Here is a 144,179-nt window from a genome sequence, read left to right on the forward strand (position 1 = left end):
GAGAAAGAACATTTCACTTACTTCCCCATCTCTAAACTTCAGTAACATCTTCCAAGAAGAAGATGAAATTTTCCAACAAGATTCATTTCTCCTTTGGATGAAATTTTCCAACAAGATTCATTTCTCCTTTGGCCTCTTTCTCAATGTCTTCACGTGTTTGATAGAACTCAGCAGAGCCTTTATTATAAGATCCAGATGAAGCCACCTGGGTTTTAGGATATAATTGGAAACTTGGCTGCTGCATGCATGCAAAGGAGAAGAAATAAAATCAACCATAAGAGCACAGACCCTAATATATGAAAATGTTCAAACTTTATAATTACATTCAGATAGGGGATGGCATGTTTTCCAAGAATAACAACTGGTGCCTCTAAGAGTTTAGAGTGTCTTCCACAAGTAATCTGAATTCCTCTCAAATGTAATGGATGCTAAGGAAAATTTATGGTGTACATGCAGCTTCTCTTCATTTGGTGTGAAGATTGTGTTTTAACCAACATTTAAGGGTTCAGGTACTGGAAGAACCAAATAACCTACATTCAAATCCCAGTTTTGCTACTTCCTGGCCGTGTGACCTTGAGTTAGTCCCTTAACCTCTCTGTGCTTTATTTAGGTTCCCAATGTGTAAATTGAGGATAATGTTAGTATCTATCTAATAGGATTGTTGAAAGGATTAAATGAGCTCATGCACTTACAGAGCACATGAAACAGAGCCTTGTGCATAGTTAATGTTCGACAAATGTTTGCAATTTTGTCACTATTGCTTAAACTAGTAGAAAAGAAAAGGGTCTGACCCTTTTAAAAGCATGTGTGGAATGAAAGAAGCCATATTTCTAGTTGGGGGGGGTGCTCAAAATACTTGAGTTAGAAACAAACTGAACTGGGACCTTCTGTACCTACATTTAGAGCAGTTCAAAACCAACAACACATGGCCTGAGTAGAGAGTAGCTTGTAGAAATATTAGCTTTCAACTAGCATTAATAAGCTGTGTAGCCCATTTTGCCCTAAGGGCAGCCTGGAACAGTCAATGTCAAGATGACAGCCTTGTTCTGTACACACAGTAAAATAAATGTTTGGGTAAGTGGAGTTTACACTAGTTAAATGATGAACAGAGTATTTAACTTGTAACTTGGAGTTTATAACTTCCTTTATCCCTTGCTTTGAAGGTTGCTTGTGAAATCTGACAGCGACTCATTGGACAATTTTCTTAATAAATGCAAATATTTTTAAGATGGGGAATAAATTTTGTTTTCAGCATCTATTTCTGTCACTAATCTTTCTACGGTTTCCAATTTACTTAGCCCAATAGCACACACAATTTATAAACCTTGAATTTATTGTGTTTCCAACTGACATATAGCTAGATTAGTTTTGCAAGAGCAAGAGAGTGGGGATTTATGTTTAATATTAAAATACCCATCATTTGTTGAGCACTTTTTATAGTGTCAGACCCTGCTCTGCATTTTTCGCATATATTACCTTATTTAATCTTCCAAGAATCTTTCAAGGCAGCTATCTGTGTTAGAGTAGTTGGCATTAGCCAACTCTGACAAACCCCCAGACTCAGTGGGGGGGACACAGCATAGGTTTATACATTTTTTCTGTAATGTCTGATGCTGTCAAGCGGCTCTAGGCAGCGTCTTCTAGGGGATGCCTCTGGGTTTGGGGATGCCCTCTACTATGGAGTTCCAGAACCTCTTTTGCTTCCTGTCATGTGGATAGAGGAGCAAGAAAAATGTGCAGTCGGCACACCACAGCTAACCACCTGAACCCCAAATTAACCCCACATTACCCCTGCTCACATCCCATTGGCCAGAAGCCAGTCACATGGTCCACCAAACCACAAGAGGCTAAGAAATGGGGAGGAATACATGGACATCACTAAATTTTAAACATATCTACCATAATGTACACTTCTGGTCACCAAATATCTATTTTCCTCTCTCTTTACTTATATATAAGGAAAGGAACACAAATACAGATTTCATGACTCTCCAAATTCCATATGGTCATTGCACCCAGCTCACAGTACAAACTTCTGAGTTATGCGAAACTCTTGTCAAAAGTCTGGATGTGCCATTTCTTGATCCAGCGATCTATCAACTAAAAGGAAAGTGATCTCTATCACCCAAAAAGACAAGTTTCCTCCCTTTCCTTCCCACCTCCCTCCCTCTCTCTCTCCCCATGCACACACACATACACACACACACACACAGTACAAATGGAATAACAGTGATATAACTACAACAAAAATTTCTCTTCAGAGAGAAAGAATAGGAGACACCCAACAGCCATTGATGCTGCATCTGGCCAGGCAGACATAGCAAAAACCCTCTGCCTTATGGATAGAAGAAGTTCTGGCTATGGGCCTCGCTTTGTTTTCTGGGGAGAATTCCCTTGTCCATTTTTCTCTATGGCCATCAGTTCTTCCTTCTGAGAGTTTCCTCTTGCTACCTCTGAGGTGTGTGTTGGGAGCCAGCCTTCCATGCAGCCAATTGTTCACCTGTTGGTGGGAGAGGTTGTTTTTGCAGTCTTGAAAGACATTTTTAGTACAGGCTTATAGTTATTTTCGCAATAGAAGATCCTCAAAAAAAAAAAAAAAAAAAAAAACTGGTGGTTCCTAAAAGCTGTGAAAGTTAGGTACTGTCTTTCTCTTCCCTTTTATTTCTGTTTATAATTTAGCCGTTTCTTTCCAAGCTGTTTCCAGCCATTTATTTTCATCTCATTCTTGAAACACCTTGCAAAATGCAGTCAATAGCAGCCAACACACACAATGGATGTTTTCCCTACAGTCTCTCATCCTAGAGCTACAGGGTGACTCAACACAGACAGCTGTGCACGTTATCACAGATGTCAGTTTCACCACATGTCCCTGCTGGGGCAAAACCTGGCACTTTACCTGTCCAGCCTCCGGTATCCATCTCCTTGCCACTCAGCTCCTGATGACTCAGCCAGTGACACCGAGCAAAGGTTTTCATTAGAGCAGCACCCCACATCCGTTACCAATTTTGGTATTGAACAGGGGAGCAACACTAGCTGCTGTGGTCAATCACAGTGACTCACAATAGGTCCTGCTGAGTGACTGATATGTAGTGAGGTGCTTAGTTAGCAGTCGTTGAGTAAATGTAGCATTATGTATATATATGTACAAATAGGTTATTTTGCATATTTGTATTTAATCTTTCACAATTAAGGAAACAAATTCCTAAGGAAATTAAGTATATATTCAAGGTCACATAACTGGAAAACTATCGATCAAGGTCTGGGACATTACCTGTCCTAGTGCCTATAGACATCTCTTCAGTAGTAGCCAGAGCAAAAATAGACTCTACCTTTTTCTCTGCTTTCATAGCAAAGAAAACCTGAAATCTGATGGCTTCCCTGCAGTTTTAGCTCCTTTCTCTCTTTTCCCTATTTTGATCAGAGGTATTATCCTCTGCCCATACTGTAATAGTCACTTTTGGTGACTCAAAAAACACAGTGGAAAATAATCTATAGTTTAAAAATAATGAATGAGGTTTTTGTTCTGTAATTTGTTCATGTAAGTTTACATAGTAAGCATACTTAATAGATTGCACTTGTGTCCATATCTCTATTCTCCACCAAATGGTCTATTTATTTAATTAATGTTTTCTGTATTCATAGAAGAGATTTTATTATATCATAGCCATTCTTTATATCTGGCAAGGGCACACATTGTCCTGTTTACTTTCTGTACAAGCTTTGACATACTATCCCTCCCCCATGCAAACCCACATTGTCAAAACTGTTGAATGAGCTGAAACTACATGATACTTTATTCATACAGCACATATTTATTGAGGGTTTAGTATCTCTCCAAAACTGAGCAAGTCCTGCTTTAAGATGTACTATAAATACTTTTTAAATCACCATTTTCAGCTGACCACATTTTAAGTTGGCTATCATTTGAATTCACAAATGCTCACTGTGTGTGTGTGTGTGTGTGTGTGTGTGTTTAATGGCAGGTAGGGGAAATAGTAAAATTGATAACATTGATTACAGACTGTATGTCACAAGACTTGATACACTCTGCAAAGCAAATATCCCTCCTAGAGTTTATGATTCACATTCAGGATGCAGGTTAAAATAAATCCAATTCAAATGAAATCATTTTAGGTATTTTCTCCTTCTTATGAAAACTTAATGTACACTAATTTTACATTTCCAAACAGATAAATTAGGGAAGCGTTGCGTGGAAATAATTGTGTTAGCAAATGTGATGTCTAACCATAATTTCACCAGGAGCAACTGTTCTATGAGTTGAGACAGAAACTTTCCTGTGTCCTTTTTTGCATCCAGTGAAGTGATGCCATTTGGTCTCAAGGCACCGCTTGAAAAGGCAAAGCAGCCTGAAGCGCCACAGTGAGAAGAGCTACGGATAAAAGAGAGAAATAGAATTGCTCAGATACCTGAAACCTTTGCTTCCCATTTGCCTCAGTCTGGAGTTTGCAGAAGAAATTCACCCACTCCTACTCTTGCCTAACGAGCGTATATATTAAGCTCTTTGAAATGTGAGTATTATGGGAAGGATCGCAGTTGCTTTAAATTATAGACGTTGGCAAGTGGCGGGGAGGAGCGGGAGGTTGTTTAAACTGAGAAAGACAGTTGCAAAACTTCATGCAACAGCATGAGCTCCAAGCTTCAAACACATTCTCGTGCTCAAAAGAGCACTTTATTTTTCACCGAGTTATTTTTTGTATTGTTTCGAAGTGGCTTCGAATAATACACACATATTTCTGCTTTAAATTTTTTAATGGTTTCTAAATTTATGGGACAACCAAAGCAAGAAAGCCTCATGTCTTGGGGGAAATTTTGAGAGCAGCAATGCCTAGAAAAGGTAAGCTCTTATTTTCATTACACTTTTTCTCTTTTTCCCTCCTGTTTGGCCTTCGTCAAAAATATTTACTGGAAGAACTTAAGACAGCTACTTGTAAAGATATGGGGAACTTGTAGAAAGTATGTCAACAAATGATAAATCAGAGGTTGGAAAACTTCAGCGGTCATGCCTTCCCCTGCTTTCTATTCTTCTTGACGCAAACCTCTGTGAAATAGCTTTGACTATTTGAAAAAAATGGCATTTCTCTTAGAAAATGTGCGCAGGTCCTCAGAATTTCCAACCTGATGTGCCCCGCATTCACTAGTGGGGTGATGGGATCATTTATTGCCCGGGTCAGAGTATCTGTGTTTTCTTATCCTGTTATATGTAACTCAACTTCCGGAGCTATGATCTTTCTATTAACTCAGAAACCATTCCCATGGAAGATTTTAGTATCTTTCCAAAAATTCTCTTAAGTGTGGTTACTATGACTTCTTATAAACTTGTTTTGCAGAATATGTTTTTGAAAGTTAAATAAATCACTTGGCTTTTCCTTTGTAACGACGCGAGAGGATGTTACAGCTATTATGTCCTGGAAGAAAAAAAGTCCATTTCCAAGTTTGTTCATTCCAGTTGTACTTGATTGACAATGTTAGTGTTTGGGTAGGGTGGCTTTGCTTTCTTTTCCCTACCTCAGATACAGGTAGGGAGCAGAGAGGCTCAGATATTCCTCAGTTTTCTATTGCATTGGTCATACGGGAAGTATGCTGTGGTTTTAGATAGAGAGGCGAATAAATGTGTGGTGTGCTATTCCTATTTCCCTGGGAAAGTCTCTGTTATCAGATTTCCCATCTTTCAGAGGCAGAATTCCAGGTGCAATGAGTGAGCTATCCACAGAGATCTATCTGCAAATTCTTTCAGCAGGCTGCGATTTGAACAGAGCCGTGCATTCATTCCTCCACGCACACATATGTACTCACAGTCGGAGGTTACAAAGCCCCGTGGGTTGGATCAAATTGGAGGAGTCTGGGTTCTCTAGGCAAGCACAGTCTATACAACCCACTTCTATGGAAGCAGGACGAACATGGCCCTCAGGCCTGGGTGAGAAGGCAAGTCTCTGCCGGGAAGTGTGCTTGGGTTGGGAAGGGCTCTACCTGCTTTGCTGGACCAGCTGCTGTCCTGTTTCTGGGATATTTTTCCTTCTGTGTCAAATTCTAATTATTGTCTAATAAGGTGGATTATGGTGGCCTCCCCTATCTTTCGTGGTCTCAGTGAAAAAAAAGATTAATATCAGAAGAAGGACATTATTAGAAGGGGGAAGGCAGCTAGATCATTGCAAGGTGGTCAAGAGAAACTGCTAGCTCGTTCCTCCATCCCCAGCTGTTAGTGGAGGGGAGGATCTGTGCCTGCCACCCCGCTGTCCTTCCTCCATGTTTTCCCTGCTCTCTCTCCTCCTCCCTGCATTTCTATCCATGCTGGCCATGCAATCTCAAGAGAGGGAGCAGTGAGTTGGACAAACAAGATTATTACCATCTCCCCCTCTCTACCATTCTCAGGCCTGTTGGGGAAGCCCCCACCCTATTTGGAAGGGGGGGTCTACAGGACCCCACCCCATGACCTCATCACAGGCAGCCGGGGAGCTGGGATGGCCAGCGGTTGCATGGCGCCTGAGTGCACCCTGGGGAAGGGTGCGGCCCAGAAATGCGCAGTGTGGCATGACGTGGCTGCTGGAGAGTGGGGCGCGGACTTCCTATCACGGGCTCTCGTGGAGACTGGCGGCATTTCTGGAAGCCAAGCCCGCCAGGCCCCACCTCTGGGCTTGAGAAGGCCCCAAAGAGGACAAAAACAAAAAGGCAATTAGCGTTGCTAATGAAGCCCCAAGCCAGCTGACTCATCTGAGGCACAGCCACTGGGGGGCTTTGTAATGAAACCTGGACAACACCCTGGAAAGGACAGGTCAGGATTGTCCCCAGAAGGACACTGATGAGAGTCCCGATGTGACCTAATCACGCTCCTCACCTCAGAGAGGCTGGGGAGAGGCAACATCTGTGAGGCACAGAGGGAGGACAGTGTTAACTAATGAACTGCCAGGCAGCTCAGGAGCTGTGCTGTCTGGACCTGGAAAGGGTTGGAGCCAGACTCAGCCCAGGTTGGCAGCTATGATCACACCCCCAAGTCTGTGACCCAGGAGCTGAAGAACCCCAGGGTGAGGACTCAACCCCTAGAGCAGATGGGAAGATTATAATTCCCTAAGCTCTGAGTGTCTACTCTGTGCCAGGAACTTTACCAAAGCTCTTTGAACATGGCCCTAGACAGAGAGACCAAACGCGGAGAGCACAGAGGGGCTTTGCACATCAACTTGATGACATCAGAGAAAGTTCCTTATAGAGTTGCATTTGAACTAGATCTTGGAGGAGGAGTAAAATATCATGAGAGAGACAAGGGGGGCAAGCATGCAGGCAGAGGTCAATGAGCAAAGATGCAGAGGTGAAAAGGTCATGGCTGCTCCCCTGGACCAAGTAGCTTGGGAAGGTAGGGCTCTGTTTCCCAAAGTTCATCCCAAGGAATAATACTTGAATGGGTTGTTAATAAGAGGACAACCAAAAGTATTTCATGGTCAGGCAAATCCAGGAATATGGAAAGCTGCACACCACAGTGGACCAGAACTCAGGTTCTGGGGTTATAAATGTCTGATTCAAATCCCAGCCCCAACTCTTAACTGCTGTGAGAACTTGGACAATTCAAACATCATTTTCTTCTTCTGTTAAGTGAGGATCATAATTATATCCATTCTTTTTTTTTTTAATTTTTTTAATTAATTAATTATTTATTTATTACAAATAGTTTATTGTCAAGTTGGTTTCCATATAACACCCAGTGCTCATTCCCACAAGTGCCCTCCTCCATGCCCATCACCCCCCTCCCCTCTCCCCCACCCCCATCAACCCTCAGTTTGTTCTCAGCATTCAAGAGTCTCTCATGGTTTGCCTCCGTCCCTCTCCTCCACTGTTTCCCCCTTCTTCTCCCCCACGGTCCTCCGTTAAGTTCCTCCTAATCCTCCTATACATGCAAACATACGGTATTTGTGCTTCTCTGACTGACTTATTTCGCTCAGCATAACACCCTCAAGGTCCATCCATGTTGCTACACATGGCCAGATTTCATTATTTCTCATTGCCATGTAGTATTCCATCATATAGATAAACCACATCTTCTTGATCCATTCGTCCGTTGATAGACACTTAGGCTCATTCCATGTTTTGGCTATTGTGGAGAGTGCTGCTATGAACACTGGGGTACACGTCCTCCTATGCATCAGCACTCCTGTGTTCCTTGGGTAAATTCCTAGCAGTGCTATTGCTGGGTTCTTAAAGGGGATATATTTTGAGGATTAAGTTCCATCGGCCATACAGGAGCTCAATGAATGTTAGCTACTCTTATTAGCTATTAAGAGCTGGTTTCTTTTTTTTGTTTGTTTGTTTTTATTTATTTATTTTTTACTTATTTCTGAGATATAGAGAGAGACAGTGTGAGCAGGGGAGGGTCAGAGAGAGAGGGAGATACAGAATCTGAAACAGGCTCCAGGCTCTGAGCTGGTTGTCAGCACAGAGCCCGACACGGGGCTCAAACCAACGAACCATGAGATCATGACCTGAGCCGAAGCCAGACGTTTAGCCAACTGAGCCACCCAGGTGCCCCAAGAGCTGGTTTCTTTACTGCAGGACTTCTCATACATTTCAGTTTCTTGCTGCCCCCTCTGTCTCTCCTTGAATAGATCATTAGAATCTAATGTTTTCCAAATTCATTAGAACTTAAAACCATGTTCCCCCCACAAGGCATATTGCACAAAACATGGAATACAAAATGTCTGCTGGAAAATGGCCAGGCTGAGTTGACCCAGTTGGTTGAGGCCCCATGACTTTTAAGTGCATGCATTTCCCAAGATTACTAGCCTCTTCACACATTGTTTTCCATGTTTGTGTGAAACAAAAGGCCCACAACTGGGATTCTCATATCTAAAGAAATTGACTTCTTAAAAAATATGGTCACCTTTTAGAAGGAAAAGTGACAGCAAAGAAAATTGTTCTTATACCCAAATTTTACACCCAGAAGGTCAGCGTTTGCCTATGGTTTGAGGGCCTACTGCACAGAGGAAAAGGCACAGGACACAAGCTAACCAAAAAGTGATCCCATTTTCAAGGAGTCACCAGTGTCATGGGGAAAATAACACATAGGTTCCAATATCTGAAACGCAAAACTAGATTTACGAGAAAGAATATGAGAGCTCAAAGTGAATGGGAGCTCACAGAAAAGGAGCTTTCAGCTCCCTGGAATAATCAGAAAATATGTAATATTCTTTGACATTTACCATGTTTGAGGAACTATGCCTAGTAGTACTCCACAATATGAATAGCTCATGTGTCCTTCATAAGGCTACACAGTGAGTGTGGACTTGCCCATCTCACAGATGAGAAAACTGAGAAATTTGATAGCCTATCTGAGGTGTTCTAGGAATAAGGGGAAGAATACACTCTCAAACTCAGGCCCATCTGGTGCTCTGTATCCCTCACCCAGGGAAGACTCCTCAGAGGAGGTACTATGTAATTTGACCTTGAAGGATGCATAGAAATTGATGGGAGGGGTATTCCAGGAAGCAAGAATATTAGTAAAAGCATCAAGAGGACTATGTGGGGAGTAGCAGAAAAGCCATCCTCACAGAACAAAGTGCATGCATAGACAGCTGGGGGAGATGCACTCAAAAAGAAAAAAGAAAGAAAAGAACAAGACTTGGTTGGAACCAGATCATAGAGAGCCTTGAATGCCAAACCACAAAGTTTAGATTTTTTTAATGGAATAATCATTCAAAGTTTGTAAACAAGAAAGTAACTCCCTGGCAGTTCATTAGAATGATGATTTAAGATGATTAATCAGTCTCCAAAAGGGGCAGAGACTAAATCTCCAGTTAAGAAGCGGATGTTTGTCCAGACAAGAGATAAGAGCAGCAGGGGGTCACACATCAGTTAAAAAGTAGAGGTGCTCCTTGGACTCAGTCCCCTAAACGGTCCGTGCCACGGCCTCGACCATCCTAGTGGTCTCCTGAATAACGACTTTGAAGCCTGTTTAAATCCAGATTCAACCCTGTAAAATGGGAGGGGTGGGGGATGGAAGGGACAGGAGGAACTGATTGGCCTCTGAGGGCCTTCTGACACCTCAAACTCCATGGAGGTAGACTGTTAAGCACATTTGTGAAAACCATTAACTATATAGTTCCCTATTCAATCACCTTTCCAGACTGCTCTTTCATATCAAGCAGACACACTTCCAGAAGACTTTGAGTGTGTGCAAAAGTTTTATGAGTTTACAGCCATGGCAATTACATAGTAGGGGTATTGGCACGCAGTGATTGGGGGAGGGTGTATTTTAATATATCCCTTCAGGAGGAACATTTATCCATCATCGTGGTTGTGTGCCTTTTGCAAAATTCAGCTGCCTACCTCTGGTGACGGAGGAGTCTCACTGCAGTTCATACGACGTCAGGATTTTGAGGCGCTCCAAATGGTAGTTATTCCTGTAGGTGTCATATGACCTCCCCCAGCTCCCAAAGAGGTGGTCAGCTTCCAGACAGTAGGAATTAATTCATCTTTGACTATCTGATGCCTTATAGCTATGGCAGGTCCGACTCAATTTACATATGCAGGCCTCCAAGAAGTGTCACGTTGCCTTGTTTTCTCTCATTCAACTTGAACCTGATCCCAAGAGTCCATGCCAACAAGGACTTCAGTTTCTGAAGTTGTCTGGCTCCTGTCCCCACAACCTCCAACACCAGGGAGGTCCTGCTTCACACTTACACGCCCACTCTTACAAATTGCCTGTCTCTTAGATGTCTGTGGATGCTGCTTTCAAACTCTGCTTGGGAACTGGGGATCACCATCCAGGCCAGGAGCCTGGTGTCTGAGCCATCCTGGGCCACACAGAGCGAATGTTTCCACTTCTCACAGATGTACCCATCCCTGACTCCCAGTCTCCAGGTTGGGTGAGGATCTCGTCTCAAAGGCTCCCCACTCCCCCCTCTCCCACATATTCTCCTGGACTTGGACTTTCAGAAAATAAAGGAGGAAATGTTGCTCTCTAGATGTTTCTGCCTCCTGCTCCGCATAATCTTGAAACAAGGACACACAAAGGACCAGGCAACATTCTTGGAATAAGCTGGGGGTGGAGAACACAAATAAAGTTATTTTGTCACTCACCCAATAGGTATTTAATGATCACCAGTGAAATGCACAGCCCAGTAACTACTGAAATGGTTCCTCCAAAGATTGTCAACAGAGGAGGTATTATTATGATCATCTTAATAGAGCCTTTTTATTAAGCATCTACCATGTGCCAGTACTTTACATATACTATCTCCATATCCACATTTTTCAGATGAAGAGAAGTGAGTAGCTTACCTAAGATCCCACAGGCACAAGGAGGTAGAGCAGGTATTTAAATTCAATTTGTGCCTCTCTCCAAAACCCACACCCTGCCCACCCTGCGACATGGACTCCTGGGAAGAATTCTTATTTTCTGTGTGGCAGTCTAGAGGTCTGCTCTGGACTGGTGCATTTTCTAACTAAAATTTATTTTAAATGAAGATTATTCTTTCACCATGAACATAGTGTGACTCTGCTCAATACAGTAATAATCCCATAGAAGAGTTTACTACCCCAGCTCATCAATCATCTGCAGGCAGCGCAGAGCCAGACATACTCTTGTTGGAAATACAAGACCAGATAAGATGACTTGTCCAAGGCCATGGACCTAGAAGAGGGGTTAAACCCATGTTCGACTGTCTCTATCTCCAAGTCAAGGGGAGGTAGTCCTAATTAATGAAAGGCTAATTATAAAATAGCAGTAAATATTTTCAGTTTACAGACTTTTCATCTGCCCAAACCCATAGTTTATGCAGCCTTAGAACACATGCTATCAGATGCAACCTAATGATATTTGAGAGCCTTCAGTTGATGGCCTTGCCAATTGCCAATGTCCTCAAAGCACCTTATCCTCTGAAGGTGGTAAATAATTTTTTTCAGTGTTTTTCTTGCACCATTAATTTTTTTTTTTAGGAAAGACTCTTGATGAAGTAATTTTTATCCCATTTCACTCTAAAATCTAATTTGACATCACTGGAATCTTTGTCAAGAAAACCTTTGAATTTATCACAACCCTTTTATCTCAGGTAACTTTCCATCAATTTCTTGGATCATTGGAATCTCCCCTTTTCCTTCACCATAAAGACCATATCCCTTGGAATGGTCTTGGAGAGCCTTTGAAAACTTGTCTTTGGATCACCCTCCTTGTCCACATTCACCCCTCCTGGCCCACCATATACTCAGGTATACCAAATACTACAGACTGGTGGCTTTAACAGCAGAAGTGTATTTTCTCATGGAGGCTGGAAGTCCGAGATCAAAGTATCAATAGGTTTGTTTTTGTCTGAAACCTCTCTGCTTGGCTTGCAGATGGCCATTTTCTCGCTGCATCCCCACATTGTCTGTCCTCTGTGCAGCCATGGTATCTCTTTGTGTGTCTAAAGTTCCTCTTCTTAGGATACCAGTCAAATTGGATTAGGGCCCCCTTTCTGGGCTGCCTTTTAACTTAATGGCCTTACCTCCAAATATAGTCATACTCTGAGGTACTTCAACATGGAATTTCGGGGGGACTCAGTTCAACCCAGAACAACCCAATGCCTGTGAACAGTGGACTCCACAGCTTATTGGGCACCCCTTTTCTCTATGTGTCATAGAGGTCTAAAGAATAGAGTCCATTCCCTTGCCTTTATGTGAATTATGCTGAATCATATAAAACTGTTAGCCTCAACCATTCTATTACTTACCAAAGTGGCAATTTTATGATTCCAATATAACCTGGAAACTTAACAAAAACTTTCATTTTTTGATGATGGTTTTATGTGCCAGGCCCTTGAAATATCACAGCAACTGTTGCTCACCCCCCTGTTCATCCCTGAGGGTGAGATGGAATGATATTCAAACTTTGAGAATTTATTCACAATACGGATCTCATGTCCAGTTTCAATGCCACCAGTAACAAAAAGCTCATACTTAATAAGGCAGCACCTTCTACTAAAACACCATTGGTCAGCAGGAAGTTCTTTTTATTATCCCTGGAATCCGGCCCTTATTAATGTCTCTCCATTAGTCCTTATTCAGCCTTTTAGCAGTAGCAAGGAAAAGTCCAGCTATTTCTCTAGCATTTTAAATACTTGGAGGTGTCACTATGTGCCTTCCCACCCTCCCCCAGGTCTCCCTGCACTTACAGGGAGGGCTTTCCCTCTGCACACCATGGGGTTCACTGAGGATACCCATGCCCCTCTTGAAACAGACCTCCAGACCCGAACACCAGATTCCAAATAAGTTTCACATCTTGTGCTAACGTCCTGGAATGGATGGTAGCTATTTACAGTCCTGCACTGATAAAGGATCTGAACTCACTTTAGGATCAGCAGGAAAGAATGTAGAATTAAATCAGTGAATTCTAAGGGAGAATCAGGTACTTTCTAGAGCTGGTCTAACTACTACTCTGCATATTTCCTGATGGCCCCAATTGCAGGGAGACTAATTTACTCTCTCTGATTTAAATACTGTATTTTCCTCAATGCTATATTTTGCATTAGCTTTGCTAGTAGACCCATCTAAAAAAAAAATCTAAGAAACTCAGATTATTTTTTAAACATACTTGTCATGGGGCACCTGGGTGGCTCAGTTGGTTAGGCGTCCAGCTTCAGCTCAGGTCATGATCTCATGGTTTGTGGGTTCGAACCCCGCATTGGGCTCTGTGCTGACAGCTAACTCAGAGCCTGGAGGCTGTCTTTGCTTTCTGTGTCTCCCTCTCTCTCTGACCCTGCCCTGCTCGCTCTCGCTCTCTCTCTCTCTCTCTCTCTCCCTCTCTCTCTCAAAAATAAATAAAATCTAAAATATTTTTTAAAAATAATAAACTTACTTGTCACAAGGTCTATTTTGATCCATGTTATGGTCTTGCTTTTCTTCATAGTTAACTAGAAAAACATGAAGAATCAGGAACTGTGATCTCTGTGTGCCATTTTTAGCCCTAACTCTTCTAGGTTGTGCAAGTTATTTGAACTCTGAGACTCTGTTCACCATGGAGAATGGGGAATAATATATTCTATCCCACTGGACTCACTGGAAATATTCAATAAGATATTATGCAAGAAAAGGTATACAAGTTGGAAAGCAATACAAATTTTTGTTACTGTTAGGAGCCTGATGTTTCTGGCCAGCCAGCGAATCATTCCCTCATCTTCCTTGTTTTATGGAACTTCTTCTCACCGGACAAACTGATAACTAATAAGGGACTAAAACAAAAGTACAAGCAAGAGAAATGAATACACACCCCCTGCTCAGGAAAGAACTTGCAGTGTGAATGAAACATGTCAAGGGAAAGGACTTCAGCCAAGAGGAAAGTGTTGCCATGATGCTGTCAAAGCAGAGTGACAAACAAAACCCAGAATGGCTCTCTAGGACATGTTGATCAGTTGAGGCCTCGGATGTGTGGTTTGTGATGGTTTGTGCTCACCATCTGCTCACCTGGTTCTACATTGTTGCTCCAACACTTTTGCCTGCAAAAGAAAGTGTACCCATTTCTCGGTGTTCTCAGTGACACCTTAGCAGAGCTCAAAGCAATACATTAAGTCAACGGCTACAGCCCTTAACCTATTGGACCTCACAGGAAGTATACATGAGTGAATAAGCATGTGGCAGAGACCCTGGAGACCTAGGATGTCATGCTCCCCCCGAAGTGGGCAGACCACCCCCCCCACTCTAGTGGGCTGTGTCCATGGGGCAGTGTGGCCTCATGGTGTCAGATCTTCAGACTTTTCAAGAAAATCCATACATCTGGATTTTTATGTGAAATATTCTTTTCTAAAAAACACTTGCTAGGGGTGCCTGGGTGGCTAAGCATAATCTCACAGTTCATGGGTTCAAGCCCTGCATCAGGCTCTGTGCTGACAGCTCAGAGCCTAGAGTGCCTCAGATTCTGTGTCTCCCTCTCTCTGTGCCCCTACCCTGATCTCACTGTCTCTCTCACTCTCTCTTTCAAAAATAAATAAGCATTTAAAAAATAAACAAACACTTGCTGGGGTTTTGACCCTTAGAAATGGCAATTTCAGCGGTGCCTGGGTGGCTCAGTCAGTTAAACATGCAACTTCAGCTCAGGTCATGATCTCGTGGTTCATGGGTTCGAGTCCCACTTTGGGCTCTGTGCTGACAGCTAGCTCAGAGCCTGGAGCCTGCTTTGGATTCTGTGTCTCCCTCTCTCCCTGACCCTCCTCTGCTATGCTGCCTCCCTCTCTCTCTCTCTCAGAAATAAATAAAACATTAAAAAAAAAAAAGAAATGGCATTTTCATATAGCGCAACTCACTCTAATCTAGAGACAGAAACAAAGTTCCCATTTTCTTGTTGTGTGGGAAATCTCAAGGGCCTTTGCTCTTCAAAGAAATTTCCTAAATAAACATGCATACAGACAGCCCAGCACTAACGGCAATACTTAAGAGAGTGCACCCGCTGCCCGGAAGGTACTCGTGTGGGAAAGCTTTCTATAATCTTTTCAGCACCCTAATAAGGCTGGTACTGTTTATCATTTTTTACAAATGAGACCAAAGGCTCCCCATCGGTTGGCAGGGACACATTCGTGCATGAGCACATAATCCCCTGGCCAACAAAGCTGGTACCCTTGTGCCTTTTGGATCAGAGGAGGAAGTATAAAATGCAGATCACTGCTCACTCCCCAGAAATGGGCAGGTTGGGATGAATGCTGATTCTCCTGGGGTCTTGTGGTAACCTCCGATCTCCATACCTCTCGTATTAGTGTGCTTGGGCCACCATACCACAATAATGACACAGGCTGGGGACTTGGACAACAGAAATCTATCTTCTCATTGTTCTGGAGGCTGGAAGTTCAAGAGCAAGGTGCCAGCAGGGTTGATTTACCTTGTTTACCTTAATTACTTCCCTAAAGGTCTTATCTCCAGATACAGTCACGTTGAGGGTTGGGACATCAACATATGAATGGAGGCAAACACCATTAAATCCATAACAGCCCAAACCCTTTCCATAGAGACTCAACCTCTTCTGCCATTTTGTTGATTCCCAGCCCACACACTTTGTCCGCCACCCAGTCACCCACCTCACCCACCCAGTTTCCTTCCCATTCCACACTTTGGTTTACACTGTCTCTCTTTCTTCCCTTTCCCAACCCCCCTTCCTCTCCCTCATTCTCCACCTATTTCTCCCTTTCTTTGATTTTTCTGCCCAGCTCTTCCACTGCAGCCACAGCTTCCCCCAAATCCTCGTATCACCCCATTTTCTCCTCACCCCCTTCTTTACACCTCCCACTCAAGCCTAGATTCCATGTTTCTGTGTGTGCCCTCCGTAATCAGAGTGCCTAGCATAGTGCCTGCTAGATGAGAGAAACTCCATAGATGTCAGCATGCCCTTCCCACACAGGATTCGAGGCAAGTTCAAAGAGAAGGGCAGAATGAAGCAGTGTATGTGGAAATAGAAATCAAAGCCATGAGAGGGAGGAGGGACGAAACGTGTGAACCACAAGGGCCCATCTGAAGACTGATTGAGCGTGAAATTTCACTTCCTGGCAGCCAAACCCAATCTTTCCCGACTTCGAGTGACTCGTGCATTCTCCGGCGTGCTCAGGGTGCGGGCTGCAGAAGAGGGGACCCCCTCCCTTTCTGTTGCCCTGACCCCATCCAGCCTTGGAATAACTTTCTTTCCCCACATCTCAGCTCACTTCTCAGGACCTCCTATCCACTGCTGTGTTGTGTCAAAACCTCACTCACATCCTATTTAAATATTGTTTTGTGTTGTAATACACACACAAATCTTATTGTAAAGGCAGTGGGTAGTTGAGGTTGTTGCTATGGTGTTGCTAGAGGGAATGTGCAATCCGTGGTGACTCAGAAAGCTTGCTGAATGCAGGCTCAAGGGACACCTGGGTGATTTGGGGAGAAAAGGAACACAGAAAGCAGGGAGGGGAGGAAGGAGGAGGAAGAAAGGGAGAAAGGTTTTTCTGAATCCTTCCCACATTCCCCTGAAGACACTCACTGCCCTCATCTTTCCTGATTCCGTGCTCTTTCCTCTCACCGTTACCTTCCCTCTGAGGGCCAGCGAGACCCTGTCTCCACCTCGGCCGCTCCTTCCCACCAAAAACCTAGTCCTTCATTTCCAACATGTTCTGCTGAACATGGAAAACAATCATCATCACAAACCTTCTGTGTTGTTAGTGGCCCGGCCATTCTCCCAGACAACGGATCAGTCAGTGCCTGAGGCTATCACTGTTCTGTTAGGCTCTGGGCACCATATGTCAACAGGGCTATTGCCAAGCTAATGAGAGGTGGCTTGGGTGACCGGAAGAGAAGTCTTAAAACCAAAGAACACAGAGAAGGATTTTGGAGTCCCACCCAGGAAAAAGGCAAACTGGCAGAAGACACAAGACTGATTTCAGGTATTTGAATATCTCCCTCAGGAAGGATGTCTGAGGCAGTTCTTGAAGACTGGGCATCAATTACTTCGGATTCTTAATCCATAGAGGAATTGATCTGAGTTAAAATAGCAGCTCTATCACTTTCTAGGCTTGTGTTCTGGGACAACTAACTCTCCCCATGGCCATTTCCCTGCTATAAAAAAATGAGGAAAATAGTATCTTTCTCATCAAAGTTTCTATGAGGATATAATATGGTGCTCAATCGATCATAGCTAAGATTAATATTCCTGGTACCTCTGTTGAAATGCAAAAGAAGAGATAGCATTATATATGCAGGGCTATTAGGTTGTTTGGCATAAAGTATAAGATTTTCCTCCCTTTCTCCCTCCCTCCATCCTTCCTTCCTTCCCTCCTTCTTTCCTTCTTCCCTCCCCCATTGCCCTCCTGCTTCCTTCCCTCCCTTCCCTATCTCATTCCCCATAGCCATCCAGCTTCACCCTGAACCTACATTCAGTAAGCTTTCTGACTAACCAAGAATTGCAGATTTCCTTTAGCAACACTATAGCAACAATTCCAGCTCTAAATTGCCTTGCTCACAAAACTGCATCTAAATAGGAATCGAGGGAGACTCTGAAAGGGATTCAGAGGAAGTGTTTGGCAAGTGGGGGGAAAGAGATCTTTGCAATATTGTATAAATAAAGGAGGAGAGTCTTAGCTGTGGTTCTCAAACTTAGCTGCACTTCAATCATTGACAAGGGAGGTTTGAAAGATCCCGGCCCCCCGGCTGGACCCCAGACCATTACATAAGAACCTCTGGAGCGGAGATCCAGACGTAAATAATTTTTAAAGCCCCCCAGGTGACTCTAATGTGCAGCCAAGATTCAGAACTGCTGTGTTAGAGGAAGTGGTGGTCAACGGACTGGAAAGCTGCAGAGTTGACAAGGGTATACGCTGTCTGTGGGTTTTGAGCACACTGGTAACTTTTTAGACTCTAGAGAGAGTTTTTAGGAGAACTGTAGAAACAGAAAGTCTGCTGTAAAAGCAAGAAAGAAGAGACTATTACAGGTGAGGCTCAGTCCTTCAACAAATGTGCTGGAACAGAGACGAGAAGAGTAAGGAACAGAGCTTGAGGAGTTAGAAAAAGCGAAATAATTTCTTTTTAGCACATGTGAGACCTGAACATACTTGAGCCAGAGATGAGCCTACCATATCTTGTATGTTTGCAATTTAAATTTTGAAACATAGTGAAAAAATGTTTGCATTTATCCAGCAAATTTCATCTGGAGGATTTCAGGTTCATTTTAGAGTCTTGACCAAGTGTGCCCTGCGTCTTTATACCTCACTACCTGTTTTGTTCTGTCACTTGTTACATTTTCCGCTGTGGGTAGAATATGTCACGGGTTAACCTCCCTGAAGCCTCACAATCCTGTAGAGTGGCTGCCATTTTACCCATAAGGAAATGCCTCAGGAGAGGAAATGAGATTCAGAGAGGGTCGGTGGTTTGCCCAGAGTCGGTGGGTGGTAAAACCAGGATTCAAACCTGGATCTGTAATACCCCAAGGCCCCTGGTTCTTTCCACCCTGCCACTGCAGATAAAACACAAATCCAATCCTTGGAGAGCTGAGTGCTTCCATCGAAACCCACAAAATGGCAAGAACAATGACCTGAAAGGTAGTGTCCCAGCACCAGGGCCTCTGAATGAAAAGAATTTTTAAGGAGTGAAAATGCATCAGAGCTGCAGCGCCTACTTTGGGTTGTGGACAGCCTGAGCAAGCGAGGGGCAGCACGAGGTCTGTGGCATCATTGACATGGGTGGCCAGGGAGGTAATGCAGGGACAGCCAGGACGGGGATTGCCCACAATGACACTGATCTCCAAATGCAGCGTTTTGAGCTCAGGTGCAATGGCATTCAAACAAAAATGGCCATGTTCAACACTGTTCCTCTCCTCCATTTGCCCACTTCCCTAGATATGTAGGCCTTGCTGGCCTCTGCCATCCAACACCTGACGGCTCACTTGGCTACCTTCTCTTGCTGAAACTAAATCTCCACATCTGTCAATTGCCCCTGAAAACTGATTAGTGTTTATTTGTAAGCAGAACTTTCTTTCAGTACATCCAGGTATATGTGGTCCAAGGGGCTGCTTTGATTTCTGGAATATTAGCTTAGAGGAGAATGAAATCTAATAAAATATATAATGTTAGCTCCAAATAGCTGCATAATCTGTGTCAAAGAGATGATTTCCACTTGGGCTGCCATCTGTACATATTATTATTAGTTATCCCTTGCATTCAGATGGAGGATTGAGCAAAACATTTCTTTCCCTTCCAATCAAAAAGTCTGGAAATTGCTGATGCAATGTCTGCATGAAAGAGCCAGTGACATTTTGTGTTGCCTTTTTAAAAAATATTTTAATACCATATTTTAAGAGAAACTGGCCAGCAAGTTCATTCCAGGACAAATTTTAGATTCTTTGCAAATCAAGCTGGGTAAGACCATAACAGAGACTGTTTGGTTTGGACAGACAAACTGCCAACATGCCCATAAAAGGGAGAACTGGCTGAGCATTTTTCTTTCGGCTTTTATTTTCAGATTTTCTTCAAAAGTGAGTCTAAGAAAAATTTGGGAGAAGCCATGTGATATAACCATAAAACACAAAACACCTCAAATAAAGCTTGTGTCTCAGACTGAACCAGTTCATGGATTTTGTGATGATTGAGACAAAATTCCTGTCTCTGATATCCCTGATTATAAGAGTTATCAGAATAAAGGAAAGACGGGTATTGGTTGAGTGCCTGCTGTGTGTCTGACATGTGCCCTATGTTCTAACTGGTAGACAAGCATGATCTCATTCAGTCTTTCTGGTCACCCCTTGAGTTAGTATTATTTCCATTTACCAAGAAGAAAAAGAAGCTGAGTTATGAGCTCCAGAATAAAACTACTATTTGCCCAAAATGTGTTTGAACCAACAAATGAATATTCACCTTTTAAGATTCATATGGTGGATGTATATGTATATATAATATGTGTGTGTGTGTGTGTGTATATATATACACACATATATATATATGGTGAATACACACATACATTAAATAATGAATCTATAGGTCCTGTATCACTTCTAATCCTTGGAAATCAGAAGTTGATGTTTGTGTGTCCAAAGCTTCAGTCAAGGTACATCCCAGTATTTGTGGATCTCCTAGAAGATGCACCACTAGTGAGTGGCTCAGTCAGTGAAGCGTCTGACTTCAGCTCAGGTCATGATCTCACAGTTCATGGGTTCAAGCCCCACATTGGGCTCTGTGCTGATAATTCAGAGCCTGGAGCCTGCTTCAGATTCTGTGTCTCCCTCTCTCTCTGCCCCTCCCCTGTTTGCACTCTGTCTATCACTCTCTTTCTCAGAAATAATAAATTCATTAAAAAAAAGAAGAAGCTCCACCAGACCCTCCTCCACAGCTGTTTTGTGGAAGGCTAGTTGTATGTACTTAACCCTCATCAAAACCCACCTTTCAAATGAGGGAAAATGAGGCTCAAAAGTCCCAAACTTCAAAGAAGAGGAGGCTGGACAGGGTCTTGAAGGAATGAGGGGACCCACCTGTCCAGTGGAAAACAGCAGAAGGAGCTTGCATACGGAATCCATGGGGAAAGCCAAGTAGCCCTAAATAGGGATCAGAGAAAAAATGTTCTGGAAGGAAAGTAATGAGATAAAAGTTAGATAAGGTTTGGATGGGGTCAAACTAGGAAAGACCCAATACAGGAGAGGTAATGTTGACTTTGTTCTCAAGGAACTGGGGGAACCTGTCAGAGGCCTTTGAGTCAAGAAGGGGAGGGCATGTGGGATGCAGAATTTTAGGATTAGCCTGGCCCTGGTGTGAAGAAGGATGGAAAGTGGAGAGGCCAGAGGGAGAACTTTCCTCAGAAGGATTCCACAACACTTTGAAGGCCAAGGCTCTGCATGCCATTTGGGCTCTGCTGTGTCCTATTCTGGATGAAGAAGACATCTTTATGTTGAACGGCTCCTGTTGAACAGGCTAAATCCTGTGGCCTTTGATGTGGCAAAGTCATCCTGACAGTGCAGGAAATCCAGGGATTCTTCCAGCCCCACCTGCTAAAGAAGGAGGCCCCATACACTCATGTTAACCTTAGTAAACAGGAAGAAAAGATAAGCAGAAAGCCACTGGGGAAAAAATGTGCTTGTCCCTGAAAGAATTTTTCCAATACTGTAGGACACTAATTTAAATTGAGTGCCACAAAGCAAGAATGTCAGAATGTGAAGGGCTTACCTGACTTTGTTAATATTAGAGAACAATGTCCCAGAGAGGCACTGCTGCTTCGGTCCACCCCAGCTCATGTACGCAAGTGCTACACCACTAGATTCTTGCTTTTATCAGAGCAATGTCCAGAGATTGATGCATTAGGAATATCCTGGTGAGGCCTCACTTTGGAGCAGGTAATGTGTCCATGCTGTTTATAGGCTGTAAAAAATTCAGGAAGGCTGAGTGGGAAAAGGAGCTGGAAGGCTAGGATTGAATCTCTAAGTTCACTTTGTGCGACAACCTTGGGCAAATTCATTCAGCTGCAGAATAGTAATAAAAATATGAGGATCAGATGAAAGAATATAGGTGACAGCATGATAGCAGAAGGAAGGAGCTGACACAGCAGTGGGCAGAGTAGTAAATAAACACCTGTGGGGCCAGGCAGGTGATCAAATGAATGCTGCAACCCTGTGAAGACCTGAGAAGCTAGAACCTACCACCCCACCCAAAGAAGGCAGCACTGGGGACCACTTGATTTATTTTCCGATTTTGAAATAATAGCAGCTGATTCATGTCATCAGTTAAACCATAGACAAAACAGTAGACTGGAAAGCATGGGTGGGTTAGTCGGTTGAGCGTCCTACGTAGGCTCAGGTCATGATCTTGTGGTTCATGAGTTCAAGCCCAGTGTCGGGCTAGCTGCTGTCAGCCTAGAGCCTGCTTAAGATCTTCTGTACCTCTCTCTCTGCCCCTCCCCATTCTCTCTCTCTCTCTTTCTCAAAAGTAAAATAAAAATTTAAAAAAACCAGTGGGGGTCACGTGGGTAGCTCAGTCGGTTAAGCATCCAACTTAGGCTCAAGTCATGATCTCACAGTTCATAGGTTCAAGCCATGCATCGGGCTGTGTGTTGACAGCTCAGAGCCTGGAGCCTGCTTCAGATTCTGTGTCTCCGTCCCTCTCTGCCCCTCCCCCATTTGTACTCTGTCTCTCTCTCTCTCAAAAATAAACAAACATTTAAAAATTTTAATAAAGAAAAAAACCCTAGTGGATCAAACTTGGTTGCCAGTTTGCAAACAAGGACTAACAACTTGCACCCTGTCGTGCGCAACCCCACGTCTGCCACTTTCTTGTAGTGTGGGTTTAAACAAATTCGACACCTTCTCTAAAACTTACTATTCTCAGCAAATGTAGATGATAAGGGCCATGCAGAGGGCAGTGGTGGAGATGAACTGGGACCAAGTGCAGGGGCTCCCCATCAGGCCCCAGCTACACCAGGCATTCACCCTTTAGTTGCTGGTCTGCAGAGAGGTCTGCTGGGTGGGAGGCTGGAAGAATTGCGTTTATCAAAGCCAAAGAACTTTTATTCAGTTTCCTTTACCCCATTATGTCCAATAACTAATGTTAGTTACTATTAAGGCTCAATTAAGGTTGGTCTCTTGTGCCTGCTCCTCACCATCCAGAATGGTTTTCATGCCCATCGAACAGTTCTGCGTTAAGGGGGATAACATATGAGAAAGATGCAGGCCCATCTATGACTGTTAGAAGACACATGATGTTTAGTGAGTCCTCACAAGACAAAGCAATGTGGTTAGAAATAAACTGGTCCCTGCAGCCAAGGGACACCTGATGTGCTTGGGTATGGCATCAGGGCCATATGCAGTAACAGTGGTCTGGCCCACAGGAAAGGCCTGCAGGAGCCTCCTCTTGGCCAGACAGCCATCCTCCAGAAAGTAAGGGCTTTCAGATTGGAACAAGTGACCAGGCATTGGAGAGTGGGATCTATGGGCAAAAATAATCCATCAGTTCTGGGCTCCTGGGTGGCTCAGTTGGTTGAGTCTCTGACTCTCGATTTCAGCTGAGGTCATGATTTCAGGGTTCATGAGATCAAACCCCAAGTCAGGCTCTGTGCTGACAGTGCAGAACCTGCTTGGGATTCTCTCTCCCTCTCTCTCTCTCTGCCCCTCACCCCCCCTCCCAAGGTAAATAAAGCAACATTTAAAAGATAATCCATCGGTCTTTTAAAACACATACAGTCAAGGGGCACCTGGATGGCTCAGTCAGTTAAGCATCTGATTCTTGGTTTCAGCTCAGGTCATGACCTCACGGTTCTAGGTTCAAACCCCACATAGGGCTCTGCACTGACAGTGCAGAGCCTGCTTGGGGTTCTTTCTCTCCCTCTCTCTGCCCCTTCCTCATTCACACTGTCTCTGTTTTCTCAAAATAAATAAATAAACTTTAAAAATCAAAATAAAACACATACAGTCAATTCTTGCAATCGGCAATAGTTATGCTGTATGCAAAGTCATTCCAAAGACTGAATTAGCAGATACAGAATCCCTGCTCCTTGGGAAAACACAGGGTTAGGGTCTTGCCAGCTTCTGGTCACAGCGTTTTCAGCAGTAAATCAATATACAACCTTGTTTTACATGTGTTTCTGTTTAAAGGCACTTTATTTAATGTGTATTGTTGATTCACTAATGTTGAACTAATGGGCAGCAGCACCGTAACTCATGACTGAATGAAGCTTATCTTACATACTTTCTCCACAAAGCATTTCACACCCTTCTTGTGCTTATGAACACGAGAAAGGACTTTTAGGCTTGGGGGCCATTTGAACAGCAAAATTATCACCAAAAAACCCCTAAACGTGCCTAAAATGTGACCCAAACAGGCAGCTAAAAGAAAACTTATTGAAGCCTGCTTGAACCCAACTGCAGCAACTTATTACTTGACACATCCGCAAAGGTAAGGGAATCAAGAGCAAAAATAAACTATTGGGACCTCATCAAGATAAAAAGCCTCTGCACGGCAAAAGAAACTATCAATAAAACTAATAGGCAAGCGACGGAATGGGAAAAGATAGTTGCAAACGACATATCAGATAAAGGGCTAGTATCCAAAATCTATAAAGAACTCACTGAACTCCACACCCGAAAAACAAATAATCCAGTGAAGAAACGGGTAGAAGACATGAACAGACACTTCTCCAAAGAGGACATCCAAATGGCCAACAGACACATGAACTGATGCTCAGTGTCCCTCCTCATCAGGGAAATACAAATCAAAACCACACTGAGATACCACCTCATGCCAGTCAGAGTGGCTAAAATGAGCAAATCAGAGAACACGAGGATGTGGAGAAACGGGCACCCTCTTACACTGTTGGTGGGAATGTAAACTAGTGCAGCCCCTCTGGAAAACAGTGTGGAGGTTCCTCAAAAAATTAACAGTAGAACTCCCCTATGACCCAGCGATAGCACTTCTAGGAATTTACCCAAGGGATACAGAAGTGCTAATGCATAGGGGCACGTGTACCCCAATGTTCGTAACAGCACTCTAACAATAGCCAAAACATGTAAAGAGTCTAAGTGTCCATCAATGGACGAATGGATCAAGAAGATGTGGTTTATCTATACGATGGAATACTACATGGCAATGAGAAAAGATGAAATCTGGCCATTTGTAGCAATGTATATGGAACTTGAGGATGTTATGCTGAGTGAAATAAGTCAGGCAGAGGACAGATACCATATGTTTTCACTTATAAGTGGTCCAACAGAGGACCATGTTGGAGAAGAAGGGGAAAAAATAGCTGGGGAGAGGGAGGGAGGCAAACCATGAGAGACTCTTGAATACTGAGAAGAAACTGAGGGCTGATAGGAGTGTGGGAGACGGGAAGGGGGTGATGGGCATGGAGGAGGGCACTTGTTGGAATGAGCATTGGGTGTTATATGGAAACCAACTTGACAGTAAACAATGAAAGAAAAATAAATAAAAATAAAATATTAAGATCAAAAAAAAAAGGAAAAAGAAAAGAAAACTTGTTTATAGTATGAGGAACTGAAAGAGGAAGGTAATACGTTGCCTTGTTTGACCCCAGCTGGAAATGTGCCCTTCAAGGCTCTTGGATTTTTGCTGCTCTGTGCATATCTGCAAATGTCCATGAAAGCACCATGAGTATTGATTTGCAGCCACCAATAAATTTCAGCAAGCAGGTGAATTCACAAATACAAAACCTGACTGTATATAAAAATCCCTTCACACACTTATATATGAGACATAACATTTACACTTAAAGTCAGCCTCTCAGAGCTCTGACTTTCCTATCAACTCAGGGTATATTGAAGATCTGCAAGAATTTAGCCCTGAAGACATGATGGCTGTCCAAAAACCAAAACAAAAATTCCATTGTAAAGTTGGATTTTTTTTTTTTCTGGAAAGTACATAGGCCCCAAATGGAATTATCCCTGAGACAGCTTTCCAAGATACTACATCAGCCACTTGCATATTTCACCATTAAATAACAGAAAACCTTCTTTCTATTGAATCGGACTCTTTCTGGAATTTCTCTGAATTGATCCTAGTTCTGTCACTGAGAACTGCTCAGAACAAGGCCAGCTCTCCTTCCACATGGTGATCTCTCAAATATTTGAAGATCCTATCAGTCCACTCTTCCAAGACAGCGATTTCCCATGTTTGACACACTCATCCTTCATAATTTCCTCATTTCCACCATCTTTGCCATTTTCTTGCAACATGCTCTAATCTGTCAGCAATTAACTGCTATCACCCACTTAGACACTAGAATAAAACGAGTAGCCTCAAACTCTGCTTAAAGGAGAGTTAACTTAAACAACCTTACGAGGGGGGGGTATAATTTGGCAATATATACCGAATTCTTTAAAATAAGCATATCCCTCTAGGTCTTAAAATTCATTCTAAGGAAAGACTGAAATTTACTTATAAGGATATTTGTTACAGGGTGATTTACAATCCCAACATGTGGAAACAATTTAAACACCAAGAATAAGATATTAAGGAGATTAAGGTACATCAGTACAGCCATTAAATACTACGTACCCATGAAGGAGACACTGTGAGCAAATCTACATTGACTCACATAGGTATTTATATATTCATAATAGAAAAGAAGATTATAAAAGAATGGGTACAATCTGATTAAATTTTATTAAAACATTCATCTACAGGGGGCTTGGGTGGCTCAGTTAGTTGGGCATCCAACCTCAGCTCAGGTCATGATCTCATGGTTTGTGAGTTCAAGTCCCGCATCGAACTCCATGCTGACAATGTAGAGCCTGTTTGAGATTCTCTCTCTTCTCTCTCTCTCTATTCCTCCCCCACTCAGGCTCACTCTCTCTCTCAAAATAAATAAACTATGAAAAATTAAAACAAACAAACAAGCAAACATTCATCTACATTCCCAGAGGTAAAGAAAAGAATTCCCTAGAGGTTAACACAAGCTCTTGAAGGTTTAATTTCAAGTATTTCCCTTCCTCCTTATCTGTTTTTTCTACAATAAGCTATTACATTAATAATAAAGAAAAGCAGCTCTTTTTGGTGTTTAAAAAGATTAAATTTAAAACAACTCTGATGTTCTCTTTTGCTTTCAGGAAAGAGTCTAACCACCCTGGCTTGGGACATGAGACCTTTTACGATCTCACTTCTTCAGGTTCATCCCCTAACAAGCCACACATACAACATATTCCACTTTGGCCAAAATGAACCATCTAAAATTCCCCCGATTTGTAAGACTCTTTTCCACCTTACACCTTCTGTTTGACATCCTCTAGTTTTCAAAACTGGCTTAGGGAGATTGTTCGAAATTACACTATTAATGAATGACAAAACCAGTCCAGCCTCCTGCCTCTGGAACTCATGGTGTCTCCCCATGATCCAAATGAAAAACTGGGACAAGTCAAGTTGATATTTTTCTAACTATCTCTGCACTGTATTTAATCTCAGCATAGGCAAACACACCATTTATAACCTTTTCTGGGGGAGAGAAAAAGCCTTTCCATTGTCCTATAGACAGAAAGTCAAAATGATTCCAGAAATGTGTTTTTACCTTCTAAGAAGAATGATCCAGGCTATTTGAAGCAATATTTTAGCCAGACATTAAAGCCCAGTTTGCAAACATATGCCCTATGCAATCAGAGTTCACTAATAAGGTCTACTTTGACTTCTTTGTCTCTTTCATTATAAGAATTTAATAGTGAGTTTCAAAATCCAAATGGCATAAATAAATTCCAGATGTATTCCTAAATCCCTAAATCTTGCACTAGAATGAGGAGAGAGACAGCTATATATGAGTAGGTGGTTACATTTTAATTCACTGAAAAACTGAAGAGAGCAGTTTCTCAGAGTTTCTTTCATGAAAAAACACATGAACTCTTTTGAGTTTCTTGAGGAGCTGAGTCCTCAAGATTTACAGGCCAGCTGTTTGACATATGTTCCACATTTTTCTCCCCCTCAATGGGTAAAACGGCATCATCGTGAACACTGGGCTCTGGGATCAGGCTGTCTCAATTCCAACCCATCTGGTGACTTTGAGCAAGTCATTTAACCACTGTATTCCTCACTTTACACATCTGCAAAATGGGGATCATCACTGTACCTACCTTATAGGCTTGTTGTAAAGACAAGTGGGTTAATAATTAGTACCGTGCCAGCTACCCACAAACAGTAAAACGTTTGTGTTCACTGTCCCCGAACCGGTGTGTGTATGAGAAGCTGAGTGAGGTCCTCAGTGGCTAGAAAACTCCTTTCTCTTCTTCCCATCTTGATAAATAGGGCTAAGTCTCCTGAACCTTGGATTAAGAAGATTCTCATCCTTTCTTCCGTGAGTGACTACCAAGCAAACTTCAGATCCCAGACCCATCCCTGAAGCCAGGTTCCGGGCCCACATGTGTACTACCTGAGTCCACATTCCTGATCTCAGAGCCTGGGCCACACCATCCCACCAATTTTGCATCTGGGCAACTCACTCACAAAAACCTAAAAGCTCTGTCCCCAGAGGATTTGTGGAGGGAAATCCACATCTCCAATTAATTAAAGGTCATACATGTAAAACACCAGAGTATCATAATTAGTGCTCCAAAATGCTAGTTTTCTTCCAGCATTTTCCTTTCACCATTAATGATTGGTACTGATGTTTGCAAGAAACACTTAAACACACCCATAAAAGACCTTCACCGCTAACCTTCAAGAGACCATTTAGTCCGTATATCCTTCAACATCTCCCATTTCCACACTTGGCATATCTTTTCACCTCTCAATAGCTATGAAAACTTGTGTGACATTTTGATATTTACAGATCCTGTTGACATGCATCACTTTACTTAGTATTCCTATCAACTCTCTAAGTAGGTAGTATTATTACTGTTGTGGCTATTGCTGCTGCTGCTACTGTCATAATTCTGCATTCTGGGAAACAAAAGCGTCAACAAATGGAAAGACTTGCCCCAAATTATGCAACTGGTCAGTGACTCCATAAGGATTTGAACCTGGATTCTCTTGCACTACCATTCTGTGTTGTTGTTTTTTTCCTACCAAACTCCCCTGCTAGAGTTATAGATTCAAGAGTGAAAACCTCATTAATTCTGTGCTATATCTCTTCCACTGGATGCCCTTTTTTATGTTAAGCTTTTGATTTTTCTGTTTTGTCAGATGTTGCTATGGTTTGGCAAGCTTGAGCTCAGCAGTCTCGTGGCTTTTAGAGTTGTTTCTGTAGGCTAGCAGGATTGTGTGCTAGATGGTTGGTTTTTTGTTTTTGTTTTTTTTTGAAAAGACATGTTTAATTGGTGTTTTCTTTCGGGCAGTACTGTGTTATACTGTGGCCAAATAATGCCTCATCTAAAAAGAAAAAAATGAACTATTCCAGAAAGTTTGTTCAGAAAGAAGCCAAATCTTTTGCAACAATGAAGCATTATACACAAATCTGAAAGTATTTCAGATTGAGAATAGGATGGAAATGTGGCATAGAGCTGTATCAGCTGGGGAATGTGCTTGACCCCCTGCAACAGAAACCCAGCTCCTGTGACCCAGCCAAACAGGGGTTATGTTTCTCGTCTACAATGAAGTTAGTCTGGAGATCCGCAGTCAAGCGTTGGTGTAATAACTTCAGTGTTATCGGACCCAAGTTCCTTTCTGCTCTTACATTCTGATATGTGAGCGTCTTTGTCATGATCACAATGTGTCTACATTAAGGTCATGACTGCATTCTTGGCGAATGGCAAGGTACAAAGAACAAGAACTGAGCAGGTGACACCAGCTGTCCTTCTCCTTCAGGAGGCTTTTCCAACAATCTCTTCGATCTGTTTCCATATCCTGGCTCTGACTGGGGGTGTCACACAAACTCCCCTAGCCACAGAGAGCCTGGGAAGGAAGATATTACATGGTCACATTCCCTCGTCAAACAAACAAATTCTCTGTTAGCACAAAAGATGGGCTAGGGCAACATTGGGAAGCAACTAACAGAGACTTTCAAGACAACCGCCATTCATTGAGAGCCTGCAGACAAACCTAAGAAAGAAATAACACTATCTTTGGAGCGCCTGAGTGGCTCAGTTAGTGAAGTGTCCGACTTCGGCTCAGGTCATGACCTCACAGTTCGTGTGTTTGATCCCCACATCGAGCTGTGTGCTGACAATTCAGAAGCTGGAGCCTGCTTTGGATTCTGTGTCTCCATCTCTCTCTGCCCCTCCCCAACTCATGCTCTGTCTCTCTCTCTCTCTTAAAAATGCATAAACGTTAAAAAAATTTTTTACTAATTTTACTATCCTTGCACTAGACACACAGAGATATAAAGTGTGAAATGAGAGGCACTGTTTTCAGAAGACTATGTGAATTTTTCTCATGTAACAATGCCTGTCACTGAGTAGACACTCAAAAATGATTTCAAATGTTTCACTTCTCTTTGTCCTCTCTCTCAGTTGAAATTAGAGATGCAGTGCCAGCTTTCACTAGACAATGCCTTTATATTTGCATTGTCTAATTAAATTTTTTAATGTTTTTAAAAAATTTATTTCTGAGAGAGAGAAAAAGACAGCATGAGCAGAGGAAGGTCAGAGAGAGAGGGAGATACAGAATCTGAAACAGACACCAGGCACTGAGCTAGCTGACAGCACAGAGACAGAAGAAGGGCTTGAACCCATGAACCATGAGATCATGACCTGAGCCGAAGTTGGTCGCTTAACTGACTGAACCACCCAGGTGCCCCTGCATTGTCTAATTAATCTTTTTTTTTTTTTTACAAATAGTTTATTGTCAAGTTGGTTTCCATATAACACCCAGTGCTCATCCCCACAAGTGCCCTCCTCCATGCCAATCTCCCCCCTCCCCCCCACACCCATGAGTCCTCAGTTTGTTCTCAGCATTCAAGAATCTCTCATGGTTTGCCTCTCTCCCTTTCCCCCACCATTTCCGCCCTTCTTCTCCCCCTTGTTCCTCCGTCAAGTTCCTCCTAATCCTCCTATATGTGCAAACATATGATATTTGTCCTTCTCTGCCTGACTTATTTCGCTCAGCATAACACCCTCAAGGTCCATCCATGTTGCTACACATGGTCAGATTTCATTCTTTCTCATTGCCATGTAGTATTCCATTGTATAGATAAACCACATCTTCTTGATCCATTCGTCCATGGATGGACACTTAGGCTCTTTCCATTAATCTTAATATGATCTAACTATGGCTACTATTCTGGCCTGTGTATCCATATACCTTTGACACACATGGCACCACGGACTTTATTAGGTGATGTCAAATCTTTCCTGCCTGATATGATCTCTCTTTTTGATTGACTCTCCAGAGCTGTAATGATACTGTTCTTACTTTTAATTTAATCAGCTAAGACATAAACAGTCTTTGGCTTGGTGTCTTAGCAACCTCTTCATGTATGGGCTCAGTGATATCCCATGAATGAATGAATGAACTTGCCAAGTTCATTCATAACCTGCAAGTTGCATAACCTACCATCAGTGAGAAAAAAATCAATGTTTTTTTTTTGTTGTTGTTGTTACAAATCACTGAGAATTGGGAGTTATTTGTTAGACTGTAGTATTATAGCTGCAATAGCTGATTATGAGATCCTCTAGAGAGGGAAGGGAACTCATGGAAAAGAAATATTCAGTAGATAATACTTAAGGCATTTACTATAGAATAGTATCCATACTGTAAGAAGACACATTGTTTTTCTAGCATTCATTACAATCAACGGGAAATCTTGAATTATAACAATTTCACATATAACAAATGCTTAAAAAAATGACACACAAACTTCCCCAAATCATACTGAGGTTTTTCAAGCATGTATAGATTATGAACAGGGAAAAGAAATGTTTTCTGGGCAAGCACCATTCTGCTGCATCAGTGGGCAACACATGAGATGCCAAAGATTAAGAAAATACTCTGAATGCTTATCTCACTGACACAGCCGTGTTATCAGGGTGTTCAGTTTGAGTTATGGAAAACAAATTATACAACTTCTCTGTACAGAGACTAGAATGGATAAAGAATTTCTCTTTCATAGAGGCAAAAATTGCATCTCTTGATTGTCAGTGGAGTAAATTTGGAAATCTGACATATGATCGCCTGGGGCTTTATTCCTGCTAAAATGTAAATACACACCAAGGTACAATGGGATTTTCCATCCTGTTTGGCATTCTCATGTATTTGACTTCTTTTCATGAAACAGCCAGTGACACAGGGATTTTGGAAGCAATAAGCAGGTGTTTGGCACCATATATAAGTTCATACATAGGGTGTGAGTCACAACTTAGTACTTTTCAAGGCATTTGTCATAGAAAAGGATAGCTCTCAAGAGATTTCTTCTTTTTTTTTTTTTAAGAAGCATTAATAACTGGAAATGTATTTGTGTACCTTGGAATCAAACCGTCCTGGATCTGATTTCCAGGTCTCCTATCTAATAAATGTATAACATTAGGGACACTACTTATCACCACTGAGTTTTTTCCCTCATCTGTAAGATGGGGAATTAATACTTAGTTGAACCAGGTGATACTGCCATATTTGCAGTCAACAGAAGTCAAATATTGGCAGTTTTATATGGTTCAACCTATACCTGTCTTGCAGGACTGAGTTCAGAAAAGAAGATCAAGTCTATATATGTCTACTAGTCATAGCTCCTTTGTTGCATGTGACAGACACCCTACTCAAGATAGCTTAAGAAAAAAGGGAATACATTGGCTCATGAATTTGGTCAGTTAAGGAATGGTGTTGGCTTCATGCATGGCACAATCCAGGGGCTCAGTTGATGCTCTGGGTCTCCTTTCTCTCTCCCTCTTTCTCTCTTCTTCTCTCCCTCTCTCTCTCTCCCTGTCTCCCTCTCTCCCATCTACCTCTCTCTCTCTCCCTCTCTCCTTCTTTCTCTCCCATCCCACTTTCTTCTGTGTCTGTTGACTTTGTCATACATTGTGGACAGGACGGCCAATGACAGTCTTTAGGAGAAGCAAAAGGGACTTCTCTCTTCCAAGGGCTATCTCTCTTCAGTTACAGGCTCACCTCTACCAGTCACTGTTTTGAGATGTTTCAGGTGGTTTGTTATGCTTGACCCAGCTTAGCTGACTTCGTCACTCCGAGGGGGGTGGCAAGAGTAAAGGGTACTATACATGCTAGCCCAATTAGAACCACATAGGTTAGTGAAGGAGTAAACCAAAGAATATTGGGGCACCAGGTAGTCAGGGAAAAAGAGACATTTATTACATTTTGTGCAACAACTTCACATAGATCCTGGCATGTAGGAGATGCACTGAAATTAGCTAAAGCATTTTCTACACAATATTCAAAGGATATGAGAGGTAATATTTACACAAAAATAAGGTTTCACCCAAAGATACACTGACCAACTTTTTTTCAATTTGCCCAGGACTCTTCTGGTTTAACACCACAAGCATCATGACCTGGAAAACTCCTCAGCCCCAAGCACACCATCTTGGTTTGTTTGTACTATCGGGTTTTACACTGAAAGTCCCACATCTGGGGAATCCCCTAAGTCCCAGGCAAACCAAGACAGCCGGTTACCCTGTTGAAACATGGCACTTGTAAGTGTAAATGTTAGCTGCATTTGAACTCAGTAAGTCAGTTTATAAGATGCTGCATCTGTAGAAGAATGATGTGGTATGGTACATTCAAAATAGCAGCTGGTCATGCCTGTTTGATCTCAAGTTACAGGATCTGCCCCTTTGCTTTTCTTCCCCCTCTGCCTCCTTTGTTTTCCTTTCATTGTGTCTTTCTTTCTCCCTTTTCCCCCCCTCCAGCTGCCTTTCTTTCCTTCCTTCTTGCCTTTCTACTGATCTTCCTTCCTTCCCTCTCTTATTTTCCTCTTTCTCTTTTACTTTCCTTTCTGGTAACATATCTACCTTTCAAATTGCATATGCCTTAGGTTATGTTTGGAATCTTCAAAGGAGCTCTTATGCATTGTTTGACTGAAATAAACTGCCACCGTACATTTATTTATCCTGGATAATGCACTAAGTAAGTGGAAAGATCATTGGTGATTAAGAAAAGCAGTGTATGAGCGATTACTAGGAGTTTGCTGAGACAGCACAGTCATGATGTTGAGCATGAAGAATGAAATAATTAGGATGGGGGCAGAAAAGACAGTGATGGTTGTGAAATGAGGAAGCTGGAGATTGGGAGGATTTGAGATTGAGTTCTTTCATGGGACATTTTGGTTTAGGTGTTTACATAGAGGTTACATCTACTATCAATAGAAATTGCTGAGATTTGGGAACTCTTTCTTCCTTTGAATCAATATTATCATTAATTAAGCAATGTAAACCAGGAAATCCATCCTGGTTACAAACTATTCTTTGAAGCCAGGCTTGCATTTATGAGTGTTTTCAATCAAAATCTTAAAACAAATTTGCAAAGAAAGCAATTTCTCATCTTCAAAGGAGAGCTATCATTGGGGAAAAGAGTCTTCTGAATTATGCACTTTGGAGATAAAGTGCAAATGCTCCCTTAGAGCAAGGTTCCACCCATAAGTCCAGGTCATTGACTTAGGACTTCCACAACATTTGGGTTTTCCAAATATTAATACTCAAATTACTTTCATAATTTTTGTCATTACATGGTACCACCTGTGCCACTTATTTACCTAACATCTTGTTGCAAATTTAGTTTTTAATTAGATAGACTAAGCTGATTCAGCCAATGAAGCTTATTAAGGCCCATGAATACTCTTTGTAGGAAGAATAGTATTGTCACTCGCAAGGAAAGCACTATGACTTGGAGGTGTTGAGTAAAGGCTAGAAGACTCACCACCTGGTTCTCAGCTTGGTTCTACCTTCTGGTAGCCTTGAGATTTGGGATCAACTTCAATTTTCTACTCATATAGTTGTAAGGACTAATTAACTGTAAAAATTGAGGAGGAGCGTTAGCACATAACAAATGTTAGCTAAGATTCTCTTCTTAGTCCATTAGTGAAGAGAGAGAAGATTTGCATAGTCCTGTAGTGCAGAATAGACACTTTGAGAGGAAATGTGTTGTAGCTAGGAAGGGACAAAGGACACATCATCATCTTTTTTTCTAAACTGGCTTCCCCTAGGCCAGATTTTTATGACTTGTGGCTAGTGAGTCATAAGTAATAATCAGGAGGGTAAAACAAAATTTTGTGAATCTGTCCACACAAGCAGAGCCTCTTAAGTTCTCAAGTGAGAAAATACAGCCCAGAGTTAAGGAAAGGTTAGGATGCCCTTCCTCTAAAGAAAAATTAACATCATTTTGCTGTCACAAGGCTTTTAAATGATTTTTTTGACATTCTATTTTATGATTATTTTTACTGTTTAAGTTATTTTTCATGTGTTTATTTTTTATCTTGCAACCATATTGAACACAAATTCTTTCTAATAGCCTTTTTAAATTTGCAGGCATTGTTTAGGTGTGCGACTGTATTATCTGTCAATAATGATACCTTTGCTTCTTCTAATCCAATTCCTGTACCTCTTATTTTTTGCTTTCTGTCTTATCACATGTAAATTATTTTACCACTCTTTAGGGATGATTAAAATAGCATTGCACTTTTACATAAATATGGTAAGAATGATTTTGAGAATGGAGCAACTGAAAGTCCAAGAAATAGCTTAAAATATATTGCAATAATTTGAATGTTGTGTGTGACAATGCCTTGGACAAAGCCAATGGATAGAAGAGTATATATGAAAAAATATCACTGAGTAATATTTTAACTGAATAAATGAATGAACATAATGAAATGTAAGAATCAAAACCTGACTGTAAGGCTTCCAGTATGTAATGACACCATAAAATTGCCATTCATATCAGTCAGGATTCAGTTAGGAAAATAAAAATCACTCTAGGAAGGGATTGAAGATGAGGATTCAAAGCTTTAAACAACCATCAAAAGAACTGTAGAGAATCTATATATAGGATCAAATTGCACTGAACTATACAATATACAAATGAGCTCATGCAAAACGAGTGAAATCTGAATATGTTCTACGGTCTACTTCATAGTGTTGTACTGATGCCAGCTTCTAGTTTTGATATATTATAGTGATAAAAGATGTCACTATTGAGGGGAGCTAGTTTTTGTTTTATTTGGTTTTTATGCAACTTATTTTCGCAACCTCCTGGGAGTATATCATTATTTCTAAATTAAAAAAGAAGCTGTGGAACCAAAAATTGGAAAAAAGGCCATGCTGTTTTTCTGGGAACTCAGAAATGCAGGATTGCTGGAAAACCACACTGGAGTATGTGAAGCTCCTATAAATCTTTACATCAGTTAAGTGTCCTCGTTCTGACTGCAGCTGCCACCAAAGGATGTCCCCTCATTCATTTCTGCCTTTTACATCCCTGTGGTGCCCTCGTTGGCTGACTCTAAGCAGAGAATCTGACTGAAAAGGTTTTGGAGAAATCTAGTTTCAGGCTACTAGTCCCTGATCTATAAGAGAGAGTAGAAAGGTCCAGGGATAATGCTGAGTTAAAAACTTATATCCCAGCTTACTGATGTTTAATTAATACAATAAATTTATAATCTAGTCTTTGAAAAGGGGATTTGAAGAAGGAAATTAGTCAAATTTTTCAGTTTATAAATAAAGAAAATTCATAAATAATTTAATTTCCCAGCATAGTTTCTCAGTCTCTCTGCCAAGCTATCTTCATCCAAAAAAATTTATAATAAGCAAATTGTTATAACATTTTTCCAGTTTATAAAACAATTTCACATGAACTCTCTCATTGGCCTACCAAACAAAGATGAGAAACAGATAATAATGAAAACACTTAATACCTATCTGGAACTTTCACTTATGTTATCACATTTCCTTGCAACATACCAACAAAAGTGTGCTCCTTGTAATTCTCTAAACACAGCACATTGCTTTTCCATGTCTTTGCACGTGTGGATTCTATAGCTGAGAATGTATTTCCTGGTACAAATTCCTCCTGGCAAGCCCTACACCTCCTCATACCCTGTTGTACCAGGGTCTTTCTTCATCTTTTTCCTGAAAGAGACAGAAGCTAATGGACTATGAATAGGCAGTCCCACTGTGCAGAGGCCCAGGCTATGCTGCCCTCACAGGAGTCCAAGGGTTGACCAGAAGGCTAGCAGATGCGACCCAAGATCCATTCCTCAGCTATCTCTCCTTACTCCAAGAACCTCACTCTTAATGAGCTAAATCTAGTTTCCTCATGCAAAACAGCAGGAAGAAGAATTAATTTGGTGGTAACAGAGGCCTTAATAAGAGTCCCCCATTAAAAGCGTGGTAACAGGCATGTTTGCCAATCATACTACTACTGCAAATGAGTCTTGTAGCTCCTTTTTACTACTATTTCTTTTCCATGATTCACTGATTCCCACTCCTCCCTTCCTTCCCTGTAGGTTCTCATGTTAGTGGTCTAATGACTGGAGATATTTCAGTGAACCAAACATCCCTGCCCACAATGAACTTACAAACCAATGAGGAAGACAAACATTATGCAATTATCTTAGAAATATATAACTACTCAACTACTATAGCTATGAAGTAACATTTGTAAAGTTTTACAAGAGGGAAAAAATAATGAAGGGGAAAGATAGGATGGTATAACGGAGAGCTAGAGCAGGTACAAGGCAGGTCAAAGAACACTAGTTGAGTTCAAACTGATGAGAAGGATTTGTCAACATAGAGGAGTCTGGGAGGAAAGCAGGGAAAGAAGAAGAACATTCTGGGCAGACTCCCCACAGCTATCAGCCTTAACACAGGGAGGGGGTGGGCCTGAAGAAAACCACAGAGCTCCCCTCCACTCCCTTCCCTTCCCACAGTGCACTGGGTAACATCTCCCTGATATGAGGCAGCTGAGCTCAGTGTTAGAAGGAAGGAAACATAGAGCTTCATGGCTCAAAACCCAGGAGAAAAGAGGAGATGGAGGCAGACTGTGTCATGGAAAGAACATGGTACTGGTCATCACAATTTACATGTGGATACTGCCACTTATTAGATTTGTGACCTTGGAAAAATCACTATCAGCCTCTCAAAATTGTTATGAGGATTCAATAAGAAAAGAAACAAGTAGGGCCTTATACCCACTGAGTGCTCAGTAATGTTAGCTTAATATTCTCACTTTCTCAAGGTTTGCTCTGGACTATAATTGCATCCCTTCAAAGTTCATAGGCTGAAGCCCTGACATATAGGACAATGAGACTGTATCTTCAGATAAGGGTCTTTAGGAGGTAATTAAGGTTAAATGGGCTATAAGGGTGGGGCCCCGCTCCACATGGACTGTGGCCTTATAAGAAGAGGGAGAGAGGGAGGGAGATCCTTCCCGCTCTTCATCATGTGGGGACACAGTGAGAGGCAGCTGTCCACAAGCCAGGGAAAGGACTCTCACAACAACCCAACCACGCTGACACCCCATCTCAGACTTTCAGCCTCCAGAACTATGAGAAAGTTAATTTCTGTTCTTTAAGCCCCCAGTCTATGGTGGTTCGTTATAGCGGCCCAAGCTGACCACTATAAGGCCCAGTTAGAAAACTGCTCTTACTGATGATGGAGTGCAAATCTTAACTGCAATGACATTCAAGGAATGAATTTATGAAAGGGCAAAGGAAGGGAATGGAATAACTAAATAGGATTCGGGGCTTGAGCGTTTTTTAGTGAGACTGATCTCAATCCATTTGCTGTTTGGCCGTGAATACCTCCAGGATGTACACAGCCTTGCCTGTGTCAAAACTCTATGGATAATTTTCTATGTGGTTGAGCAAAACATTTTCTCCTTGTTTTCATTCTTACTGTTGAATGAGAGATGGAAGAACACTTAAATTCTAAGAAAGAAAGAGGATCAGGAGTAGCCCAACCGGGGAAGTGCCAAGAGCAGGATAAAGAAAGGTGAAATATACTTCTTAAAAGGAGAGGGGAAACAAGTCCAAGATACCCAGCATCTCTGGCACCAAAGGGTATGAGCCAATGCCATGGATGAAATGGGAAGAGGAGGTGGCATCATCCCATCAAGAGCTTTCTGTGTGAAATGCTAAGCTGGATGCTGGAAAATACTACCTCATAATTTCAAAGCCTGTAAATGTTGATAAGCACGATCTCCATAAAGACTGCATTTGATCTTCCCACCGCAAAATGAGGCAAGCACAGCAAGGCAGGGATTATGTCCCCAGGGAGGAAACTGTGGTTTGCAACGCTTAAATGAAGCTCCCTTGGCTGGTAAATGTTAGAGGCAGTAGCCAAGCCTTGATTTTCTGATTCCAGGCCCAGTGTCCTTTCTGTGGCAAATGCCCAAACATGCTCTACCTTTGCATCTGATCTTGACCTGGTTTTTTAAGGTCAAAAGTTTTCTCCATGTCCTATCCTCTTCCCTGACCAACACTCTCCGCCCCAACAAGCAACGGGATGGCTTCTTCCAGAACAGAAAATAACATTGAATGGACTATGAGAAGAGAAAGGGACAAGAGAAGTATGTAGATCAGGCCCTACTGACAAAATCCCATCATGGGGTATAATTGGTTTCCGCATTGACGAGGCTCTCCCATAGCGATCCCCATACTGCGAGGCCACACAAGTATAACTGCTATTCTGATTCCCACTTTGCACCTATGAGAACTGAGATTCATGACATGCATTCTAAAGATCAAAAGCCAGATGCCAAACCTTTGTGTCTGTCTCGACCTCCCTATAGGGGACAGAGCTCTGGTGTGACAGTCAGGAGGCTCTTGGGGTCCAATCCTTCCACTTATGCCCCATGTGCTCCTGGTCAAGGCTTGTAAACCCTAGTTTTCATTTACTTCCACTGCAAAATGAAGGGGCCAGACTGCATGGTCTCTGAGAACATTCTCTAAAGTGGCTGGTAAGAAGGCAGTCACAAATATTGGAACAAAATATTGTCTAGACTTTTAGTGCTGTTTCCCAAATATGATTTAGGGAGAGAACCAACAGATAGAGGAGGCTATTTATTTTTGCTGGTGAGGTCGACAGATACTTCTTCCTAGCTCTATGAAACAGGAGGTCTGTGCAGGCCACAGCGTCATTGCACGTCATGGGCCTTGCGTGCTCCCTCTCTCCCGGCCACTGCTCGAAGCCTGGGAGAAGGCTTCTGAAACCAATCAGGAAATTACTTATCAATCTGAAGCCTTGCAGAGCTATCAGTCTCCTCGCTGCCAAAGGGAAGGGGATTTTGAGTTAAAGCTCCACATCTGTGCGCACTAGAATTCAAAGACTCCAGCTGTTGGAAGGTCTTGCAAGCAACGTAAGTAAACAGCCCTCTCTCCCGATCGAAGTGAACTTCTTCAGGCTTTTCTTCTCCCACAGATGAATCTTTTGGCTCACACTGGTGTTGAACTGTTCTCTCTCTGTTCATCTATGAGGTTTGGGGTGTTTACTGACCAGGGCTTACTCAATGAACCATCTCCTCTGGGGGATGCTTCTGCTGAACAAAGGAGGGAAAGCGAAAGTCGTCAGAATCGGCTTTGCTTGGGAAGGGTTAGTTTTGAAAAGAGTCTTTGACTTGGCAGTTACGCTCCTTAATGGCTATAGATCCATAGTGAAGATGAGCGAGAGGCTGACATGGGCACTTGCGGGAGCCTCACCCTGAAACATGGAATTGTCATCGAATGCCTACATCTGTCATCTGTGCCTATGTAATTCAGATTGAAGGGGTTTCCTTCATTTTAATACACCGCAGCATTTTAATCAAGGAAAGGGAAGCATACAAGCTAATAGTGTCCGGTGGAGATTTCCCTGTAGTAGTATAAATCTAGTGCTCAATGTAGTTTTGGTTGAGGATGCTGATTTATTTACTGTTTATTTTATTAAACAATGTGCTTGACATTTTACATTGCTGTGGGGAAGATAAGGCATTCAGTGCAATACATGAGCATAAACTGTGTTGGTAAAACTATGGGTTTGCATTAATAGTAATTATGAGATGGGATTACATAATATAATAACTCATTGTACTAGAATATATTTCTTTCAAAGCTTTCTTAAATGTTTATTTTTGAGAAAGAGAGAGTTGGGGGGGGGGGCAAAAGAAAGGAAGACAGAGGATTCAAAGTGGGCTCTGCACTAACAGCATAAAGCCTCACGCAGGGTTCAAACTCATGAACTGTGAGATCGTGAGATCACTATTATGAGATCAATACCTGAGCTGAAGTCGGACACTTAACCGACAGAGCCACCCAGGCACCCCTCTTGGGAAGTAATTGGTGGAATACAGCTAATGTAAAGTAAATACCTCTGTTTTGATCAACATTTGCTCTATGAGACCCCACAGCTTCCCAAGGAATTTGTTCTTTTCCTGGGTCTCTTATCCCTACGGCTGCAGGGAACTCAAGTCTCAAGATCTCAGACTCTGCCCCCAATCCCATCAGACTATGTATCTCTCAATATCTTGATTTTCACTTTGCATAATAAAACCTGGCTTACCCATCTCCTACTCCCTGGAAACCTCTCCTAAGCACAAGAACAACTTCCCTTAACTCTAGTCAACATCGGACTTGCTTTCCTTCCCTTTGAATACTTTTGGTTCACAGTTTGAAGTCCTGTGATGATGAGACTGGTCTTGCTCCTAATACGTTAGTTACTTAACTCCTCTGTGCCTCGATGCCAGTGCATGCGTAAGCATATCAGAGGGTCAGGAGGCTCCAGATGGAAAGGGATTGTAGTTACTAGAAATATATAACAGCCTATTTCTTATATAGACATCTCCTGGAGCAACTTTTAGTCTGAAGTGATTTCTAACCTTTCACTTTTACTTAATATATATTACATGCTTGTCGTGCTAAAAGCAATAAAAACAAAAGCTAAGACGATGCTCCCCTTTTAGAATTAACATGTTTGTAGTCTGTGGAGCCCAAGCCAGCTTTTGTTTTCATGGCATTAATTAAATAAATCTGGGCACTAGCTGTTGGACATGTGTGGTGCAATGGATCATAAAATGGAGGGATACATGTTTGGAATATGAAAGGAAATTATCCAAATATTGGAAAACATTTACTGGGCATTCACCATGCATTTGGCTCTCTGCTCACTCGGTCTCATGACGTCTTTGGAGCAGGCAACTCGCTGGTTAGGAGTAGCAGCTCTACAACCACAGCACCTGGGGACATGTCTCAGAGTGGCCTGTGTGCAATCACTTCACTCCTCTGTGCTTCAGTTTCCTTACTATGAAATATGGGTAAAAACCTTGGGGGCTCATGGGAGGGTTGGAAGTTAATGTAAGCAATGTGTTGTTTGGGTCTCTCTGTAGGAGAAACCGAGGTTCGGGCTAGCTAAGTAACTTGCACATGGCCACACAGGTGATGGCCTGCAGGGTTGGGATTTGGAAGTGAATGATCTGGGTGCATCATAGTGGAGACAGACCATCTGCTTCCCTCTCTTCCCTCATGCTGTTTGGCTCTTCTGTGTGCATTCTTGCCCAGCCCTCACAACGCCTTATGGGGGAATGTGGCTGACCATTGCCCATGAAGATCGCAGACTGGGAAACAAGTTCAAGATGGGAGACAATTCCCCCCTAAGTCACACACTGAGAAGTTAGCAGAGCTAGAAGCTAAGTGCAGACTCTCAAATTCCCATTCCTATGGTCTTTTCAGGACCCCATGACCCCATGCTCTTGATGAGGCCAAGTCCACACTGCCCCCTGCAGGGGAGAGTGAGCTAGTGGAAGATGTCAGTGGTCCATATCAGTTAAACTCTCATGGGTAACTGGCCCCAGGGCCTCATTAATTAAAGCAGGCACCTGGACCCCTTGTTCAGCAACTCTCCAGAGGATTTGGATGTGCATCGAAGTTGGACAATCACTCTCCTCAGCCTGTTTTGTAATCTGGGAAAGAATGAAGATTGCCATTTCCACTAAAGAAGGTGAAATGTTCTGTTAAGTACAAGAGATTGGGCCTTTTCCCCATTCAAATTTTTGGATTGCCCTGGGGTAATCAACCTTATTTCAGAGTTATTTACTGTCTTGTTTATGTCCTGGTGCTTTCTTCAACTTTTAGCATGCGTCACCTTCTTCCAAGCCCTGTGACCATCCAAAGTTTTTGTCATCAACCCTTTTGATTGCATCAGCAGAGGGGTGGCTTTCCTTCCCTTTGTAGGCTTTTTATTATAAATCAGTACAGTTCAGTGGAATTCATCACCATCTTAAAATAAAGTGAGCCTCTGTCTGTATAGCATGAGAAATTTACTCAATAAACTTTACACAGAGAAATCAGTGACTTGGAGTATTTACTGTGCTGCATAAAATATAATGAGATCGATTTCTCTGAAGACTACTGCAGCACAGATAAATGCAAGCCAAACGTGTTCTCAAAACATGTGCTGGGAACTTTAGCTGCCTCAGAAAGAGGTCACAGAGGGCGTGGTGGAACAAGAACCATTGAATGCTGGAAATAATTTCCTGTGGTGGCAAATGTCAGGATTCGAAGGGAAACGGCCATGGTTTTAAATTCTGGCTTAATCACTTTCTAACTGCAAGACTCCAAGTATGTCACTTACCTCTCAAGTGTATGGAACAGACATAACCAAGCCCGCATACAGGTGCCCAGCTCTGGTCCACTCAGTCCCCAGATATATACTTAACACCTACTATGTGCTATGCATTACTCTAGATAGACCTGTGAACAAGAACCAAAGTCTCTACCTTCCTACCTCTAGAGGGGGCAACAAAAGAGTCATAAACCAGAATGTAACTTCAGAGACTTCTAAGTGCTATAGAGAGAAGATAAAATACAGTAATGAGATAGTGTGACTAGCAGTAAATCCATGGAGCTTCTTTTAGTCCTGAAAGTCTGTTTTGTCATTTTCTTTCCTCATCTTAACATCATATGCCATGAGTAATTGTACAAAAAGAAGGAGAGAAAATCTCTAAACCAAACTATACTACATTCATTCTTTCATTCCATCTTCTGCATTTTTTCCAAAATGTTCTTTGTCGTCAAAGATAAATTAGTGGGTCCTAAGTGAATGAAGATTAATTAACAATTCTTAAAAAGTTCATATCATCACAATTCCTAGGGATTACATTGTTGGAGAGGAGAAGAACCACCGCATGGCAGATTTTAGGGATGATTTGTGCCGCTTCACAATGACTTCATGTGTGGCTGCGAGTCTGAAATTGTACATATGTTAGTGCAGCCAGTGTGCAAAGCTGCCAGAAGTCGGCTGATCCAATGCTCTATTAGCCAAGAGTCATGCGTATGGCTTTGAAAAAACAATTCATGGTCTGAAATGTTTCCTTTCTTAAAATTGTGCAGCAAACCTCACTTGGGTCTGAGACAGCATCACTCCATAGCGAAGGTCACAGTGTAGATAACTTGTACCAGAGAAGTCTTTGTCTCTCAATCAGCCAACTCTTTGTGGCCAGAGTATTCTTGGCTGTAACAATCAGGATGATTGTCTCATTACTCCATTATGTCTCTATCACCATCATGTAAACCCCAATTAAGGGTCCACAACTTAGAACGAATATCTTGTGTTCATGGCAACACAAACCATACAGGCCAATGTTTCCGATTTTAAAATATAGCACTGATATTTTTTTTCTTAATTTATAGAAATGTGATCTCTCCAAATTGCAAACACATTTTTAGAAGCCGTTTTGGGAAAACCAGGTCCAAAGTTAAAATCCAAGGGCTGAAAACTAAAAGCGAAGAGGATGGGATTAGGACATTGACAAGTCAATTAACTAGTCATGGAGAGTGTTGTGGGGCAAGTCAGTGATGCTTCTCAGGACTCCAAAGCAATCTCACCCGGAGAATGGTGGTGAGCTGCTGTCCAGAGGCTAGAGTAGGAGAAAGGGCTACTGTTATACGTGCACTTTTACGACAGGTAATATTACCAGTATTTTACATATATTAGCTCCCCATCAAAACCCTAGTATGGTAACTATTTGCTGATTCTACAGATGAGGGGCTGAAGCTTGGTGCAGTTAAGTAATAAGGAAGTTCAGCACCAGCTAGGAAATGGCAGGACAACCTTAATCTGGGACTGCCCAGCCACACACCCCACTCTATGGCCCTGCTGGAGAAAGATAAAGGGCTCCCCCTTCCCATGCAATACACATTCTGTTTAAGTAAAGAAAGAATGTACTGCAAGTTTTGAAATGTTGAAATGGCCTCCTGAGGGAAGAGGCTGAGGAATCGTCTTCTTTGGACGTCTATTAAACCCAGATTGCTTATCATCCTTGTCTGGTATGACTTCAGTGTGGTCCTTCCCCAAGGTGAAAAGAAAGACAAAATGATTTCTCAAGGTCCTTTCTAGGTTTCTCCATCAAAGGCAAGCTCTACATCCATGCAAGGCAAAATGGTAGTGACATGTCAAGCCTGGTCACCCTGCTTTCCCTCCCCAACTCCATGCTGAGTGCTTTGACTGAAGTAATGTCCAGACTTTCTGGAAAAACCAGTCATTCAGATTATAGGCTCTGCTGGCCATTTTCCCACAACCAGGGAGGAGACCCAACTCTATTCCAGCTTGTGCCCAACCAAAGGAACACCATTCCAATGAATCTATTATCTAATTTGGTGGCTGTACATCCAATGTTTCAGAACTACACATTGGGACCAAACTGGCATAAATATGGAACACAGTTAGAAAATAGGAATGTCTTCTCAAATGCTGGCTACCAAGTGTATCAGTTAGGATTGCATTTATCTGTGAGCACCAGAAAATCTAGTTCCTATCACATGTAATGGGTTTATTTTTGTCACATAACAAGAAGGAAAGGTAGATGATCCAAGGATGATGTAGCTGCGTCATCAGGAAGCCACACTCCTTCTGTCTCCCTGCTTCACTAGTGTTGGTTGGCATGTGGCTTTCATCCTCATGGTGGCAAGACAGCTGCTGTAGCTCCAGGCACATACATTGAGTTTATATTCCAGGCAGGAAGGCAAAAACCTTGTTGTCAAACTATGCCCTTTTAATTGGAAAAGGAAACCCTCTTCCCGTACTTTCCATGTACTCCCACACTCCTTGCTACAAGGAGATCTGGAAGTTTGTGTGTTGTTTGTGTATTCTGTCTTTAATGTAGAAAAAGTCAGGGGGGAATGAATTGGGATGGGTTTTGAGAGAGTCAGACCCACAGTATTTGTCAAAATATTCCATAAACTCTTATTTCTTAAAGCAATGAATTTGGAATTTGATACATAAATAAGGGTTATATTACATAAACACTTTCCAGTTGCATCTATTTTGCTACTTAATTGTTAACATAAAAATATTTTTAAAACAGGTGACAAGGGGCAGGTAGGGGCAGGATTCTATCCAAATTACCCCAAAGTAGGAAGAAGAAATGGATTTGGGTGTCAGATCAAGGTCTGTATTCTGATTCATATCTAATTAGGTACGGGATATCTGCAGGCCTTCATTTATTTATATTTAAACTCGGGGTAATAGTAACCACCAACAGAATTACTTTAGAATTAAATAAGATACATAAGTTTATAAATAATATATCATATAAAGAGTCTGGCACATAACAAGCATTCAAAAAATGATAGTTCTAGGGGTGCCTGGGTGGCTCAGTCAGTTAAGCATCTGACTGGCTCAGGTCATGATCTCGCAGTCCGTGAGTTCGAGCTCCACGTCAGCCATGTGCTGACAGCTCAGAGCTTAGAGCCTGCTTCCGATTCTGTGTCTCCCTCTCTCTCTGCCCATCCGCCACTCATGTTCTGTCTCTCTCTCTCTCTCTCTCTCTCTCTCTCTCTCTCTCTCTCAGATATTAAAAAATAAATAGATAAAACATCAAGAAATGATAGTTCTCTCCTGCTTTGCACCTTTTATTCAGCAAGTGGATAAACCTTCATGAGCTAACAGTAGAAAAATCAACTTTTTGATTGCAAGAAATGAGAACAAATCCACTGAACAGTGTGTAGGCTTGCTGTATCAGTGCACGCCAAGATTCTTTCATGTTGGGCTTCATCACATTATCTTAGCAAACCAGACAAAAATGTCCAACTGATTTTGTTTTCTAAACTGCATCATACACTTCAAAGTGCCATCTGCTTGTAACTTGTTACAAAACAGAGTCAACAGAGCCATTTGGTGACATTTGAAAAAGTGACCAGTGTTTGTTATCAAGGGACATAATTCCTAGAATTTGTGCAATTTGTTCTGTGCTGTTGGGATGCGAAGTAAAGCCTGTACAGACTCTCAGCTGTTTCGATACATTATCCTCATCTTAATCCCTGGAGCCAGGTCTTAAATTGTATTTCTTTCCATTTTGATTATCTCCCCATGTCACTCTAACCTTTGCAGTCAAAGGTGGATATTAAAGGCTTATCACTTCATAGTCATCATTGCAGAATTAAAAAGAGGAGATGAAACAAACCAAAAAATGTCCACAGCTTTGCCAAGTCCAAATCTATCCATCAGCCAAAATCTCATTTCTGCACTATGATCAGGTGAAAAATATGATAGAAAGCAGTTCAAAGTCATTGGCTCTTGTTCACACATGAGTGAACCATTTAAAGTGACCTTTAGCCAGCCATTTAACTTTATTCTCTCTGTCCTTACCTGGAAAAATTAATGAACATATCCATCCCTCCTATCTCATTGTTTGATATGAAGATCACTGAGATAATATACTAGATGTACCATTCAAAATAACATGATCTACTCAAGCCTGTTTTGGTGTTTCCTATCTATTATAGTACAGTTTGTAGAACATTGTAGTGAATAATGAATTACATGAACTTCTCAGGTTCATCTTTAGTTTCTCACCATATTTTCACAGCCAAACTTTCTTGACAAGAGGCCACTGCTCTTCTCTCACTCTCTCTTCCATACCTCAGTCGGAATTTAACCAATTCAATCATATTTTCCTGACCCGAATGAACCCAAATTCATTTTGCGTTCCTTGAACCTATACTTATTTATTGGATCAAAAGTGATCCAAACAGGCAAAAATCCCTGCCCTCCTTGAGATTGCATTTCTGTCCTCTGGCTTCACCAGCCTAGGCATACTTGATAAGGACACCTCAAAGTCAACAGTCCAATGTCATGCTCTCTCCTCTCACTGAGATCCTTCCCCCCAAGTGTTTCTATGCTGTGCTCACATGTGCTCATGAATTCCTATGCAGAAGTCACCATAAATCATGGTCCAAATCATAGTCTGTGCAAATTACAGTCCTTAATGGAGTTCATCTTGAGAATGGTAACATTCAAATAATAGATGCAGTCTCTTGTTTTCACAAAGTTGATGATCTTCATGCAGCCAGAATGTTGCTAAGCTCTGGGCAGAGATGGAGAGAAAGTCTCTTTCCCATAGTGAGTCACCTGGCTCCAAAATAATTGTGCTTGTATCCAGAGACTCAAATTTTTACTGGAAACATCTTCCTGAGAAGGTTCCCTGGAAACATTTCTTTCAACATCTGACATTAACAACTCTCTCCATAAAGGCTTAAAACTAGTCACTGGGCAGGGAATAGAAACTATTTATGCCCTCTATTGTCCATATATATCCCCCCATTCAGATACATGTGCACACAGATCCCCATACCTCTCACCCGTAATGGCCAATTTCTAACTTCTAGTTGGCCTTAGGTAGAACACTCTAGAAATCAGTGAAATCTGGGCAATCTAGCTAAGCAGTTGTCCCTTCAAATTAGTGTAGCTTGGAAATAGTTATTCCCAACTGCTGTCAAGCACAGAATGGCCAGGCACACCTGAATGCCTTCAGATAGTGGCTTTTGAAGGACTCTTGGAAAAAGCTGGTTTGCTTTCTTCATGCTTTATTGCTCCTGTAAGTTGACTTTAACCTATCAACTCTACGTTTCTTGGAATAACAGAGAAGTATGGTGGTTAGAAGTAGTTAGAGCCAAGTCAAAGTTATTCCAGTGTGGGAAAGACTTGAACGTTTGTACAGACTGAGAGCAGTCGGCCAGTGGTGAAGTCAAAGATACTAGAAAATGACAGGTTACTGAGCCAGGTAGTCTAGGAGAGGCAAGAGGTAGGTTGGAACAATCTCCAGGGGTAGGGCTTGGTTTTGAATAAGCATGGGTCTTGCCTCACACCAATGTTCATTAAGACCAACGGGAAGCAAATGAGAATGGATGGGAATGTGGATAAATTAGGTATGGTAGAAAATTTGAGGGGCGCCTGGGTGGCTTAGTCGGTTAAGCGTCCGACTTTCGCTTAGGTCATGATCTCGCGGTTCGTGCGTTCGAGCCCCGCGTCGGGCTCTGTGCTGACTGCCAGCTCAGAGCCTGGAGCCTATTTCAGAGTCTGTGTATCCCTCTTTCTCTGACCCTCCCCTGCTCACGATGTCTCTCTCTCTCTCCTAGAAATAAATAAAAATTTTTAAAAAAAAGGAAAATTTGAGAGGATGCTGATCATGCTCTCTGTTTTTCTCTAGGATATTGGAAAAGGGATCATTGCTTAAGATAAAGGCAGCAAACTGATTAAATGTGTACTGCAAGTACCCAGGCCAGTTCTTGTCATGGAGAAAGCACTAGAAACAAATTATATTTACTTCTTTTCCCCTTGACAGATTAAAATCTATGGCAAATGTTTATCTACAAAAGACATCATATAAAAATAGCCACCCATGACATCAGCCATATATTTTGCATTTTAAGTGAAACACATGAGTCTTCCTGAAACTTTTATTCTAAATCCTGAAACATAATGGCCTCTCTAAACTCATCTCAGCTTTCAAACAACTTGGCTCAAGTGCAGACTGTCAGAGAAGCCCTCTGACCACACATATTCTCTTTCTGTGACCCATGAGCCTGGAGAATGCTCTGGAACCTTGCCAGCAAAGAGGTGTGTGGAGGAAGAAAGCTGAACTCTTGGAGCTTTTGATTTCAGTGCTGTAAAAATGGTTCCAGACATGACAAATGGGAGGGAGATAATCTAAAACATGGACCATTTCCATGTTTGCCCTTTGAAGATTTTAATAAGCATCAGCTTTTTTTGGGCCAAATCAGGTTCTCAGCTTCCAAATGTTTCAGATTTAGACTGCCTTTCTTTGATTATTTGAAATCATAAGGGTCAGTTTGGGGAGGTTTCATGCTCAGACTCGAGGGCAGCTGGCAGACAGACACACAGGTTGTGGCCTATGAGGGGAGCAGATGTTCTTCTTCCCCTCACTCTACCACCCTCACCCATAACAGGATGGGGAGGAGCACAGATGTGGATGGACCAGGTCCAGATTTAGCCAGGTTTCAAGGCTCCCAAAAGAAGAATTACCTTGTGAGAACAAAAGTTAAGAGTTTGAGATTTCTAGAACACTAGTTCTCTCTCTCTCTCTCTCTCTGTCTCCCTCTGTCTCTATCTCTGTCTCTGTCTCTGTCTCTCTCTCCTCTCTTGTAACTACTGGTCTTTTTGGCTTGTCCATTAAGATTCTTATTGTCCACAAGACTGGTATAGTCATAGATAGCCAGGATTAAGAATCCACAGAGTGCTTGGCACTATCCTAGACACTCAAGACAGGGTCGCTACCAAAACAGATGAACTCCTTCCTCTAGATCTTACAGGCCACTTGAGGATTGGACAGACAGACAAAGACAATAAAAGATGTGCCTGTCAGGAGGTGATGAAGTCAATGAAGAGGGAAGTATGTAAGAGAGAGGCAGATGTACTGCTTTAGAAAGGGGATGTGCTGCTTTAGAAAGGTGGGTCAGGCAATAGCCAAAGTAAGGAAAGAGCCCAAATGTCTATTGACAGATGAATGGATAAAGAAGTTGTGGTGTATGTGAGATTCACATATATATGAATATTCATATTTACGTAAATATATTCATATATATGTGAATATTAGTGATCAAAAAGAATGAAATTTTGCCATTTGCAACAACGTGGATGGAAGTAGAATGTATCATGCTAAGAGAAATTAGTCAGAGAGACACGAATATATGACTTCACTCATATGTGGAATTTAAGATACAAAACAGAGAAACATAAGGGAAAAGAAGGGAAACAAAAATAATATAAAAGTGGAGGGGGACAAAACATAAGAGACTTTTAAGTATAGAGAACAAACTGAGGGTTGCTGGAGAGGTTGTGGGTAGGGGGATGGGCTAAATGGGTGAGGAGCATTAAGGAAGACACTTCTTGGGATGAGCACTGGGGGTTCTTTACATAGGGGCTGAATCACTGGATTCTACTCCTAAAATCTTTATTGAACTATAGGCTAATGACTTGGATGTAAATTAAAAATAGTACATAATAAATAGATAAATAAAATAAACCCAGAGAAAAAAAGAAAGAAAGGTGGATCAGGAAAGGCTAGAGCCACAGAAAGCCAACATCTGAGCAGAGACTGAAAGGTAGAGAAATGAGTGCCACCAGCATCTAGGTGAAGATCACTGTGGGATGAGGAGTAACAAGTTGGAAGAAAGGTGTGATTGGTGGTGCTTGATTCATTCCAGACATAGGAGGATGCCAGGTGGCTGGAATGAAGTGAATGATGAGGGATGTGAGGTCAGAAGAGAATGAGGATCAAGCCCATCTAAGACCATGCGAGGGCCTTAAGATTTACCTCCAGGGATGCGGGAAGCTATTGCAGGGTTTTGAGAATGAGAGTGACTGACAGGCTCTGATTAACATTCTAAGACCAATCTAAGATTGCTCTTTGGAAAATGGACTGTTGGGTGGATTCTATCATCCCTGCTCCAGCTCTCAGCAGACTTACCAGACTTATTGTTATTTAAACAATAGCAGGCTCTTTTTTATAAAGAATTCAGAGACCATGATAAAGTGGACATGCATAAAAAGTCTGACAACAATCCACCTCACAGCTTATATTTTACATTGCATTGTTCTGTTTGAGGGCAAACTAACCCCATTGTAGCACAGTAAAACAATGTAATTAATTTGGTTAAGGACATTTCTATTTGTGGCATTTTATTTTACCAGCCAGAAAGCTCAAATACCAGACAGCTTTGTTCAAAACTAGACCTGAAAGCCAAAGAAAAACTGTCTGTTGCCTTTATTTTCCCTGGACCTGTCTTTCCTGGCCATCAGAGTGATAACCTCCACAGAATGCAGGAAGGATGTTTGCATCCCAGCCCCACTCACTAGGATTCTGGGGTCCTACTTGGGCATTTGTGACCAAAGCTCTAGCTGTAACCAGATGCTCCTTTGACTGGTTTATCTCTTGTGCACAGGACTCTTTAGAGGGTTGGGAGTGGGGGTGCCAGGCTAATACAGAAACTAGCTAATTGAAGACTTAGATATGATAAGACATGGATCCCAATCAAATACTGTTTCTCATCATTAGTAGCTTTTATTTATCTTCTCATCAATAAATACCTGTCCCTTAATATGCCCAGCTGCTGTTCTAGATGCTCAGGACTCAGCAACAAAAGAACAAACAAAATACCTGCCTTCGTGGAGGAAGAAAGATGATACCAAAATAAATAAAAAACATAGTATGTTCTATAATAATACATGTAATGGGCCTAAACAAAAAACAAAGAAGAGTGTATGGAATGGTTGAATTTGTAATTTTGAGAAGAACGGTTGGAGAGACCTCACTGGGAAAGCGAAATTTGAGTATAGGCTTGAAGTGGTGATCCAGCAAGGTGATGACAGATACAGATATAGGTGTAGTTATAGGTATAAATAGAGATACATATATAGATACAGATGTAGGTGTAGATATACATATATGTGTACATATACACATATGGTGGAGACAGTGAGGAAGGGTGAGATGCTTGATACAGCACTTAAGGAGAGCCACAGTGAGTTGTCTCCAATGTCAGATTCATGGGAAAGAGGAGTATCAAGGGGAATTCAAGGTATTTGGTTTGAGCATTGGAAAAAAATTGTTACCAATTGGATGAGGAAGAATATGGCATCAGGGTGGGAGGAAGACATCAGGAGCTCGATGCTAGCAATACTGGGTTCATGTTCCTTAGAGACACTCATGTGTAGATGTCTAGTTGGTGAGTTTGAAGTTCAGAAGGAAGGTCTAGGCTACAAATAGATGTTTCAAGGCATGTGATTGGATGGGATAACAAGGGAAAGAGGGTCAGTACAGATAAAGAAGCGATCTGAGGATTGAGCCTGGGCTTCAAAAATTTACATATTAGGAAGAGGATAGGAATCCAAGAAAGGAGACAATGAAAAGGAAAAGGAGTAAGAGAAAAAAACTAGAGACAGTAGCTTCTCGTGGATGAGTGAAGGAGTAAGTAGAACAATAGGTGAAGTACCAAGAGGACTAAGGAGTGATCACTGCCATAAACTTGTGGGAGTGGCTGATGGCCTTGAACAGGTTGCTTGCATTGGAGCAGTCGGATGGAAACCCAATGGGGCAGGTCTGAAAAATGGGGGGAGGGAATGAAACTGCAGAGAGACTTCATTCAAAGACTTTGCTATAAAAGGCAGCAGCAAAATGAGGCACTGACTTGAGAGAGAAGTGTTTGGAAAAGGTAACATATTAGTACTGTTTATAGTATATGTAACAATACAGATTTGTACACAAACATAATTTACTTTATAAGTACTGTTTCTATACATTACTTTATTACTATACATGTATATATAATTTCCATATTTACATGTATAATATGTATATATGTAATCTCTAGATATACACTATTACACAACTAGAGAGAGAGAGAGAGAGCAATAGAAAGAAGGAAAGAAATGACCTTTAGAGTGTGCAAGACAGAGAGGAGACTTGCTGGAGTGATGTCATTGAGAAGACAAGAGGGAAAGGGAGAGGGAATGACCTCCAGTGCACAGGAGGTAGGCTGGCCTGGGACAGAGGCACAAATGACAAGAGAGTGGCAGAGCATACCCGCATGATACAACACAAAAGGGGGTATCAGTATGGTGGTGGGAGCTTCTATGTCTTCTGATTTCCTCTATTTTCTGAATAAAATGGAAAATAAGGTCATTCATTGAGGGTAACCATGGAAGAAGAGGTGTCAGAGATTTAAAAAGAGAAGACAGGTATGAAATAGTTATAAAGGAAAGTGGGATGGTTAATGAAATGAGAAAATTGAGTATCACTGATAAGCAGCATTAATCAAGGACCCTTCTGAGGTGAACAATCACATTTGGAGATGCAGGGCAGTCAGCTGGTGGTGCATTTTTCTCTAGTGCCTCTAAGCCAAAGTGGTGGTTTAGCTAAATAAGGTTCAATAAAGCAAAAGAGAGGCCAAGGAGTCAAAGGTTTATTCCAGAGAGTAATTGTCATAGAATCTAAACAGGGTAAGAAAGGAGGTGAAGACTTGAATAGGGTAAAGAATAAAAATGGCAGCATCCAAGTAGAATTAAGCAGTGGTGGGATTTGGGACACTGGATGGAGTCCCAAAAAAGAAGTGGCAGTAGGACAGGGGGAAGCATGAAGCTCAGTTTATGAAGATACCGCAGTTATAGGTAGTGATAAGTTCTCCATATGATCACGTGAGTAAGACACTGAGATTGGGTGGGAAACGAAACCACCGGAAGAAAACAAGGAACTGTGAGGCCAGAGTATGTGGCAGATTTTCTAAGGAGACACTGGAATCACCTAGAATCAGGACAGTAATGTCAGAGAGAGTGACAGACAGAGGCCAGGAGCTGAGACCTCCAAAATATGAGGAGAGTGAAGTAAATTAGGAGATGAAATCAACCAGGAAGACCGGTGGGCATCATGGACTGATGACATGAGATTCCACCCTAGAGGAATATAAGGAGGCAGAGAGATGAACTGTCTAGAAATGGCAAGGAGGAGCAAAGAGGTCCCATCCACGTCCACACCCAGTGGAATGACAACTGAGCAGTAAACATCCACTGCATGAGCCTGCTACAGGAACAGAGGCCCCTCAGGGGACAGCCAATCTGCAGTCAGAACAAGAAGGTGCAGTAACATTCAGAAAGGAGGGTGAGGATACAGGGCACTTTGCTGATGAGCGACCTTGTGTTCTAAGAGGCACCAGAAAAGGAAGGGGCGGGAGATGGGTCAGGAAAGGGGCCATGGTATTGAGAGTCCACAAGATGAGCGATGGTCTGGGGTCCAGAAGGACATGAACTGGGATAAAGGGAGTGATAAGACTCCCCTTGTCTCAAGGTCGAGAGTGGTGGCTGGTCTGTAAGTGGCAGGAAGGACCAAGGTGGGCTCTACAGGAACCATGGCAGGTTTATGGAGGTTTGAAGATGGGACAGTGAAGAGTCTTGTCTGAAGCACCCAGAAAGTTTTGGGGTGTTTTCCTTGCTCCCCATAACGATTTTCATGAAGTCTCTTGTGTAGCCCAGGTGCATTGATACTCCTGGATTCTAATAAGTGAGACGGCGGGAGGGCAGAAATGAGGTTGCGGTGGTCAGCAGGGACAGGTTATGGAGCACTGTGCATCATTTTAAAGACTTGGGCCTTTATCCAGCAGACCAAGGTTCTTAATCTTTGTAATATGACCGGGGCCCCTTGAAACTCTAGAGATTGGGGTCTTACCTCCACTCCCACATAGCCCTGCACACCCACTCTGCCTACCATTTCAGGGACTTAAAGATTTGTCATTTGTGTATGTCAGTGTTCAACCAAAGAACCAGAACCAGGAGGAGATAATATATATTAATCAATGTATGGCAAGCAATCAGATTATGCAATGGTGAAGATTGTCTGGAGACTCTGAAATCTGTAGGGGACACCTCTCGTTAGGACATACTAGGACTTTTAGGCATGAGCAGGTGCTGTAGTGTGTAGGTAGAATGTCTTCTTTATCAGGGAAGCTTCAGCTCTGCTCCTGAGATCTTTTAATTGACTAAATCATGCCCACCAGATTACTTAGAAAAACCTCCTCTACTTAAAGTCAACTGGTGGGGTGCCTGGGTGGCTCAGTCAGTTAAGCATCCTACTTCTGCTCAGGTCATGATCTCACAGATAGTGATTACGAGTCCCGCATTGGGCTCTGTACTAACAGCCCAGAGCCTGGAGCCTGCTTCAGGTTCTGTGTCTCCTTCTCTCTCTCGGCTCCTTCCCCACTCATACTTTCTCTCTCCTTCAAAAATAAATAAACATTTAAAAGAATTTTTTTTAATGAAAAATAAAAAAAAACAAAGTCAACTGGTAATGGATTCTAATCATCTCTACAAAATACCTTCACAACAAAACCCAGATAAATGTTTAATGAAGAATAGGGGACTGGAGCCTAGCAAAGTTGAAGCATAGAACTGACCATGACATTAGTGTATTCCCTAAAATTTACAGATCCATGGCTGGGGGCTCCTTTTCTGAGCAACCAGGAATCTGTGAGGGAAGAGGAGGTAGATGGTCCACCTTGTAGTTCAGAAAGATCAGATCTCCATGCTTAAGTGGTAAAAATTCTTAGTAAAGAATTTGAGTAAACAGTACTAAAAATAAAATATGACTTTCTCCAGTGCAAATCCATGTGAACTACAGTTGGTCTCAGTGGGAAATCAAGCAAGTTGGAAAGAACCCCAAAGAAAAGTTATTCCAAATTTCCCTGGATATCTCAAGAAAGGGAGTAAATGAGTCCAGTACACAGAATTTTAAAGTAATCGTTCAAAATTATTAATAACTATCCCATCCTCCACTAAATTCATGCTTACTGAATTGATAAATATTTATGGGCACCTAATACATGCCCAACATCCCAAGGAAAAAGGAAAAAAATAATTAGCCACAGTCCCCCTCACCCTCTGCCAAGAAGCAGTCTATTTGTGGGGGTCTGTCAGTTAATGCTCTTTCAACTGAAAGTGACAGAACACCTAACTCAAGATGCTTCAAAGAAAGAAATGGGGAGGGGATTTCTTTCAAAAAAAATTTTTTATGTATTTTTTTTATTTTGAGAGACAGAGAGCAAGAGGGGGGGAGGGTCAGAGAGAGAGGGAGACACAGAATCTGAAGCAGGCTCCAGGCTCCGAGCCATAAGCACAAAGCCCGATGGGGGCTCGAACCCACGGACTGTGGGATCATGACCTGGGCCAAAGTCGGATGCTTAACCAACTGAGCCACCCAGGTGCCCCGGAGAGGGAATTTCTTAATGCATAGAACTAAAGTCTGGAGGATATAGGGGCGCCTAGGTGGCTCAGTTGGTTAAGCATCCGACTTCGGCTCAGGTCATGATCTCACGGTTTGTGGGTTCAAGCCCCGCATCGGGCTCTGTGCTGACAGTTAGCTCAGAGCCTGGAGCTTGTTTCAGATTCTGTGTCTCCCTCTCTCTCTGACCCTCCCGTGTTCATTCTCTCTCTCTCTCTCTCTCTCTCTCTCTCACAGAAATAAATAAAAAACATTAAAAAAAATTTAAATCTGGAGTAGATATTCTGGCTTCAGGTTCTGTTGGATCCAGTTACTCTAAGGAGATGCCCTGAACTCTGCCTTCCCACATCTCTTGGCTCTGCTTTTCTGAGTTGACTTCACTGTCAGTCTAGTCTCTCCTTGAATTGGCAGAGAGGGTCACCAACAGCTACAGGCCTCCACCCTGAGCTACAGCTCAGGAATCCCAGCAGAACAGTCCCAACATTGAGTGGATGAATGAATGGTTGTGACCAGTCTAATGTCACACCCTGGAGAGGCTGGAGCATGTGTAGGAAGACCTCACATGAACCACAAGTTCTGAGGTAAGGAAAGAAAAATAAAATAAAATAAAAAAGGTCCCCAGAGGAAAATCAAGAGACTATTCCAGAAGAAGGAATAGATGGGACGCCTGGGTGTCTCAGTTGGTTAAGAGTCTGACTTCGTATCAGAAGAAGGAATGGGTGTTGGGTAAACAACAAAAGTCAAGGTCCTCTACAGGAACATCATCGCAACTCAAGGTCCAGAAACTAGTGCAAGTCAGAACAGAGCTGGGAATTTCATCGGGCTCCCTGTCCTAACCATAAGGCTGTTCCCTCATCTCTAAAGGGCAGCTAATAACAACAAACTCACTATGTCTCACAAATACAAGCATTTTTATTTTTTTTTCATTTTTTTATTTTTATTTTTTTATAGTTTATTGTCAAGTTGGTTTACATATAACACCCAATGCTCACCCCAACAAGTGCCCTCCTCCATGCCCATCACCCCCCTTCCCCTCTCCCCCACTCCCATCAGCCCTCAGTTTGTTCTCAGCATTCAAGATCTCTCATGGTTTGCCTCCGTCCCTCTCCCCCACTATTTCTCCCCTTCTTCTCCCCCATGGTCCTCCATTAAGTCCCTCCTAATCCACCTATATGTGCAAACATATGGTATCTGTCTTTCTCTGCCTGACTTATTTCGCTCAGCATAACACCCTCATCCATGTTGTCCATCCATGTTGCTACACATGGCCAGATTTCATTCTTTCTCATTGTCATGTAGTATTCCATCGTATAGATAAACCACAACTTCTTGATCCATTCGTCCGTTGATAGACACTTAGGCTCTTTCCATGTTTTGGCTATTGTTGAGAGTGCTGCTATGAACATTGGGGTACATGTGCCCCTATGCATCAGCACTCCTGTATCCCTTGGGTAAATTCTTAGCAGTGCTATTGCTGGGTCATAGGGGAGTTCTATTACTAATTTTCTGAGGAACCTCCGCACTGTTTTCCAGAGGGGCTGCACCAGTTTACATTCCCACCAACAGTGTAGGAGGGTGCCCGTTTCTCCACATCCTCACCAGCATCTATATTCTCCGGGTTTGCTCATTTTAGCCACTCTGACTAGCTTGAGGTGGTGTCTCAGTGTGGTTTTGATTTGTATTTCCCTGACGATGAGGGACGCAGAGCGTCGTTTCATGTGTCTGTTGGCCATCTGGATGTCCTCTTCGGAGAAGTGTCAAATAAGATATTTGCAAATATACCTTATAAATAATAAACATTATATATTTAAAAAGATACGATGATAGCTTTACTGCTGAGGTAAGGCTTGGTTTGTGTTGAAGAAAGGGGGAACCAGGAAGAAAGAGAACAAGGAAGAAGTACCACTACTGGGACAAAGTTACAAGTTAAGAGATTTGTTCTAGAGATAATTAATCAATGTAGTAAACATAGTAGTTAACATAGTCTTAGTTTGTATTCAGAAGTCCCATCTGCAAGAACGAATTAAAGTAATAGTCATGAGAATACAGACTTGTTCTTTACTGGCTGTGTGACTTTGGGAAAGTTTTTTAACTTCTCACTGTTTCCTCATCTGTAAAATGCCATAATAATAGTACCAACCTCATACCGCAATGTTCATAGCAGCACTTTCAACAATAGCCACATCATGGAAAGAGCCTAAATGTCCATCAATTGATGAACGGACCAAGAAGATGTGGTTTATCTATACAATGGAATACTACATGGCAATGAGGAAGAATGAAATCTGGCCATGTGTAGCAAGATAGATGGACCTCGAGGGTGTTATGCTGAGCGAAATAAGTCAGGCAGAGAAAGAGATACCATATGTTTTCACTCATATATGGAACAGGAGAAACTTAACAGAGAACCATGGGGGAGGGAAAGGGGAAAGAATAGTTAAGGAGAGGGAGGGAGGCAAACCATAAGAGACTCTTAAATACTGAGAACAAACTGAGGATTGGTGGGGGAGAAGGAAAAAGAGGTGATGGGCATGAAGGAGGGCACTTGTTGGGAGGAGCACTGGGTGTTATATGGAAACCAACTTGATACTAAACTATAAAAGAAAAAAAATCAAAGACACCTAAAGCTATTATAAAGGTACAATTTTATAGCCCATCATTCTTGCATCTTGCCAAGAAGGTTGGAAGGAATTTTTCATGAACAGAATTCCAGGATAACTCCCATAGCCGAATAATCTCAAGTCCTGTGATAGGACCAAAAAATAAATGCTTCTTGCAGATTAAAAAAAAAATTTAGTACCGACCTCATGGAATAATTGTGACAATTACATCTGTTAATGTTGGTAAAGTGCTGGGCAGAAACTAAGTGTTCTACAAATATTAACTATTGGTATTAGTCCTCAGAACCGCCTAGATTGGTAGGTCTTCATATCACCATTTTTCTGTGTTAAAAAACTGATGCATAAAACAATTCAGTAGATAAGGTAGGATTTGAACCCCAGTCTGACTGACTCAGAATTTCATGCTCTCCCTTTTGCAACAAAGACTTCATAAATCTAGGCAGGCAGGGAGGGAGGTAAGGAGACAGAGAAGGAGGGAGGGAGAAAAAAGCATTCATGAGTATCCAGATCCTTAACCTGAATTTACTTTAACAACAGTTAACCAGATATTCTAGAATATTCCTTTAGCTCTGGATTGATTGATATTAATTTAAATGGTTTTGTCTGGGAAAGTTTTGGCCAGTGCAATAAGTAACAATTTTAGAAAAGTGCCTTAGACACCAAGCTGAATTTAAGTGTTCTTCTACGGAAATTCCCAAACTCCCAAGTTTCTATGGAAACTTGAATCCATTTCCTGCCAGGGAACTGAGGTGGCACATTCATCTGCCTCACAGTCCATACCTGTGTCTATCTAGAACTCTCACCCGACATCCCTCATTCTCTCCTCCACACAGCAGCAGAGTGGATACAATATCATCACACCCCCACAGCACAGATGAGGAGAGATTGGCAGAGCCATTTGTGAACCTCACAATCTAAGCCCTGTGCTCCTGCAGCTAGCCAGTGCTGGCATCTGTCTGGGGGGAGCGGCCCCAGCCCCAAGGCCTCGGCCCCTCCCATCACCCTGCACAGCCCCAAGGCACATCCTTGTCCATCCAGGGCCTTTTGGGAAAACCCGGCCTCAGCCCTTCCTCAGAGAACAGAGCTGAGTGATACCAGAAGGTTCCCAGTCACCTGCAAGGCAGAGCACAGGGCTTAAGGAAAGAGACATTAGAGCCAGATATTCCTTGGGGGTCCTCTTTGCTTTCTGTGGGCCTATTTCCTTTCACTATCACCTAACAGTAAACAGCATAATTACCATCTCAAAAGAGCACCAGCAGGTTTTTCAAGAGGGATTTGAGTGAAGTGTAAGTGTAGGAGTGAGAATAACCAGGAAAATAGGCGCACGCCAAACCCTGGAGATTTTGCTATCCCCCAACAAGGAAGTAATCATAACAATTGCAATAAAAGCCCAGAAAGAGACTGTGAGCTTGTCTGGAAGACACAGCCCCCTAACTGAGAAACAAAGCATCCAACACTTCTCCCTCGAGGCGGTCTGCACAACCCTCCCTTGTGGTCAGAACCCACAGTGCCTGAGCTGCTGGAGAATAAAAACACATTCTAGGTCAGCAGTTCCCAGCCCTGGCCTTTCTCAAAACCTCCTGGGAGCAGGTTATGAGGCAAACTCTTAGTCCTTAAACCTAAAGATCTTGATTCTGAACATGTAGGGTGGTGCGTGGACATGTGTGGTTTAAGAGGATTCCCTGGAAATTTTTGGTTTAAAAACCACCACTCCAGGGGCACCTGGGTGGCTCAGTCGGTTAAGCATCCGACTTCAGTTCAGGTCATGATCTCGAGGTCTGTGAGTTCAAGCCCCAAGTCGGGCCCTGTGCTGACAGCTCAGGGCCTGGAGCCTGCTTCAGAATATGTGGTTTCCTCTCTCTCTGTCATTCCCCTGTTCCTGCTCTGTCTCTCAAAAAATAAATATATGTTTAAAAAAAATAATTTAAGAAAAACACCATTCCAGTTAACTTCCTTGCTGTGTGGCCTGGGCCAAGGGAGGTTACCTTTCTGAGCCCGTTTTCTCAACTTTAAAATAAGGCAAACCACCTCTTCCATAGGGTGGTTGTGAAGAGCCAGACAATGTGAGAACACTAGCAATAAGCAGGGCTGTTCACAGTAAACACATATACTCATTGAGGACTTGCTATGTGCCGGGCTCTGTCCTAAACATGGGGGATATAGTGAATGAACAAAACAGAAACTTAGTATGCACCTGGACCTTCCAAACATAAGCCAGTGACTACTCCTTATCTCATCACTCAGGGAGAAAATAGAGCAAGGTGGGGGGCACAGGGCTAAGGTGGGGGAAGTTATATAGCAGGTAAAAAGGGGTCAGATGTGTGATGTTTAAGCAGGACCCTGAAGGAGGTGAGGGCCCAAGCCTATGCTTGTCTAAAATATAAGCATTCCAGGCAGACAAACAGTCCTGTGCAAAGGCCCTGGGGTCCGCATATGTTTGGAATATTTGAGGAACAGTGAGACATGTAAGATAATGTGGCTGAGGTAGAGGTAATGACAGGAGCTGAGGTCAGAGAAAAATCCAAGGATAGTGGAGGGCCTCATCAGCAGCTGTAGCTCTACAGTGAGCTCTCTAGAAATAGTAGTTAAGTCGGCACAAAATTAAAGACAGCCTAAATATACATCAAGAGGAAAAGGCCTAAATAAGTCATAGTCTACTCATACCAAGGAACTCTGGCCAGAGACAGACATTCACCAACTATTGTTGAGTGAGGAAGCATGTTGCAGAAAAGAGATCTGTTTGGATCTCATTTTTGAAAGAAACTTATCTCGATATGTATACATGTCTGTACAGAGTAAAACAAGTGTGGAAAGATGTGCACAGAAATCATTAGTAGGCATCTTTGAGGATCAGGAATGAAAGGAGGCAATTTATGGAGAGCGACCCTCACATTTAGCTTCATATCCTCCCATATCATGTTCAATTTTTTGCAACAAATATATTTATTTTATAATTTTCAAAAAATAAACAATATGTATTGGACCCAAATAGAATTGGTATCTACCCTTCCCATTTCAGGGCTCACAGATGAGATAGTGAGGAGTCTTATAGGTTGTGAGGCAAAAGCCTTGGCTCTGGCACTTCCTTACCCAAGGAACCAGACATCTGTCCTCAAGGGGATTCTAATTACTAACAACAATTTGAACACTTCATTTGCTTCCCAAAAGGATTTAAGCAGGACTTTTTTTTTTTTTTTTTTTTTTTTTTTCTAGGAGAGAGAGAGAGAGACAGCGTGAGCAGGGGAGGGTCAGAGAGAGAGAGGGAGACACAGACTCTGAAACAGGCTCCAGGCTCTGAGCTGGCAGTCAGCACAGAGCCCGACGCGGGGCGCGAACCCACGAACCGCGAGATCATGACCTAAGCGAAAGCCGGACGCCTAACCGACTAAGCCACCCAGGCGCCCCAGGACTATCTTAAAATGTACCTGTGGGATTTTAACACAGGGAGGTGACTGATATTACAGAGAGACTGAGACACTGAAAGATCTTTATTACTTCCATTTCCTGAGAGGAAAGGTGTACCAGGACACCCCAGACGACATGAGGAAGCACCTATTATGGTTAGAAGACAGAGGGAGAGAAATAAAACCCTACGCCTGAATCTATGTTGTGTTTTCTACGAGAAAAGTAAGACAGGTCAGAGTATACAGGACTGGCTAGTTTGAATAATTCCAGCAGGCTCTGGGGCATAGGAACTGTCCCCAGGTGTCAGGAAGCTGGCCCTGAGGTGATTTAGGGCAGGAGGAATGAATGTAGACTTAAGATATGAGAATTTGATAAAGGATTTGTTTTGGGGGGGTCTGGGCTCTGGATTGGATTTTGAGTATAAAAGTCATGCCCCCCAAGTAAGCCTTTTTTCATCTCTAAAAATTGGCTAGAAGGAAGCAGTCTCTCTTGGGCAGTGAGGTGGTAAGTGCCAGAGCATCAAGAATATCTAGTATAAGACAACTAGTGAATTTATTAATTGGTCCTGTTATGAATTAATGTCAAATAGATTCATAATCTAAGAAAACACAGAACAGTGACCCATTGAAAAGAGGCCAGTCTCCTGGATCATAACTCAAGACATACCCTGCCAGGAGGCATAGCCGGCTGTGGGTTGAGGGGGGAGACGCACGGGGAGACAGGGCCAAGACTCGGGAATCAAGAGCAGGGTTAATAATTTAAATGACACCGAAAATAACAGCAGAAAATCCTAGAGCTTTCAATGAGCTGAGCCAATACAGAGCACTCTAAAGATATTTACCTCTAATATACCTAATATTACCTCTAATAACCCTTTGAAGCAGGTGTTACAAATCACATTTTACACACAGACAAGAAAACCAAGGTTCAGAGAGGCTAAGCATCTCACCCAAATTCATCCGGCCAGTAAGTGGTGAAAGTGCGGTTTCATCCTCAGTCCATATGATTCCAGATTTAAAGCCTGATTCCTCATAAATGTGAGCTTAAACCTGGGTAGATGCTGATTGTTAAGGAGATGGATTCTGGTGAGTCAGGAGGAAGGAAGAAGCAATGGCGGCTGTCAACACTGGGTTCCCCGGTCAGGGCGTGGCTGCCGGACAATTCCAAGCAGAGCTGCCAAGCAAGACATTTATCGTAACCGAGACTTTCACAAGGATCCCAGGGCAGATGTCATTCCGAGCACAGCCTGGCAGTAGGAATGGGTACGGACTGCCGCTTGAGGGTACCCGGATGTGAAAACTCGGCCACCTGTCCTGCATCCGGGAGCCCCTTAGTCCAGATCCCCACCGAGGTGGCCTGAGTCAGTGCCAGTCAAGTTTGACAATAAGACCGGACAGAGAAGGGCCAGCTGTGGATGGGAGGGGAGTAGTGTGCCTGCAAATGGGAGGGCCCGGAGGCAGACAGGGACTGGCACAGAGGACCATGCATGTAGCAGAGCAGGAGAGGCCCTATCCAAGGTCAAGTGAATCAGCACAGGTGCACACTGATGCTTCTGCGAGCTTCTCATGTTGTGATCTGGGAGGAGTTGAGCAGATCTCTCTCTCTCTCTCTCTCTATTTATTTTTGAGAGGGAGAGAGAGAGAGAGCGCACACCCAAGTTGGGGAGGGGCCGAGAGAGAGGAACACAGAGAATCCGAAGCAGGTTCCAGGGTCCAAGCTGTCAGTACACAGCCCTACATAGGGCTCGAACTCACAAACTATGAGATCATGACTGGAGCTGAAGTCAGACGCTTAATCTACTGAGCCACCCAGGCGCCCCTGAGCAGATCTCTTATATTGGATCTGTATTTACTGAGCACCAACCATGTGCATGACACGGGGAATCATACTTGGGATTTCCCAAAAGCAAACCCAAAGACCAAGACTCAGGGGCAGGTTGTTTTTGTGAATAAAGCAAAAAGTGGGGGGAAGTAAGGAAAGAGATAGTAAAGCAAAAAGGAGAGGAATTATTGAATGGATCAGCACTGGAAGCAGCTAGCTTCCATGCCTCTGGAGATCCCAAGGAACTGTGTAAAACACATTTCACAGTGATCTCATCAAAGATAGGGAGGCTGAGCTTTTATCCACCAACCCACGTCCCTCCTGGGTTGCGGGTAATGCCAGGGGCTTCCCATCTCCAGCACTTGCTGGCAGGTCAAAGGTCCAGTAGTTCCAGAGAAATCCCCCAGGCTGGGAAGCAAAGGCCACGGAGGCAGCTGTCCGTGTGGATGGGGACTTCCCACTGCAGATGCATGCAACTCTGGGGTGAGTTGAGGCCCTGGAGCAGGATAACAATGGTTTCTGATCCACGAAGAGCCTTCACAGACTCTGTGCTTCCATACTGAACTGTTTGCAGTTACAGACACCCCACCTTGGCAACAATCCAGGCCTATGCTCAGGAATTCTCCATCGGATTGGAAACCTCCTAACCAAACTCCTGAGCTGAACTCAGACATTCCTTTCCCCAAAGGTCCTTTGTGACCATCCATCCTTAGGCAACAGTCTGTTTCTGGCATAGTCAGTGGTTAAGCTCACGTACTCCACTGGGCTGGAAATAGAAAGTCATGGCTCTTATCTTCAAGGGGCTCATGGTCCGAAGAACAAGAATATCCCAAAACCTTCTAGGCTATGAACACTCTTGAGTCTTTAAGGCTTCACTTAGAAACATGCTTTCTGAGGGGCGCCTGGGTGGCTCAGTCGGTAAGCGTCCAACTTCAGCTCAGGTCATGATCTCACGGTTCATGGGTTTGAGCCCCGCGTCGGGCTCTGTGCTGACAGCTAGCTCAGAACCTGGAGCCTGATTCAGATTCTATCTCTCCCTCTCTCTCTGACCCTCCCCTGCTCACACTCAGAAATAAATAAAACATTAAAAAAACTTAATAAAAAAAGAAACATGCTTTCTGAAAAATGAAAACAAGCAATATTCTTTAAAATCAGCTTCACTGTAGCTCTTAAATTAATCAGTGGGCACCTAGTAGCCCACCTAACACAGCCCCACCACAACCTGGGAAATCCCCCTCCTGATGCTTGTAACTACCAAGCTCTACTTACAAGAATCCCCAAATCATCCAAACCAATTTTGAAGGTGCCAGACACACAGTGGGGTAGCCATACCATCCCCACCTCCTACTCCTGTGCAGAACACATTCTCAATTAACCCATGAGCTCCTCACAAATCTGGTTGTTTTTGCTTTTTTTTCTCCACCTTGGCTAATGTCATTAATCTACATATTCATTCATTAATTCACCCATTCAGCCAGCAATTTCTTGGGTGCCAGTCATGGGTCAGATGCTGTATTCGGTTCCAGGAATGCCAATAAAAATGAGGCATGGGCGAAGGTAAAAAAGAGCTTAGCGACCATAGACAGGATAGTTATTTTACCCTTCCACACCCAGCTGAAAAATTTTAAACACTTGGGGTACCCAAGAGTTTTAATGAACCCCAGCTAGAATCCATTTCCCAAAACCGACCAGCAAAGCCAGTCATCTTGGGCTTGGGCTTCACACCCAGTACTGGTCTCCCATCAGGTGCCCAGCTCTTTCATTTGCCGTCTAAATATCTTGATCAGACCCAAGCCTGTCCTCCAACACTGATCCTCCCAGCCCTGTGCTTCTAACAGTTGCCCAGGCTCAGGTTTCCTCTGAGGGGTCACCCCAGACTCAGACTTCAGGGCTGAGCTCAGGCATCCTTTGTCCAAAGGCCTTCCATGACCATCCATCCCACGGTAGTTTTCTGGTGCCAATCTCTAGAGGCCCTGGAGATGATGGTTAAATATATGCCCCTGAGTTCACACTGCCTGCAGTTCCCATTCCAACTCTGCTGCTCTGCGACATGGGCCCGTTCCTTCATACCTCTGTGCCTCAGTTTCCTTATCTCTAGAGTGGGGATAGTGATGAGGGTATATGTAGGGCTGATGCATGGATTTAAGGAGATGGCCCACGTACAGATGAAGCCCTGTGCCTGAGCACACAGGTAGCACTCCAATGCTAGCTACTGTAACCTCAGAATATGCACATCTGATTTTAATTGTTACCTTAATTTGACTGTCACCTCATGATGTACGTCTTGCATAACAGTAAGTAACTATATATTCATTAAGTACATGAATAAATGCACCGATAGGCCACTTGCAAAATTAGCAAAGTGCTTTCAAGTAATAGGTACTGAGTGGCCACTGGGGACCAGGCACTGTTCCAGGGTCTTTCCCATGTATCAGCTCATCAGCTCTTCCCAGTATTCCTGTGGGATTAAAAAGTCCACTGCTATTATAGCATTTCTGCAGATGAGAAAATAAGCTCAGAAATTTTATGCAATTTTTCTAGGCCATGCCAAAGAATGGCCAGGCTGGGATATAAGCCTAGATGGTCTGGTTCTGGGGAAGAGGTGTCACTATAGAACTAATATGTAGGCGGGGCGCCTGGGTGGCTCAGTCAGTTAAGCATCCGACTTCAGCTCAGGTCATGATCTCACGGTTCATGGGTTCAAGCCCCACGTCGGGCTCTGCTGACAGCCAGCTCAGAGCCTGGAGCCTGTTTCAAATTCTGTATTTCCCTCTCTTTCTCTGACCCTCCCCTGCTCATACTGTCTGTCTGTCTGTCTCTCTCTCTCTCTCTCTCTCTCTCTCAGAAATAAATAAAAATTAAAAAAAAAAGAAAAAGAAGAACTAATGTATAGGCTATAGACAAAACCGGGGCTGAGACATTGTCTCTTGGCCCCAGCAGTAATTAAAAGATGCAAGGTTTTATTTTTAGGAAACACTAGGATAGTACACACCTTTTTTAATTACAGAGAGAACAAATAACTTGACTGAAAAAAAGAGAGAGAAAGAAACATTTACAGATTATAAATTTCAAAAAGCCCTGAAGGCAGCAGCTCCCATGGCCCTTTGGCTCTTTAAGGGATACATGATCAGTGTAACCAATCAGAACTCAACCCAGTTTGCTCAGAGGTAGTAATTGAGGCTGTCAGCAGCAATACATCTGGGCAAAAGAAGATGTGGGAAAGGAAGCAAAGAGAAACAAACCCAAACAAGGTTAGATTCCATTGTTTCATTTCCCAGTGAAGGCAAGAAATCTGAAACCTTCTGCAATAAGACGCCTTAATTTCACAGATGCTACAAAATTTCCCCTCCAACGTACAAGGAAGTCATTGAAGCTAGCCAATGTCCTGGACGGGCGATGAATGGTCTGGCTCTGATGTATACCTTGCAGCCAGCCCTCCCCACCTCCCCAATGCCCAGGCTCCCTGACGTTTGATACAGAAATTGTTGGCTTTTCCCGTCCTGTATTGGTCAAAGACCAATTTCAGTGACTTAAAACAGCAAAAGCTTTTTTGTTATTATTGCTCCTTACTGTTGCTGTTACAGTATGGTTACTGCCACATGCTCAACATGAGGTAACTGGGTAGGCACTTAGAGAACTCACCAACTTCACAATCTTCCTATACCACTATCATGGCACAAGGCTTCACAGTTCATCATGGAAAGTAGAAGTGGCTAAAGTCACTTCCACTCACATTTTGCTGCTCGAGCAATTCATCTGGCCATGCCTACTTTTTCGAGGTGATGAAGGGTGTGTCCCAAAAGAGGATAGAACTAGAAATACTGGTTTGCGTCAGTGCTGTGCACCGCACACAAGACGAGTCAGAATAGCCCTACAAAAATCCACCTTCACATTCCTGATAACCAGTGGGAAAAGGAGGGGCAAATAAATGAGGAGGAACCAGGAAGACCCGCCATGTTTATTGTCTAGGACGCCTCTGGTTGGACAGCCTGCCTGAAATGAAAGGGGGAGAGTTGGACGGGGAGGGACAACACCCGATTCCCTGCTTCCTAAGCCACACTGACCCCCTGGAGACCAGTCTGAGGGAGACATTTCACCGAAGCTGTTTGAATAGGAGGGAAGAGACCACAAACTAATTTGGTTAACCATGCCCTCCCATGCCCCCTCCACACTGTGCCCCCACCACATCAATATTTGGATGCACCTACTCATGTTTCAGCGATACCAAAAAAGAAACCAGGCGGCAAGGACCCCAGTATGAGCATTCTAAGAGGGGGGAAATAGGAAGAAAATATAAATTCTGAAGGCAGATTAAAAATATATACAGCAGAAATGATCTATGCCAGAGAACAGAAACATTAGTTCTCCTCAGTATTAAATCATTATCAACATAGTTTTTCAGAGGAAAAAAAGTTCAAAGAAGGACTAGAAGTGATCAAAAAAGAAATAAGAAGAAAACCAGTTGCAAAGTGACCCAGCAGCGCTCAGGAAATAAGTGGAAGCTAAAAATAAAGCAATTATAGAGATGAAAGTCAACTTAGAAGAAACCAAAAATAGATAAATACCATGGAAAGCACAGGCTACGCTTAAGAAATGACATGAAATGAAATAGAAGGGAACAATAAGATCAAAATGATTGCAGACAAGACCATTCACATTGAAGAAAAAGCCAGGCTCACATCCTCAAACTGTTCAGTTTTTTTTCTGAACAGAAAAAAAAGCAAGGGAACAGAAAAAAAAAAAAAACAAACTTAGAGACAATTTTGAAAAGTTTCTTGAAGTAAAATAAAGCTAGGTGTCTCCAGATTTAAAGGACGTACTGTATCCCAGGAAAAATAAGCAAAATTAGAAGCGTCGGGACATGTACTATAAGCTACTGACATTCAAGGGGGCGTGCAGAGAACAAGAATCATGTGATTCCTCCCAACAGCCACTGCCGACATGCAACAGGAAAACATCAACCAAGTTTGAAGGGGCAGAAGGGAGACCTGAGAGTTTTCTACTCAGCCAAAGAGTGCCGCTACCATAAAAGAAACCAACATTCCTAAACATGCAAGAATTCAAGGACTACAGTAACAAAGCATTTCCTAAAAAAAAAATATCTGAATATCTGATGATGGAGGCACCTGGGTAGCTCAGTCAGTTGAGCGTCCAAGTTCAGTTCAGGTCACAATCTCATGGTTCGTGAGTTTGGGCCCAGCATCAAGCTCTGTGCTAACAGCTCAGAGCCTGGAGCCTGCTTCAGATTCTGTGTCTCCTTCTCTCTCTGCCCCTCCCCTGCTCACACTCTGTCTCTCTCAAAAATAAATCAACATTAAAAATTTATTTAATATATAATGATGAAACCCAGCATCACAAGGCATGAATCAAAATTAAACACCCAGCAATGAAGAAGCCACCCTATACAACAGAAAGCACCAGATCCATTTAAACACAGAACCAAAGATAAGCTGCAATGGGAATGAGCTGACAGAACAGAACAGAAATATTGCAATTCCGGGCAATCCAAAAATAATAATGTAACTAACAACTCTCAGGGAGGTGGAAAGGAAAAGGAAGTGTATAAAAATCCCCCTTTTGTAGCAGAAAGTAATGACCTATCATGTAAAGTTGAAACCTTTCAGTTTTTAGAAAGTGGAATCATTGCAAACTCTTCATATTTTTTTCATAATTGTCTCTTAACCTTAGAAATGTCTTTTAGGAGCTAAAATCTCCTGTTATAAACAAATATTTATGTGGAGTTCAACAATTCTTTCTTTTCCTCCTGGTAAATTCCAGTAGACTCGGGTTTAATAGTTTTTATAAAAATAGCATGCATAGTATGAATCTATTTTTGTAAAACAGTATCTACCAAGGCTTCTGGCTAAATATGTGCCTAGAGAGATGTTCTGGACAATGTTCAACAATGTTGACAAAATGGTTTCTGAGAGGTTTAAGTTTTGCTTCACTCTTTTCTTCTTTGGTCTTTTCTCAAATTCTTAGATTTTTTTTAAGTTCACTTATTTATTGTTGAGAAAGAGAGAGAGAGTGGGAAAGTGGCAGACAGAGATGGAGAGAGAGAATCCAAGAAGGCTTTACCATCTTAACACATAGCCTGATGCGGAGCTCAAGCCCATGAACCATGAGATCATGACCTGAGACAAAACCAAGAGTCGTTTGCTTAACCGACTGAGTCACCCAGGCGCCCCTGAAATTCTTAGTTTTTTTGTAAAGAGCAGACATGTCCACAAATAGTACCACAGTCTCAGGCAAGTCAGTGACTCTTCCATCTCCCTGGCCAGGCACTGAGATCCATTCTTCCCCCAGACCCTGCACAAGCCCAGCCCAGCCGAGTGATCTCTCTGATCAGAGAGAATGTGTCTGGCCTGCATAACTCTTCTGTCCCTAACATCATAAGCAATAAATGTAGCCTGTGTTTCTTATTTCAGACACTGAGTGTTGGTTTCATCCTGTCCCAACCTCTTACCCTAGTGATGTGCTGGTTTCCTAGAGCTGCATAACAAATGACCAAAATTGGTGCTTAAAGCAGCAGAAATGTATTTTCTCACCATTCTGGAGGCCAGAAGTGCAAAATCAAGGTTTTGGGTTGATTTGGTTCCTCTTGGAGACCTGAGGTAGAATCCTTTCCATGCTTCCGTGTAGCTGCTGGTGGCTGCCCCAACCTCCAGGCTCCATGACTTGTAGACGAATTACTGCAGTCTCTGCCTTCATGTCAGCTTCTTCTCTGTGTCTTCTCCCCTACTCTCTTCTTCTAAGGACATGTTGGATTTCAAGTCCACCCTAATCCAGGACAATCTCATCTCCTCAAAATCCTTAACTTAATTACATCTGCAAAAAAAAAACACATTTTTTCCCCAAATAAGGTCACATTTGCAGATTTTGGGTGAACCTGTCTTTTGGGGGTCAACATTCAATCCACTGTAAATGCTTTCTGAATGGTGTGAAAACCAAAACTGTGCTTCCTCCTCTGCGGTTCAGGGGAGCCGTGAGCAACCCTCTAGATGGGGCCCAAGGATCCCTAAAGATTACAGGTTTTAGAATCAGGTAAATATCCAAGAACAAGTTCTTTTTGTCCATTTACTGAGCTTTAGGAGTTTGGGGAAATGACTTAACTTTTCTGGGTCTTGATTTTCTTCATCAGGAAAAGCATGTCTAATCTGCAAATTGTGTTGAAGATTAATTTTGGATTAGAGATCATTTTTATAAAGGGTTTCATAATATGCCTAGAGTAGAGTAGGTGCTTTTCATGCTCTTTTATAAATTAACAGTAATTTCAAAGGATTATGCCACGGAGACCACCCCCTCCCCCCAAGTAATTTCACCATGGAAAAGGGAATGTCACAGAGGCATTTGCATGGATCAGTGACCAGCATCACTGAAAGTGTGTTTCCTGATCTGAGATGTGCACTTGGGATTTTAAAATGGCAGTCAGAGCCAGCTTGGCTGGAGTAAGGGTGTCATGTGACCCTTAATGAAAACTGAACAGTCTGAGAGAGAAAGAAAGCCTCCAGCACAGCTCCTCTCTCAGGTAAAGGACAACTGCACAGCATGGTAGAGAGCATTTTTACATTACATGGCAATTTAATAGCACATCTGTAGCATCGAGATCATGAGCTCGAATCCATAACACACAAGTTTCCCAAGTTAGGTTTGGTGATTGTTTCGATTTTAATATACGATGACTTATTCAATACTTTATTGATTTGAGTAATATTATGTGGAATCACTAATGGAGTCAGTTCCTACTTTGCCAAGGTAATAAATGTATCAGTTAGGAATGCTTTGGCTACAATAAACAGGATACCTAAGGAACAGCAGCTTTAACTAGTGGGGGCTTTACTCCTTCCCATAACAAAAAGTCAGGGGGTTGCTGGCATTAATTGTTCAGATGCTCCTTCAAGCCATCAGAGACCCAGGCTTTTTCTCTCTTCCCACCCTGTCATCCTTAAGATGTTATCTTTCATTCTCATGCTTGTCATTGAATGAGAGTGAGATGACTCTATGCTTGAGACATCACTTCTGTTCTAGTCACAGGCAGAGGAGGAGGTAGGGATGTGCCAATTGCATTGTCTCTAGGCAGTGTTTTCTTATACCCAGTTGGCTAGAATTGTGGCACATGCTTCCCAAGGCTACCTGCAAAGGAGGCTGGGAAGGAGGCCAAATTGGCACCTGAAAAAATCAGAATTCTGGTAGCAAAGATAGAGGGATTGCATTTTGGATGTACCTAATTTGATAATTTTTAAAAAATATTTCCATTTATACAAATCAAAACCACACTGAGATACCACCTCATGCCAGTCAGAGTGGCTAACATGAGCAAATCAGAGAAATCTAGATGCTAGCGAGGATGTGGAGAAATGGGCACCCTCCTACACTGTTGGTGGGAATGTAAACTGGTGCAGCCCCTGGAAAACAGTGTGGAGGTTCCTCAAACAGTTAACAGTAGAACTCCCCTATGACCCAGCAATACCACTGCTAGGAATTTACCCAAGGGATACAGGTGTGCTGATGCATAGGGGCACATGTACCCCAGTGTTCATAGCAGCACTCTCGACAATAGCCAAATCGTGGAAAGAGCCTAAATGTCCATCAACTGACGAATGAATCAAGAAGATGTGGTTTATCTATACCATGGAATACTGCATGGCAATGAGAAACAATGAAATCTGGCCATGTGTAGCAACATGGACGGACCTTGAGGGTGTTCTGCGGAGCGAAATAAGTCAGGCAGAGAAGGACAAATATCGTATGTTTGCACGTATAGGAGGATTAGGAGGAACTTAACGGAGGACCATGGGGGAGAAGAAGGGGGGAAATAGTGGGGGAGAGGGAGGGAGGCAAACCATGAGAGACTCTTGAATGCTGAGAACAAACTGAGGACTGATGGGTGTGGGGGGAGAGGGGAGAGATGGGCATGGAGGAGGGCACTTGTGGGGATGAGCACTGGGTGTTATACGGAAACCAAGCTGACAATAAACTATTTGTAAAAAAAAAAATTTTTTTTAAATGTTAAAAAAAAATACTTCCATTTAAGGTATCTGTTTGAAAGTCAGAAAATGAGGAAATGTAATGGTGTAATGCTCTGAAATATAAAAAAAAAACTATAAGTAAAATCAACTGAATAAAAATAAGATAGAGGGGAAATGGATATTGATTTTTTTTAATTATAATTATTGAAATAGAGTTGACATACAATCTTACATTAGTTTCAGGTGCACAACATAGTGGTCCCACAATTCCTGGATATCGATTTAATAACAGAATCTGCCACAAGAAACAACTGGGAAGGCTCAGGAAATGACAACTCAGAAAATCCTGTCCCTTCCTCCTGGCCAATATCTGTTCAGGAGTTATCATTTTCCCTCCTGAGTGTTAATCATCTGGATCGTTTTGATTTAGGATAAAATTTGAGCAGAGTGATCTTTTTAAAATGAAAGCCAGGGGCACCTGGGTGGTTCAGTCAGTTAAGTGTCTGACTTCAGCTCAGGTAATGATCTCATGGTTTGTGAGTTAGAGCCCTGTGTAAGGCTTTGCACTGATGATGCAGAGCCTGTTTTGGATTCTCTTTCTCTCTGCCCCTCCTTCACTCAGGCTCTCTCACTCAAAATAAATAAATAGACTTTTAAAAAAGTAAAATTCTAAAAAAAGAAGAAAGAGAGAAAACCAGATCATGTTCTTCTCCCACTGCCTTCAAATCAACTGAACATCAAATAAAATGTGAACCCCTCCCCATGGCCTCTGAGACCCAGCACCGTAGCCCCTGCTTTCAGGCCCATCCGTCTCTCCTGCTGTCCTGGGAACAGCCCCTTTGTTCCTGACTCCCCTCCCCCAGCCCTTGGAGTGGCTACTCCTCTGCAAGGGGCTCCCTGCCACAGTCACAGGCCACACCTTTGCACCACCCAGATCTCTGCCCAATGGTGGTTTCCCCGGAGAAACTTCCTCTGAGCCCCTCCCAGAGACTTCCCACCCTACTTGCTTCCTCGTCCACCTACCATTTATGGCTACTTGAAACCATCCCTGCCTGTGTTCCCTGGTTTGAGGTTGGCCTACCAATCTCCAGGGGCACTCCTCGAGGGACCGACCACTTTCTGTTTCATTTGCCCTGTTTCCCAGCTCTGGGATCCACGCTTTGCACATCAAAAGTTCTCAGTAGATCTCTATTGAATGAGTGAGGCTGCAGACCAGAGTTAAAACCACAAATGTCAAATATCCAAGCAGAACAAGCAATGGGAAACAAGTTCGGGGTAATGGGCTGAAAGCATAAGGCTACAGGGCTATATACTGGAGAGGAGAAGAGAAAGAGAGCATGTGCTCACTGCCCTCAAAAGAGCACACAGTTCCCCCAGGAAGCCACGCATGCATGGACAGTGCACACGCGTGCACAGACAGTACCCGTGCATATCCAGGCAGTGCACACACATGTATGGACAGTATACACACATGCACAGGCAGTACAGGAGAATCTGCGAAGGGAAGTAAGAGAAAAAGAGGGTGTGGGCCCCATATGACAGCTGCCAGCTTCAGACTTCCAAATTGGAAAATGGTGCACAGAGATTTTGCTAGAGGGATGCGTCTATCGTGATGTTGTTGGCAAAAGTAGAAATTGAAACCACCAAACCATTCAACAATAGAGAATTAGCTAAGACAATTTCAATGCATCCATATAGTACAGTTTAAACATTACATTCCAGAATTAGATTTTCTTATATGGAAATGTGAGTAAATATAGAGTAAATGACAATACAATTCCAAAAAAAAAAAAAAAGGAATGGATAGAATAGTGCAGTTTTAAAAAGAAGAGAGGAATAGAATCTGTATCTTTCCAGATGTAGATCCCAAAATGATAACAAGGTTATTTCTGGGTGGTCTGATGATTACAGCTGATTTCTATTTTCTTCCTTTTGTTTATCCATATAACCTATTTTTTCTATGATTAACATGTACTAATTATGTAATCTTTTTCCACTTTGGAACAACTGAACTAGGAATCATGTTTTAAATCCCATCTCAACAGTACAATCAAAACATTAGATATCAGAAGAGTTTTTTTTTTCTTGAGTAGAACAGGCTGCTGTTAAATATTATTCCAGGCACACGGAAATGGTTAAGAGGTTCAGCAGTCATAGGGACAAGTCCCTGGATGGCCACACCAATGGTGCACCAGGAGGAGGCATAGGTGTCTTAACTTGAGAGCCAGTGACACTGTATGAAGAACCACCACTGGCAGAATGCTTCTTATGGTTGTACCTCGCCGGAGTCACTTTATCTTCAGAATGTGCAACTTAGGCATTACTCTTCCATTTTACAGATGACAATCCTGAAGTTCAAGGAGGCTCAGTGAACTGTCCAATATCCTCCAGAGGGCAAAAGTTAGACCAACTTGGCCTGCCCCCAAAGGCCATGTCTGTTCCTCTACTTCACAGTCAATCCTCTTACATACTGTCAGCCTCAAGCCATCCAAGGGGAAGACAACTAGCCAGCAGCTAGTCCGGTAGATAGCAAACATTTCTTCCTGTTGTTATTCCGGAACCAATGATTTGAATAAAATTTTAATCAGAGGCAAAATCAAATAGGACACTAAATGCAACATGATATCTTGGATTGGATACTGGAAAAGACATAGAGCATTAGTGGAAAAGCTGGTGAAATCTGAACAGTCTGGAGTTTAATCCAAAAAAAAAAAAAAGATAGATATTAGATAGATAGATAGATAGATAGATAGATAGATAGATAGATAGATGAGAATTGCTCTTATTGAATAATGAGTTGTGGAGGATAGGGGGAGGGCTAGCCTACTGAGATAGAAACCTGCCTACTCAGTCACCAACACCCCTTCTCCATCTCAGCCCCAAAGAATGCTTTAGGTTTCCCAGGAGAGCACTTTGGATACCCTTGAGCTGGTCCAATCAACTTACATTATAGATGAGGAAATTAAAGTCTGACAATCAAAATAACTTGACAAGAGAGCTCTCAGTTTAACATGGCAGAGCAGACTAGATCCAAAGTTACGGCTAAATGTTGACTCCCCACCAAAATCCATCTATTGAAACCTTTATCCACCATTGTGACAGTATTAGACGTGGGCCTTTCGGACATAATAAGGTCATGAGAATGAGGCTCCCATGATGAGACTAGTGTAATTATAGGAAGAGGAAGAGAGACCAGAGCTCTCTCTCCACCATATGAGGTTGTGACAAGAATGGCCATCTGTAAGCCAAGAAGAGGGTCTCATCAGGAACTGAACTTGCCTGTACCCTCATCTTGGACTTTCTGGCCTCCAGATCTTGAAAAATAAAAGTCTGTAAAACCAAGAAAAGGTGAACCTGTTTTCACAAACACCTATATTCCTGAGAGGCTGTATGAACTGAAATATTGTTGACATATGCAGAGTGAATTTGCTATTTTTTATTGAATTGGGTATAACTGTATCACTGGAGCAGTGGTCCTCAGCCCCAGATCCTGCACTCAAATTATCTGGGATGCTTGTTAAAAGTCCAGGCTCTGGGGCAAACTTGGGAGATTCTAGATCATTAAAACATGAGAATGGGTCCCTAAGACCTACATTCATTAGTGTTCTCCATTTACAGTGGTTTTCTCAAAGAAGACAAACTGGGGAATGACAGGTGGATGTAGAAGGAAGACTTATTTTCACTGTATATGCTTTTTATTATATGGATTTTTCAAACACTGTTGTGTCCTGCCTATTTAAAGCTGAACTACACTTAACTCCCCATGCACAGCCATGGTAGGGAGTGATGAGTCTAGGGAGAAACACTGTTGGGTCCCTGAAAAACAGAGGATTATACAGAATCAGCTGGAGGGTCTCCGGGCAGCCTCGTAAGCCAGCATCCTGTCTGAGATGATGAGCTGTGGCACCTGACAGCCCAGAGTCTGGACCTGCATCTGCCCCAACCAATTAGCATTCACTTTTCTGAACATCTGTTCTGCTAAATCCATACAATAGAACCTACCTCACAGCCCCGTGAGGATGAGTGGAGACATAAACTCAGCACAGAGCCTGGCATATAGCAGGCCTTCTGTAAATGATAGATTTTCTTTCATTTCTCCAGAGCCCCTGAGCTGGAATGGAGGTTACTGATTTAATCAGAATTGAATTGCTTTGAAGAGCGAAGCTTTCCTTTGTTTCATGAAACCCAATCAGCTGACTTAGAGCAAGAAAGTGTATGTGTTAGAATGGTCTCCACATGCCCTGCTAAGTGCTAATAGCCAAGATTTCTCACCACGGGGTTCCTGCAATCTGCCCTAATCTAGGAAATTAGAACCTCTTGTGCATTTTCATTTGACTCGTAAATGTGCGCATTCATGATTTTCTTGGACATCTTCCACACTACTGTGAAGCTTTGGCTTATTGCTTTATGGTTTTTTAGCTAATTTTTCCCTTAAATATGTAAATAGCTATATTACTAAATATTTGGAAAATAGAGGGAAGAAAAAAACTCACAATTCTATGGCATGGACGCAAGGGATGTCAGTATTTTGTTATATTTTCTGCTAGGCTGTTGGTGTGTGTTATAATCATCATAAGCATTTTATTCACACCAAACAACGTTTTGTCTTGATTTTTCTCCCATCAGTATATTGCAAATGTTTTTTCCATAATGGCAAAGTCATTATAGCCACACTTTCAACTAGCTGCAAAATATTCCAATGAGTGGCTCTACCACAATATATTTAACAGTCCCCCGGTTGTCTAACATTTCCATTTATTCCTCTTTTTTGCTGTTTTTAATAATGCTGCAATGAGCATTTTTGTATGTAGATACTTCTACTGAATTAAAAACTATTTCCTTAAGCTAACTTCACACAAATTGTAAGTCTTCCACTTTTCAAATATGAAATCATATTAGAGAGCAGTATTATCCTAACTGGATAAACTTAGAAAAATAATGATTTCATGTGAACAAACTCTTTCTCTGTTTTTCAGAATTATCAGGGGAATAACTTTTTTGCATAGCAGAAACAAGCAGCCTGTGGTCTACCAGAGACTAACAGAAATGCAAAAAGTTCACAGGGCCACATTTTATTTGGCTGTGACAGCTTCAACATCAATTTTGAATTTCAAGCAGGAGACAACACAGAGCTTTGAGGAGCATCAGTGCCATTGCCCCATTTGAATCTCGTTGTCCACATGTGAGCAGGAAGGGAAAAGAGACAAACTGCACTTGCCCTCACTGGAAAAAAAAAGTCCATGGAAATGAACATATACACTAACTAAAAAAATCCTTTGACACTGTCCAACGACTGTCTGGTGAGCTCCTACCAACACCTTGATGCAATGCTCTAATCATTCTCCACTATTCCAGAAAAACAGGAATTCATTCTAGTAAGAATTTGTTTATATATTAATAACAACTTCTATTTACTGAGCACTTACCACGTGCAGATGTTCTAACATATTATATCCATAATGTATGTTAGCTTTCATCCCATTTTTAGAAGGTACACTGAGGCACAGAGACCGGAGTTTTCTCAAGATCACAGTTAGTAGGTGGCAGAGCTGGGCTGCAAGCTTAGGTGTGCTGGCTTTAGAAATCATTATGTTGAGCAGCCCCAGAGACACCTACTCTCATGTTGCCTGGGGCTGAAGCAGGTTCCACCTGTATTTGTTTCCTACAGCTACTCGAACAGGTGACCACAAGCTTAGTGGCATTAATCCGCATAGTTCTTACCTTACAGCTCTGGAGGTGAGAAGTCTAAAAGGGTTCACAGGGCTGTGTTCTTGGAGGCTCTAGGGGAGAAGCTGTGTCCTTGCCTTTTCTTTTCTAGAGGCTACGTTCCTTGTCTCTTTCTCCACCTTCAGAGCCATCAGATGGCAGCTCCTTCTCTCACTCTTTCCCTCTGCCTCCATCCTCACATCACCGTCTCTATATGTAACACGGACCCTCCTGCTTCCTTCTAGTAACGACCCTTGAATTGTCATCAGGGGACACACCTGGATAATCCAGGATGCTCTCCCTCTTGCAAGACTAGTAACTTCATCACAACTGCACAGCCCCTTTGCCAAGTAAGGTAGCATACTAACAGGTGCTGCGGGCTAGGACATGGATGTCTTTGGGTGGCCATTACTCAGTTTACCACACCTGAGAACTAACTAGAGCTAAAATACAGCCCAGAAAGCCATGGGTGTACCTGAAGAGCTATTTTTTTGGGAGATGATATAAGAAGGAAAAGCTGTCAGGCTTAGAATCCCAGTGATCCTGGCAGAACCAGCATTAAGAACGGAGGCAGCATTAAAAGAGCGTGTGTCAACCCTTCTGTTTCTGAGCAGCTAATATGATCCACATCCTTCACTTAATCCATTTTATCATCACAACACAACTGACAGGGAGCTTCCTTGTCCCCAACACAGAGCTGAGAGGCTCAGATTAGTTATGTAACTCTCCCAAGGACACACAGCTAGCCACGGTGGTGGGCACCAGGCTTGTGAGTAAGACCCAGGGGACAGTGACACCAAAGCCCAGGGGCACCCATCCTGCCCAGGCAACTGGTGATAAATCTGATTAAAATGAACCACACAAGCAATGTGCACACAACCCCTCCACTACCACCCTCTGAATGGCATTTTAGCACCAATTTCCTTATTCATTTGTTTGTCTACATGTTTGTTATCTATCTCTCCGCAAAGGTAAGAATCTTGTCTGTGGCTGACTGCAGTCACCCCAGTCCTGAGAACAGGCCAGGCACATAGTCGACACTAAATAACTGTTTGTGTAACAAATGAATAATACTTCTTTGACCTGGAGATAACCAATGTGAGCAAACTCAACCACTTACAACATGGATGAGATGCTAAAAAGTAACAAACACCCCAAAAAAGTCTTCAGTACAGCCAAAGCAAACAAGTCTTAAGTCCAAGTTAATGCACTATCTCTTCAGAAAACCCTTTGAGACCCAATCCAAAACCCATGTTCTCTTTCTGGAAAGTGATTTCTAACTATTTGTTGAGCTCTTTATTGCTCTACTTCCTGCTAAAAGTGATACGCTTTGGTGACTGTTAAAATTAAAAAGGAAGATTGTCCATCTAAAACACATGATCCAAAGGGGCAAGGTAACCACACATTAATATCATAGAATTCAAGAAATACATCAGTGAAATTACAGCCTCTGTAGTGGAGACAAGGATTCAGAGGAACTGATTCATGACATTTCCCAAATTGACCAGTTGCAAAGCCCCAACCCCAACACTGGTGTGCACCTCCATCTAAATACATTTAACTAGACAGAACAACCTAGACACGAAGAGATCGTGTTCTTTCATGAGTACAGGACCCTGGCATTATGGTCATATGCACTTAACTGTTTTAAAATTTGGTCCTGCATGTAAATATAATACCATTACTTTTTTTGATTCACACTTTGACCTCAAATATACCTCCTTCATGGCAACTGTTCACTTCTTATCTATTTGTCTCTCTTCCTAAGAGTGCTGTAAGCTTCTTCATGACAGATAATTAAATCATCTTTGAATCTCTAACGGTGGTGATTGGCACCTGCATGTTGGATGAATGACTGAGTCTTTTATCATAAAAATAGTGCATGATCATTAAGAATTTCAGAAAATAGAGAAAGGTAGAGAACAACCAACATAGTTCCATGAATGTCAGAAAATAGAGAAAGGTAGAGAACAACCAACATAGTTCCATGATTGTGAAAAAGCAGGAAACATTTTGTTACATTTTTCTGGGTTTTTTTTAAAGTGATTTTTCTTTGTTTCTATTTTTCTCCTTAGAAAATCCTATGCACACATTTCTAAGTTGGGACTTTTTCACTGAACATTACAACATAAGCATTGCCCCATGCCATCTCAAAGTTCTGAAGCTTGATTAAAGATATAGAATGCCCTAACACGGCTCTTGAGGGCACTAATTTTATGCCATTGGGCACATTATCAACTTCAACTCTGGTGTAATCCAGAGAGAATTCCTTCTGTGTCATAGCTACTATAAATCAGGCTTCGCTTCCCCAACTCAACCAGAAACTCCTTTTGTTTTGCCTTTGTTACCTTTTACAATCCATGACCTAAATTGAGCTGCCCCCATTTCTTCTCAGTTAGACAAGCAGCAATAGACATCTGAATCTATCCCTAAAACCATCCAGCAGGAGCCTTTTGGCAAAATCCAGTATAGGGCACTCTCATTCTAGTGCTGTTCTATGAGGTTTTTTTTTCTATTAAAATAAATGTTTTCATGAACTCACAAATGTGTTAGTCATAACCATCACAGAGGTCCAGTTGATGATTAAAAAACAAACTAGGTTTGGGAAAAAATTCAAGATGCCTTCCATACTCCAAATTTGTTCCCAGTCAACAGAGAACAGGGGCCAATGCCTTGAAACCAAACATATTTTTATGAAACCAAACATCATAAAACATGAGTGAGAGTACCCTTACATCACTCAGACCACTAAGATTAATAGACACGCTGAAAGCATTTGCTTCACACTTGCTCAACTGAACAAATACATCTTTTCACAAAACTGATCCAAAATCTTGGCCATTCCCAGATGTCTAAAATCCAAGACTCTTTGCTCTCAAATTCCTCAATGAGAAAGTGTAGAAGAGGAGAATTTGGAACTTTAATCAAATGTTTAAATCTGGCACCAGGAAGAGAAGAAGCTAAAGTTGTACACTGAAGAAGAAAAGAAAAGAAAAGAAAGGGGAGGGGAGGGGAGGAGAGGGGACAGGGGAGGTGGGAGGGGAAGAGAGGGGAGGGGAGGGAATGGAAGGAAAGGGAAGGAAGGAAGGAAGGAAAGGGAAGGAAGGAAGGAAGGAAAGGGAAGGAAGGAAGGAAGGAAATGGAAGGAAGGAAGGAAGGGAGGAAAGAAAGAAGGAAGGATGGAGGGAAAATAGAGGAGGAAGAGAAAATACACTGAGATAAATATCTACAAATAATCTCTTATGTTATCAATGTTTTATTTCTTTTAGACAAAGGACATTCCTTCTATCTGTACATGATCCTATACACTGGGTGGGTAGACTGAATTTGTTTTGTTTTGATGCAGCATTCATTTGTTGACTTTTTAAAACCAGAAGGAATATGCTTATTGGCTCTCATGGAAATTTGGAAACCACAACAGAAATGAAAGTTGAAACTATAAATCACTCATAACCCCTCCGCAGAGCAATAAAGCCACATTAATATTTGGTACTGTGGCTTCTCATCTTTGTGATACATATATTACTTTTTAAAGCCAAAATGAATGTTCCAACACTAGAAACACTATTTGGCAGCCAATTTTTTCCTTAATTAACACATAATAAATGTTTGTCTTTGTCATTAAATCTTCTTGTAGAACATAGACTTTAGTGGCTGCAAAGTAGTCCTTTTGTTGATGTGCCATTGACTTAACCTATCTGTAACTGTAGAAGAAATCATTTATAACCAAAAAATGGCATCATTATACATATAGCTTTGCCTACATTCTTAAAATTTTTCTTCAAATTAAATCACAAGTGTAGAGACAAAGGGTGGCATAATATTCAGACTCTTTGTATGTATTTGTCAACATAAATTTTGCATTCCTAAAAGGCTGTGCCTTAGGAACAACTTTGTGTTTGTACAGCCTATGAACATGCCTGCCTTCTAGCTGGTTTGAATTCTGTGCATCTTTGCCAATTTAAAACCATTTTGTTTTGCTATCATTTGTTATTAAACAAGTGCTTATCCAGCAACTTCTATATGCAACGTCTATCTTTGGGTAGGAGGCATCACAATGAACACAGACTCTGGCACAGACAGATGGTGTTGGAATCCCAGCTCTGTCTTGTTCCCTCTGTGACCTTGGGCAGGTTCCTCACCTGAGCCTCCATTTTCTCAGCTACAAAATGGAGGCAAACACAGCCCACCCAAGTGGTGCTTCTAGACGTTAGCCACATGGACATGTGCACAGTGATTCAGCCCAGGCGGAGTCCTGTGGCCCCTCAGTAAGTGCTGATGCTTAAGATCTGCTTCCTCAGATCTGCAAGCCATGGCAGCTACTCTGTTTTGCACCGGCTCTTCCCATGACATTTTATGGAGCCTCCATTGGGAAGCCTCAGCCCTCCACCCACTGTGCTCTTGTATCTCTGACAACTTCTTCATCTGAGGGAACAGAGACTAATTATTGGAAGCTGATATTTGTAGTTTGTCAGATCTCACACTGACAATGCATTCATTTTAAGATGGGAACTTTAGCCACACACATGGCATCTAAGTTTAATGACCTTGAAGTCTCTCCCTTTACATTAAAGTCGGAGGCTTTAGTAGATGGAGAATTAGGCTGAAATTTGGCCAACTCTGCCTTCATGCTCAGCTATACTACTCTGTTTTGCCTTAGCTCCCCTTCTCTCTATGGAAGAATTCCAGCATTAACACAAATGATGCTAGGTTTTTACATTTTAGATCTTTTATAAAGAAATAAAAAATTTATTTATCTTTATAGAAAATAAAAAATTATAGGTTTATTTAAGGCTCCATTTTGATCCTTTCCTTGCTCTTCAGTTAACCACTAGCCTGGAGCTAGTGCATTTCATTTCCATGCATTAGTTTTTATGGAGGTGAAATGTACATGATATAAAATTCACCATCTTAAAGTAAACAATTCAGTGGTATTTAGTGCATTACATTAAATGGCTATAGCCACCCCCTCTAGCAAGTTCCAAAACATTTTCTTCATGCAAAAATATAGCCCCTATAACCATTCAGCAGTCACTTTCCATTTCTTATGCCAACCTCCAACCCTTGGCAACCAATCTCTTCCTGTCTCTACAGATTTACCCATTCTAGACATTTCATGCAAATGGACACATATAAAATGTGACCTTTTGTGTCTGGCTTCCTTCACTTATAATAAGTGAAGGTTCTTCCATGTCATGACATGTATCAGAACTTCATTCCTTTTTCATAGATGAACAACATTCCATTGTATGTCTACACTGTCTAAGTTGGGTTGAGTTCCATGTACACCCACTTGCTGCCTACTTCATTGTGCCAGGATTTCTTATTTGGTGATGATCTAAGCAAAAGCCCTGCTTCCCTAACATGTAAGCCTGGGGATGGTGAGGGCAGGAATGTGGCTGGGTGTTCTTGCACATGGTCTTTGGCACCAACAAATCTGGATTCGAGCCACGGTTCTAGCGCTTCATACTTATGTGAGTGTGATAAAGGCAATTGGCCCTCTTCTCTAAAATGCGGATGAAATATCAACCACCTCATTTGGGGTTGCTGAGTGTAGCACACAAAACAGTGCACAGTGACTCTGTGCAATGATGGCACACAGTAAGGACCAATTCAACACATTTTCAAACCACTTATCAAGTACCTGCCATGTGGCAGGTACTATTCTAGATGGCAGTAGTGCAACAGTGAGCAAAACAATAAACAATAGATAACTCACAGTCCAGAGAGAAAGCAGACAACATAAAGTGAAAACCATCACCAGTGTGATAATAGGCTGGGGGGCGCTATAGGGCAGAAACAGAGTGCTCCATAGCTAGCTGGTGCTGACAAGGTCAGAGGTTCCCACAGGAAACTGTGCCTGATCCATTAAGACTTAAACAAAAGTACGTTTAAAATCTCTCCATTCCTCTGTATCCCCTGACCCCACAGTGCCTGACTGGCTGCATCAGTCTCCCGACTGGTCACTCATCTCCTCTCCCGAGCCCTCTCTCATCTGCTGTCCACACTACAGCCAGAGAATCATTTTAACAGTAACAAAGATGACGATTTCCCCTACTTGGCAGCTCTTATTACTCTTAAGATACAATCTAAACTCTTCAAGCCGTGAGTGATTTGATCTCATCTATTTCTCTGACTGCCTCTGTTATAGGACATCTTGCCTTTTCTAAGCCCCAAACCACTCTCTTTTCATTGCTAGAATTCTCAACACCCTCTCCTGCCTCAGGACCTTCACATAGCCTCTTCTCTCTTCCTAGAGGACTCCATTCCTCTCTTCACCCAGCTACATCATCCTCAGAAATCTCCTTAAATGTTCCATCCTTAATGTGGCCTTTCCTGACCCCTAGAACTAAAGTAGCCTCTCATGCCCTTGAGATCTGGCCCTACCAAGGGGGCAACTCTGGTGTCCTCATACAGCTGTCCACCTAGTGAGACAACAAGATGACTTCAACCCAGGCAATGTGTCTCATCACCTATATCCCATCTGCCAAGGTGAGCTGGGCACCCACTATGCACCCTAGTTCTGTGAAATTACAAATGGCCAGGGCTTAATCCCTGGAAGGGGCTGTGTAGGGAATTTGGGGCCACCTAGCCCAGAGATGGTACAATTGTCAGTACCACTGTGGAAAAAGGTTCAGTGTCCTTTCCATAAAACATACTGCTATGATCAAGGATCAGTAGAGGTCAACTTTGCTGACCTTTAAAGTTACTTCCAAATTAAAAATTCTGTGGTTCTGTCTGTGTTCCAGGGACTAAGGGTGCCTGATTCTTGGAGAGCTCACATTCCCCTAGATTTTCTTCTCATACAGGAATTGGGCAGTATAAATTCACACAACCTTTTGGAAAGCAGTTTGACAGCATGTACCAAGAGAGACATAAAACATCCAAATCTTTTGACCCAGTAATTCCATTTCTGGGAATCTATCCTAAGGAAATAATCTTAAATAGGGGTAAGGGCTTATGCACAAAAGTTTTCAATGTAATCTCATTTATAACAGGAAAAAATGGAAATAGCTTAATTGTCCAATCATGAGGGGAAAGAGATTAAATAAATTATGGTATAACTACTTGATGAATATTGTTTGCCCATTAATGTTTCCAAAGAATAACAGAGGAGAAATGCTTATTATATAATATTAAGTTAAAGAAAAAGCAAGCTGATGATCCAGCAAACCCACTTCTGGGTATATACCCAAGTGAAAAGAAAACGGGATGTAGAAGATATATCTGCACTACACTATTTATTGCTACATTATTCACCATAGTCATGATATGGGCCACCTAAGTGCCAATCACCAGTTGAATGGATAAAGTTGTGGTGTGTATCATAGAATATTCTTCAACCATGAGAAAGGAGGAAATCCTGCCATGGATGGATCTTAAAGACATTTTGGTAAGTGAGATAAATCAGGCAGAGAAAAACTATATGATATCACTTATATGTAGATTCTAAAAAAGCTAACTGTGGCTATAGTGGCCATCATATATTACAATACATAAATATATCAAATCAACATGTTTTACACCTCAAATTTGCACAATGTTATGTGTCAAGTACATTTCAATTATAAAGAAAGAAAGAAAAAGCAAGCAGCAATCATGATAGATAATAATACAAATCTCTGCACAAAGAATCTATGCATGTGTGCAAACATACACAGAACAAAAAATAACGGAAAAATAAACTAAAATGGTAACAGTGGTTATGAAAAATAGAACTATAGTTTAGTTACTTTTATTTTTTCCACCTTTTCCTCTTCTACAAGTTTTATTTTTTAAAGCTTTTACTGTTTTTATATATTTTTGAGAGAGAGAGAGACAGACAGACAGAGTGCAAGTGGGGGAGGGGCAGAGAGTGAGGGAGACACAGAATCTAAAGCAGGCTCCAAGCTCTGAGCTGTCAGTACAGAGTCTGGTGCAGGGCCCAAACTCACTAACCATGAGATCATGACATTTAACCAACTGAACCACCCAGAAGCCCCTACAAGTGTTCTTTAATGACTAGATATGTAAAATAAAATATGAATAATTCTCTATGACAGTTATACTCAGCATATAGAGCATAGAAAATAAATTTTGAGGTTAAAAAAGAATACATGTATTTTGATAAAAAAAACTTTCTCAACTATGAATAGGAAAACATATTAAAAGGAAATCACACATATAAAAACATACACCCACACAACAAAACAGAAAATGAACAAACCAAACCTGTTACCAGTTCTATTCCAAACATGATCCACGGTTGGATGTTTTTCTTACCTCACCCAAGGGTGCTGTCTACCATAACCCTTCATTCTTGCCTTCCTCAATCCTTCTTGACACAGCAGTCCAACAGACCTTTTTTTTTTTTCTTTAAATGTTTATGTAATTTTGAGAGAGCAAGCAGGGGAAGGACAGAGAGAGAGGGAGAGAGAGAACCCAAAGTAGGCTCCATGCTGTCCACACAGAGCCAAATACGGGGCTTGAACTCACGAACTGTGTGATAATGACCTGAGCTGAAGTTGGACGCTTAACTGACTGAACCACCCAGGCATCCCTAAGAGATCTTTTTAAACTGTATGTATGGTCCTGCCACTCCCAATCTTACTCTTCACTTACTTCTTATTACTGTTCAGATAAAGTCCAAGATCCACAACAGCCTTTCCACTCCTGTGATCAGCCTCTGCCTCTGTCTCCATCTGCATTTCTCACACTGTTCTGCTCCTCACCAGCTTTCTCCCAGTTTCTCCAAGGTATCCTGTCCCGTCTCGGTGCCAGGCTTTTCCTCAAGCTGTTAGCTCCGTTTGGAAAGCCTACTCTACCCCACCTCACCCCTATTTTCCCAGATACCTGACATCAGCCTTCAAGTCTTAAGAAATTGCTTAGAAGCTATTTCCTTGGGCAGTTTCTCTAACCACATAGTTGAGATTACTCTGAAAACACAGATCTAGAACCCAGAAGGGGAGCCACCAAAGAAAGGCATTTCCCAGCACCAGCAAAAAGATGAATTCTAAATACTGTTTTTTTTAAAAAAAAAAATGATTGCCTTTGTGTCACTTGGATGGTTCAGACCATTAAGCATCTGACTTCGGCTCAGGTCATGATCTCACAGCTCGTGGGTTCGAGCCCTGCAACGGGCTCTATGCTGACAGCTCGGAGCCTTGAGCCTGTTTCTGATTCTGTTTTCCCCTCTTTCTCTCTACCTTTCCCCCACTCATGCTCTGTCTCTTTCTGTCTCTCAAATATAAAATTAAAACATTAAAAAATTTTTATAAAAAGGAAGGTCTCTGACTTAAAATTGCTTCTCCTTTCACCAACAGAAACCACCATTTCTTGAGAAGCACAAATGCCAGTCAATGAGGTGCATTACTTCATTAATCTTAACAATCATCCCTGGTTTGAGCAGTTTTCAATTTTTACTTTTGGAAGAGCAAAGTAAAGTTTAGGCAGGGCATGCAAATTGCCCAAGGGCACATGGTTGGGCAAAAACGACTTTAACCTTCAAAGCCCGTGGTCTTACTCTGCCAGCTGACACAAAGAAATGTCAGTGGGAAGAGAGAAGATGTGGAGAGTCCTGCTAATTTAGACTGTGGTAACATTCCATTGCTTTTGTCTTTTTTTGCCAAAACCACTCTACTCAGCTTTCTTCCCAAGCACACTATGAGTCACTGTTGGATTTCCATCCACTGGGATGGAGTCAGTGAGAATGTTGTTTTGGCTGGCAGGGGTTATGTGTGCAAGTGGTACCACCTGCTGCTAAATCTTTGTCTTTGTTGGGTCTATTGTCACTCTGGACTCTGAGACTGGCTGGCGTCCACCAGGCTCCTCCCAGAATGCCTCAAATGTTTTCAGCAAGAAGCAAAGCAGAGAACAAGGGTCATCCTTATCTGGGTAGAGTAGACATTTAGAAACACCAGGCTGTTGGAATAGAACTGAGATGCCCCAAAAGAAGCTACTTTAGGGGTTTTCAATAAATGTGCGCTATTGTTATGATTATCACCACCATCATCACTCTTTTTCTGCTTAGATAATGTCACAGAGATGCTTTCAACCCCCTCAGGATAGGGAGGTTTCATCACTAAATGGCAATGTCGCCTCTGGCCTCCCTGCAAACAACGATGGGCCTCTGGATGTTTTTCAGTTGCAAACAAAGTGGACACAGAGAACAGAGGACAGACAGTTCATCAAAAAATACAGCCAAAGATGCAGGAGTCAGAGCAGCAGAGATAATGCCAGCAACATTAACTCGCCTGGTAGTTATTGAGCACCTACTATGCTCTAGGCAACGTGTGACTCCTTTTCAATGGATTATTTCAATTAACCTTGACCACAATCATAGGAGCTAAGCAGTGTTACTGTCCTCATATTAAACAAAAGGTTTGATTTGGGAGTCAGAAAAATATGAACTTGAATGTCAGATCTATCACTTAGGAGCTGCACGACCTTTGCAAATTCTCTCATTTGGGACCCTCAGTTTCTACATCTATAATAAAAAGATAATAATACCTACTTCGCTACATGGCCAGGACTCACTGTGGCTAGCATGTAGTAGGTGCTTCCTAAATGTGTGATATGATTTGCTACCTTCAAATTAGGAACCCCAATAAATGACGTGGATTGTTAGCCCCTTGAAGAATCTCCTCTGGGTTGCTAGCGACAACCCTTCAGATAGGTCCCCTGCCCTGGGCCACTGGCTAACCCTTCCTGGAAAGCCAGATAGGTACTTTTCAGTGACTATCTGAAAAGAGATAAGAGCGGCCCTGTGTGGCCAGCTGGAAGGGAGAGAAGATGCTTTTGGCTTTTGGCAGCCAAGGTGCTCTGGGAAACTAAGAGCAAGCTGAGTCTCCCCATTCCAATCAATGCCACCCACACACTAGCAAATAATCCTTCTTCCCATTTGTGCCTTCTGTGATTGTCTCTTGTATTTGCCCTGACTTGCAAAGTCCTATCTAATGGATATCTTTGGGTCAAGAAAATTACAGAGTGGATTTAACTGTTGGAATGGATGTAAATAGGAAAGTGAGATTATTCATTCATTTAGCAGATATTTATTTATCACATCTCCATTGTTTTGTAGCACACAAGAGCTTGGACATGAAGGCAGAAAACTGCAAGGCCAGAGAGAGCAGGTCAGAGACTGTTGCCATAGGTCGGGGGAGAGACAGGGAGCAGGAGAGCTACTCACACGGCTGTTGAAACATATTGGTCAGTGGCTGCCTTAGAACCCAATCAGCATTGAATACTCTGGCATCTAATTAGCATTAGTCATTAATCCATCAATTATATGCTGCACCTCTAGATTCTTGGCTGCATGGAGGTAGCACAAAGATGAGTAAGACAGGGTTCTTGTTACAGAGGAGCATATATAAAGTGTATACTTGTACCTGAGTCTGTATCAAGTCTAACTCATGTACAGAAACCTGAATTCACAACAGAGATTGCAAACCCCTTAAAAATAGGTGTTGGCTTCCCATATTTGGCCCCTCTTCCCTTCTGGAACTCCAGAAAAATTAAGAAATAAAACAAAAGATTATGAGCATCCACATTGTGTAAATAAGTGAAGACTAACCAGATGAGAACAAGAAAAGATTATGAGAACAAGGGAGTCAGCCACCATCACTTGCTTTTTGGCAGAGACTCAAAGACAGGCAGAGGGGCAGGAAAGCTTTCTAGCAGAAAAAAATGGGAGGCTTCAGGTATTGCCTGACGGGAGACTGTCAGTATGGGGAAGAGGAGGTTTTGGAGTCTCGCTCTGCCAGTTACCAGCAATGCTCGTAAGCCATTGCCATTGCCAATGGCTGCAAAGACAATCTGCCCCTAACGTCGGTCCCCATGCCCACCATGAGGAAGTCCTAGCAGCTACCTCATGGGTTCTTGATAAAGAATAAACAAGAAGTACATGTAAAGTGCATAGGACAGTGCCTTGCCACAATAAACACTTGATGAATGGTAACTAATTTTTTATTTTTCATCATTCAAAGATGCGGCATCTCAGAAACAACCTTAAGTGTCCATCGATGGATGAATGGATAGAGAAAATGTGGTATGTATATATAATGGAATATTATTCAGCCATAAAAAAAGAAGGAAATCCTGCCCTTTGCCATATGATGGATGGGCATTATGCCAAATGAAACAAGTCAGACTGAGAGAGACTTATACGGGAAATTTAAAAACAAAAACCTGGGTGCCTCAATCAGTTGAGCTCAGCTTCAGCTCAGGTCATGATCTCAAGGTTTGTGAGCTCAAGCCCCACATCGGGCTTGCTGCTCTCAGCCTATCAGTGCAGAGCTCACTTTGGATCCTCTGTCCCCTCTCTCTGCCCCTCCCTCACTTGTTCTCTTCCAAAATTAAATAAATATTTTTTAAAAAAACAAACAAATAAACTCTTACTACAGACGCCATATTGGTGGTTTCCGAGGCTGGGGGTGGAGTTGGGTGGGTGACATGGGTGCAGGGCACCAAGGGGTACAAACTTTCAGTTATAAAATAAATAAGTCCCAGAGGGTGTCATGTGCAGCAAGGTGACTGTAGTGAACACTGCATTGAAGACCTAGAAGTTTCTAAGAGAATAAATCTTAAAAGTTCTCAGCACAAGAAAAAAAAAAACAATTTGTAACTAAGTGTGGTGATGGATGTCAACTAGACTGTGTGACCATTTCACAATATATACATCCACTGAATCACTATGCTGTGCATCTGAAATTAATATAATGTCATACGTCAACCATATCTCAATTTTTTAAAAAAAAGAACACACACACACACACACACACAGATACAGCATCTCTCACATGCCTGATGTGTCTCAAGAGAGTGTGCAAATTGAAGTCAGCATAGCCCAGAGGCATAGCGGTGATGAAGCAAACATATTGAGGTGGTCTGTATTCCTGGCGGTCATGCCCAAGTTCTCCCCCTGGTCCCTCTGGTCCGACTGCACCACGGTGGGAATGGAGGCGGCTACAGAGACCTGCTTCCCCCGGGCAGATGAGCCCCATTCTCTGCGGGTTGGTCGACTCTTAAGCCCCCAAAGCAACTCATCACCCCACTGAACTTCACATTCTGAGATTCTTGGATTATCTGACTTTTAAACACAGCATCGACTCTCTAGTGTTAAAAAAAAAAAAATCTCAGGACAGTTTGACAGGTCGTGTTAGTGACAGCCAGCCGAACACCGGAGTACCTAGCACCAGCAACACCCATGCTGGACGTTCAGTGTGCTGCACCCCCGAGCGCGAGCCCCCGCCCCCACCTCCCACAACTCTGCCTGGGGCAGGCCTTCCATGAACCCACCGCTTCTTGGAATTTCTGTAACAAGTCATTGGAGAGCTCCCCATGCACTCCAAAAACTTCACTGAAGACGCTTGACAGCCCCATAAAATTACATTTCAGAACTTTAGGGCACAGTATGGCAGTTTGTGAGTAAAGCGCTTTTAAGACATTTTTGACTTATCTAAAGTATGCTCGTTTTTTTGGTTAAGAAGCCTCAAGGGGCAATGGAGCTGCAGGGTGTCAATCTGTTATTTATTATCCAAGATGATAAAAAAAAAATGCTAGGTTTCCTGAACTAGTTATGGAATAAATGATATGATGGGTGGAATGTGCTTCACAACAGATGAAATGAAGGGATTGGGGGGAAGGGATCATAAGTGAACGGGGGCACCTGGGAAACAATATTTTTCCCTCAGGTAACTCACCGTGGGACGCTGGGCACACCAGATTTTACCCTGCGTTGCTTTCCTGTATGAAATTTTCTGCAATTTTTAAAAATTTTCTTATAATTTACAAGAAGTGATATTTTGAATGTAAAGGGAGGGATCAAGAATTCAGGTCTGAGATAGTCCTATTTGTTAATTCTCAATTATCCACAATGATGGCTATCGGTATATATAAAGAATACTGCAGCGTGTCCTCCATGTGAAGTCAGGAATGAGTACTTGATGACAGGCTATGCTGTGTGAGGAGTGACTCTTGGCAATGATTCAAAGAATGCAAGTTTTAATTCTAACATCGTGTGTAATTGTGAACTTTGAGCAAGTCATTTGTTTTCTGGTCTATAAAATGGGAAAATCAGGCTGATGCCTTCTGGGGTCCTTCCTTCCCTGATGGCATGAAATTCTTGTTGGGATGTGAGCTCCGTGCACATCAGGATCCTGTCTTCCTCTTTCAACTCTTACCCCTACATGCTTTGAACATGCCTAGAGTCAAATCAGAAGGTAAGAGGGACGCCTGGGTGGCTCAGTTGGTTAAACGTCCGACTTCAGCTCAGGTCATGATCTCGCAGTCTGTGAGTTCGAGCCGCGTGTCGGGCTCTGTGCTGACAGCTCAGAGCCTGGAGCCTGCTTCAGATTCTGTGTCTCCCTCTCTTTCTGCCCCTCCCCTGCTCACATTCTGTCTCTCTTTCTCTCAAAAATAAATAAACATAAAATTTTAAAAAAAGGTAAGAGAATTAGAAAATTATGATTAAAGTATTTTTACTCAATATGTGCTATTTGCATGGTTCTCTCCTGGCACACATAGCTGTGCCCCAAGTCTTCAAATGCCAGCTCTCTCTAGTTGAACATATTCCCAGGATTGGTAGAAGCTTTCTGAGAGACCTCCATACTATAGAGTTTCCTGAATGGATGGATCACTCCTTGGTTGGTATTTTGCATTGCCCTGTGACAGCCTTAGCTTCTGTATGTAGTTGGTGGCTTCTTAGTGGCTTCCTCACACTAGGAAGACTCTATCCTGGCTTAAGGTTCCATCTAGATGCCCCAGTCCCAGCTCATCCTCCACACCATCTGCCTCTTGGGAAACTCATGTACCTTTGCCTCTCCAATGGCTACCCTTATATTGGCTCTCTTCTCCAATGGCCTTCTGACTTTACAGAACTAGAATTCTCTGGTTTCTATGATCACATAAGACATCAAGTTCCAGGGGTGGGTCAAGCTCCCCCACAAACTGTTTATCACATTTCTCTGATTTCTGCAAAGCTTTCAGCTTTGCACTGAAAGTGCTTAGTTAAACATCCAACTGGAGAAAAATTAGCTTCTTTTTTGCAGGCACCTTTCACACTATCAGTGATCCTTTGGGGTCCTCATTACTTGGCTGGAAAGTGGGTGTCACTTCTCCCACCTCTCTCATTAAAAAGGAGTGGAGAGGGGAGCCTGGGTGGCTTAGTCAGTTAAGCGTCCGACTTTCGCTTAGGTCATGATCTCGCGGGTCGTGGGTTCGAGCCCCGCGTCGGGCTCTGTGCTGACTGCCAGCTCAGAGCCTGGAGTCTGTTTCAGAGTCTGTATCTCCCTCTCTCTCTCTGACCCTCCCCTGCTCACGCTGTCTCTCTCTCTCTCTCTCTCTCTCCTAGAAATAAATAAAAATATTTAAATACATAAATAAATAAAAAGAAGTGGAGAGCTCCTCAGCACTCCCTTATCAGCTAACAGCTCCCTACCTTGAAGGCTTTCTTCAACCATTAATCATTTTTGAACTTCTAGTTTTGTCTTATGTGGACTGAAAGTGGATGCTGGTCCAGCTATTTTTAGCAAGTCTTAAATGGATATGTGGGGACTGATTGCCCACTTATTCACTACTTTGGGTCCTCATATGAAACTTCAGGATGATGGGAATTCATCCTATTAAACATAGTTCTGTGAGTATTTGATGAATACCTGTCTTTTCCACTAAATTTTTCCTCTATAAGAGCTCTATGTTTACTCTCCCTTGAATACCAAGACCAAACATTCAGTGTCTAGCATATATTAACAGCTCAATAAATATGTGATGAGATAATGAATAGAAAACCAAGATCAAAGAGGGAGAAGACCAGATTTGTATCATTGAAACACCCTGGTTTGGAAGGACTAACAGAAGGGGCATCATTTGAACAATAGAAGAGCAGGCAAAGATTCCCAAAACTTGGCTATCCGTCAGAATTACTCATGGAGCTGTTGAAAAATAAAAATGCCTAGATATAATCTGCTGGTATGGTGATTCAATAGATCTAGTTGAGAATCCATGACCTAAGGTGCATAAGAGAGGTCTAAATAATGTACCAGGAGGGCTCCCAGGAAAGGAAGGCTGTACCTGATGGGGAGTTTGGAGGAGACTTTCTGGAGCATCAAGGAGACTTTCTGGACAAGGCAATGCATAAGGATGAAAAATTTGAGAAGATGAAGAAAGGGGCTGGGGAAGACATGGTTAACAGGAACTTGCAAGCCAGAGGAAATGAAATAAGCAAGGCACTGTGGCTAGAAAAATATTAGATTCTGGGCAGAATCTAGTGCTCTGGGGAGTTAAGAGTCAGGTGTGCATTCCACCTGACTGAAAGCTCTTTGGATGCAGAAACCTGACTTTCTAAAGTTAGCAACATCCAAGGGAGGTATATGGTATAGTGTGGTTGGGTAGACGAACTATGGATCAGGCTTCCTACATTCTTCATCTATAAGAGAAGGAGGATGAAATTACTCACCTCAAGAGGTTATTGTGAAGCTTAAAAGAAGTAATGATGTAATGTGTTAGCATATAAGTGCTCATTATATATCAGCTATAACTTGTTTTTAATAATTCTAGTACCTAACAAAGTAGCCAGTTCTGCAACTATCTTCCCAACTTTGCATTAGTCAAGGTCAGGTTTCAAGTGGCTTGAAATTGGCCATGATGGGAAGTTTGTTGTTGTTGTTGTTGTTTTAAATCACTAACCACCAGGGAAATGCAAATCAAAACCACAATGAGATACCACCTTCCACCTGTCAGAATGGCTAACATCAAAAAGACAGGAAAATAACAAGTGTTGACAAGGATATGGAGAAAAAGGAACCCTCGTGCATTATTGGTATAAATGTGATTTGGTGCAACCACTGTGGAAAATGTATGGAGGTTCTTCAAAAAATTAAAAATACCATATGATCCCATAATTCCTCCACTGGGTATCTACCCAAAGAATTTGAAAATGCTGAATCAGAAAAATACACCCACCCTCATCATGGGAGTGTTTACACCAAGGAAATTGGCAAAACTACAAACTTGAACCCTTTCTTTGAGAGCTGAATCAACACCTTGTTAGATGTTCTGTGGATATTGATTGGATTAGCCTAGGTTGAACGGACTTCAGTTGAAAAGTGAGTTAAGGCTACAAGAAAATAAAAGCAACAAGCTGAGAGAAAAAACTTCTCTTCATAGGCAAATCAGAAGAATATCTTGGCCTTGGAATGACTGGCAAATAAAAATGGAATATGAGTTTTATTCTAACCTAATGAAATAAGCTTTGGCATATTATTTCATCCATCACTTTCACCATTGTCTCTAAAATAAGCATCAAAAAAGCTGAGTGAAATAGTCACTGACAAGCCACAGCCCCATCAGAGCTCTGAATGCTCTCGGAGACAATTTCAAAGGCTAGTTCTCTCTGAAAAGAAGAACATGTCAGAGAAGGTACAGATCATAATGAGCTATCTGAGATGAAAAATAATTTAAAAAATTTAACATTGCAGAACAAAAAAATGCCATGATGCCTTAATAATACAAGAAACTTTATCATTAAACATTAAAGAGAAATTAAGGAAGTTGCAAATGACACAGGAAAGTGAATAGAAATGCCCATAAATCATATCAACACTCAGCCAAGGTAAGACAGTAACACAAGAATACATCTGTTTATTTTGGATGTCAACAAACCATTTCTAAGTTCTTTAATGGAGATTGCACTACTTCATAGAGTGAATAAAAAAGTCCTTTAAGAAGTCATTACTTTATAGAAATAAATTAACATATCCAATGGCTAAAACACCTGAAATTAAACTTGTAAGGACTAATATTCTAGTTCAGCCTCTTACAACACTTCAGTGTCTAGAAGAGGGGAGATTCCTTTAAGTCAGATAGTCAAGGCTCTCTTATACATAACAAAGTGTTATTGTGTGATGTTATATTGGTACTGAACTAATGGAAGCAGTTAACCCCAGGGACCTGCTTTCCCTGTTCAAGTTCAATACAGTCATGTGGTTTTTCAATATGGCCATACTTTTTCTTCCCCAATGAATTGCTATCGTTCCATTTGCTTTTATAGCACATGGACTACTCAAGACCTATATCTTCCTTTACATGAACAATCTTGGTTCAAAAGTAGTCATCCTTATTTCCAACCTACTTCCAATGAAAACGTACAAAACAAAACCCTTAATTGTATGCCCCATCCCCCCACCATGGATTTAGCTGCCACCAATTGGTGACATTGTTGAACACTAGTTATGTACATTCCAGTAGATACTTGTCCATTTGTGGGAGATACTCTTGCTGACCCCAATAGTACCCCCTTACTAAGTTTCAGTGTAATGATCCTTTTAATTCACAGTGTTTAACCACTGTCCTCCAAAGGATATCTGCTTTGACAGAATGACTGAAAGCAGACAAACTCGCGGCCTCACTCATACACTGTACCAAATCCACCACCCCGAAATCCTTTAGACCTTTTTGCCCAGATTCCCACTTATCTCCTGGCCAATTCCATTCTGTGATCAACCGTGTCCTTTCTTGGGGTGTCCTTTCTGGATAACAGGATTTGGGCCAGGCCAACCTTATAGTCCATGACTAACTTCCCTAAAGTTGCATCATGGAGAGGAATTGGACCCTTGGTTCCTTCCTTCCAGAAGACCATGGAAGCTTTAAGCAAATAATCTTAATACATCTCCAGCCAAAAATCCCTAAGAGGAAAACACCTTCATCAAGCTACTACCTAGTGCCTCCTTGTATGCATGGCACTAAAAGAGTCACTTGAGTGACTTCTCTCAGGAACTGTCTCCTTCAAGGCATATACAAACATGCTACATGTATAGAAGTGGCATTTTTTACAAATTCCATCTCATCAGGTACAACACATTGTTAGGGGACATTAAGAACTGTGAGAAAACTTAAAAATAATGAAGGATACCATTTTATTTTGAGGATGAGAAGACAAACCCAGACTCCATCTGATTAAGACCATACTCTGTAAAATGATGGTAATCAGGGAAGGAGGGGGATAAAATTGATGGAGTTTAAGGGTACTAACTTGTAACAAGCGGTAAATAAGCCTTAGAGCTCTAAGGCACAATAAGATGAATATAGAATATTATTGTACTATAATTATGTAATTTGATAACAGCAACAATCATATTACAATATTTAAATATACCAAATAACATTGTACACCTTAAACTTACACAATGCTATATGTATACATAAAGTTGACTAATTAAAAAAAAATCCTCCTAGAACTTAACTGAGGACCAAGGGGGAGAAGAAGGGGGGAAATGGTGGGGGAAAGGGAGAGAGGCAAACCATGAGAGACTCTTGAATGCTGACAAAAACTGAGGACTGATGGGTGTGGGGGGGAGGGGGGATGAGCATGGAGGAGGGCACTTGTGGGGATGAGCACTGGGTGTTATGTGGAAACTAATTTGACAATAAACTATTTGTTAAAAAAAATCCTCCTATAATTTAGCAAACAAACAAACAAACAAACAAAACCTGTCTCACTTCTGTGCCCAAGGCATGGTTTTTACTACCTTATGATAGAATTCATATTTTGGAGAGCCAACAAATTCAAAAGACCATTTCCTCCAGATGGGAGGGTGGACAGCTAGGATAAAATGCAGATCATCGAGATGGGGAGCCCATCCATCTTCTTGGTCAAATTTATCATCAGTGTTCACCTCGATAACTTTGAAAATACTTCTTCCAATTAGCGTTCTCAATTGCTTGAAAGGAACGGTGGGGAAAGCAGGATAACAAGGTTTTTCAGACATTGAATTTCCATAAACGACATCATGAATTATATATTGCTGTTGCTAAGGAGATGCAAGAAGTACGTATCAGAAGGAAACAAAGAAACTGATTACACCGAAGATGAGCAGTCACAGGCTTTGGAGAACCATTCTGCCTTTTGAGTTGTTATGATCAATTCTCTATAGTAACAAAGACATATCAGTCTTCTAAAAATACCCAATTATTTATCCATTCAGCAGAAAACAAAGAAGAGATCAGGGCAGTCCTGATGTCCATTTCGCAGCACATAGGATGAGGGACACTTTTCCTGCCTTATTTACCAAGAATATTTACCACCTCTCCCTGTTCAGTCCATGAGACACCACCCAATATCCAGAATTTGAAGATTCTACCTTGAAAATTCTCAAATAGGAAATGACTCTTTTCTCTAAGTTAACAACTAATTTCCAGTCAGTGAGTAATTTTTTTCCTGAAACTTCCACTCAGTGGAAAACAAATTAAGAAGGAAAAACTTAAGTAAACAAATCTGAAAAAGAGGCCACGACACACAGAGATGGAGGAATCTCTAAACTCACCCGTCAAAGAAAGCAGGAGCTTCAGGTTTATCTCAAACAAAACTGTAATTTTGATCAGCCCCTGATTGAGCCTCACCCCCATGAATGACTTCCAGGGCCTCTGGCTCTTTGGGACTAAAGGAGAAAATTATTTTTAGCACAACTATTTGGAAACCTCTGAGAACTTGGATCTCTTTTTCTGTCTGGTACCAAAGCAAGTTTTTCGCTGAAGCTCTCATGAAAGATCCTCAGTCTTTTGTGGATTTAGAATCCTGGAGCAAGCCACCAACCCAGAGCAAGGTATGGTGTTTCTTTTTTTTTTTTTTTTTGGTAGAATTTTGGCAAAGGTAGACGCAGTGGCCCATGTCATTATGGTAGCTTTTGAGTTTATTAAACAGACAGCTCTGTAAGAAAAATCCATGAAACTGAAGACCTGGGTTCAAATCTCAGGTCTGACACTAGCTTTGTGGCCATAGACAAGTTACTTGACTTCTTGAGACACCAGTTCCCTATCCAATCAATCTACCACAAAAGAGTCCTTTCAAAAGATGATACAGACTTAAAATTGCTCTGTAGACTACAAAATCTTTGCCAAATGTCAGAATATTTTATTGTTGTGCTATCATAGAGCTTTACATAAAGCAGGCAAAGCTTCATAAATCATGAGCTGTTGATATAAATAAATATTGAGAAATAAATATTTCCTTCATTCAACCTTTGTTGAGCCCCTCCTACAGACCAGTCTTTGTTTAAATGTTGGTGATACAGAGTTTATATTTTGGTGGAGAAAAAGCAAGGAGACAGATAATCCTAACATAATGTGGTTGTGAGGTGCTGCTTGCTGGGTAGTGACAGGAGAAGGGAGAGCTTTCCATGGCCAACAGGAGAGGCAGTTCTGAGGAGAAAAATTGGAGCCCTCAGAGACATAGCTAAGGAACTAACGTAACAGAAGCTACTGGTATATGAACACCTAAGCTCCCCACCCTGTTTTACTCACTCCTAGTGTCACTCCTAGGGCAGCTAGGAAAGGATAAAACCTGCTATTGTGCAATGTTTTCCTCTGCAGGCCAAGGATATGTCATGTTTTGGCCATCCCTGGTTACCTATCTTCTCCCTAATGATTTCCAGGCAAAATACATTCTCAAGTCAAATTAATAACCAAGTCAGCCCTTTGTCATGAAGTGATGTTACAGTTTCCCTACATGATGTGGAAGAAAACTCAAGTGTTCGGAGACAAGAAGAGCTCAGTTCAAATCCTGCCTGTGCCATTTTTATGGCTATTTGGACTTGGGGCCCTCAGAGTCTCAATTATCTTGTTTGTAAAATCAAGATGACATCACCTACTGCATAAGAGCAGCTTAGGGATGAAATAATGATGTTTTAAAACACCCAACACAGCGCCTGGGTGGCTTAGTCGGTTGAGCGTCCGACTTTCGCTTAGGTCATGATCTCGCGGTTCGTGGGTTTGGGCCCTGCGTCGGGCTCTGTGCTGACTGCCAGCTCAGAGCCTGGAGCCTGTTTCAGTCTGTGACTCCTTCTCTCTCTGACCCTCCCCTGCTCACGCTGTCTCTCTCTCTCTCTCTCTCCTAGAAATAAATAAAACATTTTTAAAAAATTTTTAAAAATAAAAAATAAAACACCCAGCACAGGGGCGCCTGGGTGGCTCAGTGGTTAAGTGTATGACTCTTGATGTTGGCTCGGGTCATGACCTCACAGTTCATGAGCTCAAGCCCCATGTCAGGCTTCGCACTAATGGCATGGAGCCTGCTTGGGTCTCTCTCTTCTCTCTCTGCCCCCCTCCTGTTCATGCTCTCTCTCCCACTCTCTCAAAATATAAATTAAATAAATAAATAATAATTAAAACACAGCAATAAAAAAATACCAGTATGTTCCTGCTTTCCAACTCATCTGTCTTTTTCACTTAGTTTTTCTATTATGGTAAAATATACATAACATAAAATTTATCGTTTTTAAGTATACAGTTCTGTGGTGGCAAGGATACTCACACTGTTGTACGACCATCACGTCATCATCCATCTCTCTGCCAAAATTGTTTGAAACTTTGCACTCCTTAAACATTGACCTCCACCTCACTCCTCAGCCCCTGGCAGGCACCATTTGACCTTCTATCTCTACAATTTTGACTATGCCAGATACATCATGTAGGTAAAATCATGCAATACTTGTCCTTTTGTGACTGGATTATTTCACTTAGCATAAAGTTTTCAAAATTCCTCCATGTCATAGAATGGGTCAAAATTCCCTTTTAATGGCCGAATAATATTCCATTGTATGTGTGTACCATATTATGATTATCCATCCACCTGCTCATGGCACATGAGTGGTATCCACCTTTTGGCTATTATGAATAATGCTGTGATGAGAATGGGTGTGCAAATATTTGAGTCCCTGCTTTCATTTCCTTTACATATATACTCAGGAGTGGAATTCCTGGGTCATAGGATAATTTTAGATTAAAGTTTTTGAGGAATTAACTTACCGTTTTACACAGCTGTTGTGCCATTTTACATTCTACCAGGCACATTTTTTCCAGGTTTGTTGAGATATAATTGACATATAACATTGTGTAAGTTTAAGGTATGCCATGTGAAAGTTTGATACATATATGTATTATGAAATGATTATTGCAGTAGGTTAGTTGACACATCCATCACCACACATAATTATCATTTTTTGTGTGCAGTAAGAACATGCAGTAACATCTATTCTCTTAGCAACTTTCAAGTATCTAAGACAGTATTATTAATTACAGATACCATGCTGCACATTAAATCCCCAAAACTTATTCAGCTTATAACTGAAAGTTTCTACGTTTTGACCACCATCCCCATTTTCTCCGCCCTCCAGCCCTGGGCAACCACCATTCTACTCTCTGTTTCTATAAGTTCAGTGTTTTAGATTCCACATACAAGTTAGATGGTACAGTATTTGTCTTTCTCTGACTTATTTCGCATAGTGTAATTCTTTCAAAGTTCATTCATGATGTCATAAATGATAGGATTTCCTTCTCTTTATGACCTAAAAATATTCCGTTGTATACATACCACATTTTCTTTATCATTCATTTGCCAGTGGATATTTAAGTTGCTTCCATGTCTTGGTTATTGTGAATAATGCTGCAATGAATGTGAGAATACAGATAACTCTTTGATATCCTATTTCCATTTCCTTTGGATAAATATGCAGGGGTGGGATTGTTGGGTCATATGGTAGTTCTATTTTTAATTTTTTGAGAAGTCTCCATATTGCTTTCCATAGTGGCTTTACCAGTTTACATTCTCACCAACAGTGCACGAGGGTTCCCTTTCCTCCATATCCTCACCAAAACTTGTTATTCCTTCTCTTTTTGATGATTGCCACTCTGACACATGTAAGGTGACATTTCATTGTGGGTTTGATTGGCATTCCCCTAATGATTAATGATGTTGAGCATCTTTTCATGTACCTATTGGCCATCTGTATGTCTTTTTTGGAAAAAAATGTCTACCAAGATCCACTGCCCATTTTATTTTTTTAAAATTTTTTGAATGTTTATTTATTTTTGAGAGACAGAGGCGTGAGAGTGCACTAGCAGGGGAGAGGCAGAGAGAGAGAGGGAGACACAGAATCCAAGCAGGCTGCAGGCTCCAGGCTCTGAGCTGTCAGCACAGAACCTGACATGGGGCTCGAACCTATGAATGGTGAGATCATGACCTGAGCTGAAGTCAGGTGCTTAATGAACTGAGCCACCCAGGCATTGCCCATTTTAAGTCAGATTATTTGTTTTGTTCCTGTTGATTTGTATGAGTTCCTCTTATATCTCCTCTTTACTATATGGTTTTTGTGCGTATTTTCTCTCATTTTATAGGTGCTTTTTCATTTTGTTGATTGTTTCTTTTGCTCTGCAGAAGCTTTTTACTTGGATGTAGTCCCACAATTGTTTATTTTGCTTTTGTTGCTTGTGTTTTGGTGTCATATCCAGAAATGCTACTGCCAAGACCACAGTCAAGGATCTTTTTACCTGGGTTCTCTTCTAGAGGTTTTAGTTTCAGGTCTTATATTTAAAGCTTTAATCCGTTTTGAGTTGAGTTATTTGAGTGGTGTAAGTTAGGGATCCAATTTTATTCTTCTACATGTAAATATATAGCTACCGCAACACCAATTTATTGAAGAGATGATTCTTTCCCTAGAAAGTATTCTTGGCTTCCTTGTCAAATATTAGTTGACTGTATATACATGGGTTTATTTTTTTAATATATAAACACATGCTATTTACAAAGAGATATAAATCTGTGGACACATTTCCTAAAAGTTCAATTTTTGCAATGATTTATTCAGTATTTCTCCAAGTATTTTCATGGTGAGTTTAGCAGGAACAAAGGGTTCTATCCCTAAAAATCTTACAAAGCACTACATACTACATTCTTGCCTTACACATTCAAAATATGTATTAACATAAAGACTGAAATCTACAGACCATAAAGTAAGTTTAAAAAACTAGAAACCTGTTACTTTATAATCCCTACAGAAAAATAGGATACATTAGCTTCCCAAGACAGATCTGTACAGGATTAACAATATTTCCAGAGCTTTGATTTTCTCACTCCAAAGGAGCGTGATGTGGGAAAAAATACATTTTAGCACATATTCTACATAAATTTGCATATTCAATGCAATTCTTCAAAATACTTCGTATGAGGCATGACTACAAATGTGTATGAAGTTTCTTTTTGTAGTTTTGAAAATGACCTAAAAGTGGATTATAGTGTATATTGAGTTCTATACTTTAAATTGGTCCAATTTATGGTGTGTAAATTAAATCTCAATATAGCTGTTAAAAATATTATAATGTTTATAAAACCATGAGCCACATAGTGCAGTCCCAGCCAAAATAACCAAATTCAACTGCAACCCAGTGGGACAGTGGGCAAAGGATAGATTCTTCAATATAAGGTGCTTAAAAAACACAGTTGGATCCCTACCTCACACTTTTTATCAGAAAACATTCTACTGGGTCAAAATTAAATGTGAACAAATGAAACAACAAAAGAACTGAAAGTGGGAGAATTTTGTTTTAGTATCTTGGAGTGAGGTAGGCCTTTTAAACACAATAAATTAAACTTCAAGAATGTTTTTATAATAAAATTATTTTAAAATTCATTAACAAAATACAAAGGCAAACTGGAAGAAGCTATTTGCTGTTCATATCATAAACTGTGTCCACACATATACACACAGATTTATTGTACTATTGCTTATATAGGAATGAAAATATCTCAAATACCCATCAGTAGGAGACTGGTTAAATGTAACACAATCGTATGGTGGATATTCTATAGTCACTAAAAAAAAGAATGAGGCAACTCTATATACTGATAACAGAAAATCTCTTAGCTGAAAAAGCAAGGTACGGAAAGTTGCATATTTTTTGCCAAAGTGGGTAAGAAAGACACACAAGAAACTAGCAACAATGATTGCCTCTAGAGAGGGGGCCTGCATTGTCTGGAAGATTGGGAAGAAGGAGAGAGATTTACTTCTCATTGCATACCTTTTTTAAATTTTATAAATGTGCATGTTCTATCTTTACCAAAAAAAAGGGTAAAAATTTAAAATATTTCTAAATACTTAGACAATGCAAAATTAAAACAACTCACATCTTTTGTTTGTATTTTTAAACACTGTGAAAGGGGCCCACAGACCCTATGAATGTTTAAGTTCTCTCTTTTCTCTTTCCCTTGTAATATTCTCATATTCCATTCTCCCTTGTTTTTCATTTTGTTTTTCACAAAACACACACCTCCCCGTCAAAAAAAACAAAAAAACAAAAACCAAAACCTTCTCCTCTGTCCACAGCCTGAGTTTTTTGTGCCAGACACTGTTCTAGATGGTTGTAGAAATCAATGACTAAGACGAAGATCCCTGCTCTATGCCCTTATCCCTTACATTCCATCAGATGGAGATATACCATATTTTTAGAGCATAATAAAGGTAATAATAATCTAGTGTGTTAGAAGGTGGTGAGTACAAAGAAGAGTAGAAAACAACAGAGCATAATGAGGGGGGATGGGCAGTATGAAAAGGCAGATTGCAATGTTAAATACAGTATAAGAATTGGCTCTAGGAAGAGGTTGGCATTTGAGCAAAGACTCAGAGAGGGAGATGAGTGAGTGAGACATGTAGACATCTTGGAGAAGAAAGTTCTAGACAGAGGGAAGAGACAGCATGAAGACCCTAAAGCAGAACATTCCTGGTGTCTTTGGGAATCACCAAGGAACTCTGAGTGACTGGAGCTAGAGAGGAGAGAAAGTAGTGGAGGATGAAGTTAGGGAAGTAAGGAGGGTGTGCCCAATCCAGTAGAGCCTTGAACCATGTACCATGAAGCTTCTGGCTTTTAAGTAAAATGAAAAAACAGGGCAGGGTGATGCCACTGTAGTTTTCTATTATAACCCACATCCTACTGGCATCCTAATAAACTGAGTCTCAAGACTCCAGTGGCCAGTTACCACCATTCTGTCATCATGCATCAAGCACCACAACATACTATTCCTCAATTCTGATGAGGATTGTTAAATTAACAATCCTTTTGAGAGCCTTTCAAAAATAACTGGGGATACTTCTAGCATTTAGACTACCATACAGACAATATTCTAATTCATTTGTCAATGAAAGGCAAAGCATTTGTTCAATGAATGCATCTGTTTCAGTTGTATTAATTTTTACCTACTTCGAGCACCTTTTTGCCTGGCTATCAGAAATATTTATATCCTTTCTTCCAAGCACATCTTTAAAATTTCTGTTTTTTTTATTCACCATAACCGGGACCCTTAACCCAAACTTCTTTGTAGACTGATCCCTGACTATTGGCATGTTCGTGTTCTCAGCCTCTCCATCATAATGTCTGAGAAGCCACTGCCCAAAGCACCTTCCCTCCAAGTAATTTCAAGCCCCTCTTAGAACCAAGTCTTGGCCTCCGCTACAGGATCCCATCCCATGTCTCTTCAAACACCTTTTTACGAGTATCTCCTATGAGCATGTTCTTTTCTTTCAAATTGTTTCTCAAAGCTTCCTCTAATCCATTTTTTACAAGAAAAAGCTAGCAGTTTCATCATTGCAGTTTTGTTTTAACTGTGGCGGGTATGGATAGAATGTTCTTTCATTTTCTATAATCTGGGACACCTTTGAAAAGGCTGGTATCTTTATCAGATCCACTGGGCTTTTCAGAAAGTGCCTTAATCCCGGTTGAGCAATGGAATCAGTAATGTTGAGTTTGTGTTCTATTATAAGCAAACTGTGCACAGCAAAAATGTTCTACTGGATGTGGGGGAGGGAAGATGAGTGGGGAGAGATACTGGTGACATGAGATTAGGGTCATGGATACAGGGTCTATATCTGGGTAAGTGGCTTCAGTTTCTCACTAATAAGATTTCTAGGAATCAGACTTATTTTGAATCACATGTGCACACTGTGTTTTTCTCAGTTTGTCATTCCTATGCTCTGGCAAATTTCTAGGTCTAATTCCAAGATGTTGCAATTTCCCCATGAGTATCATAAAACTGGTACAGTGTGCCTGGTTAATTTTCTGATGTGGCCATCAGAAAGCAAGGAAGCTCCATCTGATTACTTTTTTCACATTTTATGATTATTTCCTTTGGGCAAGTACATGCCAAAGCATATATATCAAGCCTTGTTGAGATTTCTTATTAAAGCACAGGTCCAACTACCTGAACACTATTCATTTGCATTGTCCTAAAGCCATGTGCAAACATTCTCCCATCCAGAAAGCTGCTAATCCTAGGGACCATTTAGCCTAGAAACTCAGGTGTCTCAGCCCATACAGCCCGCCCTTCAGTTTATAAGCCAAATGCCATGCTAATAAATGATCGGTCATTCTCAGGATCCTGTTTGTGGAGGGAAAAACCAAGTCCTATTAGACCATAGCTAAAGAGACCTGTTGTCTGCTTCCCTAGGTGCACATGGCACCATGCATGGTTTAATTTCACTCAGCTCTTTAATTGAGCCCTGATGCTAACAGCTTAATCGTTCACTAGGGCACTGTATTCTGCAGATTTTAAATTAAAGTTTGAGACCTCCCCTTTAGGACACGCACAGTACTCCAATTAGCACTAATTGGTTTTACACATGATTATCAAGTGAAAAACTTCGTTTTCCTGAAAATGCCACTTCTTTTCTCCTGCTTTAAAAACCCCATAAATTTTAAGAAACTTCTCATGGATGCATGCAAAGACTAGATATAAGGATGTCTAGCGTAACGTTTATATTGGCAGAAAACTGGAAGGAAATATCTGCAATGGAGAATCGCATACACAAAGAATAGTGCATAAAATGCAACATTTTTTAATGTTATGAATTATTTTTGACATGGGAAGACGCTCATGATATATTGTTAAGTGAAAAAAGTTGGAGACATAGAAGAGTCGCATAATATTTTTCTCCACAGCATAGAAAGAAAGGCCGGAAGGATGTCTGTATCAAAATGTAAAGAGTAATTATCTCTAATGACGAGAATAGTGTTGATGTTTATCTTATTTGTTTGAATTTCTAATTTTCTAAAAATAATGCATTACTTCTGCAAGAAGAAACCATCATTTTTCAAAGTCCACCACTGACCCTACAGGAAAAAAAAATGCAACAAGTGGCTTTATTTTGAAATTTTAAAAATCAGTCCTTCATCTCCACCAACCCCTGTGTGGGACACTGAGAATCCTCTATCAGGAACGTGTTCGTAGTTTACAATAGAATTACGAGAGTTAACAGAAGTTGTATACATGCACGGAGAGGTGAGCACTGAAGTGCATGGTTGCAAATGCCCGTCCTCATATTCATTTATGCCAAAACTGCCACCTGAGAGGGTGGATTTATGTCCCTGTGTTTCTTTTCCAGAGCCAAAGATGTTTATCTTGCTCTATGTTACAAGTTTTGCCATTTGTGCCAGTGGACAGCCTCGGGGTAATCAGTTCAAAGGAGAGAACTACTCCCCAAGATATATCTGTAGCATCCCTGGCTTACCTGGACCTCCAGGACCCCCTGGAGCAAATGGTTCCCCTGGGCCCCATGGTCGGATCGGCCTTCCAGGACGAGATGGTAGAGACGGCAGGAAAGGAGAGAAAGGTGAAAAGGGGGCTGCAGGTAATGAACGATGAAGTGCCATTAAACACCCCTCGTCCACCCCTGTCTTAAACTCTGTCCTTTCTTTGTTGCCTTTTCTAATGAGAATTGCTCCTGAAATCCCTTCTCTGTTTCACCTTCCTTATTTATAATAATGTATTGAGCCCTTACTATGCTTTAGATATCGCTGCAAACTCTTTACCTCCGTCTTATTTTATTGTAATGACAACTCTTTTGGTTATCCCATTTTGCAGGTGAGAACCCAGAGCAATAACATGGTTGAATAGTTACTGAAGGCAAAAGTTCACTGCTAGTGACAGGCAGAGCTGGACTCAAATACTGATGCCCGTGATCACAAGGCTGTACTAGCTAGCAGGCAATGCCTGGGTGTGCAAAGGCATGGATGGATAGACAGATAGATGGACGAGGAAGGGAAATGGACAGACGAAGCAGAGGCAGGAATTAGGAGCCAAAAAGCACAGATCCCATCCTGATCTGTGCTAAATATCCTGAGCAAAGTTGCATAAAGGACTTCCAGGTTTGATTTTTCACAGATGAAATAACAATAGCACTGTATAGCCCACTTTTTGTAGCTCATGTCTTTCCCACCTGTCCGGTCCCAGCTAAAAAAGTACATTCGTATTGCTCTTTACAGCAACACAATTGCCCCCTACTTCTTCAGTAATTTTTTCTTTTTTCCCACAAATAAACTGGCCCAGGAAGATTGCCAGACTCTGCAATCCTTCAGAGTAAACCGAATTGAAATTCTCTTAGAGAAACTGTGTTAACTCTAAAAGAGGAAGTGATTTGGCATCAATCTTTAAAAACAAGTTTCCGAGTGTAAAGACTGGGACAAAAGATAGGAAAAGAAAGGTCTATCAGCCTAAGAAACACGTCTCTCTCTAGTCATCACACCTGATTTACTGGTGTTATGTGAAACAGTAGCATAATGCATATGCAAGTTACTGGATAATAATTCATTTCTGAATTTGTCATGCAGAAAATACTTGGAAAATCAGTAGCTACCAAATGTATGAATATTGTTCAATATTAGATTAAAAACTTTTAGGTAAAGGTTCAACATCAGATAAGGAACCTTTAATTTGGAGCTTACATCTTATCTATGGTAACACCTATGGCTACAACTTACTGCTTTGTCATGATCATGAATAGCCTAGAAATCCTATAATAATAACATGGCCGTAGTTGAATATGACCAACCCTTTTAGTTTATTTACTATGTCTGGAAGCAATAATGTAGTGCTTACACACTTCTAAATATAAAATTCAGTCAGATTTATGCTTAGACCTTGGCTCCTTCAATTACTAATTTAGTATCCTTGGACAAATAACTGCTTTGAGCCTTATTTCCTCATTTGTAAATTGGGAGTAGTAAAGGTGATTGTGGCAATTAATAATCCAATAATACATGGAAAACACTCAGTAGGATAGCTGCCATGTGGTAAGCACTCAGTAAATGTTAGTTGTTACTACATATCACACAGTGAACTCCAAACATGAGTCATAGATAAGTTCCTGAATATCCAAAGTTATGTAATAAACTGGAAATGAGTGATTGGTTTCATGAGGTGGTTCTAGTGTCATTTAAAAGTACATGTGGAGGGGGGCGCCTGGGTGGCTTAGTCGGTTAAGCGTCCGACTTTTGCTTAGGTCATGATCTCGCGGTTCGTGGGTTCGAGCCCCGTGTCGGGCTCTGTGCTGCCAGCTCAGAGCCTGGAGCCTATTTCAGAGGCTGTATCTCCCTCTCTCTCTGATCCTCCCGCTCACGCTGGCTCTCTCTCTCTCCTAGAAATAAATTAAAAAAAAAAAAAACATGCGGAGGGACATCTGGCTGGCTCAATAGGTAGAACATGAGAACCTTGATCTCAGGGTTGTGAATTTGAGCTCCACACTGGGTGTAAAGATTACTTAAAAAACAAAATCTTTAAAAATATAAGTATGTGGATATGCATTCAGGGTAAATTGAATGTTCATAATTGCTACAAATTTAACCATATGAGGCCAACTACACCCCCATATTCATGGATACACCCATGCATTATTCTTCAACAAGCTTCTTGTGTGTCTATTGCTATCCAGTATTATTCTAGACCAGTGTTTTTCAACCTCCACCCTAATGTTATTTTAGACCAAACAATTATTTACTGTGGGTTGGCTATCTTGTGCTTTTGAGGACAGTTCAGCATCCCACTAGCTGCCAGTGGCACCGCCACCAACTGTGACAACAAAAATGTCTCCAGCCATTGCCAACCATCCCTTGGGGGTAGTATAAAATTGCCCCTGGTTAACATTACTGCTCTAAACAAGGAAAACACAAACATTAATCAGACATTGCCTTGATAAACATTTGAGGGTGGGAGGCCACTATAGAAACATAATAATTGCAATATTCATCATCATCATCATCATCATCGCCATTTATTAAGAACTTACTACATCAGAAATTTTACATTTAATAGTTAATGTTTATCATAAGCCTATTATAAAACACTATAATCAGCAATAATAATGTTACAATGGAAAAATTGAGATTTAAAAATAAAATTACTTTCTGAACCTGAGATGACTTAAATCCAATATACACACATATACACATAAGGACCTATAACATCTAAGAAAGGTAGGAATGCCTTTGTGATCAATGAAGAAAAACACACCTTATTTACAAACAATAGTAACAGAGCCCTGGGGCTTTGGGGATAAGCTTTTAATGTATCTGGAACTGGGCACAACATGGCTAATAGTCTTTGATTCTTCTTTCCTCTTTAATGACACCACAAATGTCTTCTCCTTCATGTGTCCTTGATAAACATCCCCACCACATCCACCCCAAGCAAGCACAAGCAGAATCAAGCATATTTTTGTTCAACTTCTCTACCTTAAATTACAAATACAGAGCTTATTATACTAATTAGAAAATTTCTATTATGGGGCACCTGGATGGCTCAGTCAGTTAAATGTCTGACTTTGGCTCAGGTCGTGATCTCACGGTTCATGAGTTCGAGCCCCACTTCCAACTCTGTGCTGACAGCTCACAGCCTGGAACCTGTTTCGGATTCTGTGTCTCCGTCTCTCTCTACCCCTACCCCGCTCACACTCTGTCTCTCTCTCTCTCAGAATAAATAAACATTTAAAAAATTTTTAAAGAAAAAGAAAAGAAAATTTCTATTAAAAATCTGTCTCTTTCACTGGTCCATAGTAATTACTGTTGTAGTAGAATAGTACCATTTAATTTAATCTGAATGCACATCTATATAAATATCTTCTAATAACACTAGAACCACCTCTTGAAACTAATCACTCTAGTTTATTACATGGCTTTGGATATTCATGAACTTAGCTATGACCCAAATTTGCAGATCACAGTGTAATCGGTAGTAACAACTAACTTGAGGGTGAAATAGGTGTCATTCATGTCAATGTCCCACTTAGTCCCTAGCATAGTGCCTAGCATGTAGTAGATGATCAATCAATATTACATGGTTTAGATGTATGTATGCATGCACACATAAACCCAGGGATGGATGGATGGATGAAGGCATAGATGCATGCATGGATGGATGGATGAAAGAAAAAAATAGCACTGAAGAAGAAATCTTTGTAAACCCATTTCATGGAGAACTAAGAAATCCTTTCTCTCCAAGTGTTAGCACCTAAGCATGGACTAAGCAGTACTCCATAATTCTCCTTCTACATATGTCTAACTGAATAGGAAGAGGAGGAATGATTCATCCCTTCTTTCCCTGATTCATTAATGGGCCATTAGCACAGGTAAAAATCCTTCATGCAAATGGGAAGAATTACTTCAAGTTATTATAGTTAATCTCTGATTAGCTAATTCAATAACTATAGAAAATCCAAACACTGAGATTGTAAAGATGGCCAGCCTTGTAAAATTGCATCTTAGTATTTGTGGTTTTGTCTCAAAGAATTTTCAATAGGATGAGGCCTTAAGCAACGTAGTCCAACACCTTCATTTCAAGGACTGAGAAACAAGTCAGAGAGATGGAGCCCCTTCTTCAAATTCACCTAATGAATCCATGGATGAACTAAGGTTTGCTGGTCTGCTGAGCCACTGTTTACTGCTTTTCTCACTAGGTTTGGAGGGGATTTAGATCCAATTCTTCATATTACACATGACGCATTTGAAACGCAGACAACAAGTGACTTGCCCAAAGTCATAGAGACAGGAGGACTGGAGTACATAATGAAATTTAATAGTCAAAATTGTTGCTGATGCCAAAAAAGTTTTTCTGTTAGTACATCAAAGGTCATTCATGACCTTCACTCATGAAGACAGCAAAAGTTAAGCTCCTATTGAAGATAAAAATAACAATTTAGAATTTGTGGTCCTTGATTCAAAAGTAAATTTAACAGTATTATAGTATTCATATTTTATTTCTACCAAAAAGAAGCAAACATTGAAAGATCACCCTATTATGGGCTTATTTCAAGAAATAAATACCAGAGTATATTCTGGCTGGGACCAAGGGAATTTCAACTTCACAACAAAAGCCATCTAGAGCTTTAGGACAGTTCCGTGATCAGTAACAATACTGATCCCAGTCACCAAAAAAGACATTTCATTCATTATTAGAATCTTTGGTGCATCACAAATTGTTAAACAACATCTTTCCAAAATTATTAAAACAAAATACTGGATGTTTTAAACTTCTAAAATTTTCATTATCCAGAACATTTCATTTCTAATTTGCCAAAGTGAAAATTAATTAAACTCATACACCGGTATACATGTAATCTTCAAACAAATTATACCAAAGCACTATCAAGATAAAAAGACTCAGCTTAATAAAAGTTCCTGAGAGGAAATACATAGTTAAGAGTGAAACTACACAGTATATCCATAATATATTTTCCCTGACTACAGAAGTACTTTATAAACTACAAATAATTTGGATATTTTTTGAGCGTGTATCACTACACAAGCACTATCTATGGAATGGATTTGGCCATAAACATTAAATGACATTTTTATGCTATTAAGTCATTGTTATTATATATATGGTTTAAAAATTAAATAAACGTTATTTATCCCTTTCAACCAATGATCACAATTTCTCTGCATTTAGCCTTGGGTTGATCTATAGATGTAAAAATTTGGACAAACAGAAAATATTTCACTGTGGTGATTTTGAATTTGTTGAAATCCTTTCACAGATATTATGTCTTTTCTATATATAAGGAGACCCAGAGAAATTAAGGGACTTGCCTAAAATGATACAACCATTTAGCTGCAGAGCCAAACAGAATTTAGGATTCTTGATTCCAGCCCCAAAGGTAAGAGGCACTTTGATGAAGGGGAAGCATCATTACACTAAGACTTGGATTCCAGTCCTAGCTTGATACAGAAGCCAGTTTCTTCACTTCTCTGGGATTCAATTTTCTCCTCCAAAAAAGAGCTGCTGCCGACAACAGCTGATGTTGGCCACCAGTGGTGGCCATCACTGTTCTTCGTTATTGTAGCATATTGAACCCTCACTATGTGCCAGGTGCACTTTACACTCTAGCCACTGCCCTGGGGAGATGCTCAGGCTCCAGAGTCAGGAAGGCATGAGTTCAGATCACAAGTCCATTACGTACTAGCTTTGTTTCCTTGAGCAAACTGACTTCTCTGTGGCTCAGTCTCCCCATCTGCAATGGAAGTAATAATACCTAATTCATAAAGTTGTTGCAAGACCTAAAGAAGACAATGCCTGTCAATAAAGTGCTTTCCCTGGTACATAGTAAATGTTGAATAAATATGAGCTAATCTAATTTTGATTAATTATTTTATTATCATACTAATAGAGGTAGGATGGGACATGAGACTAAATAACTTCTAAGGATTCATCCGGCTCTGTCTGCTCCCATGACCTCACTCTGGAAAATAATATCATTATGCTTATTGAATTTCTCCTGTAGTGACAAATAATGTATGTGACTGATTTAGGTGCAGATGATCCATCATCAAAAATAGCGTTTAAATGATCTTTCATATACTCAGGAAAATTTACCTGAAACTCTGATGAAAATTTTCTATTTCCATTTTAATGCGTCAGTAATTTTTTTTTAAATACGCATTAGTATTTAGTAGTGTCCTTTTGAAAGTTGACTGGAGAGACAAGTTTACGGTGTGCTGGCACTATGTGGACATGCTATTTGTGACCGTATATTTAGAGAAACTATGAATTAAACTGTAAACTCTTTTTAAAGGTTTGAGAGGTAAGACCGGACCACTGGGCCTTGCTGGAGAGAAGGGGGACCAAGGAGAGACTGGGAAGAAAGGACCCATTGGACCAGAGGGAGAAAAAGGAGAAGTAGGTCCAATTGGGCCTCCTGGAGCAAAGGGGGACAGAGGAGAGCAAGGGGATCCAGGGCTGCCTGGAGTTTGTAGATGTGGAAGCATCGTGCTCAAATCTGCCTTTTCTGTTGGCATCACAACCAGCTACCCAGAAGAAAGGCTACCAATTATATTTAACAAGGTCCTCTTCAATGAGGGAGAACACTACAATCCTGCAACAGGCAAGTTCATCTGTGCCTTCCCAGGGATCTATTACTTTTCTTATGATATCACATTGGCAAATAAGCATCTGGCGATCGGGCTGGTACACAACGGGCAGTACCGGATAAAGACCTTCGACGCTAACACAGGGAACCATGACGTGGCTTCGGGGTCCACGGTCATCTATCTGCAGCCAGAAGATGAAGTGTGGCTGGAGATCTTCTTCACCGACCAAAACGGCCTCTTCTCAGACCCAGGTTGGGCAGACAGCTTGTTCTCTGGATTTCTCCTGTATGTTGACACAGATTATCTAGATGCCATATCGGAAGATGACGAGCTGTGATCAGGACTGCCATCCTGAATGTTCCAAGATTCTTGTGGCAGACACTTTGACTTGATCTGGGGCCCTGGAAGGTGGAGCAAGCAGCAATGAGATCCAAAGAAACTCCCACTCAGATTCCAAAGCATTTACAGAGAATTCTAGCATAATCTATTAAAACAAGATGAACCACTAAATGGTTGAATCCACACCAAGATGAATTATATAAAACAATAACCCCAGATAACAATCCTCTTGAAAAGTAATGTTCATAAATATTTAAACAAATTAAAGACAATGTTAACAAATTTTCTGTTAAACTCCCTGAGTGATAAAATCAGCTGGCAATGATATTGTCTCATTAAATCTTCATAAAATTACATTTTTTGCTTGTTATTTAAGAGAATCATCACACCCCAGACAAAGTCTTTAACAGTTCTCAAAAATCAAGAACTAAAGGTAAGAGATACTGAGTAATTGCAAGTAAGCTAAAATAAAGTGGTAGCTTCCCTTTTTTTGTTATGCATTCCTTCATGCTTATATATGAATTCATTTGACAACTCTTAAATAAGCCTGTGTGAGCCAGACAGTGAGGTGCTAGGTCAGATATGATAATGAGTTAAGACAAAATCTGTGCCTTCATACCGGCTGGTGTGTGAGGAACATGATGTCACAATTCAGAGAGGTGAGCACCTGACCAACAGACTGACTCCAAGCTGGACATGGGAGCCACTCTTCCTGGGGACGGGGGCCAGAGAAGGTTTCATATGTGGAAAAATACTAACCATGCTAAGTCTTGTGTGTTTAAGGAGGTGGGAGAGACACAAAGGAAACAATGAATTCTGCAGGTGCTTTACCCCATCCCATCCTCAAAACATCATTGGTATTTGCAGTCAGAAAGGGTTGGAAAACCCAGAGACAGAGGGGACGTGGGCAGGGTAATGGAAATGAAGAGAAACAAGTTACTGAGATCAGCCAGGAGGTCATTCTCCTAAATTTTTTAGCTTGATGGTTTCCAAGACAATTATTATTCCTTACGTAGCTTGCACACTAATGAGGGCACTACCTTATATTGTCGGTAAGCATTATTCCTCGTGGATTTCCCAGGTATTGAATCCAAATAAAAGTGAAATATATGTGCACTGATTTATAGTGAAGTGATGACAGTGAGTAGGAGGAAGGAGAGGGACCAGACGTCTGAGCAGATAGCTGTCCCTTCCAAGCATCATGGCTCCTGCAGTTCCACTTTCCCTGGGGTACATGATTTCACATGATTCCTCGTGACTTCCACTGACGGTCGTAGGATTCCCTTACTCTCTTCCTTTCGGTGACTTTTTTTTAAGTGTTTATTTATTTATTTTTGAGAGAGAGCAAGAGAGAGGGGGGAAGGGGCAGAGAGAGAGAGGGAGAGAGAAAGTTCCAAACAGGTTCCACACTGTCAACACAGAGTCCAGCGAGGGATTCAAACCCACAAACCGTGAGATCATGACCCGAGCCAAAATCAAGAGTCCCATGCTTAACTGACTGAGTCACCCAGGTGTTTGGATGGCTTCTAATTTTTCTTCCATTCCTTCTCTCTTTGCTCATTCACTTAATAAACATCTGTAATGCCTCTTATGTGTGAGTCACCAAACTGGGTTCTGTGAAGGTGGAGGAACACCAAGGTACATATGTCACAGCCACTGCCACCACATGTCTAAGGATATGAGACAGGAAATGGCACACATGCATATACACAAAATACCAAGAATTCTAGAAACGAACAGGCTAAAATATGCTAAGTGCCAAACTGGACATAGAGACCAATGATCTGGAAGACAAACTGAAGGCGGCAGGTGTATTCACAAATTGAGGGGTAAGAGAGGAGGGCTGGGGAAATCTCCTCTGCCCCCTGGGCCTTCAGTGGTAGGTGGGACATAGAAAAGCCAAAGTGGGGACAGCAGTAACAATAGGGACAAAACATGAAAGTGAGAACAGAGACCCAGAAGAGCCTCGAATGCAGCCTGACAAGTGGAGACTTCATTAATGAAGAACTATCAGCCCCTGTGTGCCCCAGAGCTGGGTGCTATCCTTATCAGAAAAGACATTTGAGGTGATGAAGCTGATGTGCTTAAGAGCAATGCTCGCTTCTCTCATCTGCAGACCTATCTCCCATCATCTTCTTGAAGATGGAGTTTGTTGGACTCCATCTGAGTCAGGACACAGGTCTGGAAGGCTAAGGGCAATGAAAGTATTCAAAAGAGAGAAAGCAAAGGTGGTTTGAGATAGTCACCTGCCTCTAGATAACAGCTGAACCTGGAAGGCCAGGCTACAGAGTGTAAAAAAAACAGCCAACAGCAGAACCTGATCTGGGGAACATGAAAATATGGACCCTTTGAAGACAGTGGGGTTTGCTGAAAAAACTGGAAATGGAGGAGTTATTGCAGACAGTCATGACCTACAAGGTTATTGTGTAATTAAGAACTATTTCTGATTGTGATCCATTAACACAGTCATTTTTTGTGGATGTTGTTTACTTATCTTTTAAATGTTCTTTTCATTACAAAGCCTCTTCTGAGTAGCTTTCTTAAATGCATGTTTCTTCAGCTGGTTCTAGGCCCAGAGATGAACTTTATTTTGCAATATCTGGTGGGATGGTGATGGAGATCACAAAGCTTAAGTGGGAAGGGAAAGGGTATTTTGGTTTTAAAAGGATAAACTCCTTAGGCAAACATGGGTGTCTTTCATTACATTAAAAAAAAATGACAGATACAATCAATGTATCCGCACTTACGGGTATTTGTGTAAAGAAAATAGAAGACAGATTTCGGTTTAAAAAATTCTGATTTTTTAGATTTCAATCATTCTTTGTAAGGGCTGATTTGTGATGAATATGTATTTAGAGAGACTTATTGACTATATAACATCTTGTTCCAGAAGGATTTAGAGTCACTCGCATAGATGGATAAAACACAGAAAGAATGCATTAGTCTGAATCAGGTGAGAATAAAAGCAAAAAAAACAAACAAAAACAACAACAAGAAGTGAGACCTACACAAAACTGTATAGTGAGCTTGGGTGTGCCTGTATAATACACTTTTGGGACATGTGTGTTTCTTTGGACCTGTGTGTGCTACAAGGCATTCTGAGATCATGTATCATTGTGAAAGATGCTGTTTGTGGTGAAAAACAAAAGATCCTATAAACTCCGAATATACTTCTTCCCTGCCACTCTGTGAAAAAAGATCATGGACATAAAAATATTTCAGAAATTGGCTAACGTGTTGTTTGATACCTTCCTCTCTTTTGCCTTCTGTAGCTCCATTTACAGCAAACAATATCCATACCCACCTTGTCGCCAATGCCAAACCTAAGGGACATTCCAGATGTCATTCTTCCCCTCCTCATTGCGTTTTGTTCAGTGTAAAATTCTTAATGGTTCTAGCTCTTACATGTACATTTCTGAATGATTGCATCTTTCCATCCCCCTAGACTAGCAAAAAGCTTTCTAACTGACCCTTTGCCTCCAGCCACAAACCTCCAATCCATTCTCCACAAATACAAATATGGTCATGTCAATCCACAGCTTAAAGGCCAATAACAGCCCTCCAATTCCTGCAGTTTGAAAGGGATCTTGAATTTTTGGAGGCTTTGCTATCTGGCACCCATTCCATATCATTTTTCTGACATTTGTACCTAATTTCCTTCTGAAGGACCTCCATCCTTTACATGCTAAGTCTTTGAGCTTCTGAACGGAAGTGACTCCTGCATATGTTAAATCACTGGCCTGATCGATCAGAACATAGTATTCCACTCACCAAAATAATTGGCCCTGGTGACTCAGTCAGAGACTCTGAGATTTTACTGGGACTTCTTTCCCATTGGACTTGAGGCTGTGAGCCTCTATGAGCCATCTTACCATTACAGAGTATAATACCATTTGAAACAGAGCCACCCACAGATGAAGTAGAGTCAGAGATAAAAGGAGCTGCCATTGGAATACTAGGCATGCCTATAACCCATCTTCCTTTGAACTTTTCAGTTACGGTAGCCATTAAATGCCATTTTTACCAAGCCCGTTTTAGATAGGTATTCAATCACTTGCAAAAGATATCTTACCTACTATTAATACAAACACTCTTCAGCAAGGCACATTAGATCCTTTGGGATTCAGCCTCTGTTTACTTTTATAGTCACATCGCCAAAAGTCACCACATGCAACTTACAATCCGAGCAAATACAAGGTGCTCACAGTTCTAGGAGGTCTTGTTCTTATGTGCCTCAGGACCTTTTCACACACTGTTTCATTTGCTCATAATGCCATTGCTGTCTTTGTCTGCCTGCCTAGCTCACCTTTCAAGACAGCTAGAAAGTTACTTCCTTTTCTCTAGTATCCTTCTTCCCCTATGCCCAAGGGGAGTCATGGTGGAGCTTACACATTTTCCTTATGATCTGGGAACTAGTGCAGAGTTACAACAGCCATAGTGAGGCCTTAGCGCTATTTAAATGCTTTATGTATATTAGCTCACTTGGTCCTCACAGCAGTTATTCTCTCTATTTTACAGATGAGGAAACTGAGAAAAAAATATGTGTGAAGTAAATAGTGTCACAGTAGACCCAGGCAGCTGAGCACCAGAATCCACTCTTAATCACCATGCTGGATTCTTCTCCAATTAGACACTCATTCCACAATCATTCCATCATTGCACTGCCCATATATTTCTACATTTGGCTATCTATCCTATTCATCTTTATACTCAAGAACTGGACACAGTGCTGGCCTTAATATGTACTCAATAAAAAATGTGATGGAATGGTCATTGCCATGCCAAGTTCTTTCCAGCCTCAGTTTTTACATAGATTATTGCATTGTGAGAGAAGTGACCCATTCCTCCACCCTCTCTCTTTGATGCTTGTAAATATCATTTTCCTCCTGTTTCAGCTGGAAGCTAATCCCATCACAGTCAGGATGGCCTCCTCCGTGATCAAAATACGCAGTGTTGCTAGAGCAGGCAGCTCTGCAAACTCTAGGGGGACAAAGCTGCACTAACTTCCCTTGTTCTGCACGAGGAACAAAGATGGGCTCTGGCATAGATGCCCAGTCTGTGGGTCTGGTTTAGTTCTGCCAAGGAGAAATCAAGCAATCTTTTACATCACCATGTTTATTGTTATGCTTAGAAAGGTCAGGCAGCCTGAACTCCTCTCAGTTTTCTTCACAAGACAGTCCTATAGGAAGGTCTCACACACACACACACACACACACACACACACACACACACACATCCTCACAGAAGCCAGAAGCAAACAAGACTACACTTTGCACATGCCTCATGTGCCCCTCAATATGGTTTATACTCAAGCCTAAGACATGCCAAATATGTTGAGTAACTGAAGAGTCCTTTGGAGAAAAACAACTTAGCACACGCACAATTTTCAATAGGAGTGTTTCAATGCGGCCAGGGTTTCCAGAGACATGATAGTTCCTTCTCTTTTTGCCCTACAACAGGATTTCTCAGCCTCAGCAACACTGACATCTTGAACCAGATCATTCTTTGTTGCATGGGTCTTTGTTGTGCATGGTAGGACATGTAGCAGCATCCCCGCCCTCTACCCAGTAGGTGCCAATAATCCCCTCCAGTCATGACAATCAACGATATCTCCCTACGTGGCAAAACTCTGTCCCCAGTTGTGAACGATTTCTGTACAACCTGGTCATGGCGACAGATTCCCCTCAATCCCCACAATCCACCTGTTAGCCAACAACCATTTTCCAGTTGATCTTTTCTTTTTACAGACACAAACCACGTGGCCAGTCACCATGTCAAGATATTTTTTCCTTTCAAAGGGATCCACCAGTTGAAGAGCACCCTGACCTTAAAGGTACACAAAAAGCAGCAAGAAACTATGCCTTCATCCCAGTTTTGCCTTGCTGTGACCAGAATATTTCTTTTGTGTTTTGTCTAAGGTACAAAAACATCAGTCTCCAACTTCTGGGAATATATTTCAGGAAAATAATTAGTAATGTACGTAAAGGTTTAATTACAGAGAAAACCTTACAGCAAAGTTTATAACATGGAAAACTGGGAAATAGCCTAAGTGATAATAGAACATTGGTTAAATGAGCTGTTATACTTCCATCCAACAGAATATATACAGTGCCATTAAAAGTTATGGGAATGAAAATCATTGACCCCATATTCATAAAATACAAACAGAATGCAGGGATTACCGAATAGTATTTCAGTGCTTATCCCACTTTTAAAGTGTTTTTGCATATATGCATAGAAAAAATTGGATAAAAATAAGTAATTAATAGGGATTTTAAAATTTCTACTCTTTGGGGGCGCCTGGGTGGCTTAGTTGGTTAAGCTTCCGACTTTCGCTTAGGTCATGATCTCACGGTTCGTGGGTTCGAGCCCCGCGTCGGGCTCTGTGCTGACTGCCAGCTCAGAGCCTGGAGCCTGTTTCAGAGTCTGTGACTCCCTCTCTCTCTGACCCTCCCCTACTCATGCTGTCTCTCTCCTAGAAATAAATAAAACATTTAAAAAAAATTAAAAAAAAATTTCTACTCTTTGTTCTTTATTTTCATTTTTGTAATAAACATATTTTACTTATTTTACCTAAAATGATTTTTAAATTGTTTTTTTTTCATTAGTTTATTTTGAGAGGTAGAGAATGAGTGAGGGAGATGCAGAGAGAGAGAGAATGCCAATCAGGCTTCATGGTGTCAATGCAGAGCCCAACGTGGGGCTCAATCTCATGACATGTGAGGTCATGACATAAGCCAAGATGGAGAACTTGATGCTTAACTGACTGAGCCACCCAGGCGCCCCTACATAAAACATTTTTATATAAATTCTTGGATAGTCAGGGTAGTTGCACACTATTATGCTCCCAAAGGAATGCAGAAAAAAGTCTAGGGAGAGAGAGGAACAAAAGAACCAAAAATTGTAGGTTAAGTGTGAAACAAATTCACCCTTTAAGTTTCCGGATACCTGGATGTCTATTCCAGAGGATTCTTTACAGCAAGAATAAAACTAAATAATCTTTGTTTATATATATTTTTAAATGATCCCACCCTAACTTTCCTTCCTCCTTGGAAGGAAATAAGTCTTGAATTGACATCATTTTATTGAGTTTTTACTAGTCCGGAACTATAAACCCAATGGATTAGCCACAGTATGAAGTCATTCCGAGTCGATGCATCTGTCAGATGGCAAAGGCATTTATGAACAGTAATATGAGGACCAAGTCTGTGGCTTCACTCCAGTGCCATCATGGAGGTGGCAGAACGTATTGAAATTTTTATTGCCTTGCCCAAACTAGCCAAAATTCCAAGAAATGACCTGAAAGCATTGGAAATAGAAAAATCATAAAGCCTACAGTGTTGTATGGATGCCCTTACATTACAAAAGTGCTATCTTTTACAAGATTGCTCATGAGATGCTGCTTTGGCTGAAATAAACAACAGGAAGAGGCAAAGTATCTGTAATCTATCCCTACCACAGCTTCAGATAACATTCTTGGCACTGCAGTGCATCACTGTTGTTATTGAAATTACTCTGGAACAATGAAAAGGAGTTGCAAGGATTTTCTGCAGAAAACACCCAAGTCTCACTATATTCATGACAAAAAATCAAAGCTCAGCTGCCTGAGGTGTTCCAGGTGGTCAGCCTATTGACAAAAAATAATTAGATAGTTGGTAGGTGAGATTGTCAGGATCCAGAATACATATTCATCGATATACCAAGATACACACATACACACACATGCACAAAGTCCTTACCTACTTGACTCCCCCTAGGCATAAAATTCAGATTAAATTTAGGATGTCCAATCAAATTTGAATTTCAGGTAGCCCAACAAATCATTATTGAGTGTAAAGATGTCCCAAATATTTAACTGGGTGCCTTGTATTTGTATTTGCTAAGTCTGACAACTCTACTCCCTTAGAATTCACCTGCAAAGGCATAGTGTGAATCCAAGTGACTTTCAGAAGGCCTCTGCACAGAGATTTTCATGATAATAAAAATTTTCTTATGAGGAGGGATTCCTAGCTTCTCAAAAGAGCTTCAAAAGTAAATAAAACTGAATCAGAAAGACATAAGAAAAGCTAGGTGGAAAGTCAGAAGATGTAAGATCTAGCCCCAGCAATACTAGTAAGCACCTTTGTGTAACTTTTTTGACAAGTCACCTATATCCAGTAAGTTTATTTTCACATCAGATCCATGGTGTAAAATACATGGCCGCCTTTCTTTCTCTGAACTCATGCAGACCTTGCTAATCGATCTCAGCATTCTTTCCCACTGTGCACATGGGCAGCTTCAGGATCCTGCTCAGCCAAATCTCCAGGCGACCATCATTCATCATCCACTGACAAGTGTCTAACCCTTGAGATGAAATTGCCTGTCTGCCCTGAATTAAATGAGCCTGGGGTTTCCCTTCCAGCTGTAAAGTTTAGCATTCTTAGGAATTCCAATTCAATGCTAAAAAGCAAGATCCTACCTAGCTTCACACCCTCAATTAAAAACAAAACATGACCATTGTCTTTTCTGAAATAGAATTCTTTCAAATTCAGAGCAAGACTAATGGATACAGGAGTCCTGACCTTTGATCTGACCTTGTGGGAGCTGGATGGCTCCAACAGCCCTTCAGAACCTCAGTGGAGGACAAGGTAGGCCGTGACTCCTACCTTCAGTAATGCCTTTGACTCCACTTCTCTTCATGTTTTCACTTCTTTCTACACACCATGGGCTTTTCATACTACTCACTGGCTTCCTCTCCCTCTATATTTATATGTTTTCTTCCTCATGAGTTCTGCCTTCTCACAATTCCAACCTCTCCTACCCTCTTGTACTACCATGCTAGTTCATAACATCTTTTTTTGTTTCAGCTCCAATAGCTCAATCTCCCTGATTCTCTCTTATTTGCCCCCAGACTGAGGGCCTCAAGGCTTACCTAGCTCCTCTTTGCCAAAGGACCAATCCAGGGATTGGCTGGTAGCTCAGTCAGCATCCATTGGTCCTGTCAGCTATGACTGTAAATACCTAGTATAAAATATGGTTACCTGGGTGAAGCTCATCAGCAGGGGATGTTGGGGGGGGGGGTGTCAGGGGATTTGTTCTGTTTTTTTTTTTTCCAGAGGGTGTGATGGGTACCATGATGTCTAGTTCATAATTTTACAGGGTCTTTTCAAACACCAGATATGGTAATGTATGTGAAAAGTGACTGCTTTAGCTGGTTTCCCCCCAAAGAAGAACCTGAGGCAAAAAATCAGAGTATAAATAGCTCATTTCAGAAGTGCAGGAAACACCAATAGGAAGGTGAGGAAACAGAGGCAAGTGATGTGTGTGTTACTAACAAATGGCCCCCGTAGTTGCTGCCTGAAGCTTATCCCAAAGGGAAGCTGGGAGAAATTGAATAAAACACACATCCCAGAAGGAGGTCACCACAAAAGTGAGGAAGCTTGAGCATTTAAAGACCAAGTCCCAAGAGCTGTTGGGTGAGGACTACTCCCCAGCACTTTGGGCATGCATCGGTGCTTTAGCAGAGTGACCCTCCAGTGTTCTGGAAAAGGGCCTCCAACACAGAGATGTAGGGAAGACATTCAGAAATCTACCCGTGCATCCTGAATCTGTTAAAGCCCAAGGAGTATGGGAGAGGCACAGACATCTCGTTGCTATAGCACTTAGTCAACTCTAAAATAAATGTCAATTCTATGAGGGCAGGGATACAGTGCCTGGCACATAACAGATGCTCAAATCTATGGGATAAATGAGTAAATGGATGAATAAATGAATGATAGAAAGTTCTATACAAATGAATGGAACTTTTTAATGTTTATTTATATTTGAGAGAGAGAGAGACAGAGACACACAGAGAGAGAGAGAGACAGAGAGAGAGAGAGAGAGAGAGAGAGTGTGTGTGTGTGTGTGTGTGTGTGCATGAGCAGGGGAGGGGCAGAGAGAGACTGAGACAGAATCAGAGGCAGGCTCCAGGCTCTGAGCTTTTAGCACAGAGCCTGACACGGGGCTCAAATCCATGAGTCATGAGATCATGACCTGAGCCGAAGTTGGATGCTCAACCCTCTGAGCCACCCAGGCGCCCCAAATGGAATCATTATTATTGGGGTAATGTCATGGATCTTTCACATTTGTTTTTTTCTTTATGCCAGTGAAGTGGTGATATAATGGGAAAGGACGAAGAGGAGCCGTGGGACAAAGGACCACCAGCTAGTACCAAACAAGCCTGGGTTTTAATAACAACTCTTTTGGGGGCACCTGGGTGGCTCAGTGGCTTAGCGTCCAACTTCAGCCCAGGTCATGAGCTCATAGTCCATGAGTTTGGCCCCGCATCAGGATCTATGCTGACAACTCAGAGCCTGGAGCCCGCTTCAGATTCTGCGTCTCCCTCTCTCTCTGCCCCCTCCCCCCACTCACACTCTGTGTCTCTCTCAAAAATAAATAAACATTAAAAAATTTTAATAACAACTCTTTTTGTACCATGACCATGAGTTGGACAAAGCAGAAGAGACATCTTTCTCCTACACCCTCCTCAGTTGTACTTTAAGGACTTACACCCTTTGTCCTTGTGCTCGTGTTAGTTTGCTTTCAGCTGTAAGAAATGACGATGAATGGAGGAGGCCTATATGTGTCTTCTTTCCCTACTCCTATGTCCCCAAGGACAACTCTGAGCCCTACTCTTGCTTACACCTGACAACAGCCATTTCACAAACAAGACAACCATAATACGTTGTTGTGAGAAGACAATACAAACCCACCTCCCCTGATAGGACTTGAGAGGAGCTTCTGTTCAGTCCTGCTCCCCTGTGACACTGCGGAACCAACCAAGAGATACTCTCAAAAGCCACAAACGAACCAAAACACCGGTTTTCCCACCCATGGCATAAAATCAAAGAATACAATTTGGATACAAGGCTGAAACAAACTTTCGAACGGTTGCCTCTAGGTCTAGACTTGGGGGACTATTTGCTCTGCGGATCAGAAACTTCTCCATTCAGCCTCAGTGAGGACCAAGGTCTCCCTTGCTCTAAGTCAAGTTTATAGAACCCCAGACGGCCACACCTGCAAGTGGCCCTTTGCACACAGTCTGCTCCCAAGTGCCACAAAAGCCAGTAGGTTCTCCAGTCAGAGAAACTACCCCTCTTCCCTCCCTCCATGGGAAGGAGTCATTGAAAGATAGAGATAAGTCATTGGCAATTCTAAGTCAATAAGTGAGTAGAAGTTCCTATTTTTCAGGGTGGCGGGAAATCAGGGAGAGGAAAACAATAATACCTCCCCATTGCCCTTCTAAGAGAGAAGAGCTGATCTGAAAACCTATTTTCCCTTTCAATTCTCAGTGACCAAGTAGGAGCAAGCCTCCCACTGGAGAAGCTGAGGGGCCTGCTCTACATAAGAATCATTTTCAATTATTTTTTCATTCTATCACACAGATATCAATGCCTCTAAGTCTGTACAGAAACCATGCTTTAGTAACTAGGGCCGTATCTTCTGTTCATCTCAACTCTCTCACTGAGACTGTTAGTAAACTCAGCAGTGAGCACTTAGCAAAAGGAGTCAGGACCAAGGCTCCAATATGTCAAAAGGAAAACTGTTTCTTTGGGAGTATTTCTTTCTTCTCAAAACAAGGTAAGAAAATAGTAATTTTGCTTCTCCTTCAAGGTTTACTTTGATGGCTGAATGGAATGAGGCCAGTTTGCTTTTTAAGGTACTGACCTCTAGTGGCCAGCAATGATAACTACTCTGCTAGAAAACAAGATTTTATAAAGCCAAGCGTGAGCATGGAGGGGCTTTGAAGATCGTATTTCTCTGCCTACTTTATGTTATAGAAGAGGAAATAGAGATTCATAAGAGATGAAGAACTTGTCAGTGGTCACTAAGACGGGACTGAAGCCAAAGTCTATCTCATTCAGTTCATCTCTTCCCACTGCTTCTCACACCTTTCAAAGCTACTCTTGCACATGTGCTGCACTTAACAAATTGAGTGACAGTGATGACACTTCAGTTCCAGACACTCTTCTGTGACCGACCACAAACCCTGCTGGATGCGTGTGGGTGGAGGCTTCAACCCCCACCAGATGGCAAACACCTAGAAGGTAAGGATTTTTTCCTAATCATCTTTGAATGCCTAGTCTGTTTCACTATACCTGCCACATGGCAAGTACGTAATAGATATCAGATGGATGGACTAATGGATGGATGGATGGATGGACAGGTAGACAGACGCATTTTAACTTGAAATTGGGAATCAACTAAAACTAGAAGCTACGTTCCTTTTATCCTATTAGCAAATGGCAGATCCAAAATTTGAGGCCAGCATTTCAGTCTGACACTAAAAGCCACCATCCCAACTCCTTGCCCCAAGGACCTCTACTAATAATGATGGCCTTCCCGGATTTCACAGAAGCAGTCTTACTAGCTCTTGAGTCAATTCAGCTGATTCAAGATACAGTGGTGTTTTTCAGACTCTCAGTCATACGTTTTGTCCTCAAATAATGACCGAATGAAAACTTCTCTTCATGTGTTGGTTTGTTCCTTCAATTGTTCAACATACATTTATTGAGTGTCTACTATGTTCCAAGAATTTCCTTGATTAATGAGAACCCAGTGGGAGAGACAACCACTATGCTAGTGGTAAGATTTGGGAGGACAAAGAAAGATAGAAGGTTTGTAAACGATAGCAAATCCTTCTCCAGTGTTAGTGGAAATGTGAGTTAGGAGACAGGCCTGAAGGATTCTAGCATATATCAGTACCTCAAAGAATGTGTGAGCAAACCTCAGGATCCCTCTGTAAAATAACTCAGTCACTAGTGAAGGGTAGAATATTCATATGGTAAGTGGCAAACCCAAGTCTCCTTCCCCCATCTGTTGTTCCCAAAATTCACTCACCTTTTGAGTATTCTAGCATTCTCCACTGACACCATCATTCGGGCTCCTAAAATTCTCCAAACTTGCCCTTTCTACCCTTCTGTCCCAAGCATGGATATAAACCCTTTCTATAATTTCCCACAGACTATGTTGGAACAATAAAAGATTTTAATAGTCTCCCCAAAAGAGAAAGGAATAATAACAGAGTTACTGAAAGCTGGCAACCAGATATGATAGCACTTGGGACCCACAGACCACCCTCATGAGGTTGGCCAGGCTCCCGTTGGGCTGCTCCACTGTCCAGCCCTGTTGGGCAGCATATGGTAGTGTCCATCTTTCCCTGCTTCCTTGGAAAATTCCTCAAGTATGTTAAAGTTCCTCAGAGTCCAAGCCCAAGATTGCAGACTGGTGCCTGGTGACAAGTGTTCCTTTGCCCTAAGCTCCAAATTCCATCCTCCAAATAGTGACAACACAGGCAGCTACCAATTTGCAGATGGCTCTTACTGTAGAAATCTATCTGCTAGACAGTTATTTGGAATCTACCATGCATTTCCCAAAGCATCAGTGATTGAAATCAGAGGCAAGTACAAGCAAATTCTATTTATACCCTGATTCATTTAAGGATATTAGAAACAAAGCTTCCCAATTTGACAGAAATCAGCAAGTGAGTACAGATGCCTCTGGATGCCCACTACATCAGTGTATCATCTGTACCAATATAAGAACTCAAATCCTTCTCCCTGTCCCAGGCCCTCAAAAATTCTGCACCAAGGGACAAAGCACAGTTGTTTGTACAGAGAGCTATGGCTGCAGACAGCAAAACCATGAAAATTCTTGACCTGGAATCAGTAGAAAGATTATTCCTAAATTAAGTCTAGCAAACTGTTTATGCTTCTCAACTATATTTAGCATTTGGTGTATTTGAAGGAAATACACTGCAATGTGTGGCATCACAGAACATGAGAAAATAATAGATGGATCAGCGCCCAGAGCATACTTTTATTGAGATGCTGACAGCAGCTCTCCTTGGATCAGGTCTTGTTACAATGAAGGGTCATCTGAGCAACTCTTCTTGATTTTGCAAATGTAAGACACCACCCCTGTCCCTGGGAAATAGGGATACCACAGGATTTTCTCTGATGTGAGGGATGTTGCCCTTTCTGAATGTCCCTGTACTCCTTGAATGAATTTGCAAAGCGGCCAAAGAACTCTATGGGGAAAAAAGGGATTTAGGCACTTGACTCTTTCCTGCTGAATTTCAACAGCATGGAAACCTCTCTGATAAAAGTGGATGGTCCTAATTGAGTTGAGGAGTAGAAGGGATACTTGGCACCCTGGAGGGCAATTCAACAAGAGGAAAGGGAGTTTGGAGACTGGGGACTGGAGACTGGGATTCAAATCAGAACTCAGGTGATGGGGGGGGGGGGGAGGAAGGAATGAGTATAATTGCTGGTTTAGGTATAGCTTATCTGAGGTCTTAAACCTCTCCAGTTGCTGGTAACAGTGGAAAATTAATTGGTGTAAACCATATTGGAGAAACCAGGGTCCTATTGACATTTGGAGCCAATGTTTTTATGGGGGAGAGGGCTGTCCTTTCAAAGCGAAAGATGCTTAACAAGATCCCTGGCCTCTACCCACTAGATGCTTGAGACAGGTTCCCTCTATATTGTGACCACCAAAAACTCCCCAAACTTTGCCAAATGTCCCCTAGAAGGATAAATTCAACACTGGTTAAAAAGCAGTGGTATAAACTATTAAGTAAAGCCATGAACTCTTAAATGTGAGGAATCCAGTATGAATATTTGGACTAGCAGACACATCAATGCATCTGAGTGCAAAAGCATTCAGCCCTCCTGGGTAACAAGCTAGACTCCTCTATTCTCTCTCCTTTGGCATTTTGATACAGGACTACCTCTTGAATGGAATAAGCCATGCTTCAAGATTTATGAACAATTCTAAGTGAAAGTGAAGCTTCCCGGAGGAGACGCTGGACGTCCTGCTAATAAAGGCAAGCACGTTTTTGAGCAACCAGTTAGAAAATGAAAGCGTTGTGATAATATTTATACCCTAAGCTGGTGAAGCAGGTCATAGCAACGAGATGCTTTTAAAGGAAGTGGCTGGAGAGAAGAGAATATAAAAATTGTAGCAAAATAAGCTTTTCAACAAGAAAATCATCAGAATGTAAGAATTCACAATTCCTATTAAGAGTAGCAGTTTCCTCTGATATGTAAGAGAGTATCCAACTATTTCAAAATATGACATGAGTCTCTAGATAAAATGAATCTGCTAGCATTTTATTCTCAATAGTTTATACTGCTCTCTTAGGAAGGGAGATGTTTTGAAAAGAAGCAAATGAGAAGAAAGCTGTTGCAATTCAAAGCAGGTTGAAAATCATAGCCTTGGAGGAAGAAAATTAAATGCTTTAATATCTATAAAATAAAAATAGGCTACACAACCAATGCATCTGAGTCAATAAGTGTTTCTATCCACTTACTATAGAAACAAGAGGTTCAGATTTGCTGGAGTTCAAGTCATATTTCAGGGGGAGATGTATATAATTCAGTGAATTGGAAAATATAAATCAAATGTTGAAGAGCATGGTTTCATATAATTTATGATTCACAGGTGATTCTTTAGCTTCCAAGTTGAGCTTTATATTAACAGTGTGTTTTCCCTTGTGACCGATTTTTCTTTCCTGGAGAAAGTATCAGCTACAGTCAAAAATTTTATAAAATTGCCAGTATCGAGTAAGAATGACACATTCATCTAAAGGCTGAACTTGTGCTCCACCTGTTTCAGGTGTGAAAAGCATTTTCTAACAATTTATTGACCTAATAAATGGACTGTGGCAGCTCTCCTCCAAAAAGAATATAGCATGATAGTCCCATCTCAGGTTTTATGACTTTTCCATTTTGATTCCAGGGTCCTAACCTCCCAAAGAGGGTTCAATTGCACCATGCTTTAGTGGCATACCCTTTCAGGCATTGAATACATTTGCTTATTTTTTTAAGGTATATAAGTAAAAATTATATGCTTCAGAGTCTTAAGTAATAAAATAATGACCATATTTTATTTGTTCATTCATTCATTTCTTCATCTATTTAAACATGTGGTTGCTACAATTACTTTTGCTGCTTAACAAATGAACCCAATTACAGTGGTTTAAAACAATCACTTTATTAAACACGTGGATTCTGAAGGTCAGAAATTTGAACAGAGCAGGGGTGATTCATTCATTAATCTCTACTCTAACTGCTGCCTCCACTGAGAAAAGTTGAACCCTAGAGGTGACTTAATGTCTAGGGATTGGAAACATCCAAAGGCTGTGACATACAGGTCTGGGGCCTTGGCCAGGCTGACTCAAAGACTAGAACTGCCAAATAGAGCGTGTACCTTTCCATGTGGCCTGGCTCCCTCACAGTATGGTGGCCTCAGAGTAGTCAAAGTTACATGGCAGCTCAAGGCTTGAAACATAAAAGTTCTAGCAAGCAACATAGAAACTATATACTCTTTTGTGACTCAGCCTCAGAAATCTGCAAGTCAATATCACCTCCATAATACTTGATTGTCAATGTCCACTCATATACAAAGGAAAGGAAAATAAAGTCCAGTTCTCAATGGGAAGAATGACAAAGAATTTGAAGGTTTTGTTTCATTTTTTTAAAGGTTTATTCATTTATCAGACCCAGAGAGAGACAGAGCATGAGGTGGGGAGGAGCAGAGAGAGAGGGAGACACAGAATCCAAAGCAGGCTCCAGGCTCTGAGCTGTCAGCAGAGAGCCCAACATGGGGCTCGAACTCACAGACTGTGAGATCATGACCTGAGCCGAAGTCAGATGCTTCACCCACTGAGCCACCCAGGTGCCCCTTGGAGGTGTTGTTTTAAAACAGCCACAAAGGAGTGCCTGGGTGGCTCAGTCAGTGAAGTGTCCAACTTCAGCTCACATGGTGATCTCACAGTTCATGGATTTGAGCCCTGAGTCAGGCTCTGTGCTGACAGCTCAGAGTCTGAAGCCTGCCTTGGATTCTGGGTCTCCTTCTCTCTCTGCCCCTCCCCCGCTCATGTTCTGTGCCTCTCTCTCTCTCTCTTTCTCAAAAATAAATAAACAATTTAAAAAAATAATACAACCAGAAGGGCATAGAGCATGGGATTTTTATTATTTGAAATAATAAAAAAAAGATACAACTACAGGTAAGTAAGACCTTAAAAGTAATAAGGAATATTTTGAAAATCCTTATGCTAATCAATTTAAAAACAAAGAAGAGCACAATTTCATAAAAGTATACAGTTCTAAAATGAAAGAAGAAATTTAAAACTTGAATAGGCTTATAAGCATCAAAGAAATAGAATCAGTGGTGACAAAGTGAGCTACAAGCACCCCGTGCCCTCCACAAATAACATTGTTCTCCAAAGAAGTTCCACGAGTAGCCAACAAACCTGATGGATTACTGAGTTCAGTATCACTACTCATAGGGAAATGCAAACTAAAACCACAGTATGATGCCCCTTCATACCTCCTGGAATGACTGTCAGTCAAAAACGTGGAAAATCACAAGTGTTGGCAAGAATGTGCAAAAATTAGAACGCTTGCACATGAGTGGTGGAATGCAAAATGACTCAGCCACTGCAGAAAACAGTGGCGGTCCCTTAAAAAGTAAACCTAGACATACTCAACAATTCAGCTGTAGGTATCTACCTAAAGGAATTGAAAGCAGGGACACAGACGGACACTTGGGTGAGACTGTTCGTTGCAACGTTATGCATACTCATAGAAAGCGGGAAACAACCCAAGTGCACAGCAGCAGACGAATGGAGAAGTTAACTCCGTGCAGCTCTGCAAAGGAATAGTATTCAGCTTGGAAAAGAAACCATGTGCTGACACATGCTAGGAAGTGGATAAACCTCGAAAACTTTATGCCAAGTGAATTGAGCCAAACACAAAAGGACGATTGTTGTATGATTCCATTTGTATGAAATAACTAGATGAGGCAAATTTATAAGGATAGAGAGTGGAGATTATACATTACCAGGGGCTGGGTTAGGCTATCAGAGGGAGAAATATGGTTATTGTTTAATGGGTACAGAGTTTCTATTTTGGGGTGATGAAACCAGTTTGGAAGCAGATAGTGGTGCTGGTTGCACTATTCTATGAATATAGAACACTAATTTTACTGTATTAATTGTACATATTACCATATGTACTATATTAATTATACACTAAACTATGTATTTGAAAGTTGCTACAAGAGTAGATCATAAAAGTTCTCACTGCAAGAGAGGCTCCTGGGTGGCTCAGTTGACTAAGCATTGGACTCTTGATTTCGGCTCAGGTCATGATCCCAGGGTCATGGGATCAAGCCCAGCATGGGCTCGGCCCTGAGTGTGGAACCTGCTTGGGACTCTCTCTCTCTCTCTCCTTCTGCCTCTCTCTCCCTCCAAAAAAAAAAAAAAAAAAAAATTCNCCATTTGAAGAAATAACAGCTGAGAACTTTCCAGAATTGAAGAAAGTCACCAGACCCTGATTAAGATGCCCAGCAGACCCCAAATAGGAATCTAGCTCACAAACCAGGAGATCATGACCTGAGCAGTAGTCAGGCACTTAACTGACTGAGCCACTCAGGCGCCCCTTTCCTGTTTATTTATCTCTCTCTCCTTCTGCCTCTCTCTCCCTCCAAAAAAAAAAAAAAAAAAAAATTCTCATTGGAAGAAAAAACTGTAACTATGTGAGATAATGGATGGCAACTAGACTTACTGTGATCATTTTGCAATTTTATCAAATCATATGTTGCATGCATAAAACTAACACAATGTTATATGTGAAGTATATCTGAATAAAACTGGGGAAAATGGCTAGAACAACAAATTTTATGTTATATGTATTTTAACACAACAACAACAAAAATCTCACCAGATCCAGTTTCAGAAAAATTTACGACAGATAATGTGTGCATGCCTCTGTGTGTGTGTGTGTGTGTGTGTGTGTGTGAGAGAGAGAGAGAAAGAGAGAGAGATTGAGAAACAGAGACAGAGAGAGAGAGGCAGAGGGAGAGAGATACAGAGAGGGACACAGAGAGAAATTAGTCTGCTTTTTTTGAGATTTAAATATCTTTTTATCTAATTAAAGCAAGGACAATACAAGAAAGGAAAAACAAAAGTACAATTTCACTGGCAAACATAAAGACAAAAATAAAATCCAAATCGTGGTAACTAAATTCAAGAATTAATTTTTTAATTATCTTGACCAAGTTTAGCCTATCCCAGAAATGCAAGAAAAACTTGGCATTAAAAAGCCTGTTAATGTAATTCACCACATCAAAAGAGGAAAGAAGAAAAATCATATTTGATTATCGCAAAACTCGCAGGAATAAAAGCTTATGATACGTGATTCAACACTTGTTCTTGATTAAAATCTCTAGTTAGCTCTGAACAGTTTATCTAAAAGAAAGATGTTTGCATTCTGATTTAAAACAAATCTGCAATATTCCATTTATTTTGCTTGTATAAGAAATTTTATTAAAAAAATGATGTTTTGAATTATGTTTTTTAATAATTTCAGAACATCCTGACATATGTAATTCTTATGAACTGGTTTAGTTTAGTCAAATATTAAAATGTCAGAAAGTCATAATCTTTGGAGAATAACGTTATTTGTGGAGGGCACGGGGTGCTGGTAGCTCAGTTTGTCACCACTGATTCTATTTCTTTGATGCTTATAAGCCTATTCAAGTTTTAAATTTCTTCTTTCACTTTAGAATTGTATACTTTTATGAAATTCTTCTCTTCTTTGTTTTTAAATTGATTAGTATAAGGATTTTCAAAATATCCCTTATTATTTTTAAGCTCTGACTTACCTGTAGTTGTATCTTTTTTTATTATTTCAAACAATAAAAATCCCATGCTCTATGTTGGTATGCGCTTCCGGTTGTATTAAAATTTTTTTTTAATGTTTATTTATTTTTGAGACAGAGAGGGGCAAAGATCATGAGCGGGGGAGGGGCAGAGAGAGAAGGAGACACAGGGGTGGTGAATAGATCCTCTCTCTTATCATGGTTGATCACTTCAAACAGATGATCTCATACAACAGACATCTCGTACAATAAACATGGACTGAACTGTGTCTCCCCCCAGATCTCAGATGTTGGTGCCCTAACCCTTGATGTGACAGTATTTGGAGATAGGGATTTGAGGAGGACACTAAGGTTAAATTAGGTCATAAGGGTGGGATCTTAATCCAGTAGGATCAGTGGCCTTATAAGAAGAGGAAGGGAGTTATTCATCTCTCTCGATCTGAATGCACCAAGGAAAAGCCATGTGAAAATACAGCAAGGTGCTTGTCTACAAGCCAGGAAGGGTGCTCTCGCCAGAAACGAATCCACTGGCACCTTGATCTTGGGTTTCCCAGACTATTGACCAGGAAAATAAATCTCTCTTGTGTCAGTCATCCAGTCTACAGTATTTTGTGAAGCACTTACTCTGAGATAACTAAGACAACACCATTCACATTTGTGGGTGTGTGCATTTAGCAAGACTTAAAGAATTTACTGTACACCCAGATTTGACAAATAGTAACTTATTAAGCCTCATAACAACCCTCTGGGGCAGTTACTATTATTAACCTCATTTTACAGAGGAGGAAACTAAAACCTAGAAGAGTTAAGGAAGTTGACCAAGATGCCTCTCTTCAGATCCACCACTTAGTCTATCCTCTTTGCTTTCCCTCTGGGGCTCACGAGTCATGTGGGCCTCCTCGGTGCTCCTCTCTGTCTCCACCCATCCACTCTTTTATTTTCCATCTCTTAACGCCACACTTTCATTTTCTAAATCTCTCTTTTATATCATTAATTCTCTTTCCACCTCTGTCACAGGCAGTTTGACCCATCCTTTGCTTTTTAAAAAACCATGACTTTTAGGGCACCTGGGTGGCTCAGCTGGTCAAGTGTCCAACTTTAGCTCAGGTGGTTCCTGAGCTCCAGCCATGCATCGGGCTCTGTATGGACAGCTCAGAGCATGGAGCCTGCTTTGGATTGCGTGTCTCCCTCTCTCACTGCCCCTCCCCTACTTCCTCTCTCTCTCTCTCTCAAAAATAAACATTAAAAAATAATAATAAATAAATACAATGAAATAACAAATTTAAAAAGCATGACTTTATCAATCATTTCTAAAAGCTCTAGCTGGTTCTTTTTCACATTTGCCTCATCTGTTTGACAGTATCTCACTCTTCTTTCATATTTTCAAAGCCTCCCTATAAATACTTTTATGATCATTGCTTTTTTAATATTCTCCATCTGATTATTGTATGATCAGAAGCTCTTGCATATCTAATTGTGCCCTCTGATTATCTGTAGACTTTTGATTATTTCCTGCTGTGTTGGCCAATTTTGGATAGTGAGCTCATCTTCAACAAGGCTTATCCACAGCTTTCCTGAACTGAGTACTTGATAGAATCCAACGTTTTGTATCTGTGTTTGCCTGGCACCCCACAGGGATACAGTAGCCAGAGACCCTTTTAAAATTTGTGACTTGGGGCACCTGGGTGGCTTAGTCAGTTAAGCGTCCGACTTTCGCTCAGGTTGTGATCTCGCGGTTCGTGGGTTCAAGCCCCGCGTCGGGCTCTGTGCTGACTGCCAGCTCAGAGCCTGGAGCCTGTTTCAGAGTCTGTGACTCCCTCTCTCTCTGACCCTCCCCTGCTCATGCTATCTCTCTCTTTCCTAGAAATAAATAAAACATTTAAAAAAATTTAAAAAAATAAAATTTGTGACTTAATGTGGTACCTGGGTGGCTCAGTAGGTTAAGTGTTCGACTCTCGGTTTGAGCTCCGGTCATGATCTCACAGTTTCGTGTGTTGGAGCCCCACATCAGGCTCTGTGCTGACAGTGCAGAGCCTGCTTGGGATTCTTTCTCTTCTCCCCCTCTCTCTTGCATGCTATCTCTGACTCTGTCTAAACAAATAAATAAACTTAATTTTTTTTTTAATTTGCCACTTAGGAGATTTCTAAACAATATAGAAAGCACGAATAAGGCAAACAGCATAGTACAAGCTGATGGTTATAAATTCTCTGAAGAATATTTTTCCCACCACAAGTGAAGCACAAACTGAGAAGTTTGTTGTCTCCTTGTATCTATTATATTATCTATTATATGTCATATATAATATTATATGTTAATAATATCCATTATTAGATACTAAGTAGTATATTTTAATCTAAAGATTTACTCTTTCACCTCTAAGAGTTTTTCTACATTATTTCTTTGATAAATTCTACCTTCTCATTTTCTCAGTTCTCTCTGCCTATAACTACAAGTGTGTTATTTCTTAACCTGAGATTTCCCCCATTTTCTCCATAATGGTTTTTTGCAAGGGCAGTAAGCTAGTTTTTCAATGGAGGATCCATGTCAATATCTGGGTTCTGTTTTTTGTGACCATTCAGTGTCTCCAGAAAATAATTTCCCATGTTTTCTAGTTTGGTGCTGGTGAAGGGGAGACAGGAGAGCCAAAGGTATATGTCTGGTTACATCAGTTCTGTGAGAAGGAAGGGACCCTGCCTCCTCTCTATTTCCTGCCCAGTTTTCAGACCTGAGATACACCCGCCTTCTGCCGTACCTGGGAACTTGGGACCAGAGTGTCTCTGGCTCAACTTCCCTAGAGAAATCGCCTCTGATCTCCTCTGGGATGGGGGAGGAGACGGAAAAGGGGATTAAGGAGGATGAGCATAATCCAGACTGACCAGAGGTAAGGGAGGGTCCTGAGGACCTAGCTCCTCTATGCATAGCTGTTCACATCTTCTTAAATTTTCAGCTCCACTTGCCTTGGTATCTGTCTAGATTAGTTTCCAGGGGAGGCTGTAACAGAGTACCGAATACACGGTATTCACTATATCCCAATACATTGTCTCGCTATTGTGAAAACTAGAGGTAAGAAATCAGGCGTTAAAAAATAAACAGGGCTGCCTGGGTAGCTCACTCGGTTAAGCATCGGACTCTTGGTTTTGGCTCAGGTCATGATTTCACAGTTGGTAACATGGAGCCCCATGTCACCCTCTGCGCACTGAGAGCGTGGAGCCTGCTTGGAATTCTCTCTCTCCCTCTGTCTGCTCGTCCCCCACTCATGTTTGCTCTCTCTCTCTCTCTCTCAAAGAAGTAAATCAACAAAAATAAATAAATAAGTAAATATTAAAAATAAACAAAATAAAATAATATAAAATAAAAAAGAAATGAGGTATTGGCAGCATCTGTTTCCTCTGAGGGCTGTGAGGGAGATTCTGTTTCTGGCCTCTCTCCCAGCTTCTGGTGGCTTCAGGACTCCCTGAGCTTGTAGACGCTGCTCTCCCTGGGTCTTCACATCATCTTCCCTATGTGCATGTCTGTCTCTGTCCCCAAATTTCCCCTTTTTATAGGGACATGGTTGTATTGGATTAGGGCCCACCCTAAGGACCTCTTTTTAAATCGATTGCCTCTGTAAAGACACTCTCTCCAAATAAGGTCACATTCGGAGGTCCTGGGGGTAGGATTCCAACATAGTGTCTTTTGGGGGGAACACGATTCAACCCCCACCCTCCTGAACCTAATCCTGACCCTCTCCAGAATCCTGCAGAATAGATGGGCTCACTTCCATATTCTCCTCCCCACACACACAGATACACATGCAAAGACACACAGATACACACACACACACACACACACACACAGAAATACACATGGATATGCTACATACACACACACACACACACACACACCAGAAAGGTTGGAGTGTGGTTTTCCTTGGTCTGTCCACTCCATCCCTCTTCCATCTGCTCTGCCTCTTCTCACATCACCTAGCTTTTTTTGAGCCAATACCATTTCTATCCTCTTTGACCAATCTCGGTGGGATTCAGAGAATAAGCAAAGATTAATCCTGGACATCCAACCTCCACATTTAACTGGAAAACATCACTGGTGCCCGGCAGCACTGCCACAGAACCTTTGCTGCAAATAAGTCAGATGCACCGCCCTGTCGGGGTGACCGTTCATAATTCTAAGCCTCCCGCCCCTGAGTATCACCTGTATTTTACCAGAATGCCCAGGGACCCCGATGACATAAGGGAGGGCATGGTTCTTAAAGTCCCACCTAATTTCCGATCAACGGCCCCAAGCTGGTTCCTCTCTGTGCTGTGCTCATCTGCTCCCCCAACCCGTTTGTGCTCCGCTACTGGAAGTCACCTGTCACTTTAAAAAAAAAAAAAAAAAGCCAGAGTGACCTCCCTTAGGAACGTGTTGCTAAGCGGGTGTTTTTGCTCCCAGGGCTTCAGCCTCCCAGGGAGCAGCCCTGGGTCCGCCCCCAACGTTCAGCCTTTCCCTCTGGACTGTTTCAGAAGATTCGACAGGAAGACTCGGCTCTCTCCACTTTCCTTCCATCCCAGGAAGCGGAATCTGCAAAGCGCTTTGCAAAGTTCCTAAGGTAACCAGTTCTTACCCGGGCGAAGGGCTGCCAGCAAACGGTGTCCTGCCTCCCGTTACCCCGGCTTGGAGTGCAGCTCTCTAAGCCCGCGGTCCCCTGAGCTGATTTAATGAATTTTAGGTGTAGGGCTTCTCACCACTATGATTTACGTTTTACTTTCTGGAATTGAATCATAGAGTGTTACTTGGGCTGCTTTGATTTGAGAGGCTGTCTGCTGTCCGGTTTACAGGAAACATGAGCCTGGCTTGTCACTGCCCCTGGGTGGAATCCCTCCCACAGGGCTGCTCTGCTTCCTTCCTGGGACTTTCCTGCCATCCTGTTGCTTTCCTGTCTCCCAGAAACATTTGCTGCGTGTAGCATCTCTGAGCCTCTCAGTTCAAGTTGGTCCAAGGGCAAAGTTATTGCATTTTCGTGGCAATAGGCAGAGGAAGAGCCATTACAGACAAAGGGATGAGGTCACTGCTTCAAAAGACCACAAGAAAATCTGCGGGCTGTTATTTATGCTGATAGTTCACCTTCGCTACAAAGAGGCACTATGGAAAGCTAATAAAGTCTAGTGGGAAATACGCATCTGTTATTGGATTTTCACATAACCTCTTCTGCAAATAAATTCAGCTCCAGAATGAAATCTCTCTCTATGTCCTACAGCTCATTTAAAGAGTCATTCACTCACATGTTTGTCGGGCACGAACAAGGCGCCAGGCAATGTACTGAAGTTCAGAGTATGCAGAAATGCGTAAGAACCAGGTCAGAAGCGCAGAGTTTACTCAGAAGACAGCCCTATGAATGGAGACTAACGGCACAATGCACTAAGTGCCATAAGATATTTATAAAAGCGTCGAACATGCTTGAAACACAGCAGATGATCTGGGATCACTTAGCTCATCACGTAAACGTGGGCATATGCCACAGAGTGCAGCTCAAGTACAGCATTTATATGCACTCTTCCGGGGTGATGTGTGTTACATCGAGCTGATTGAGTGATTCCATAAAAGCTATCTGTCACTAACCTTAGACAAAGGGAAGCTGTGGCTGGAATGCCTTGTAGAATCAGATTATGAATTTGGAAGTAGTGTGTGTGGCAACTGCCAGGGTTTCAGGCTCCAACCTTAACAGGCTAGGACACAAACAGCTAAGCACTGTATATAGGGAGGAAATACCCATAGGCGTGAGGGCAGGGGAGGGCTTCAGAAGCACCATAAATGGAAAGAGAAAGGACACTCCCCTGGGCTCAGCGAGGGGAAGGGAAAGAGGGAAACTTGGGTTTTGGAGCCAGGAGATTGAAGGTGGGAACCAGAGATGATAATGGGGGACTTGAATGTCACCTCAGGTCTTTCTTGTGACCTCCCGCCTTCTGTCCCCTAAGTCTTTTTCCATCCTCACTCCTTTTTCTACTTTCCTTTTCTAACACCACCTTTGTTTAATAATAATCACAGTATCGAGAGCCTGCTCCATGCTAGGCATTTTACCATATAGTCTATTACTTAACCCTTATAGGATAATCACTCTTGGAGGTAAGAATTATCATCGTAAATCTGCAGGTGAAGAAACAGATCTCAGAGAGGTGAAGGCGTTCCCAAGATCACACAGCTGACAAATCGAGCTGGAATTGGGACCCAGGTTCATTTAATTTTTTACAAAGATCTCGCTATCTCAATATGCCCGTGTTCGCACTGTTTTGGAATAAGACACTCATACTGTGTTATTTTTTTAAGCAGCCCAAAGTCAAATGCAGTGCATCCCTTATCATAGACCTACATTCTTTGGCCTACATCCTGTAGTATTTATCACAGAGCCTTCTGGATAGGACTCTGATCCACTCATCACCCTGAGAGACAGTCCCTTTCTTTAGATGAAGGTCTCAGCAGTACCTTCCTAGAAAATTGTCTTTGGTTTTCTGCACTAAGTTAAATAAATCATTGACGTAAAGAAACCAAAGCCCAGGACATCTGCATGGCCCAGTTGTTTGAGCGTCCAACTTCAGCTCAGGTCATGGTCTTGTAGTCAGTGAGTTCCAGCCCCATGCAGGGCTCTGTGCTGACAGCTGATAGCCTGCAGCCTGCTTCAGATTCTGTGTCTCCCCCTCTCTCTCTACCCCTCCCCTGCTCACGCTCTGTCTCTCTCTGTCTCTCTCTCAAAAATAAATAAAAACATTTAAATTATAAAGTAGCCAGACCCCTTTCTCATTGGAGTAATACTCCATAGCTTTCAATTGTACATATTTCTAGAAGAGTGGACTAGCATAGATTGCTTCCTGATACGATCACAAAAACAGGGATCAATGGTGAGATAGAGAGGTAGAGTGGCATAGGGAAGATTGTGGAATTACCAAGTCTTGGTAATTTGGAATTACCAAATTCTGAATGTGACATTTAATAACTATAACCTTGAACAAATTGTATATCTTGCTGGAGGTTAACCTCAGAGGAAACCTTGGTCCCTCATAGGCGAATTGAGGCCTGTACAACTGAACTAGAAATGTTGCTGTAAGGTCTGGGGATAGCACGCATCTAGAGATAGCACAAAATAAGTCTGCGGGAAATTATGCCTCTTATTTTGATGTTGCCGATAGGAATATATTAACAAGCGCTCAACGCATTTGGTGATGACAAGCTGTATATTAAAGCCAAGCAGTATTGATTTATCTTCTCTTAGGACCCGTGCTCATGAAAAAATAAATTTTGATGTCATTTGATTTCCTTAGAAACTCATTCAAAGGTAATGATCAGGAAAGAATGAGGAGAAAAAAAATCAACTCTGTTACATTTTTCATTTTTACTTCTATTTCTTTCATATATGACTTTTTTTTTTCACTTCTTAAGAAAGAATCTTTCTTTCCTAAAATACATCACAGTTCTTTTTTTTTTCCAGCTCATAATTACCAGAGTTGTTTCCTAGAGAGCTTTTGTGTCCTTGAGCATTTAATACCTATCCTCTGCCTCTCATTCCATCTAGATCACCTCCTTGTCCTTTTATTTTTTGAGCTGCTGACATCAGTTTCCTTCCTCCATTTCTGGTAGCCTGTGAGGGGGTCTGGAGAGGAGACAACAGATTTCCAGATGCTTTGATTCCCTTTAATGTGCTTTAGGAAGAGCTTATGACTTGTCAGCATTGACGTTTCTCCCTGCGTTCTCTCCTTTGATCTCCCCAGTGACCCAGAGATGACAATGGAGATTTAAAGGGCTCCAGAATGTGGCCATGGAAGATGCAACCAATAAGTAGTGATTTAGTCATTCATTTGTTGAGTGTCTGCTATGTGCCATTCTTCTAGGCTCTGGGGGTAAACAATGAACAAACGTCCCTGTCCTCTTATAGCTTAGATTCTAACAGGAATGGGCAGACAATAGCAAATAAATATATATGTCAGCTGGTGATAAGCACTATAGAAAAAGAAATCATGGTGAGATAGTTAGGGAATTCCAGGAAGGTAAGGGAGGCAGATTATCATTGTATTACGAGTATTCTGGGAGGACTTCTCTGAAGGGTCTCTGTAGACAGAGAGCCTTGCAATTATCTTGGGCAAGAGGGTTCCTGGCAGAGGGAACAGCGAGTACAAAGGCCCTGAGGCCAGAGGATTCAAGTGCAGGTCATATAGAGCCTTGTAAGCAATTGAAAGGGTTTTGGATTTTACTCTGTTGAGAAAAAGAAGTCATTGGATTTTGAGTGCAAAAATGACATGACTGTGCTTGAATTTTAAACAATTCACTCTCTTCAGTGTAAAGAACAACGTGTAGGTGAGCGAGGTGGGAAGCAGAGAAGTTAGAAGGGTCTTGCCAGAGGCCATGTGAGAGACAGCGGTGCCTGACCAGGGTGATAACATTGGAGGTGGTTAGTGGTGTTGGATTCTCCATATAGTTTGAAGGCAAAGCCATCAGGATTTTCATGGATTGCATGTCGTGTGTCATGTGAGAGTCAAAGCAGGGTCAGGAATGACTCCATGGCTTCTGGTCTAAGACAAATGAGTCCTACTTATTACAACAAGGAAAGTTGCAGGACAAGAATATTTGGGGGTAATGACAGGGAGCTTCATCTGGGGCATGTTCAGCTAAGTGAAGGTATCCATCAAACACCCGGATATTTAAGTCTGGAGCTCTGGAGAGGTGTGTGGGCCCAGAGTGTAAGCGTGTGGGGTATCAGTAGACGGATGGCATTTAAAGCCAAGAGATGGGGATGGGTACGGGCGAAGCGGAGCCCCACATGTGGTGATCGAGGAGATGTAGAAAGACCAGCTTAGGAGTCTGAGAGACAGTAAGATGAAAATCAAGAAAGAACACATCCCAGGAGCCAAGCGAAGAAACTATTTCAAGAAAAAGC

The 144,179-nt window shown here is 41.6% G+C and overlaps 2 protein-coding genes across 6 annotated transcripts in view; both read left to right on the forward strand.

The window, feature by feature from the left end:
• Positions 1-4,656: 4,656 nt before the first annotated feature.
• C1QTNF7 (C1q and TNF related 7) lies at positions 4,657-115,944 on the forward strand. 2 transcript variants are annotated; one of them, XM_039241555.1, is made up of 3 exons: positions 4,657-4,855; positions 108,498-108,743; positions 114,957-115,944. In XM_039241555.1, the coding sequence occupies exons 1-3, from the start codon at positions 4,843-4,845 to the stop codon at positions 115,586-115,588; spliced, it is 891 nt and encodes a 296-aa protein (XP_039097486.1). In that variant the 5' UTR covers positions 4,657-4,842; the 3' UTR covers positions 115,589-115,944. The 2 variants fall into 2 exon arrangements, with proteins under 2 accessions (XP_039097486.1, XP_039097487.1); XM_039241556.1 differs by lacking the exon at positions 4,657-4,855 and adding an exon at positions 91,329-91,345.
• A 23,802-nt stretch (positions 115,945-139,746) lies between these two features.
• The window catches only part of CC2D2A (coiled-coil and C2 domain containing 2A), a 132,993-nt gene continuing 128,560 nt past the window's right edge, over positions 139,747-144,179 (forward strand). For all 4 annotated transcript variants that reach the window (XM_039241550.1, XM_039241554.1, XM_039241551.1 and 1 more), the window contains exon 1: positions 139,747-139,865. The gene's annotated coding sequence lies outside the window, so the exon portion shown is untranslated. The remainder of the gene's footprint in view (positions 139,866-144,179) is intronic.

The sequence above is a fragment of the Hyaena hyaena genome, unplaced genomic scaffold (genome assembly GCF_003009895.1).
Source record: "Hyaena hyaena isolate Hyena2069 unplaced genomic scaffold, ASM300989v1 scaffold_195, whole genome shotgun sequence".
In the NCBI taxonomy this organism is placed as follows: Eukaryota; Metazoa; Chordata; class Mammalia; order Carnivora; family Hyaenidae; genus Hyaena; species Hyaena hyaena.

What these genes read in the sequence shown, in the direction of transcription:
- C1QTNF7 (XM_039241555.1), top strand. An exon ending in AGGTGAAAAGGGGGCTGCAG is followed by an intron (nt 108,744 to 114,956) that starts GTAATGAACGAT and finishes CTCTTTTTAAAG; the next exon opens with GTTTGAGAGGTAAGACCGGA.